The 144179-nt window shown below is 32.7% G+C and overlaps 6 protein-coding genes across 7 annotated transcripts in view; 1 reads left to right on the top strand and 5 right to left on the bottom strand.

The window, feature by feature from the left end:
* Positions 1-18547: 18547 nt before the first annotated feature.
* On the bottom strand, positions 18548-68180 carry LOC130638398 (A-kinase anchor protein 13-like). 2 transcript variants are annotated; one of them, XM_057447000.1, is made up of 47 exons: positions 68000-68180; positions 67544-67578; positions 64485-64607; positions 63469-63512; positions 62940-63090; positions 59576-59887; positions 59287-59470; positions 53874-54004; positions 53519-53572; positions 52785-52838; positions 52542-52624; positions 46306-46369; positions 44588-45751; positions 44204-44276; positions 43609-43656; positions 42592-42684; positions 42231-42275; positions 41248-41335; positions 40622-40693; positions 40488-40538; positions 40379-40412; positions 36125-36201; positions 35799-35920; positions 35614-35676; positions 33092-33162; positions 31716-31741; positions 31015-31129; positions 30874-30926; positions 30549-30642; positions 30166-30251; positions 29497-29622; positions 29247-29364; positions 29112-29161; positions 28459-28509; positions 28066-28228; positions 27795-27880; positions 26949-27085; positions 26352-26401; positions 26150-26227; positions 25717-25790; positions 25586-25624; positions 25426-25472; positions 25311-25339; positions 24311-24681; positions 24139-24183; positions 23752-23786; positions 18548-20569 (listed from the first exon to the last, which is right to left on the bottom strand). In XM_057447000.1, the coding sequence occupies exons 3-47, from the start codon at positions 64585-64587 to the stop codon at positions 20266-20268; spliced, it is 5358 nt and encodes a 1785-aa protein (XP_057302983.1). In that variant the 5' UTR covers positions 64588-64607; positions 67544-67578; positions 68000-68180; the 3' UTR covers positions 18548-20265. The 2 variants fall into 2 exon arrangements, with proteins under 2 accessions (XP_057302983.1, XP_057302984.1); XM_057447001.1 differs by lacking the exons at positions 59287-59470; positions 59576-59887; positions 62940-63090; ... (2 more) ...; positions 67544-67578; positions 68000-68180 and adding an exon at positions 55619-55748.
* On the top strand, positions 21249-23577 carry LOC130638425 (ankyrin repeat domain-containing protein 2-like). Its single transcript, XM_057447002.1, has 2 exons — positions 21249-21494; positions 22282-23577. Exons 1-2 carry the CDS (start codon positions 21335-21337, stop codon positions 22746-22748), a joined length of 627 nt encoding a protein of 208 aa, XP_057302985.1. The 5' UTR covers positions 21249-21334; the 3' UTR covers positions 22749-23577.
* Positions 68181-70438: 2258 nt separating the features above from the next.
* On the bottom strand, positions 70439-84360 carry LOC130638457 (CREB-regulated transcription coactivator 3-like). Its single transcript, XM_057447005.1, has 8 exons — positions 84115-84360; positions 83855-83935; positions 76746-76896; positions 76556-76634; positions 75089-75150; positions 74632-74660; positions 74458-74504; positions 70439-72201 (listed from the first exon to the last, which is right to left on the bottom strand). The coding sequence occupies exons 1-8, from the start codon at positions 84235-84237 to the stop codon at positions 71334-71336; spliced, it is 1440 nt and encodes a 479-aa protein (XP_057302988.1). The 5' UTR covers positions 84238-84360; the 3' UTR covers positions 70439-71333.
* Positions 84361-85548: 1188 nt separating this feature from the next.
* LOC130638441 (sterol regulatory element-binding protein 1-like) lies at positions 85549-98080 on the bottom strand. Its single transcript, XM_057447003.1, has 15 exons — positions 97960-98080; positions 96615-97693; positions 95938-96240; positions 95286-95397; positions 94942-95199; positions 94430-94647; positions 91906-92179; positions 90655-90806; positions 90259-90409; positions 89528-89551; positions 88707-89028; positions 88020-88227; positions 87403-87564; positions 85782-85875; positions 85549-85704 (listed from the first exon to the last, which is right to left on the bottom strand). The coding sequence occupies exons 1-15, from the start codon at positions 98018-98020 to the stop codon at positions 85640-85642; spliced, it is 3483 nt and encodes a 1160-aa protein (XP_057302986.1). The 5' UTR covers positions 98021-98080; the 3' UTR covers positions 85549-85639.
* A 10206-nt stretch (positions 98081-108286) lies between these two features.
* On the bottom strand, positions 108287-121205 carry LOC130638473 (uncharacterized). Its single transcript, XM_057447006.1, has 17 exons — positions 120868-121205; positions 119886-120343; positions 119136-119193; positions 117215-117696; positions 116758-116952; positions 116565-116646; positions 116082-116312; positions 115481-115692; positions 114525-114798; positions 114156-114310; positions 113319-113472; positions 113165-113188; positions 112527-112845; positions 111955-112150; positions 111103-111264; positions 110413-110500; positions 108287-109388 (listed from the first exon to the last, which is right to left on the bottom strand). Exons 1-17 carry the CDS (start codon positions 120959-120961, stop codon positions 109339-109341), a joined length of 3234 nt encoding a protein of 1077 aa, XP_057302989.1. The 5' UTR covers positions 120962-121205; the 3' UTR covers positions 108287-109338.
* A 4427-nt stretch (positions 121206-125632) lies between these two features.
* The window catches only part of LOC130638489 (integrator complex subunit 3-like), a 24490-nt gene continuing 5943 nt past the window's right edge, over positions 125633-144179 (bottom strand). The window contains exons 10-30 of the mRNA XM_057447007.1: positions 143907-144052; positions 143377-143520; positions 142855-142942; positions 142509-142588; positions 142332-142423; positions 141709-141806; positions 141331-141557; positions 140099-140283; positions 139840-139897; positions 139650-139753; positions 133344-133388; positions 131726-131845; positions 130858-130951; positions 130177-130305; positions 129552-129627; positions 129107-129269; positions 128536-128709; positions 127692-127801; positions 127312-127387; positions 126761-126914; positions 125633-126033 (exon numbers count right to left, since the gene is read on the bottom strand). Of these exons, the coding sequence (XP_057302990.1) occupies positions 125908-126033; positions 126761-126914; positions 127312-127387; positions 127692-127801; positions 128536-128709; positions 129107-129269; positions 129552-129627; positions 130177-130305; positions 130858-130951; positions 131726-131845; positions 133344-133388; positions 139650-139753; positions 139840-139897; positions 140099-140283; positions 141331-141557; positions 141709-141806; positions 142332-142423; positions 142509-142588; positions 142855-142942; positions 143377-143520; positions 143907-144052 (2489 nt within the window). The 3' untranslated portion in view covers positions 125633-125907. The remainder of the gene's footprint in view (positions 126034-126760; positions 126915-127311; positions 127388-127691; positions 127802-128535; positions 128710-129106; positions 129270-129551; positions 129628-130176; positions 130306-130857; positions 130952-131725; positions 131846-133343; positions 133389-139649; positions 139754-139839; positions 139898-140098; positions 140284-141330; positions 141558-141708; positions 141807-142331; positions 142424-142508; positions 142589-142854; positions 142943-143376; positions 143521-143906; positions 144053-144179) is intronic.

The following is a 144179-nucleotide window of genomic DNA, read 5'->3' on the forward strand; positions in this document are numbered from 1 at the left end:
TTTAAATATATATTTGCTTGTTTAAATATATATTCACGTGTTTTAGGTCACAAGTCGTGACACCCTTTAAATGTATAATTATGTGTTTTAGGTCACAAGTCGGGAAAGCCTTCAAATATATATTTACTTGTTTTAGATCCTAAGACGGGACAGCCTTAAAATATATATTTACTTGTTTTAAATAACAAGACGGACAGCTTTCAAATATATATTTACTTGTTATAGGTCTCAAGACGGGACAGCCTTCAAATATATAGTTACTTGTTTTAGGTCCCAAGACGGGACAGCCTTTAAATGTATAATTACTTGTTTTAGGTCCCAAGACGAGACACCCTTCAAATAAATATTTACTTGTTTTAGATCCTAAGACGGGACAGCCTTCAAATGTATATTTATGTGTTTTAGGTCTTAAGACGAGACAGCCTTTAAATGTATAATTACTTGTTTTAGGTCCCAAGACGAGACAGCCTTCAAATATATAGTTACTTGTTTTAGATCCCAATACAGGACTGCCTTCAAATGTATATTTATCTGTTTTAGGTCTCAAGACGAGACAGCCTTCAAATGTATATTTATTTGTTTTAGGTCCCAAGACGAGACACCCTTCAATTATATATTTAATTGTTTTAGATCCTGAAACGGACAGCCTTAAAATATTTATTTACTTGTTTTAGGTTCCAAGTCGGGAGAGCCTAATCTATATTTATGTGTTTTAGGTCCCAAGTCGGGACAGCCTTTAAATGTATATTTACTTGTTTTAGATAACAAGACGGGACAGCTTTCAAATATATATTTACTTATTTTAGGTCCCAAGACGGGACAGCCTTCAAATGTATATTTATGTGTTTTAGGTCCCAAATCGGGACAGCCTTCAAATGTATATTTACTTGTTTTAGGTCTCAAAACGAGACAGCCTTCAAATATATAGTTACTTGTTTTAGGTCCCAAGTCGGGACAGCCTTTAAATATATATTTATGTGTTTTAGGTCTCAAGACGAGACAACCTTCAAATATATAGTTAATTGTTTTAGATCCCAAGACGGGATAGCCTTCAAATGTATATTTATGTGTTTTAGGTTTCAAGACGAGACAGCCTTCAAATATATAGTTACTTGTTTTAGGTCCCAAGTCGGGACAGCCTTTAAATATATATTTATGTGTTTTAGGTCTCAAGACGAGACAGCCTTCAAATATATAGTTACTTGTTTTAGATCCCAAGGCGTGACAGCCTTTAAATATACATTTGCTTGTTTAAATATATATTCACGTGTTTTAGGTCACAAGTCGTGACACCCTTTTTTAGATCACAAGTCGGACCAGCCTTCAAATATATAGTTTCTTGTTTTAGGTCTCAAGACGAAACAGCCTTCAAATTTATATTTACTTGTTTTAGGTCCCAAGACGAGACACCTTTCAAATATATATTTACTTGTTTTAGATCCTAAGACGGGACAGCCTTCAAATGTATATTTATGTGTTTTAGGTCACAAGTCGGAACAGCCTTCAAATATATAGTTTCTTGTTTTAGATCATAAGACGAGAGAGCCTTCAAATATATATTTTACTTGTTAAAGATCCCAAGACGGGGCAGCCTTCAAATGTATAGTTACTTGTTTTAGATCCCAAGACGGGACAGCCTTCAATTGTATAGTCACTTGTTTTGGATCCCAAGACGAGACAGCCTTCAAATGTTTATTTATGTGTTTTAGGTCTCAAGACGAGACAGCCTTCAAATATATAGTTACTTGTTTTAGATCACAAGACGGGACGGCCTTCAAATGTTTATTTATGTGTTTTAGGTCTCAAGACGAGACAGCCTTTAAATGTATATTTACTTGTTTTAGATAACAAGACGGGACAGCTTTCAAATATATATTTACTTGTTTTAGATCTCAAAACGGGACAGCCTTCAAATGTATATTTATGTGTTTTAGGTCTCAAGACGAGACAGCCTTCAAATATATATTTACTTGTTTTAGATCCTAAGACGGGACAGCCTTAAAATATATATTTACTTGTTTTAGATAACAAGACGGACAGCTTTCAAGTATATATTTGCTTGTTATAGGTCTCAAGACGGGACAGCCTTCAAATATATAGTTACTTGTTTTAGGTCCCAAGTCGGGACAGCCTTTAAATATATATTTATGTGTTTTAGGTCTCAAGACAAGACAGCCTTCAAATATATAGTTACCTGTTTTAGATCCCAAGACGGGACAGCCTTCAAATGTATATTTATGTGTTTTAGGTCTCAAGACGAGACCGCCTTCAAAGTTACTTGTTTTAGATCCCAAGACGGGACAGCCTTCAAATGCATATTTATTTGATTTAGGTCTCAAGACGAGACAGCCTTCACATGTATATTTACTTGTTTTAGGTCCCAAGACGAGACACCCTTCAAATATATAGTTACTTGTTTTAGATCCCAAGACGGGACAGCCTTTAAATGTATATTTATGTGTTTTAGGTCTCAAGACGAGACAGCCTTTAAATAAATATTTACTTGTTTTAGATCCTAAGACGGGACAGCCTTCAAATGTATATTTATGTGTTTTAGGTCTTAAGACGAGACAGCCTTTAAATGTATAATTACTTGTTTTAGGTCCCAAGACGAGACAGCCTTCAAATATATAGTTACTTGTTTTAGATCCCAATACAGGACTGCCTTCAAATGTATATTTATCTGTTTTAGGTCTCAAGACGAGACAGCCTTCAAATGTATATTTATTTGTTTTAGGTCCCAAGACGAGACACCCTTCAATTATATATTTAATTGTTTTAGATCCTGAAACGGACAGCCTTAAAATATTTATTTACTTGTTTTAGGTTCCAAGTCGGGAGAGCCTAATCTATATTTATGTGTTTTAGGTCCCAAGTCGGGACAGCCTTTAAATGTATATTTACTTGTTTTAGATAACAAGACGGGACAGCTTTCAAATATATATTTACTTATTTTAGGTCCCAAGACGGGACAGCCTTCAAATGTATATTTATGTGTTTTAGGTCCCAAATCGGGACAGCCTTCAAATGTATATTTACTTGTTTTAGGTCTCAAAACGAGACAGCCTTCAAATATATAGTTACTTGTTTTAGGTCCCAAGTCGGGACAGCCTTTAAATATATATTTATGTGTTTTAGGTCTCAAGACGAGACAACCTTCAAATATATAGTTAATTGTTTTAGATCCCAAGACGGGATAGCCTTCAAATGTATATTTATGTGTTTTAGGTTTCAAGACGAGACAGCCTTCAAATATATAGTTACTTGTTTTAGGTCCCAAGTCGGGACAGCCTTTAAATATATATTTATGTGTTTTAGGTCTCAAGACGAGACAGCCTTCAAATATATAGTTACTTGTTTTAGATCCCAAGGCGTGACAGCCTTTAAATATACATTTGCTTGTTTAAATATATATTCACGTGTTTTAGGTCACAAGTCGTGACACCCTTTTTTAGATCACAAGTCGGACCAGCCTTCAAATATATAGTTTCTTGTTTTAGGTCTCAAGACGAAACAGCCTTCAAATTTATATTTACTTGTTTTAGGTCCCAAGACGAGACACCTTTCAAATATATATTTACTTGTTTTAGATCCTAAGACGGGACAGCCTTCAAATGTATATTTATGTGTTTTAGGTCACAAGTCGGAACAGCCTTCAAATATATAGTTTCTTGTTTTAGATCATAAGACGAGAGAGCCTTCAAATATATATTTTACTTGTTAAAGATCCCAAGACGGGGCAGCCTTCAAATGTATAGTTACTTGTTTTAGATCCCAAGACGGGACAGCCTTCAATTGTATAGTCACTTGTTTTGGATCCCAAGACGAGACAGCCTTCAAATGTTTATTTATGTGTTTTAGGTCTCAAGACGAGACAGCCTTCAAATATATAGTTACTTGTTTTAGATCACAAGACGGGACGGCCTTCAAATGTTTATTTATGTGTTTTAGGTCTCAAGACGAGACAGCCTTTAAATGTATATTTACTTGTTTTAGATAACAAGACGGGACAGCTTTCAAATATATATTTACTTGTTTTAGATCTCAAAACGGGACAGCCTTCAAATGTATATTTATGTGTTTTAGGTCTCAAGACGAGACAGCCTTCAAATATATATTTACTTGTTTTAGATCCTAAGACGGGACAGCCTTAAAATATATATTTACTTGTTTTAGATAACAAGACGGACAGCTTTCAAGTATATATTTGCTTGTTATAGGTCTCAAGACGGGACAGCCTTCAAATATATAGTTACTTGTTTTAGGTCCCAAGTCGGGACAGCCTTTAAATATATATTTATGTGTTTTAGGTCTCAAGACAAGACAGCCTTCAAATATATAGTTACCTGTTTTAGATCCCAAGACGGGACAGCCTTCAAATGTATATTTATGTGTTTTAGGTCTCAAGACGAGACCGCCTTCAAAGTTACTTGTTTTAGATCCCAAGACGGGACAGCCTTCAAATGCATATTTATTTGATTTAGGTCTCAAGACGAGACAGCCTTCACATGTATATTTACTTGTTTTAGGTCCCAAGACGAGACACCCTTCAAATATATAGTTACTTGTTTTAGATCCCAAGACGGGACAGCCTTTAAATGTATATTTATGTGTTTTAGGTCTCAAGACGAGACAGCCTTTAAATGTATATTTACTTGTTTTAGATAACAAGACGGGACAGCTTTCAAATATATATTTACTTGTTTTAGATCCCAAAACGGGACAGCCTTCAAATGTATATTTATGTGTTTTAGGTCTCAAGACGAGACAGCCTTCAAATATATAGTTACTTGTTTTAGATTCCAAGTCGGGACAGCCTTTAAATATATATTTATGTGTTTTAGGTCTCAAGACGAGACAGCCTTCAAATATATAGTTACTTGTTTTAGATCCCAAGGCGTGACAGCCTTTAAATATATATTTGCCTTTTTAAATATATATTCACGTCTTTTAGGTCACAAGTCGTGACACCCTTTAAATGTATAATTATGTGTTTTAGGTCACAAGTCGGGAAAGCCTTCAAATATATATTTACTTGTTTTAGATCCTAAGACGGGACAGCCTTCAAATATATATTTACTTGTTTTAGATCCTAAGACGGGACAGCCTTAAAATATATATTTACTTGTTTTAGATAACAAGACGGACAGCTTTCAAATATATATTTGCTTGTTATAGGTCTCAAGACGGGACAGCCTTCAAATATATAGTTACTTGTTTTAGGTCCCAAGTCGGGACAGCCTTTAAATATATATTTATGTGTTTTAGGTCTCAAGACAAGACAGCCTTCAAATATATAGTTACTTGTTTTAGATCCTAAGACGGACAGCCTTAAAATATTTATTTACTTGTTTTAGGTCCCAAGTCGGGAGAGCCTAATCTATATTTATGTGTTTTATGTCCCAAGTCGGGACAGCCTTTAAATGTATATTTACTTGTTTTAGATAACAAGACGGGACAGCTTTCAAATATATATTTACTTATTTTAGGTCTCAAGACGGGACAGCCTTTAAATGTATATTTATGTGTTTTAGGTCCCAAATCGGGACAGCCTTCAAATGTATATTTACTTGTTTTAGGTCTCAAGACGAGACAGCCTTCAAATATATAGTTACTTGTTTTAGGTCCCAAGTCGGGACAGCCTTTAAATATATATTTATGTGTTTTAGGTCTCAAGACGAGACAACCTTCAAATAAATAGTTACTTGTTTTAGATCCCAAGACGGGATAGCCTTCAAATGTATATTTATGTGTTTTAGGTTTCAAGACGAGACAGCCTTCAAATATATAGTTACTTGTTTTAGGTCCCAAGTCGGGACAGCCTTTAAATATATATTTATGTGTTTTAGGTCTCAAGACGAGACAGCCTTCAAATATATAGTTACTTGTTTTAGATCCCAAGGCGTGACAGCCTTTAAATATACATTTGCTTGTTTAAATATATATTCACGTGTTTTAGGTCACAAGTCGTGACACACTTTAAATGTATACTTATGTGTTTTAGGTCACAAGTCGGAACAGCCTTCAAATATATAGTTTCTTGTTTTAGATCATAAGACGAGAGAGCCTTCAAATATATATTTTACTTGTTAAAGATCCCAAGACGGGGCAGCCTTCAAATGTATAGTTACTTGTTTTAGATCCCAAGACGGGACAGCCTTCAATTGTATAGTTACTTGTTTTGGATCCCAAGACGGGACAGCCTTCAAGTGTTTATTTATGTGTTTTAGGTCTCAAGACGAGACAGCCTTCAAATATATAGTTACTTGTTTTAGATCACAAGACGGGACGGCCTTCAAATGTTTATTTATGTGTTTTAGGTCTCAAGACGAGACAGCCTTTAAATGTATATTTACTTGTTTTAGATAACAAGACGGGACAGCTTTCAAATATATATTTACTTGTTTTAGATCTCAAAACGGGACAGCCTTCAAATGTATATTTATGTGTTTTAGGTCTCAAGACGAGACAGCCTTCAAATATATATTTACTTGTTTTAGATCCTAAGACGGGACAGCCTTAAAATATATATTTACTTGTTTTAGATAACAAGACGGACAGCTTTCAAATATATATTTGCTTGTTATAGGTCTCAAGACGGGACAGCCTTCAAATATATAGTTACTTGTTTTAGGTCCCAAGTCGGGACAGCCTTTAAATATATATTTATGTGTTTTAGGTCTCAAGACAAGACAGCCTTCAAATATATAGTTACCTGTTTTAGATCCCAAGACGGGACAGCCTTCAAATGTATATTTATGTGTTTTAGGTCTCAAGACGAGACCGCCTTCAAAGTTACTTGTTTTAGATCCCAAGACGGGACAGCCTTCAAATGCATATTTATTTGATTTAGGTCTCAAGACGAGACAGCCTTCACATGTATATTTACTTGTTTTAGGTCCCAAGACGAGACACCCTTCAAATATATAGTTACTTGTTTTAGATCCCAAGACGGGACAGCCTTTAAATGTATATTTATGTGTTTTAGGTCTCAAGACGAGACAGCCTTTAAATAAATATTTACTTGTTTTAGATCCTAAGACGGGACAGCCTTCAAATGTATATTTATGTGTTTTAGGTCTTAAGACGAGACAGCCTTTAAATGTATAATTACTTGTTTTAGGTCCCAAGACGAGACAGCCTTCAAATATATAGTTACTTGTTTTAGATCCCAATACAGGACTGCCTTCAAATGTATATTTATCTGTTTTAGGTCTCAAGACGAGACAGCCTTCAAATGTATATTTATTTGTTTTAGGTCCCAAGACGAGACACCCTTCAATTATATATTTAATTGTTTTAGATCCTGAAACGGACAGCCTTAAAATATTTATTTACTTGTTTTAGGTTCCAAGTCGGGAGAGCCTAATCTATATTTATGTGTTTTAGGTCCCAAGTCGGGACAGCCTTTAAATGTATATTTACTTGTTTTAGATAACAAGACGGGACAGCTTTCAAATATATATTTACTTATTTTAGGTCCCAAGACGGGACAGCCTTCAAATGTATATTTATGTGTTTTAGGTCCCAAATCGGGACAGCCTTCAAATGTATATTTACTTGTTTTAGGTCTCAAAACGAGACAGCCTTCAAATATATAGTTACTTGTTTTAGGTCCCAAGTCGGGACAGCCTTTAAATATATATTTATGTGTTTTAGGTCTCAAGACGAGACAACCTTCAAATATATAGTTAATTGTTTTAGATCCCAAGACGGGATAGCCTTCAAATGTATATTTATGTGTTTTAGGTTTCAAGACGAGACAGCCTTCAAATATATAGTTACTTGTTTTAGGTCCCAAGTCGGGACAGCCTTTAAATATATATTTATGTGTTTTAGGTCTCAAGACGAGACAGCCTTCAAATATATAGTTACTTGTTTTAGATCCCAAGGCGTGACAGCCTTTAAATATACATTTGCTTGTTTAAATATATATTCACGTGTTTTAGGTCACAAGTCGTGACACCCTTTTTTAGATCACAAGTCGGACCAGCCTTCAAATATATAGTTTCTTGTTTTAGGTCTCAAGACGAAACAGCCTTCAAATTTATATTTACTTGTTTTAGGTCCCAAGACGAGACACCTTTCAAATATATATTTACTTGTTTTAGATCCTAAGACGGGACAGCCTTCAAATGTATATTTATGTGTTTTAGGTCACAAGTCGGAACAGCCTTCAAATATATAGTTTCTTGTTTTAGATCATAAGACGAGAGAGCCTTCAAATATATATTTTACTTGTTAAAGATCCCAAGACGGGGCAGCCTTCAAATGTATAGTTACTTGTTTTAGATCCCAAGACGGGACAGCCTTCAATTGTATAGTCACTTGTTTTGGATCCCAAGACGAGACAGCCTTCAAATGTTTATTTATGTGTTTTAGGTCTCAAGACGAGACAGCCTTCAAATATATAGTTACTTGTTTTAGATCACAAGACGGGACGGCCTTCAAATGTTTATTTATGTGTTTTAGGTCTCAAGACGAGACAGCCTTTAAATGTATATTTACTTGTTTTAGATAACAAGACGGGACAGCTTTCAAATATATATTTACTTGTTTTAGATCTCAAAACGGGACAGCCTTCAAATGTATATTTATGTGTTTTAGGTCTCAAGACGAGACAGCCTTCAAATATATATTTACTTGTTTTAGATCCTAAGACGGGACAGCCTTAAAATATATATTTACTTGTTTTAGATAACAAGACGGACAGCTTTCAAGTATATATTTGCTTGTTATAGGTCTCAAGACGGGACAGCCTTCAAATATATAGTTACTTGTTTTAGGTCCCAAGTCGGGACAGCCTTTAAATATATATTTATGTGTTTTAGGTCTCAAGACAAGACAGCCTTCAAATATATAGTTACATGTTTTAGATCCCAAGACGGGACAGCCTTCAAATGTATATTTATGTGTTTTAGGTCTCAAGACGAGACCGCCTTCAAAGTTACTTGTTTTAGATCCCAAGACGGGACAGCCTTCAAATGCATATTTATTTGATTTAGGTCTCAAGACGAGACAGCCTTCACATGTATATTTACTTGTTTTAGGTCCCAAGACGAGACACCCTTCAAATATATAGTTACTTGTTTTAGATCCCAAGACGGGACAGCCTTTAAATGTATATTTATGTGTTTTAGGTCTCAAGACGAGACAGCCTTTAAATGTATATTTACTTGTTTTAGATAACAAGACGGGACAGCTTTCAAATATATATTTACTTGTTTTAGATCCCAAAACGGGACAGCCTTCAAATGTATATTTATGTGTTTTAGGTCTCAAGACGAGACAGCCTTCAAATATATAGTTACTTGTTTTAGATTCCAAGTCGGGACAGCCTTTAAATATATATTTATGTGTTTTAGGTCTCAAGACGAGACAGCCTTCAAATATATAGTTACTTGTTTTAGATCCCAAGGCGTGACAGCCTTTAAATATATATTTGCTTTTTTAAATATATATTCACGTGTTTTAGGTCACAAGTCGTGACACCCTTTAAATGTATAATTATGTGTTTTAGGTCACAAGTCGGGAAAGCCTTCAAATATATATTTACTTGTTTTAGATCCTAAGACGGGACAGCCTTCAAATATATATTTACTTGTTTTAGATCCTAAGACGGGACAGCCTTAAAATATATATTTACTTGTTTTAGATAACAAGACGGACAGCTTTCAAATATATATTTGCTTGTTATAGGTCTCAAGACGGGACAGCCTTCAAATATATAGTTACTTGTTTTAGGTCCCAAGTCGGGACAGCCTTTAAATATATATTTATGTGTTTTAGGTCTCAAGACAAGACAGCCTTCAAATATATAGTTACTTGTTTTAGATCCTAAGACGGACAGCCTTAAAATATTTATTTACTTGTTTTAGGTCCCAAGTCGGGAGAGCCTAATCTATATTTATGTGTTTTAGGTCCCAAGTCGGGACAGCCTTTAAATGTATATTTACTTGTTTTAGATAACAAGACGGGACAGCTTTCAAATATATATTTACTTATTTTAGGTCTCAAGACGGGACAGCCTTTAAATGTATATTTATGTGTTTTAGGTCCCAAATCGGGACAGCCTTCAAATGTATATTTACTTGTTTTAGGTCTCAAGACGAGACAGCCTTCAAATATATAGTTACTTGTTTTAGGTCCCAAGTCGGGACAGCCTTTAAATATATATTTATGTGTTTTAGGTCTCAAGACGAGACAACCTTCAAATAAATAGTTACTTGTTTTAGATCCCAAGACGGGATAGCCTTCAAATGTATATTTATGTGTTTTAGGTTTCAAGACGAGACAGCCTTCAAATATATAGTTACTTGTTTTAGGTCCCAAGTCGGGACAGCCTTTAAATATATATTTATGTGTTTTAGGTCTCAAGACGAGACAGCCTTCAAATATATAGTTACTTGTTTTAGATCCCAAGGCGTGACAGCCTTTAAATATACATTTGCTTGTTTAAATATATATTCACGTGTTTTAGGTCACAAGTCGTGACACACTTTAAATGTATACTTATGTGTTTTAGGTCACAAGTCGGAACAGCCTTCAAATATATAGTTTCTTGTTTTAGATCATAAGACGAGAGAGCCTTCAAATATATATTTTACTTGTTAAAGATCCCAAGACGGGGCAGCCTTCAAATGTATAGTTACTTGTTTTAGATCCCAAGACGGGACAGCCTTCAATTGTATAGTTACTTGTTTTGGATCCCAAGACGGGACAGCCTTCAAGTGTTTATTTATGTGTTTTAGGTCTCAAGACGAGACAGCCTTCAAATATATAGTTACTTGTTTTAGATCACAAGACGGGACGGCCTTCAAATGTTTATTTATGTGTTTTAGGTCTCAAGACGAGACAGCCTTTAAATGTATATTTACTTGTTTTAGATAACAAGACGGGACAGCTTTCAAATATATATTTACTTGTTTTAGATCTCAAAACGGGACAGCCTTCAAATGTATATTTATGTGTTTTAGGTCTCAAGACGAGACAGCCTTCAAATATATATTTACTTGTTTTAGATCCTAAGACGGGACAGCCTTAAAATATATATTTACTTGTTTTAGATAACAAGACGGACAGCTTTCAAATATATATTTGCTTGTTATAGGTCTCAAGACGGGACAGCCTTCAAATATATAGTTACTTGTTTTAGGTCCCAAGTCGGGACAGCCTTTAAATATATATTTATGTGTTTTAGGTCTCAAGACAAGACAGCCTTCAAATATATAGTTACCTGTTTTAGATCCCAAGACGGGACAGCCTTCAAATGTATATTTATGTGTTTTAGGTCTCAAGACGAGACCGCCTTCAAAGTTACTTGTTTTAGATCCCAAGACGGGACAGCCTTCAAATGCATATTTATTTGATTTAGGTCTCAAGACGAGACAGCCTTCACATGTATATTTACTTGTTTTAGGTCCCAAGACGAGACACCCTTCAAATATATAGTTACTTGTTTTAGATCCCAAGACGGGACAGCCTTCAAATGTATATTTATGTGTTTTAGGTCTCAAGACGAGACAGCCTTTAAATGTATATTTACTTGTTTTAGATAACAAGACGGGACAGCTTTCAAATATATATTTACTTGTTTTAGATCCCAAAACGGGACAGCCTTCAAATGTATATTTATGTGTTTTAGGTCTCAAGACGAGACAGCCTTCAAATATATAGTTACTTGTTTTAGATTCCAAGTCGGGACAGCCTTTAAATATATATTTATGTGTTTTAGGTCTCAAGACGAGACAGCCTTCAAATATATAGTTACTTGTTTTAGATCCCAAGGCGTGACAGCCTTTAAATATATATTTGCTTTTTTAAATATATATTCACGTGTTTTAGGTCACAAGTCGTGACACCCTTTAAATGTATAATTATGTGTTTTAGGTCACAAGTCGGGAAAGCCTTCAAATATATATTTACTTGTTTTAGATCCTAAGACGGGACAGCCTTCAAATATATATTTACTTGTTTTAGATCCTAAGACGGGACAGCCTTAAAATATATATTTACTTGTTTTAGATAACAAGACGGACAGCTTTCAAATATATATTTGCTTGTTATAGGTCTCAAGACGGGACAGCCTTCAAATATATAGTTACTTGTTTTAGGTCCCAAGTCGGGATAGCCTTTAAATATATATTTATGTGTTTTAGGTCTCAAGACAAGACAGCCTTCAAATATATAGTTACTTGTTTTAGATCCTAAGACGGACAGCCTTAAAATATTTATTTACTTGTTTTAGGTCCCAAGTCGGGAGAGCCTAATCTATATTTATGTGTTTTAGGTCCCAAGTCGGGACAGCCTTTAAATGTATATTTACTTGTTTTAGATAACAAGACGGGACAGCTTTCAAATATATATTTACTTATTTTAGGTCTCAAGACGGGACAGCCTTCAAATGTATATTTATGTGTTTTAGGTCCCAAATCGGGACAGCCTTCAAATGTATATTTACTTGTTTTAGGTCTCAAGACGAGACAGCCTTCAAATATATAGTTACTTGTTTTAGGTCCCAAGTCGGGACAGCTGTTAAATATATATTTATGTGTTTTAGGTCTCAAGACGAGACAACCTTCAAATATATAGTTACTTGTTTTAGATCCCAAGACGGGATAGCCTTCAAATGTATATTTATGTGTTTTAGGTTTCAAGACGAGACAGCCTTCAAATATATAGTTACTTGTTTTAGGTCCCAAGTCGGGACAGCCTTTAAATATATATTTATGTGTTTTAGGTCTCAAGACGAGACAGCCTTCAAATATATAGTTACTTGTTTTAGATCCCAAGGCGTGATAGCCTTTAAATATACATTTGCTTGTTTAAATATATATTCACGTGTTTTAGGTCACAAGTCGTGACACCCTTTAAATGTATACTTATGTGTTTTAGGTCACAAGTCGGAACAGCCTTCAAATATATAGTTTCTTGTTTTAGATCTCAAGACGAGACAGCCTTCAAATTTATATTTACTTGTTTTAGGTCCCAAGACGAGACACCTTTCAAATATATATTTACTTGTTTTAGATCCTAAGACGGGACAGCCTTCAAATGTATATTTATGTGTTTTAGGTCCCAAGTCGGGACAGACTTCAAATATATATTTACTTGTTCTAGGTCTCAAGTCGGGACTGCATTTGTTATTTTGTATTTATTTAAGTGCACATTACAGGGCGATCAATGAATGCCGAGAATTAAATAAATTATTTCTTCTGTTAACCACAAAGTAATTCTTTAAATGTCTGAGAGGCGAAGCTTCTCTGTAATCAATCGTCTTTTTTCCTCTTCCTTTCTTCTCTTTTTTTTCTTCCTTCGCTTTCTTTGTCCTCTTTCTCTCCTTATTATCTTTCTCTTCTTTTTTCCTTTCGTCCGACCGTCTTTTCTTTGTCTTCTTTCTTCTTTCTTGATGCAGAAAAATGTATGACTTACCAGTACACTAAATGTGTTGACAACTGACATTTGGTGTGTGTGAGTAAAACAAAAGATAAGTTTGCTTCAAAAAACATGTTTTTGAAACAAACTTTGGCGTCCGAAGGTTGCTGTCAGTTGTCACAAGTCCGAGTAAGCTTTTTAAATAATACATTGTGATTATCTTTCTTTGACAAAAATATGTTTTTGTTAATATAATTTTTGTCTTTATAATAAATAAAATAACAGCTTATTCGGTCTACCTTCGATTGAGGGGTAAACTTAAGACTAAGTATGATTTAAAAACAACACTTAAAACACGTGCGCGTGACATTTATTAAGAATAGCAAAACGATGTTTATGGCAAGATCATTTTATGACATAGCCATAAATCATAAACAAATAAAATAAACAAATAAACAAAACAGATCTGATTGCTTAACTGCTTGTCCTTTGAGACCACCTAACTTATCGTGAAAAGTAAGCAGTCGAGATAGAAGAAAAAATGAAAGACGCGTCCCTTATCAAACCTGCCTACCTGCCTACTTACTTAGAGACCTCCCTACCTTAAGCGCGCAATCCTGCCTACCTGCCTACTTACTTAAAAACTTACCTTAAGCGCGAAACAGAAACAAAGGAGAAACAAATTGTACTTGATATACAGCTTCTTTCATTTTACTTTATTTTCATCCTCACTGGTTCTTGTCTTGTGTTGTCAGCATCAATCTTCCTTTCACAATGTTTCTTCTTTTTCATCTTCACTGGATAATGTGTTTTGCTATTCATCCTTCTTGTTTCTTGTATCAACAACAATGTTCCTTCCAAAGCGATCTAAACATAATTGGTACTTGGCACATATCCTTACTTCGTAATATTAAAGTAACAAATATACGAAAAACAAAATAGAATTGCGTATTATATGGCAAAAAAATAAGAAACAAAACAAAATAACAAAAAAAACAACAAATCACCAAACTTATAAAATAATCAAACAGGCATAAAACAAACAAACAAAACAAAACAAACAAACAAATAAAAACAACAACAAAAACAAACAAACAAAACAAAGACAAACAAGAAGGTAAGAATCTCATCTTAAACCCACGAATCATCGAATAAACTAAACCATTTAACTAACTGAGAACAAACCAATCAACTAACCAACTAACAAATCAAATCAACTAATTCACAGGTCTCTCATTGATAACAGTAACAAATTAAACCAATCTAACTTACCAACTTATCAACTAACAAGTTTACCAACCAATCAACCAGCTTACCAACCAACCAACCAACCAACCAACAAATTAAATCAACCAATCAACCTAGGAGCTAAAACCAACACACCAACCAACCAACAACCAATTTGCTAACCAACCAAGCAAGTAACCAAATAATCCAAGCAACTAACCAAAAAATCAAACCATCCAACTACAAGAAAAAACCAACAAACCAACCAGCCAACTTGCTAGCCAACCAAGCAACTAACCAAAAAAATCAAACCAATTAACCAATAAACAAATTGGACCAAATGACCAACTGAATAACCAACCAAAAACAACTAACATACCAACCAACCTACTAACCAACGAAGTAATTAACCAAAAAAATCAAACCAACCAACCTACCAACCCACAAGCAAATTAAACCAACTAACAACCAATTGCTGTGCAAGATTATCGGAAAAAGAAAAGACCATGGAGACGAGGTCAAATGTGACTTTCTCTAATTTTTGTAAATTAATTTCTCTATCAATTATGAATAAAAATTACAAAGTTTACAAAACTATGACTGAAGGTTCACAAACAAACAAACAAATAAATAAATAAACAACAAAAATAAGAGTAAATAATACACATGCCTGTTCGTTCTTACTAAAATATGACATCGAAATGTTGTGGTGGGTTGTTCGTCTGTTTCAAGTGTACTTTTCATAAATCTGAAATTAAAATTTTTGAGCTAGAAAAAACAACTAACGTGCTATCATGTTAGCTGGAATTTGCGCGGGAAACAATTTCGTATTTTTTTTTTAATCTTGGGAAATTTATTGGAAATCTTGCTATTCGTAAATTTGCAAAAGTTTAATTACCGCGAAATTCTATTTTTTTTCAATTTCTCTTAATGAAATTTGAAAAATATTGTCATAATAATCCGAAGGCTCGACAATCACACAAAACAAATTTTTTATTTGCAAAAAATTTGAAAAGGTGTTTGATTTTGGATCCTACCTCATTAGTTTTAATGTTTCAAAATGACATCGTGTTTCCCCTTTTTTACTCAGTGTCGATTTTTTTTAAAATTATTTCAGCGATTTTTAGTAGCCTATAGAAAAAACTCGAAAACCTGTAAAAATGTCAAATTGCGTTTTCGCAAAATTCGTGACATTTTATATCCAGATGTTATAAAATTTAGATAGCATCCGTTTACTCATTTCTCTAGTCATTCATTCTTAAATGAAAGTAGTTAAAATTAATACGTTTTTTGAGAATTTCATGTCCCTAAAGGGCATTATTTCACGACATTTTATTCTCGCGTAATATGCTAAGTTGGGAAAATACTTTTTTTTTGACAAAGAAATATCTCGCGAATATTAGTTCTCGCTAAAATTAATTCTTTAAAGTATATTTTTCACAAAAATATTTCTATACGTCCTTTTTTCCAGTAAAACATTTTTCTCGGATTATTAAACACAACTAATAAAGAAATCAACAAAAAAAAATCGTGGTAAGTATTTTTTTACGAAAATATTTCTATGCGTCCTTTTATTTTTACAAAATATTTTTCCCAGAAATTTCCTATACATAATTTTATTTTTTTCCTTACAACAATATTTTTTCCTGCAAAATATTTACACAATTTTTTTGCTACTAACCTCAACTTTTTTCAACCTTCGAGCCTTTTTTTCTGTTTCTACCTCGTGTCACAAACCAACTTCTCGAAGCACCACTTCGTTACAAGCCATTTGTTCAGAAATTGCCGCCAACTTAAACAGTCATGTCAATTTCATGACTCTCCATATTAAATTCTCATTTTTCTTCTTAGTTATTAAAAAAGGTGTTAGTATAGTCTCCGAGAAGAAGAGTATTCTCTACAGTGAAATAAATTTCGTTTAAAAATAGATATACGACAAAAGTTAGGCCTAGTCTCTCAAAAAATGAACAATCTCTTCAGTACAATCAATTTCTCTTGAAAAACAAAAGATAATTGAGACCCCATCACCAAGATGAATGCTGAAATTGGAATACGAAAATAGCCACAAAATTGTCTCCAGCCCCGTCCCTAGGTCTTTTTCAGCCTATGATATTCACATGAGGTTGAATAGTCCTTTTAGTTAAGCACAGAAGTCGTGAAATATTAGTCGAGAAAATTCACTGGATAGAAAAGGCTTTTCCTTAAGATGTTTTTCTCAGGTAGTACAATATTGCGACGAGAAAGGTGTAAGAAGGCCGTCAGCGAGGCCGACCAGAAAACTCGTATCAACACATTGAACGGAGAAGCGCAAACTATTTTCCCTAATCTGATTGGTTGTGCAAATTGTTTTTTCAAAATGGATTTGTTTATAACCACTTTTGTTCAAATCCGAAGTAAAAGTTGAAATCGATTTAATTTTTTTTAATGACAGGAAGACAAAAAAATTTGTCTGCTCATTAAAAGTAGTGCGTTCTCAAACATTTTTTAGTTACTTCATCTCACGTGGCATCCGCGTCCCCAGGGTACCTTGACCCCGGTGAATGAGGTTTTTTACTTGAAAAAACATATACTCGTGTCTCGGGGTACAAGCTGCGTAATAAACAGTGAACTAATCACAAAGTATTTTAATGTGTTTCTGTCCGTAACATGAGTAGTTGTGTGTCTTCATAAACGACAAAACGCTTCTCTTCCTTCCTACACACAAGTTCTCTATATAGGCGCAGGTGAGTCACGTAACATGTGAAAAATACGACTGCAAAACGTCAGTTTTTTTCTATTTTTCATCCCAAATGCGAATTTTTAACCATAGAATTGAAATCTTGTAAATTGGTTCAATCTGGTCAATTTTCGTCTAAAAAAACATCCCATAGAATATTTAACATTTTAAAGGGGCGAAATAAATAGCCGAAAAAAACAGTTAACGTCTCCTTGTTCAAATTTGTGTCTCGCCCTCAAAGATTAAGAAAGAGAAACAAGCCCTGGGAACGAGGTTGCATTAAAATTTTATACATATGCTTTTACAAGAAATTTGTATATATAAAAAAGAACATTATTAGGCTGTCTAAAATCTACTACAGCTTTTTAGGGCGCTTGAGATGAAGCACTGTATATATTGTATTTTCTACTGCACGTGCTTGACGTTGAATTACTGTAAAATGTAGTTCGTCTTCATCGTTACTTTTTTGTAGAGATTGGACACTTACAAACTCAATGTTGTTAATTTCATAAAATTTCGCCTTCTTTTTTGAAAAACCACATAAGAAACTTTTCTTAATAAAATTACGAAAAAAAATAACGACACCAGGCATTTCAACCTCAACATCAGAGTGTACGAACAAACGAAAAACAGCGAAAAGACACCGTGGAGACTCGTCTACGCACAAAAACAAATAAATGGAGGGCATGAAAGGCATTACTCTTTGACAAAGACACTGGAGTGTGATGACTGCAGTCAGCTTTTTACAAGATCATGCCATCTGACAAGGCACAAGAAAGACGAATGCAACTGGCACAAAACAATCGTTTGTGAAGGAGAAAAAGTGAAGTGTATGCCAAATAGGTGTGTGCGGACACGGAAGAGAACTTTTTATCCCTAAAGAAAGAATGGCAGGTCTTCATTTTTTTTGTTAATACTAAAGTACACTAAAAAAAACATTGAAGCGATCATTTTTATGCTACGTTCATCGATTTTATTGGTCTCAATAGTCTACCCGTCTACCCCTATTCACATTTAGGAAATTTTGCGGTCGTGTATTCTAACCGCCCTATAATTAATACTTTGAAATTGCTAAGTCCTTCCCACTATTGCAAAAAATTGCGGTATAACAGTTTAAACTAATTCCTGCTCGAGTTACCTGTGGTTTAAATTATTTACTGGTGTACCGGTTACTTGTATATTAGCATGCACTTCGAATAAAACCCACCTGAAACTAATAAAAGAGTTGGGTACGAGGTTTATGATATCATTTCTTCTGGTATTGAAATCATTATATACAAGTAGTAATAATCAGAAAACTGTCTCCTTGTCTTAAAAACTGTCCGCTTAGAATACTAAGCCTAAAAAGTAATTGTACGTCTGAGATGTCAAATGAAGTTCATATAGTGCAACTCCTGACGCTTTTTAAAAAACCACCACAAGATTCAAGATTTATTAATATTTTGTATTAGTCAGCAGTCTCATGTAAAAGATAAACGAAATATAAAATTCAAAGTCGATATATGTAGTAGTCTACAAAATAACTTACTAAAATACTCTATCGTCATTTCCATTCTCTATCGCAGAGTATTTTTTCTTTCGCTTTTTCTTGTAAAAACTCTGCGAAGGAGAGTAAATATGGGAAGATACAAACATACACTTGAAAAAAAAACATATAAAAATCACCTTTGCATAAGCTATGTACCCACATAATACAGCATAATCATATCATAAAAAATGGTGTAATACAGACATCCACAACGGTGGAGATATTCGCAGCGTTGGAGATAGAAAGTCTATTAATAAATTCTAGAGAAAGTTTTTTTCACGAACTAGAGAGATCTAAAACGATTACTGTAATTATTCCAGTTACCGCACCCCATTGAAATAGCGCGCATAAAAGCCAGAAAGTATTTTAGCATATTTCCACACTACAAAGGACAATTTTGTTTATTAAATAGAAGGGCGTCTTGGTATATAATATATACTACATACAATTTATTGCGACGTAGTACTTTGATTTTTATACTCCTGAACATGCGAACCTTTTTAAAAAACCCATAGTGTTAGCGTATTGCGCGGTAGACCGAATTACAGTAATTTCAATGCATCTTAGTTTCGTAGTGGTTTCACATAAGTTCACTGGTTTTTACAAGAGACTAATTAAAATAAACTTATAAACATTTAATACAACCTCGTTACCACGCCCTTTTTGCTAATTTTTAGATTGATGATAAAAAAGAACGCGGGAAAGAGGTTCGTAATAATAATAATTATTAATATCCATTACTAAATTGTCATCAAAATATTTCGGTTATTTGAAATATCACCTTTACCGAACTAATACAAAAGCAGTCACAAAATAACCCCCCTGATATAAACATAATTTTTGTTAATTTATATCGCAAATATGATGTATAGCAGGGGGCTGATTGTTTCTGTATCAGTATATAAAATCAGTATAAAAGTATATGTGCACGCGTAGAAGCTAGTCTATATTTCAAAAAAATATAGTATGTAGAACTAGTTATTTTGTTTATCCCGAGAAAACATTATTATCAATTTGGATTCTCATTAGTAAAAACAAAAAAATCCTTTCTTTTTCCTTAACGAATTACTAACATTTCAGGAGAGGTTGTCTAAATTTATCTCGGGAAGATTTCGCAAAATAAGATAGTTAAAAGAAGTTAAAGAAAAATAAAAAAAGAAACAACTTCTCCCACATGCACGATCTGAATATAAACTACTTTGTTGGAAAGTATAAAAATAAAAACAGAAGAGTTAAACGCAGATCTGTTTTTAAAATGTCCTGCTGCGCTATGATCACTCTAATGCTCCATTTACCGCTCACAGCTCTTCGTCCTATTATAGCGGAGAATACCCACATTAAATTGTGGAGGTAATAAAGCAAACTCCACCGCAGGAAATTAAGTATGGCTGACTGTGCGTGAGCGTATTTATTTTATGATTTACACAAACATGCCATCTTCAGCGTCTGATCTCGTCGTTGGTTTCCCTCCCAACACGTATATACCAAGAGGTTTCAAGTCTTCGACGAGTTGTAAATATTTCATATTCTTCTCCTCTAATTGTTGCTTTACTTTATCAGAGGAGCGCTTGAAATCACGCGCTATTTTGGCGAGTTGTTCTTTGTCATGGCGAGTTGATCGCTCACTGTCTTTTTGTTGCGTGACTAATTTATCTTGTAGTTCCTTCCGTTCTAATTTCAGTTTCGATATTTCCGCTCGATTCTCTTGAAGCTCGAGACGCATCCTGTAAAATAGAAACATATTTCACATTTCCTGCTAATACAAAAATTAAGTGTGGTAACAGTCTGAATACCAGATCCATTCTTACACATTGCGGATATGAATGATTCCATGGAAAAATCGTTTCAGAAATTTAATTGAAGAATTGCAGTTATATTTGTTTACATTTAATGTCGCCATTGTGCTTTTTTGTTCACAAGAAGCACAATCATTTCGTATCGGAACGAAATCATTCCATTTTAGGATAAATTGGATTTCGTGTAAACGGACACTATCCGCTACGAAATTGTTTCAAAACGACTTCTATTCTCAACGTGAGAACATGGCCTAAAAAGCTCTTCACGTTATAAGTATTTTTCTTCAGCGGAAATCAAACCGGACGTTCGTAAGAGATAAACGCATACAAGACAATGAAAACCGGGTCTTATATTTAAATCGCTGTTCGCTAGTCAAATCAAGCTTATTTTGCCAACTGTGATTACATGATGACGTCATTGTTTAAACAAACGCATATTACGTGGAAACCAGTTGTCGTTTCGTAATAAATATTATTGTAAGTTGGTTTTTATTGACACTTAAAAAACCTGCAAAGTCATCATAATTAACTATAAAAGTTGCATTAAAGGTTTATTTACTTAGTACCAAGGTGGTAGAAACCAGGTCTTAAAAATATATTACGATGATAACAAGAAATAGAGAAAATCACTTTATAACGATTTTAAAAACGAATTTAAGTTACTTAATCTAAAACAAAACACGCCGAGACAACATGCTGAAAAGTTTTTCCAAGCAAAGATCGAAGAGAGAACGGCTTAAGAAATTAGAACCGGTTAATTTTATTGACTTATTGAGTGCTGTGGATAGTAATAATTTTGACGAAGTTGAACGAATGTTGAGTACAGACTTTGATGTGGATCAGAACGTTTTAGGTAAAGACATTATATAACACACTGATATCTTTCAATACGTTTCTCAATACACCATTTTAACTAAGTTTATTATTGCCAAAAAGCCTGATATATAAAGAAAATGTTATTCTAACCTGTTACAATTTTTCATTAGTCCTTGAACAAGTCAATCAATATTTGCGAGATATCTTAAAACTCGATATTTGGTTGCCACTCTTTTCTGAATGAGGAGATTTAAAGACATTTGATGAGGTTTTGTCTATTTTTGACAAGACGACGGTGTTCTCATAAATTTTTTTGAGATTTTTAGCCTTTTGATGACAATTTTTAACGTTTTTTTTTTTTTTTTTGAGAAATTGAGGGCATTTTTATAAAAAGACTTGAAAAATTGAAAACATCTTTCGAAATGTTCCGGAGAACATTAGTGGCCGGAGAACATTAAGGAGATTTTAAAGGTAATGTCATGAGCTCAAATTCACGGTTCTATGCATTCCACCATGCAGTCCCGTAAAACTGCAACTGAGAACATTTGATGAAAAAAGGTGAGAAAAACTCTACTTTTAGAGATTTCAAACATGAGGAAAACTTAATTCTAAGGAGTAGTGGCAAACTTGTATAATCAACTTTGCAAATAGTGCGCTATTTCACATAAATAGTCTGATAAGCTGTAACAACAATGTTTCTGAGAAATAATTGATTGTCTCTCCTTAAATCTTCCCATCAGCCAACTTTTGTTGATTATTAGTCTAATTACAAAAATTTGCTTGTGAAGAACATTTAAGAAAACACAAACTATTTCTCACCATAGGGACAACGCTTTTAACACGGGCAGCCACAAATGGGCATTTCGAAATGGTAGAGTTGCTGTTAAGATACGGTGCTGATGTAAACAAAACTGTTTTTGATGACACGGCACTGCATAAAGCTGTTTACAAAAACCATACAGATGTCGTGAAAGTGTTGCTTAGCAACAGAGCTGACACGAACGTTCAAAGTAAAAATGGAAATACACCACTACATCTTGCAGTGCAGAAAAATCATACGGACATTGTTGTGAAGTTACTGGAAAATAACTGTAAGGTTATTTTGCAGAACAGATATGGGGATACAGCACTGCACATTGCAGCAAGGACTGGACAAGTTAAAACATTCGGTTTAATTGCAGATAATGGCGCAGATATTTCGATAAAAAATAAACAAGGGAAAACAGCTTTAGACGAAGCTATGGAGACTCGAGGTTTTTCTGGAGAGTTATACGTTAAGTGGCTATCGTGACAAAGTTAAATTAAGATGTGTTTTACTAGTTAAAAATGTCCGAAATTTGGAATTCCCTTTGGACACTACGCCTTACATAAAAAACTACTCAGACCTGTGCAAATTTTTAAGACCAGGATATTTTACAACATATAAGAAAAGTAAAATGTGGAGCAGGTGTATTAATTTATAACAACATTTGTTCGGGAAGTTATAAAACGAGCTAAGAACAGACTTTTATTACATATCATTACTTCTGTTTTTATTTTAAAGGGAACTTGTGTAATACAAGTCGTCAGTCTATAAGGAGATCCGCGAGATTTAGGCTGTCGCTACTTGCAGGTACCTTTTTTGGTCACAGCCAAGTCAGTTTTTATGGTTATCCCATCAATAGGAAATTTTAAAAATAATTTTTTAATAAATGTATGCACAGCTTCGTTACATCAAAGCATTTCGCTTACGAGACAACTTGGAAACTTGTGGTAAACTAGCATCAGAGAAAAAATAGTAATGTCAAAACTTTTTAAATTACGACCATTTTTTAGACACCACGCATCATATTTGCGCTACTTAACAATGCATTACTTGAACAAAACTTATTAAGGTCGAGGTGGAAGCATTAGAGTATAAATAGATGTCATACTAGCAATTTCAGTAAGCTAGAAAACTATTTCAGGTTAATTTAGGCCAAGCTTATTATCTTAATTTTATTTTATACAAATTTTATTTGTGCTAGTTGAGAAACTGGCTCATATGAGCTTAGGTTAGAACTCTTATCTCTTATATTATTGTAATTTATTATTGTATTCTACGTAAAAAAAGAAAAGTAAAAGAGTAACATAAAATAAAAGCTCGTGTTTTTAGTGACTTTCTAAAGAAATATGCAACACAGCTAAGTTTTTAGTTACCATTTTGTGTCACAGTTATAACAGCGGTACAGTATTAAAGATCGTGTCGTGATCTGAACAGGAGGTATACTCTCCGTTTATTTAAGACAATAAGTAAAAGTAAAACGACAACTTACTTCCCAATCTCCACGTCTTGTTTACCAGTCACTTCCTGAAAAAAATTTCAACTATTGTTAGTGAACTTCTTATTAAATCAATTCACACCGCCCAGCTGATTATTATCACACATAGTTAGTCTGTTCGGTAAATATATAACTAGTTATACGATATCTGGTATCAACGAGAGACCTGTGTATGAATTACAATATGTAAATTAAAGAGATAAATAAATAGACTACATATAAATTGTATAAATAGAACTTCAAACCAAAAACTAAAGGTAAGAAAAACATTGCTAAGGGCTTAAAAAGAAAATAAGTAAAGTGACACAATAGCGAAGAAAATTTGTAGCTGTTACAATTACAAATACATGGAATACAAAAAACACTGCATGGAATACTTACCACTAGAGCCGATAAATTATCCTTTAAATTTTGGAACAAGCTTATCTAAATACAAGCAAAAAACGTAACTATATAAAAGTATGAAGGTACAGATTTTACTTAAAAGGGGGTCAAACAATCCAAAAAAGATGTTCAAAGGAAAATCACGTTATCCATTCAGGTAAGTGTTTACCTGTGATATTGTAGTCCCTATTGTTGATATACTTGTATTGGAAGTAGAAGAAGAAATAGATTGTAAATCTTCCGTTGAGCCAATTGTTTTCGTCCGCCCAATAACTGTTAAGATAGCATTATTTTTACGCGTTTTGCCTAACAATAAGTCTGTCTCTGAAGATTTACTCGATACTGACATACGATTGGTCGAAACGGAACGGTTTACGCTTCCAGAAGAAACCGAGGGTTTAATCCTTTGGTCATAACCAGTAAATACATCGGATTTTTTTGTGTTATTGATTGATGTGTTGCTTGCACCAGGTGAAGGAGAGGGGCTAGCTATTGGTAAATCGACTTGTGAGTTGCATAGTGTGGATTCTAGCCGGTTGACTATAATAATAATAAGTAAAATATATATGTAAATTATGTATAAATATTGTATAATGCGAATATATATAATTATTCAAGCTAGAATTAGGTAAGCTTTGAAATGAATTTCCTCATATAAGGCTGGAGGTTTTTATAGCTTTAAATTTAAAGAGATCTAAGGACTTCAGAACTTTGTTTTCACTATAACGGATAGCTTTTTAGGCCGACCAGACAAACTATATCAGGTATGGTGAAATGAAAATATTTTGTTTCGTGCTTGTTTACACTATACCACGTGTTGTATCGTGCGGTAGAAAAGAAAAATAAATTAATAAAAAATATTTAAGTTTCTGTCACACAAAGATTTTTTGGCAAGAAGATTTGGCTCTTTTTTCTTTTTTGGGGGAGAGGGGTTACTTTACCACCCGATCATTATATTTCTACTAACTTTTGTTTCACACATAAGCCAGAACTTTTATGACTTTTATTTTTTCCTTATTGAGGATATGTAAAAAGTTTTATTTCAATACTAACACAAAAGTGCGATAAGCTGGTTAGAAAAATTTTATGGAACTTTGTAGAGAGTTGTGAAATTTTGAGGAGTCGTGGAAACCCTGTCATTGCTACACATCAGAGACTGCAACACATACCTTCAGTTAAACATGCTTCCAGCGTGTCCCTTAAAACAGAAAAAAAATAAGAAGAACGTGTTCGAAGTTACTAGTACATTTTCTTGTTTTTAAAAAAAGAGTTTTAAGCGCTAACCTGGCATTGGCTACATCTGTTGGTTTTAATTCACTACATGGTGAGCCCTGGACAAAAACAAAAATAGTATGATCACAATAATAAGAGTTGCTAATAAAACTGATCAACAATAGGTTAAAATGTCCAAAAAATCAACTTAAATAAAAACAAACAAAAATACCTTTATAGGGCCAACATCATCCATTGATTCTATGATGTCCTATAAAAATATTTAACAAGTATTTAAATCAATATTTTTTATCTGCATATCCAGAGACAAAAAGAGTTACCAATGCCATTTATGTCACTTACTCTCATTTCGTTGACAAGCGAGGTTTTTTCAGATAGCTTGCGGGCTATATTATAATCAGCTGCCTGCAAATTATCTAAATAACAAAAGGGAGAGATATTTAATTACAGGAAAAAGAAATGCATTAGTGCTAAATTTTTTGTTGCAATTTCTTGCACATAGCTGCACATGTCCAACCAAAATTGTTTGGATTTTAAATTCTCAAAAGAACTTTTGGATTAAGTAACAAAATTTCTCAACATCCTTGGTGCAGCAGTTTTAATTTTAAGCATTGTAAACAACCAAAAATTATATTGCATACATCCTGAGAATACTGACATATGCAAAACAAACAAGTATGTGACTTATGTGAACATATTCATGTGAGCAGAAAAAGTCTGAAGCTTTCTGGATTTTTCTGATGTGAAGCCCAGAAAACATAGAAAAATATAATACCAATTATTTCTTTTAGTTTTGTCATTCTTTCTTCTTCTTCTCTCCTTGCTTCTTCCTCTAAGTCAGTTAAGTTATCCTCTGAAAAGCAAAACAAAAAACAATCAGCACTTACACTGGTAGAAAAAAAACCACAAAAAAAGGAACTAAACATATGACGGTCAAAATACAATGATTAGAAAGTTAAATTTTTATGTCATCATACCTTCTTCTTCAGGGCAAGCCTTTATAAAACCTTGAAGCTTGGGCATGAATCTAAAATTGACATAATAAGGACATTTTTGTGTAAAGATTTTACGTGTAGGTGACACAAATTTTAACACAACAATATTTGAGAGTAACTAATATAAAACTAATCAGTCATTTACTAGAAAATGAAATTTGCATGTGTATAAATGGATAATGGTCCGAGCACTGTAGGCCACTTCCCCTTTAATAATGGTCATTTTGTTGCAACAACTATTATAGAAATAATAATAATAGTGATAAAAACGATTGATGAAAAAATGGGAATTACAATTTTAATAATTTTTTTATAGAGTGATTTTAAATTGTGACCTGTTAATTTGAACCCATATCTCTTTTCATTATTATTTTATAACTATAAATAAGCATAGTCATATATTTTTAGAAAACCTTTCTGAACATGAAACAAACGAGAAGATTGTACGGTGCTACCCATGCCTGTTGAAGTTTGACGGAATACGAGAAAAAGCACTCTAAACAGTACAAAATCTGAATATGAGAGAGAAGGCATAAAACCAACAAGGAAAATTTACAATACTGCCAAATAATAACTTACTCTTTTTTGTCTTTGTAACTATCACAAACAATTTCATAGATCTGTGCCGCATCTTTACTTGTGCTAACTAAGAACAAAGCTTTGTTATCTGTTGCTACTTCCCGTACCATTAAATTCTTTAGTGGCAAAACAGGAGCCTGGAAGGAATGATAAATCAATATTTGTAATGGTGTCATAGTTAGGATAGCAATAGTTGGCCAAGTTAGAAGTCAATGAAAATAAATACTTAGCCCTTGTAATTCAGCATTTTAAGTCGGCAAATATTTGTTGTCACACTTTCTGCACTTATTTAGGAAACTGTGGCAGTTTTGTAATTTACGTAGGAAAAAGTTTCTCTCTACTTTCATCAGTAATTTATGATTTAATATATATCTCATACTAACATATTTATAGCATTACATTGCACAACACTTTATTCTTATGTTTTCTTTTGTCTATGAAATTCAAATTATGTTTTAGCTACCCCCTTGAATTAAAATAAAAATTTAATGAAGAAATATATTTATAGTTAATAAAAACTATAAAATAACACCTAATAAAAAAAATAAATGTTAGCTTTTTTTGTAGTTGAAGTGCAAAAATTATGCTAATGAATTTTTTAGCTTTTAATGTTAATGCATTTTTGTAGGAGGAAACTGAGCTATACTCAATTCAACTATATGTTTTAAAAATATGTCGGCAATTACGTCCGCAAATGCAGAGTGCCATCACGAATTACAAAGGCTGTTAAATTTTCAGACATTGTCTGGGAAAATGAGTTAGATGAAACATTTAGAAGATTATCCATTTTCAAAATTAAGGGTAGTTTCTGTAAGTATAATATCTGCTTAAAAAATAATCTCCTACCTTATTATCTGCAGATAACAACTGTAATTTACCACCGTTATCTTGGAAGAATATAATTTTTTCTGCTAAAACAATCATTCTAGTATCTACGGAAAGGAAAATAATATATTTTTAAAAGGATAAAGCAAAGAGATAGAAATACAAAGAAAAAAAAAGAAAAAATAGAAATAAAATTTACTGATGCCAAAACAATAAACAACACAAAAATGGAGAACCTACATACAAATGAAATACTTTTATAAACAAAAAAATATAATAAAAATATGCTCACCATGACTTTTGCTTTTGCCACGCAGTACCGTCTTTTTATCGTATAATAATCGACTACGTTTATGAAATAAATAAGTAGTTTTATAAGTCTTTTTTGTGTTATTTGCACCTTTAATTTCTACCACGTGTTTCCGATCTAGATTCTTTTTGAGTAGTGCAAGTTCCTAAGAAATAACAACCAAATTATTCACAATATGCAAACAGTAGTACAGTGTTGGTCCTAATTACCATAATAAATCCATGTATTATGTTACATGTATAGTTTGAGGGTACATAGCTTTCTTTGTTTTATTTAAATGCAACCCTGGTCATAAAGAAAGATGAAAACATGCTTTACATAATGGCACCTAGGGCTATTAAGTACTCTGTTGGAAAGTATTGGTTGTTAACGTACCTTTTGTTGTTCATATATATTCACAGCTTCATCAACAGCTTTTAGTACTTCCTAAAGAGATACAGTAATAATGTGTCGAATCAAGGCAACAAGAGAAGAATAAAGGCCAAGAAACAGAGGTACTTTTTGTTCAGAGCCAGAGAGCAGCATCAGTATTTATTTATATAAACAATTATATGTATATTATCAAGTTGTATAATAGAATGACTCTGAGTCATCATAATGGAAATTACTGGTAGCCTGCTAGCTTTGCTTGTCCTAATTTAAGTTGTTTTAAGTTTCTCTATGAGCTATGAATATAACCCAGAAAGCAACAAAATGTTCCTCTGCAATCTCCAAGATATCTACTGAAAACGCTTTAAATGTTCACTGTTCTTAACAAAACTCAAATTTGAACGCTTTAACACTAAATGTTGTGAGTTGCAGCTAAAAAATGCTAAAATAAAAATCAATTTTTGCAGGTATAGCTGATAAACAGTTTATAACATTTTCAAAAAAACAAACAAAGTTCTGTAAAAACAATAACACTATCCTTAAAATGATTTCCCGCAATTAAATAAATGCTTTAAAAAAACTTGGTAATTGTGAAAAGATAAGATGGGTAACAATGAAAACTGTAAATATTTTATATTTATCAGTTATTTTTGCTTTACCTTCACTAGTTTGAGAGAGTTTTTTAATTTAGGCCAGTCCTCCTTGGATTCTAAAAAGAAGATGACAAAACATCAAAAACATCTTTCTGTGAAGTGTTGAACATACTTTAGAAATTAAACAAATAAACAGCTTACCTTTGGTTGCTTTTATGATAGCTTCAATTAGTAATGGGTATTTTGTCATTCGAATAGTAACGTATGTGATGCATTCTGGTATAGATAAACGCCTGGTGCGGTCATTGAGTAAACAATTCTGTAACAAAATAAATTTTGGGTCACGGAAAAAAATCCATAACACAAACAACTTCTTTCAGGCTACACAACTGTTATTTACAGCAAGTGGTCTTTTTAAAAATTATTTACAAACACTTTTTTACTAACTCACCTTCATAAAATTGGCATATTTTTTATCACTTTTTAAATATTCTTTATATATCGATACTGCTTCAAGATGATGACTGCAGAAATGACCGTAAACTTGCTTTAACATTTCACCACTCTCACCACCAAACTAAAAAATAGGAGAGTGACATTCAACGAAAATATATTTTAAAGCAAAGAATGATTAGCATAAAAACGCAAAGCAAAACAAGAAAACATTCATAAGATGTTGTGTTATCTGTCATCACTATAATCTAGCTATTTCTATAAGGTGCTTTTAGTACAGGGATGGAAGGTCTTACTAGGACATCCAGAAACATATAAATTTGGTAACTGCTATTCTGGATACCATATTGCTCGTTTAAGCACTTTTCGAACAAGTGCCCCTATTGGCTGGAGTAATATTTCAATTCGGAGAGCTTTTAACAAAATTCCAAAGAGAATGGTCACTTATTAAAGAGTGGGCGTTTAATTAAGCATTTATGGTAAGTTTTTCTAGAATAAGAAACCGAGATTACTGGTCAGTCTTATCATTCCAGCATTTGTGATTTCACTCACACGTCTCCAAAAAAGCCATGCAAAAGCTTATTTTTCCATCTTTTTTCTGGTTAGATTTAGGAAATAGTAAATAATAAAAAAGGACACATTTAAGAAATAAAAAGATGATTCTTACAAATTTTTCTAATGTATCTCCTATGTTTTCAATGATATAATTGACACTTTCCACTTGTCTCATTTTCATAGCAGCATAGAAGCCCCCTGAAATAAAAATGAAAATCAACTTCAAAATCAATAAAGTACAACAAACTGGCCATTCCCTATGTCTTGCTTTATATGAGAGAATAGCTAGTTTGGTATGATAAAGCAGAGCAAAGCATAAAAAAATGTTTAGTAAAGCAAAGCAAAGTGCACGGTATGGCACATAGTTGATAATTTTAAATTAGGTGAATAATCTCAAAGGGAGTTTATGAAGTATAATGTTTTAATAGTATGCGAATAAATGTAAGAAATCTAAATTAAAATATACAATGTTACAACTAGAAAAAAATTACTTACCATTTAGCTCAATTAAATCATCTATTAGTGGAAATATCTGACTAACAACGTCAGGGTCCATATTAAGTGAACGGACCATTCCATAAGCATAGATCTAGAACAAAAAATTATAAAACTTTGTACGATACGTAGACACATAAGTGTCTGATAAAAAGATTATTATGCTAAAATACAAGTAGACATAAACAGGAAAATAATACGCGAGAACATAGCAGCTATGCAGTTTACATTACAAGTTAAGGTCAGACCACATTGTATTTATGTGTTGTCCGTGTTCTTTCTCACCCAATAATTTTATTCTAGATGAACATTTATGCTGGCTTACCTTCCTCATTATTTGCAGTACACGGACATATTGTGCTTCCGTTTGAATTAATTCTAAACACAAAGACATTTACTCAGATTTAAAATTTAAACACAAAGGTATCTGTATATGTTTTTTTTTTAAGTAAAACTATAGTATTACCATATATCACATCCTGACGTTTTATGTCTTTAGCATGCATTTTCCGCTGCACCTTTTTGTCCACGAGTTCACTCCACGTTTCAGGTTCATCCCTAGCATCCAAGTCGGAATCATACTAGAAAAATTGGTTGTGACAAAAACATAAAAAATTTGAACATATGTGGATAGTATGCAAAATATATTTTTTTAGTTTTCAACTAAGTCAGCTTTAATTTCTTCATAGTTTAGTCAGTTTAGGTGACACAAAAAAAAGCGTATGCTAAAAATTAATCAAAGTTCAAATGTTTGGCATGCACTTTTCAATATGTGAGCCTTTCCTAAACAGGCTTCCTACTCTTTTTTCAACACAAAATTTGAGAAGATTTAAGGGCTTTTGAGAAAAATTTTTGTGATTTTTGAGGAGCTTTTGTTAACAAAAGGAGAGTTGAGGAGAAAAATTTGCCCTTCTAAAAATGAAGGAACACACAGACTGGCATCTCAAAATTTTTTTACAATATTTTTTTGCTTCAAATACAAACACAACAAAAAAAATTAATGTTTGCAAAGACGAAAACCTAAATTTCAAAACAACTGAGGACACTCAAGAAGAATTGAGGAAACCTTTGGAATTTGAGGAGATATGAGGAGTCATGAGGCGTGGGAACCCTGCTAAAACAAGCCTTCATACAATTCCACTTTAAGCTTCTTAAATTTTTACCTACCTCTGAATTTTCTTCAGCAATATAGGCTAAAAAAAATACCACAAAATTTACAACTTAAAGAAACAATATTTCAGCGTGAATCACAGCCTTAGTTTTAAACAAACCTAAGTCCATTTTTCTTATTTTGAGAAAAAGTGGAAAAAAACTTTTCCTGATTACCTAGTCCTGGCTCTTGAGAAGCACTGTTCAACTTTGGTTTTATAATTACACTATATTGTTACATTCTTTTTATCTTAAAACAAAAGCAAAACTTTCAGTTGTTCCACAGTTATGCCAAAACTTATCGTTAAAATGCATATTTTAAAAATAATGAATTTTTACACTAGAGGACTTAGGCCCTATGGCTTAATATGGACTTTCTAAAAATTAATTATCCATTTTGTGATCAAATTTAAGGGTGATTTTAATATTCTCTGGTCATGCCATCTCTTGAGCTCACGCAGTAGAATTCAAAATACTAATTGACTGTGTAGGAATTCATTTTGGTTTAATAGGTTTTGTTTTTTAAAATTTTAATTTTATTATGGACATACACATATCTACATACTGTTATAACAACCTCCTCGGTTATGCTTTTTTTAATGTTACAGAAAGACTACGCTGATTGCAAAGTCTTGTACATGAATTTATTTTTGCTTTTCACCTTGACAAGTAGTACTGTTTAGGGTATTTTCTTTTGAATTAATAACAAGGAAAAACAATTTATCCAAACATTTCAAATGAAAGAAAAAATTTTTTTTTAATTTTTTTATATTTAAAAAATAAACATATATTTAAATATAACTTGAATTTAATTTTTAAAATGACAAGAGGATAAAAGCTAAGTTTAATGGTATAAGCAACAACAACTAAAAAAGAACAGGTTACTATTTCCTGGGGTAACAAGCTAAATGCTTAATAATGATTTTTAATAATTTGATAGTGTCTCAGTGTTTGGGGTTCACTGCTCATGAACCTTCCTCTGTGAACATCTCTTATCCCTTTAAAATAGCTATAGTTTTGCGTATTGTACAAAGTAATGAAGGTTCTTCTAGTGTACATTTTGATTACGATTTATGCAATTGCACAAGCAACAAACATTCCACACAAGCTCACGATTGATGGCAAGGCCTAAATGTATATATAAAATAGCCTATGCTTTAAAGATTCGAAAAACAATAAAATTTCAATACTGATAAAAACAGGATTAGGCCTCTTTTAAATTAGGGGGTAGATTTTTTTAAACCTTTTTTGGTGGGAAGGAGGGACCTAAAATTCACAAAACTTAAATTGTTTGTTTAAAACTAATGGTGCATAATACATACAACATTAGGAAAAAAAAGTAAACAAAATTCTATGAAGTTAATCAAACATCACAAGTTTAAAAATTATTCTACCTGCATCAATGTCATCATCGTAACTAGATTTATGGATAGAATCAAGCGATGTACATGACCCAGCCAAATTTCTAAATAAGTACTAGCATTAATAATATCTGGAAAAAAACCAAACATACAACGAAGCATCAAAAAAGCGAAAAAGTAGATATTTATTAATCAACACCATAATTCTTTAGAAAGTGCGCAAATAGGTGATCAGTTTAAAATCGCATCTTTGTATAGTATGACATTGAAATAATTGGAGCAAAACATTTAAACATGGTAACTTTTCGATCATGATTAAATTATTTATTAAAAGTTTTTATTTTTCGACCTGCAAAAAAAATTATAGTTTAAAACAAGCCATAAAAAATTATAAATAACCGTGGCAAGAAATTCTACACAAACAACAAAAAAAAATATGTTAAGTAGGGACTTGGAAAAGAACAATAATTTTATAAACATATTGCGTACTGAACACAGCTAAGTCAATGAACAACAAAAGCAACAAATATTGACTAAATATAAATAAGAGCACACTTGTGCTGTACAACTGCAAAGCACAAGACTTGAAATAATAAAACACCTGAAGAGTTGTTAGAAAAAATTTTTTTTTTCACAACATTTTTGGACAACTTTCGACAGTCCACTTAGGCCAACACTTTATTTACAAATCTATATTTAAAAAGCGAAAGAAAATTGACAATCAAAATAAAGTGACTTTAAACTTGAAACTAAATGTAAACTTGGACTTGTTTATGTAAAAATATTTGATGATGGTGAAAACTTGATGTTCCCTGTTAATAATTAACCCTAACTACAAACATTGCATTGCTTGATTATAAAAACAATGGAACAACATCCATAATTTTTTACAATAATTTAAAAAAAAAAATGTTTTTGTGTTGACATCATTCTTATTTATTTAATTATTACTAACAACTTCTGCTTCTCATTTTAACAACAATTACAAAATCAGTTTAAAAATTAGCATCCAGAAGTTTATACAAAAACTGAAGTTGTAAAATTATAGTGTGTTTAAAAAACTTACAAAAAAACCATCATAACAAAAAGATTGCAGTCCTGACGAAATCACAAATATCACACTTTTTAGCATCCATAGTTTTTTTGAGCTCCTTATTTGTATCTACTGTGTTTCAAATTAATGTGACATTGTCCAAAAACTATTATAGTTTAATGCTGTTGCAATTAATAGAAGTACGAATGTGAAAGATATTTAGCAGTCTTATTTCTAATAACCAAACTAAATTAATTCATAAACTTAGCACTACACTGTCTTTTCCTACAATACAACTAATGGAAAAAAGCATTTCAAACATCTCTGTCCAAGCAATCTTTAGATTCATCATGATATGGGTATATTCTGAGGAAATAAGAAAGGCATATGCATCTCCATGCACAATATGAATAGTGAAGTAGGATTATAACAGTTTAAATTAAAATTTAACAGATTTTTAATTAAACAATTATTCTAAATTAAAAAAAAATTATTGGCACCACCAAATTTACTCTTTATAAATTTATTTCTACGGGTATAAAGTTCTTTTTCATACCAAACATAGCATAATCTTCTCACAGTTAACCATTTTAGAAAAATTATTTACTGAAAAAATACATCCCTACTTACACCGAAGCTTGCCGGTTCAATTTTCTTTGAAATCTAAATCCAAACTCATAGCTAACTGATATAGAACGTTGTCTTTTCATATCCAAAATGTCAAAACAAACATTTTCTTGCACCACTTAAAAGATTCTTAAAGGCAAAGCCTCTGCTAAAATATCCTGTCTTCTTATAAAAACTTATAAAAAAAAACAGCTGTAACATCAAAACCATCAACAAAAAACACAAGCTATTTCGTGATGATCGTTAAACTATTTTTATTCTCAGTTTCAAAGTGCAGATGATATCTTGTGCAAACACAAAAGTTGAAATTTATATCAACAGCATGTGAACAGTAGATATTGGTAGGAGACATGTGTTTTCTTCCTAACTTCAAATGGTTTATTTAGACATCAATTATTGATCCTGGTGGGACGGCAGAATACTCGCAAAACAAGACACAAGCTATTTTTAAAAATGCTATTCCTCAGAAATAGAATTTTATTATTGTAAGGACTTGTTTAAGTGAAATATTTTAACAAAATTAAAAGAAAAGTAACAAAAGGGAGGAGGGTGTTGTAGATTTTATATTTATTACTTTTTCTTCAAAAGCAAATAATTAAAGTGTATTCACTATATGTTCATACAGTACAAAACATTCTAAATTAAAAAAAACTTTTTTTGTGAATACATTTACAAATTACAACTTTACAACTCTTAAAAGCATTTACACAATGCTGTATAGAGCTTTCCAATGTAATAAATGTGGTTTTGAGGTATGTACAAAAACAACATAAACATAATATGAACATAAATTTAGCCAGCATTCTTCAAATTTTTTTGTAAAAAAGGACGAACATTTACAACTGTGTGGTTTGATGTGGAACCCTTCTACAAAAATAACGTATAAAAAGTATACCTTGAAGATAGCATTGGTTGTGTATCAGATTCATGGGGTTCTTCGTGTAATGTATTACTGACCCTGAAAAAAAATATAAGAAAATGAAAAAAGAATAAAAAAAAATTAAAAAACATTTTTGTAATTAACAAATTTCACCATCACCAAAATGAAGGAATAAAAAAAAAAAACAAGTTAAATCTTACTTTCTGTTCATTTTTGGTGATTTTCTGTCAGCCCGTAGTTTATTATTTGCATCGTGTTTGTTGTTGGCACTGATAGAAGAGCCTCTGAATACAGGCTTCTCATTGACCTTTGATTCACCACTCTGAAAATTAAAACTTAGCAAAATGAGTAAAATAGCAAATGTAAATAGAAAGCGTTAGTTTAAGAAAAAATTAAAAAAGGGCAAATAAGCATTTATATGTGCTTCAATAATGTGTTTACAGTATTGTAGAGCATCCCTTAGAGAATATAATATTATAAAAATTTCACATTTCCGTAGTTTTAGATTATATTTCATATCACTTACAGATTTAGTAAAAGTTCGAAATGATGTCCCTCTTTTCGTTAAAAAAGTGGCTTTCTCTAATTTATTTGGTAATCCAACTAAATGAAAATAAGATTATAATAAAAAACAATTTATAACAACATAATGCAAAAATTATAAGAATTAGTAAACAAAATTTATATCTGTACAAAACTTTTAACAAAAAAGTGTCAAAAAATGAAGTAAGAAGCTTGCTTTGTTTTTATTTTGTTTACACTGTCAAATAACAACATGGAATAAATTCTTAGATAAACACGAAAAAAAAGTAAATTAAAATGTCAATTACTCAAAATACAATGATTTTAATCTTTTTTTCTGGTTGTGACTCCTTCAGCCACAGAAAATAAAATGGAGTAGTGAAAACATTAACTGGTATATTAATCAATATATTTATCAAAATCTAATCTAATGAGAAATGTCTGAACAGTAGTATATTTTGACAATTTTTTTTTAGAAATTTTAGTCAAATCTTCAGAGATGTTTAAGAAACATCTCTGAAGATTTCAATTGTATTTACTGATGCTTACAGATTATAGGCTTTTAGCAAAATTTCTGTAAAAAAACAAAAGCTAAAAGCACTATATAAATACTTCCCCCTCTAAATTCCCATTTAAATTGACGTTTTAAAAAAAGAATCACTTTACTTCAATCAGGTGTCATGTTTTTTGTTCTTAATTTTATTTTAAAAACCTCTTTCCTCTTGCTCTTCAATCATGGAGGTTTAAAAGACAAGACAAACACTTATAACAAATGCTCCCTGGACTTTTATTTTAAATTTTTTTATTTTGTTTTAAGAAATTTTTTAGAGGACCTTTAGTACATCATTCTTAAAGAATTAAGTTGCAAAACTTTTGAGACAAAAATATATCATAATACAGTAATTCTGACTGTTATGAAAGTGGACATCTTATTTTTCTTTAAAGTTGCCCAAAAACAATTTTTCAACTTTATTTACACAAGTCATATGGGATGCATACCAGACAGATGTCAATGCCTAAATTAAAATTAGTAAAGCCATTGCATTGTACTTTAGGTTTGAGACCTAATATCTGTAAATGGCTGGTAATACTGATGCAACACTTGTGATTTAGCATATTAAGCGTCAGCAAGTAATTGCTTCCATAATTTCTGCACTTATTTGAATTACAAAATGTCGACAAAATTTTACTTACTACTTTTGTTATCAATTTATATTTTAAACATTTAGCAACATATTTATAGCGTTATCACTTTACATAACACCTTGCTCTTAATGCAGTTTTTTTAATTTAGGTTATATGTTGTGAAAATATGTTGGCCATTGAGTGCGCAAATGCACAGTGCCGTCATAAATTACAAATGCTGCTGGGGCCACCTGGGACAAAAATGAGTCACATGACATCGTTGAAATGCCTCTAAACCCAATGTTTCTTTAACTGCTCCTACAAAGCACATAATCCTATACGTTTTCTTGATCAACATTTAACTCTTCACAATCAAAGGTAAACAAATGTCTTAAATTTGAATGATGGATCTTTACCATTGTTCTTTTGTATAAGTAAATTTTTCTATGTATTTATCGACATATTTAACAATGATTTAATTTTGGCTTGTCTTAACTATTGGTGCTTAAAATTTGACGCAAACCCATAAGACTGACTCATGTTGAACTTGCAGTAATAATCATGATAATGCAAATTTGACAGAATAATTCTAATAAAGTTAACACACATATTCAAATTATTTTTCCCTAAACCACAGATTGTGTGTATACAGCTGTTGCTAGTTCTCAGTCTTACTTTACTGTGTAACAGTTGGGCCCCTTTTACAAGGGCAAACATACCTTTGAAAATATACTGGGACCAGGTGTTTTCCTGTTTGCCACATGGTTTTTATCTTAATTCTAATTTTATCTGGGCAGGGTTGTTCAGGACATAAAAAATAATAAAAAATCTCAAATTATTGCTAGCATATTCCTAAACTTGTGTAAAAAAACTTTGGTTTGCTATTCCCCCTCCCTTCTTTTGACCACAATATCATGAAGGGTTTGAGCGTAGCTTGTGACCAGCCAGCATTTTGTTAACAAATAAAGTTAAATATCTAGCTAACAAGGTTTAGATATTTTTGACGACTCAATACCAATACTTAAAAAAGCCCTAGTGAAAATCGGTCCCAGTGTATTTATCTGGGGGGTCAGTCCCACAATCTGAAAAGCACTTAATCGCCATGTAAAATATGTAGATCTCTCTCTCTCTCTCTGGCTGGTAGCTAACTATATATGCACTTGTAAAGGTTAGCTAGCTAGCTCAAGTAGAACTCTCTCTCTCTCCTCTTTCTAGATTAGTTTTAGCTAGCTCAGCTCTTTTTCAATAAATTCATAGGCTGAAGGACTAAACAGTACGAGGTTAAAAGCAAGTCAGAATATTCAGAGCCTTATGAATAAAAATACACAAAAATAAACACAAAAATTTATTCAAAAACAAAGCAATCTTGGTAAGAGATACACAAAACAAATCAATGTTTTACCATCCCGCTAGGCAGCCATTAAAAATCGCCCCGGGTGCACAAGATCGACTTTGTTGTTATAAAAGAAATAAACTACAGAACAGAATAGCGATAAACAAACACTAAATTTACAGACCCGTAGCCACTTAATGCCACCAACTCGACCGCTTGACCCTGCGTGTTGTTGTTTGAGTAAGCACGAAATATAAGACCTTTAATTCAAATTGCGTAACATTTTCTACTACGTAAGGTAGCCCTTAAGTGCGATGCTGAACCTTTTCAAATTATTACGCAAAACCTGTCCCATTACTCGGTCGACTTGCCAAAAGGATCAGGGTAATATTCGGAGAAACAACTATACGACAGCAATGAATTACATTCAAATTTGAACGACTTAACTACGTGGGGGAAAAAAAATGTTAAACGCCGTTTATATTTTCGGCCTATTTAAAATTCAAGGTTTAAGACAAGGTTTTGTCCAGTTATTTGGCAAAGAAATTTAGATAAATCGCAACCTTTTCCTTAGTCTATCTTAGCAACATCGTTCACAGAAAAATTTGTCTCCCAATAGCGCTAGCGCTGCATTTAAAAACATGGAAAAACCCCGTGTTGCAATAAGACTAGGAATAAAATCGGGCATATTGTGAATATGGCTCATTCTTGTTTGATATCAATAATTGCAACAAATTATTGAGGATATGACTTGGACACGCCGAACTTAGTTACCGGTTTTCTAAAAGAAACTTCGTATTTAACCGTTGATACCTTCGATTGTTATCAAGCCTAACCAACATGAACAAATTAACTCCACTCGACAGTGCAAGTATTTTTTTCTTGAATTATTTTCAACTCGCCGGCCTAAGTTTACGGCGGCCCTAATTACGCTGATTTCAAGGGTTGCACTTTGGAAATCCTACGCATTCTAAAAGGACACCAATACCAAAAGTTCAAAGAGTTACTTCCTTTGTTGACTAGCAGAGTCTTGTCAATTGAGGCAAAAAGTAGGTTGTATGAGGCCTGTGTAAGAAGTGTTATGTTGTACGGAAGTGAGACATGGGCAGTGAAGCAGGCAGATCTTGACCGTTTAGAAAGGAATGATATTAGAATGGTTAGGTGGATAATGCCAGTCTGAGAGACAGAAAGAGTTCAGATAAGCTAAGAAGCAGGCTAAGTATCAGTAGAATTAAAGATATAATCCAGATAAGAAGATTGAATTGGCTGGGGCACTTAGAAAGAATGGAGGAGGATAATTGGGTAAGAAAGTATAGAGACTTGATAGTTCCTGAGGCAAAGCCCAGAGGCAGACCGAGAAAGACTTGGCAGGAGGTTATAAGGAAAGACTTGATACAGAGGAAGTTGAGTTTAGATCTAACACAGTCTAAATCAGATTGAAAGAGGGTCATTATTATGTCCCGTCCAACCCATGCTAGCATGGAAAATGGACGTTAAGCCGAGAATGAAGGAATGAATGCTTTGTTTTACGGAATTCGACGGAACATTTGAAAAAAGAAAAAAGGAAAAGTTATTCTTTGATATCCGATAATCAATTTTTTTTACCTTAAGTGTGAACATTTTGTAAATTAACGCCAGCTTTTTTTTAATTTTATTTTGGCCTTTTTTTAAGACTGGCTCTTATTTCTGCCAGTCGCAAAAATAACACCGACTTAAGGCCGGAGTTGTAAGGGCCGATTAACGTCACGGCTAGCGAAAATAGATATGATTTGGTTTATAGTCGCGCATCAGCATACTTACAATCTGGTTTGGATGGTTGTGCTTTCTTTTTGTTCTAAAAGGAAAACAAAAAGCGTTAAAATTGACTGAATGGGGGAGGCAGGTAACAGTGACAAACATGAGCAGTCACCTTCGCGTCTGAGTCTTTCCGTTCACGATGGTCTTTCTTCTCTTTTTGAGACTGAAAATACACGCATTGCTATGACTCCGAGAAATGACGTCATGTTTATTTATAGAAAAAAACAAAGGCGATTCATATCTTACTTTTTTCTCTTTTGGTTTACCACGAAATAAACCATAGCGTTTCTTTTGTTTTTCGTCCTGACTGGATTTTCGCTACAAGAATAAAAACGTATGAGCAATTTATTAAAACATAAAGTCAAGAAAGGTTATTAAATTAATCCGTCATTACATCATTGCCTAATTAAAGTGGTTACTTCATCAAGTATTTAAAATTTTTGAAAGTAACATCAAAACTGAAACATTGCATGCTTAAGTAAAAAAATACAGAAATTTAAACACCACACAACCGAAGGGCTGTTTTTCACCACAAGAAAATTTTCTGGGGAGTGGAACAGACAAGAAAAGAATTTTCTGATGGTTACCAATGTGAGTGCTAACGTGTTTACAATGGTTGCCGATATAAACAAATTTAAATGAGAAAGGCTGACGAGGCCCCCTTTTATCAACTTGAACGGTAATGTTGTTTACATCATGTAAAAACAGAAAAAAAATTCGTAAAAATATTGAAGACGAATATATAAGGAGAGAGGAGTTTCTAAATAATAGAGCGCGTCAGGTACAAGAAACTACGCACAGTCAAGCTTAAGAACCTATATAGGAGCCAGGGTTCAGAATCTATGCAGGGCGAGGGTTAGGAATCTACGCACATCATGTTCAGCGTGACGTTCGGCGATCTCGAAAGAAGTTCCTTCATCGGTGTCTTCATCTTCTTGATTTGCAAATTTTCGGCCATAACTAAGATATAAGAACATTAATTAACATGTCTAATATTACCTCATATGAAACTTGTTGACCCTAATTATACAGGTCCTAAATTAACGCCCGCTCATTTCAAGGCGGTACTGGCTTTTTTTTACGGTCAAACTCTCATAGACACATCGAACGGCGACGCTTCCAACTCTACCCAATTAAAACTACCGCGTGAAAAAACGAAAAAGAAGAAAAAGGAAGGTTTAATTTTGTACCATTCTGAAACGAAAACTGAAGCCGGTCCTGTAAAGGTGAAAAAATAATTTGAGATTTGCGTCAAAAATAGTAAAAACAAGATCCTGTAATTGTCATTATTATGAATCAATACCGTTTCCATAAAAATGACTGTAATGCTTCACAACACCTAAGGTATTATTTTACGTGAATATTCTTTACCATCTGCACTTTATAATGACAAAAAATTACTAAAATCATGCATGTAGCGCAGCACTGTGTGGGAGACAGATGTATGTTTATTAGTTAATGTCAAGTCGTGGTGCTCTTCTGTGAATGTCCTATAGCTTCTCGCAATAGAAGCTTTAAGGGACACAAAAAAGACGCCACAGAGGAGAATGTTCATTATGTCGGAAGGTGAAGATCTCATTTGTTATAATCTGTTTTTTCCAATCAGACAAAAAATAAATTTAACGAGCAAATTTAATGCTTGCTTCGCAAATATTTATATATGAAGAGTATTATACTACAAAGCCATAAAAACAAATGCACCAATAAAATTCCTATGAAATCTCTTGACCTGACAAAATTTTGACTTCGTTGGCACTAGGTAGGTTGATTTAACAGATTTTTACCAATTTTGCCGACCTTCACCGACCGAATGAGCACCCCAAAAGGAGGAGTGTGATAAGAGGAATTATGATACCTTGGTGGAAGTGCACTAGTCGATACTCTTCTACGTGCTTGTTCCCTGTAAAATGTAGTTGATGAAAAGATGAATTATTCGAATGCTATGTGCAGGTTAATACGTGCATGGTACTATTCTACGTTACACTTGTGTGAATGTTATGATAGTGTTTTGTTTAACGCAGTCATTAGTAGAATGGTTTTCAAATTCAGTTTTCAAAATTACTTGTTGCGCAGGTTAGTATTTAGTAACTCTTCTTGACTCTCCTCCACAAAATCCTGATTCACTTCAAAATTCAAAATACTACTAGAGTGCGAAAACTTTCGAAAAGTTCGTCACAAATCGTGCGTCATCTCAGGTGGTTAGGAAATCAACTTACTTTTCTGTTTCAAGATTTTTTCCCAGCTTTTCAATTGAAACACTTGATTGCGATTTCTTCACTTCGGTATCGTAAGACACGCAACGAACGAGACTAAATAAAAAAAATAAACATTATTATCAATCATGGGAGGGACCGGGAGAAAGGGGGGGCAGCAGGGGGAGGGAAAGTGGTTGGAGGGTAGGTGGTAGGGGGGGGCGTTTATAAATTTACATTTAGTTATGTTCCAAAACGCGAGATATTTCACGCAAGAGGGTAAAATAGAACGTTCTGATTAACTTGCCAAAACAGAATACAATCCTGCTTTTGTTCGCGCGAAATTACATTAGCCAACTAAAATGCTTAAAATTACCCCTCGCGTAATAATCCTCTCAGCGGAGAACGACTTTTTTACACAACTGAAATTTAAAGTACATATCTAACGAAATGGTATGGAACATCCCGGAATAAATGCTAGTGACATGAAAACTCCTTCTGGGTGTTTACATTATTGAACTAATATACTACGTATCATCATATGTGGTGGAGAGAGTAAATAAGCAGAAAATTGATGAATAAACGGTGATATAATGGCCGTGATTTTCTCCATGTTCCGTCTACAGTGCAGATAAACAATGCTTAACTAAGGCTTGAGTTACACACGCGCACAATTCTAAATTCATGTTCACACATGTTTAAATATCTAATGTTGCACAAAATAAGCTTAATACGTAATGATGTCACGACATTCTCCAAGTCCTAGACAAATGCCAATTTTCTGTAAAGACATTGATGATGCTACGCAACCAGAAATCGGGAAATAAAATTTGAATAAAGGACAATTTGCGCGAAAATAATCAATTCGAAATGATTCGCGAAAGTTAAATGCTTACATTTAAGTATTTGAATTACAAAAGCAGTCTTGAAAAATCATAAAGCAGAGTTATTGTACTTTCTTTTAAAGTTTGGCACCATTTTCCATAAAAATTTGAGACTCATCTAGAGAGTTAATTAAAGGAATGACAAAGAGCAACTTACATATCGCCGCACATATCTTCATGTGTGATCACATCAAAGTTGCTCTCACTGAAGAAAGTAATTGTTCTGTGTTTTACACATATCTACTTAAAAGTTTATCAAAGAGAAGGAAGAGATGTAGTGTGTTGTATTAATTAAAAAGTGTCGTGCGATAATTTTTCGTGTGTATCGTATTTGCGTCCTTAAATTTCCCCCGCATGCAATTAGAAGTCGTGTTCTGAGTAAGAACTTTCGCGTTGGTTAAGCAGTAAATTTACATGTCATTTTGCTAATAAGTGCTAGTGCGATGTTAATAGCAGTCAACGGTATGTGTGCAGTTCAACCTCGTTTCCAGGTTCCTCACCTAAATTGAACGCCGTTCCAATACCAGAAAAGATATAAGAAACCCTGATGACTACCCTAAGAAAAAATACCATAAGAACGAGGTTGTGTGCAAAATGCCCTAGGGACGAGGTTGTGTGCAGTTGTACTGTATGATGCATATAATGATTTGGATCGTCGAGTGCATGGAGAGAAAACGGGCTTGCAATGCAAATTTTTTACGACAGAGTGTTACTACCGGTCTCCTCCATGGAGTGACAACTACATTACATACCTGTCGTCGTGTACTGCTGATTTTGTCGGCAGATAATCCAGATCAATGCCACCTGTTATAGTTTTTCGGCGATCTAAACGAACAATTAAATACTTTTTTAAGCAGAAACTTCGTTGGGAAAAAGTAATGAAATTTGCGACAGGAGGCAAAAACGTCCGCGGGAAAATTTTGTTTCGGACGCGTACGCTTTTCAAAAATCTAACGAAAAGTTGATTAGTTTTGCTATTCCCGAAAAAATCTTTAGGACAAAAATACAACTTTTTTACATCTCCTTAAAAAGGGTTCAAAAAAGGTAATAAAAGTGGAAAGAAAATACCAAACAAACCATGTAGAATACACCAATCAAACACCAAAAGTGAAAGTAAAAAGTAAAAAACAACTTACCTTCGTCGAGTGTGTTTTTGTCCTTCTTCTCCATCTCCAGCGAAGACATCGACTTTGCTTTTTTAAACGAAATGCGACTCAACAAAGATGGCTTCTTCGTAATGCGCACAAATTCCTCCTGACTTGACGTCGACGAACATCGGGATATTTGGACGTCGTTTAACGATAATAACGAAGACGCACGATAAGAACCGTTCGAGAATTTCTCGCTACCTGAGCGCGAACGCGATTTGGTCGAGTCACATTCAGACGTTAACGATTCTTCACTTCCATTTGTACCGTTCACGCTTAGCTGACTGGTCGAAGACATTTCGGAATTTAACCCGTCTCCGTCAACCTCCGTCATAAGTGCATCCAGACTATGACCTCTAGTTAGACTGCTCTCAGGTGTATTGACTAGCGCATTAGAGCCACCTTGGTACATTTCAACAATACCTTGCCGTTCGACCATTTTTAAATTTTCAAAACTATCTGATAACGGCCTGTCTTTTTTCGCGCCGCTTCTTTTTAATATACCGACACGTTTCGGTGGATGAGGAGGTAAATCCGACAATGAACGTGTTTGAGTCGACGACACTAAACCGTCGTGTTTAGGCCGACGCATTACAGGCGAAACATCAGCTTTTAGTTCTTCTTCAGTTTCCTCTGTTACAGATTCAAGTTTGAAATAATTTGCAGAATCCGCTACGTCAGGATCACCTTCTACCGTGGCCACACTCTCCTCACTGTTTTCGATAACAATTTCAGTAACAGGTATAGCTTCCTCAAATGAAGTGGGTAAAATCTCGATGACCTCAGCTTCCGTCACCTCAATTGTGCTCACTGAAACATTGCTTAACCGACGTGAATAATCTACCTTAGAATCTTCTTCCGAAACCTCTTTCTGCTCTACTGACTGTGTCTGTTGTGGTTCTTCGGAAAAAACAGATTCTTGATTTTGGATTGGCTCGGACTCGGTATTCTCAGAGTCTTCTACACACGTGTCTTCTTCTTTCTTTTCGTCGATTTCGTTTTCAGTTTTTTCGGGAATATATTCGGTATCCTTAGCAAATTCTTCTTCTTCTATTTTATTTTCTTGACTCGAATCGAGTGTTTTATCGAGTAAATCTTCACTCGAAGAATCGTTTATGCTCACCTCAACGTAACTGTCTTCTGGCAGTTGATCTAAAAAATTAAACAGTGAACGAAAATCTTTCATATAGTCATACAGACCCTCTAACTTTTCTACAACATTCGTAGTAATTCAGGAAATATCAGTAATTCAGGCAAGAACCAATGGTCAAACACACCCTCTAACTTTATCTACATTGATTGAAATTCACGCAACAATCATAGGTCACGCGCAACCTCTATCTTTATCTACATACGTCACAATTTAAGCAACAATCATTGTTCACAAAACCTTAAACTTCATTCACATGATATTATTGGCAAACTTCATTCACACGACAGTGTAGGCAATAATCATTTTCCAGACAACCTGAAAACAACCCGCGTGACAATTTGGCAACAATTAATGGTCACACAACCTTAGACTTCATCCCCATGACAATATTGGCAACAATTAATGGTCACACAACCTTAGACTGCATCCACATGACAATATAAGCAACAAATAATGGTCACACAATCTTAAACTTCATCCGCATAACAATGTAAGCAACAATCAATGGCCACACGGCCCTTCTACTTCATCCCCACATAAAAGCAATTCTTACCTTCTTTTTCATCTGTTATCACATTCCCATTCGTATCTGTATAATCAGCAACCTCTTTTTCGAACTATAATAAAATTATGTCTTGCTTATTCAAACTAAATGTTCCTACAAACGTACTAATCATTCTTGGATACGAAGCAAGAAACCTTGTTCCTAAGAACTAGTGTTTAATATTGAAAGTAATATTCATAACTCTAACGTGGCTTCCTTTGTAAAACAACAAATGGCCTCACTTTAAGGTAGCCTCGTATTCGATGTTTCAAAACTATTTTTTTTCAGTCAGAAATAAAACCTATAAAATCATTCCAGTAACTTCAAATTCTACATTTAATTTCTTTGAGCAGCTAAATACGACACGAAGAGCTATGCAATTAAAACAGAATTAAAGTGAATTGAAAAAGGCTATTTCCATGGTTCTTATGCATTGCAAGATAAATTGTAACAAATTATCTTCAGACAAATAGAAATGTTGTAGGTAGTTAGTTTAAAATAATTTACTCTCATATAAAATTATTCGTAGATCATTTTAAAGTTGTGTTAAAAAAATTTTAAATTTAAATTTTCTAGGTGACACAAAATAGATGGAATTTCAATGAGCTTTAAATCTTGTGATCGAATGATTTATTCGAATAACAGTTATGTAAACATATAAAAGTAAAACTGTCAAACGTTTTCTTTCACAACATATACACACTACGAAGAAAAAAGACATTAAACGTGTGGACGCTGAGATTTGCGTTTGCATCAAGTCCACCACGTATAAATGTTTTCTTAGTGCAAGGATTCCTAAAAACGATGCACAAGTCTCTGAGTCCACCAATTTATACAAGAAAAACGCAATACATCACAAAAAGGTTATTTTTACCAATAAAAAACGATTTGTTAAAACACCTTAGATATGGAAAGCGTTATTAGGTTATTACATTATTAAGTCTCCCTCCAAAATTATCTTTAACATTGCGGAAGTGACGCAGGGAATGTGCATAACGTCATGCGGTAGGGAGAACCGCAAAAACAACACTTTAAAAAGAACAGCCACGAGTAAAATATATAAGCAACAAGCTATTACGATGGTTGCGTCCAGTAAAATACGAGATTTGTTTATGGAAGCAATAATGATAACACACAACAACATCAATAACAATAACAATAACAAAAACAAATAATAACAACAAAAACAGCCATAACAACAACACCAACAACAATAACAAATCATCATTAGCAGCAGCGAAGGCAAAAACAACGACGGCGAATTTAATACGATGACGCAGAAAAAACACCGACAACATAGACACACCTCTAATATAAGATATTCATCCATTAATACACCTTTTCGAGATGGCGATATCAATAATAACTTTAGTAAACAAACTGGCGGTAGTGTTGTGATGCTCACTTTCGTTTTAAATGGAATCAAAAAAACATATACACTATTTACATGTTTTGATATAACACAACATCGAACACTGAGCTGGACAGCACACTGTGTTAACACAGTCAAAACATTTAATATTGTTTATTTTAAAAAACCTACACTGTGAAATCATTCTAATCAACGTGAGAGAGACACGTGGAAAGAACGAAGTGATAGAAATTTGATTCTAAGCGCCTGTAGAACATAAATACCGGGATTCCTTCAAAGAAAGCTAACTATAGAATCAGCGTCCATCTTTTATGACATCACAATTTAGTGATATCGGCTTGTCATAACTTCCCTGTCCGTAAAATTAAAGAACAAAAATCTTGCTAAAGGCTACAGGTCCGTCTGTAGTACAACAGTAACGACGAAGAAAAGATAATGCGTAAAGATTTGATGAATATAAATGATTAAGCCAACGAATGACAGTCCCAATAGTAACAATGGAACTGCTTTAAGAAGTACATACATGAACAACCTTGTGAAGGAATCTATAGAACTTAACTGTAGTATACTGTACACAAACTGTGTGAACATAGCACTTAATTGGAACAAGCAACACAACTGGTTCATTTCATGCAATAACTTAACAAGACTATTTTAGTAGATTCGTAGTAGTTTCTCCTACGAGTACTTTTATAATACAGGCAAACTCTCGGCCATTGATAAGGCCAATTCTTTTTTAGATCAAGTAAAAGTGCAATTCTTAAAAAGTATAGACGACGAAATGGGATGCGAACACTACATAATGGACGATTTTATTAGCAGCTACAGCAATTCAAGTTGATGTAATACATATATACGTATGAGCGAGGCGTTGACACATATCGTAGTTAGAGGAGTCAAAAATGTTAAGACTGCATAACTGGAAACTTAATGCAGGAAGTGTTCGAATTGCCATTATAAGAAATGCTCAATGTTTGCAGTTGTATCTGGTAGCGCTGAAATAAAAATAACAAAAAGATCTCATTCAACAGGCTTTGCAATCACACACTATGAAGAGCACGACGGTTACCTTGTAATGGATTGTTTTACCATGTACAAAGCTACATTACTATAAAATTTCCTTCCTTTTGTCTTTTTTTTTTATTGTAAAGTTTATGATAAAAAATTGACAGTAAAACAATCTTTAGACCGTTTATTGTTGGTTAGTGTTCCCAGGCTTGCTTTGCTTTTAGAAAATTCTACCATCTCTTTAATAATAGACGTATTTTGTCTGTGTGTCCGAGAGAGCCGCGTCCCGTAACGGAATCACGAAATTTTTATAATGCGCACCAATACCAAATGCGATATATTTTTGTCCACTTTGTTGCGACAGGTGAATTTGAAGGACGGGTGGATTTTTCCACGGGCTAACGACTATCTCTTTAATAATAGCCGTTTTGCGTCTGTCTGTGACTTTTTGTTAGGGAAACACAAAATTCAATATATAAAGGACGGGCGACCCCGTGGATTTTTCCACGGGTTAACAACTAGTCTATATTGTAATTTTCAAATTTCCTTGGGTAAGCCAAAAATGGCAGCTGCGAGTAGTGATGGCTACATTCTACATGTATTTCCCAACATGCTGATGACTAGTTTTACTAAAATTGATAAGTTTGTTATCACAAACCACACAGAAGTCTACAAAGAAGTTTTCATAGTAGACCAGTTTTGAAATGCAATACTTCATAAGTAACACAGTTAGTATCCATAAGATATCTAACTGTAAGAATTAAATTTAAATGAGAAACAGTAATTCAATAAAACTAAAGGGTAACGTGAAGAAATTTTAGAATAAAAAACAAAAGCAAAAATGACAAAAACGAAACAAAAATGAACATACAAATCAGAAATTTAACAATTAAAATATCTTCTTATATAAAAATTTGAAGAAGAATAGGTACCATTATAAAAAATCCAATTATCCAAATTTATGTAAAGAAGTAATTACCATAAACATACAACTGAAGGATAACTTTAATTCTTAATGTATACCTAGAAACTAATTATGGTGACCAAAATAAATCTCTTCCTACTGAGCGATAGAAAGATGGTGGAGAAAATTTATACCACAGAAGTACGTTTAAAGTAACCTACGTTCCAAGATATCGTTGAAAAAAAACTTTTGAAACTGTTTTTTGTACTTTTTGGATGTTCATATAAAAAGATGACAAAGAAAGTTTATACGACACACAAAAATAAAACTCCAAGATACCTTGTATAGTGGAAGCTCACAAACACTCTTTTTTTCGTACTTTCTGAATGTTTATGCTCATACAGAATTGGTTAGCTACCTGTCGAAAGGTGTAAAACATCACACCTTATCCTCACACATTGTGTGTTACAAAACACAGTTAAACAACACATTACGTTGGTGAAACTACACTAAATATTACACTGCATGAAGAAGTTACAACGTCACAAACAGGATTACTGTTTTAGGAGAAGGGACCAAAATTCGGACAAATTCTATTAATTCATAAAGGGAGTGTAATCGTGGAGCTAACATAATAAAATCTACCTCTGCATAAAGAGGTTACGACATTACAAACAGGATTGCTGTTTTAGTAAAAAAAATCAAAATTCTGACTGTGACATTTTTAGGCCTAAAATCCTGACTATTTCAACATCATAACCAAAGCTTCGCCCAAGTGTTTTAACGTCATATGCAGGACTGAACCATCTAGTCATCTTCATATAAACTGTCTGGACCTTATCATGGCTTGCTGACGTTATGTTAAAGCCACTGACACATTTCAGATTAACATTTTAAAAAAAACTAAAAAAAATCTTGACATAATTATCTCTTCATAATATTGTATAACATAGCAAAACCACTAGTTACTCATGATATAACTGACTTGACATTTTATATTCTTTTGGTTTTTACGACGCACAATGTTGTTGACACTAGAAAGTGTTAATTTCTTACCATCAACAGTTTACTGATACAACACTGCAGCATAACAACACATTTGTGTCACACACTTAACACTTTATTAAAGTCAATCCCAAGATACTGTTTACACTACAAAAGATCTTACATGATAACTTAGCTGAAGTTGATTTTGCAGGACACCACACAGTAAAATAAACACAATTAAGGAGATATAAATAAAAATGGTAGAACCAGAAGTAAATATTAAATAGAGCCATAAAAGGAAAAAAACTTGATGTGGAATTATTATTTAAAACATTCTGGTACAATGTAAACATTGTTTCTACAAATGTGATTTGTGTTTGAAATGTATATATATATGTATTTTACAGGAAATAAGCAGGGCCGTCCTATGCAAAACGTTGGAACGTTTGGGCCAAATCCATTACGAACCAGTGGGTTATAAAATACAAGAATTTTTTGTTATAAGCAACTTAATTTTTCATTTCAGCATTGGTTGCCAACAGTAAAATTTTGATTTCAGCGACATGATTGTGAGATTACTCTAGAGTAACATTTTACAAGATTAAGTTAACACTTATATTATAATTTAAAAACTGTTTATTGGTTTAAAGAACCTTTTTGTAGAATTTTTGTCAGTTTATCCAACTTGCTTGGTTTTGATCCAAATCTCAGCCTTAGCCATTAGTGACTCACTTGGTTATAACAATGGTACTATCAATTTAGAATTTATATTTACCTTACGCGGAACTAGAATACAAACAGTGAAAGATTTTTTAGAAGTTTTACATAATAACAATATATGACTTAACACAAAATGTATGCAATATCAGGTGCAACATATATAACATAATTCTTTTTTTTTATAGAAACTTTTAAACAGTGTTTACTAAATTGTTGACCTCGATTTTCTTGACATTTCGACATTTTCTTGATTTTCTAAAAATCCTGAAATTTTTAAAATCTCTTCCCTAACTTGTCCAATAATAATGATCAAGGGGCTGTTCAAGTTAGAAAAAAAAAATGCAATACACATGAAGAAAAAAAAAATGAAACAAATACAACCTGAAGATAAAAACTCTTAATATTAAAACATATTATATTACAATGAAAAACATAAGATTTATTAGAAAATGTAAAATTCCTGTAATTTTTCCTGAGATTTCATGGAAAGACCATTTTGCCTATATTATTAAACTTCTTAACAATTTCTGACATTCATGACAGAATGTACAATATGTTTTAATCGATACCTCAAGAAAGCTGTATATCGTTTAAAGATTTTCAAGAAACTCAGTGAACAGTTAATTTCATGTTTTCTTAGTTCTTTCATAAAAAATATGTAGGATGAGAATATATGTAACAGTAGATCCTTATTCTTGATTAAAAGCCATACAATGCAGCTCACTAGACATTTCCCTATGCATTTGTTTAAATACGAATTGGGTAAATCTACAATCTACTTGCCATCTCCGTTCGTGAAAATAGCGATTCAAAAATAGAAAACTAGTGAAACTTCATACGCACTTTAAGCTATTTAAAAAAATTCATTATTATTATTTTGTGACAGCAGAAATCACAGTGACCCAACCACAAACAAATGACCCATAGAAATACACAAAAAATAGAGGAGACATTAGTTATTTCCACCTGTTATTAAAGAGATTAGTCAAATAAAAGCTTCACTAACTTTAAAAATGCTATTGATATCAATCCACTTTATTGCATTGTTTTCACGTCAAAATACATTTGACTAACTTGCTAAGAGTATATCTACTTTGCATGTTACAGACATGCAGACTTAGTGTATAGATCACTCTCAAGACCAGTCCTTGGATAATATCTTGAGATAATGTAAACAAATTGCACATATTAATAAAGTTTTATGTTAATACTGTGAAACATGTGAATGATATGAAAATAAAAAAGCAGCCTTACTGGCTCCATATTTTCTTTGCAACTTAAGCTTCGGAGTCGTCGTATTTCTTCATTTATTTCTTGCAGCTTCTTCAGGCTCTCAGCTAAATAATTTTTCGTAAATATAATTTAACAACAAGAAATGATAGTAGAAATGAGGTTTGAAATCCTTCAAAATATATAGTACTGATAAAATGAAAGGTTTAGAATTTTCCTGAATGATTGGACATCTTTTACTTTACTCCACATTGTGACACAACTTACCCAATGGTGATGGATCCTCAGATGAAGAAATGACACCATTTCCATGAACTGAGTCTAAAAAAAAAAACCCTTTCACAATTTCACAAAATGAAACATGTCTTAAAAATCATGATTGCATGAACCTATTCACACAGTGAATAGTGTGTTGGCCTTTAATCACAAATCATCAGAGATGCTAAAGGAATACTTTTTATAATGCTATATAATGGATGTATTCAGTCTGTTATTCGTGTCTATCTAAAATTCTGAAATAAACCTGCTTTTTTGGCATGGATTGAAAAAATAATTGCGCTTCTACAATAATCTTGTATACAGGATTGCTGTACACTTCTATCAATGTTTGTAATGTATCTATGTTCTCCAATGTTTTCGTTGCATTTAGCAGTGTAAGTTGTATTTTACAACAATTTTGAATGCATGTTTGTTAGAAGTTTAATTAAAAGTCACATTTTTATTCTCCACAACAGATTTGTCCTAAACCAGCTTGTGTCTGTTTTTTAAACATCACAATTCTACGACTTTTCAAAACTTGCTGATTGTCTTTACAACCTACTTTCCATTCTTAATATTCCTGCCTGATATTTTTCTCTTTTAAGTTAACTCGCCTTTATTTCTAAGGTAGAAACGCTAATCCAGCAGCAGGGATAAGGTAAAGACTTTAATTATTGTGTAATTCCTAACAACCATAGTCTAGTAAATGCCTTCAAATGCCACTAACATGTGCGTAAACTAACCTCTTGAAGCTGCAGCAAGTTTGTCAAGCTCTTTGAGAAGCATAAGGTCTTTTGCTAACAAAAAAGAAATGACAAAAATTTACAAATACAGAACACTGTAACGTTTTTATAGCAACACAGAAGCCACACAACAATGGGTCTTAAGATGAAGTTTTATCACCTTGAGTTGTAAAGATCCCTAAAAATCTCAGTTTAAGAAGGGTATGAGTTTGAGAGTATGCACATATTGCACAGGAACAAAATCTTTTATCAAAAGCAGCTTCATTAATTATTACTTATGTATCCTGTGTGATAAGAAATACGTAACAATAACTGGTTTATTACAGTTATTGCAGAAAAAAAAAGCAAAGCTTACTTAAATCTTCTTTGTTATCCGTAACAGTGTTGGTGATTGTAGTTGTTCCAAGTTTGTGTCGTTTCACGCTTGGCCGTTTGCTTTCGTCATCTGGTTTTGATTCTTGATTGATTTCTTCTTCACATGGAACCCTAACAAATATACCAAATGCAAAAGTTATGTCATCATTAAAGCATATAACATCTATTGAAATGTGTTGGTGAAACAGTTGCCCATCGAAAAAAATGTCATGGGTCGAAGTCTCCCTCGATCCCTTATATATGCAATATGAATGCTAATATACAATTTTCAATTTCTAGTTCCAAAGCAAAATAATTTAAAATTTATCTTTTTTAAACTTCAACCCTCTTTTTTCTCCAAAGGCTTTAACAATAACGTATTATAATAACCAACACTATAATGTAAACATTGTCCGTATTTATGTTTTAGCTAGATGCTTTCTCTGAAATTGTGTTTAGTAAAAACAAAGAAATTTTCACCTTTCCTCACACAACATAAAGAAAGTTCCCTGCCCAGATGTATACATGACTTAACGAAAAAAAATGAAGTAGTAGTAGCGACGGCAGTAAAATTTAGCTCAAGTTTCTTGATTATCAAAAAAGATTTACGCAAAAAAACTTTTAAAGTTTCTTTTATCTTGAAGTATAACTTATTATATTTTGTAAGAGTACTTGACGTGTATTAAGGATATCGTATTCAAGGACTTCAGCATGCAAGAAAAATAACTTTTTAAAATTAAACAATAAAAAATGTTGTTATTGTCTATAATCCTCAACTGTGCACAAATACTATGTGTACATGTTAAAGGAAATAATTGTTACATCAACGCCACAGTTTTATAACACCTTGTTCAATCACTTCTAGCTTGTTTTTTATGAGATTTTACCCTGAAGGTTTTTTAATACCTGATTTTTTGAGTTTTATAAACACATACATGAATACGTTTTTGATAGAGATATTTAGGCAAAGCAAAAAATCAACGAATAAGTTATGAAAATACTACAGCATGAAATTTAAATATATAATACCTATCCTAGTTTTCTGACAATGTAGAAAAAAGAAAAAATAATTCTACCCACAGAACTACAAATGACAACATCACACAACCTATATATAGATTCTGTGTGAGATTGCTTCCTTAAATTGTTAAACAACATTAAAATCATAACTGATAGAGGAAGTAGCCACATTAAGAATATAAATCCTCAATTAACATTGAATATATACATATCATAATTGGCTCATTAAGATTAATTGTCTAATTTAAATAAAGTAACTGAATTCAATATAAACAAAAAAAATAAGTTTGTATGGAATAAGGCCATGAAGCAGTATAAAGTCATTATAAACATTTGTTTATGAAACATGTAGTTAAGTGGGAAGACAGAAAATTTATATACTTTATTTATTGGAATGAGCGTCTGTGCTGCTCATTTAAATTTGGAGGTGTAAGGAAGGGAACTTATTAGAAGAACACACATCAAATCAGAAATGACGAAACTTTTTAAATTTTCCACATCACAAACACACTTTGTTTTTCATGGAGTCTTTATAATCAAATCGAAGGAGTGACTATGGGCCCCACTAGGACCAATGTTAGTTAACATATCTATGGATATCCACAGAAAACATTAACACAATGAAAAAACCTGATGTAAAATTGGAACAAGTAAAAAACTTAGGGTCAGAAAAAAAACAAGCTATATGGTAAAGGATAATACTAAGAGAGCTAAATTTAAAATTACCCAGAATCAAAATGCCAATCTTCATCTCCAACATGGGGTATGCCATCCAAGATTGCATAAAATAACGTTTCCATGACAAAACAAAACATATGTACTGTTATCTTATCTTATCTGGTACATATGTATATTTTATCTTACTTTAACCACATACAGTATATACAGCCTAAAAACTAACCAACAAAACTTAATCCATGTTTTTACATATGGTTACATATGAAGCCATCATATTTTTGAAGCAAAAACTGTAAAAATAGTACTCAGATGAACTTTTCTTTTTAAATACTCTTCATACCTTATATATGCAGTTAATAACAAATCTTAAAATGTGAAGAAAAAAAGCGAATTATTGACTCGTAAAGCAAAACTGACCAGTACACTCGAATCAACTGTGTCTGAACTTCAGTCTCTTTTTCCTAATACTATTTTGCTGAACATCACCCAAAAAAAACAAAAACAACACTTCACAACAACTTTATTACACACTATTTTAGAACCTAAGGCACTTGTGCTAAATACGATGCTCAGCTTATGTGAAGTGTCTATAAAGGATTTTTTCTGATTTTGCAGTTTAAGTTGAGATTTTTATTCCAACATTAACAGCTGATTAGTAACATTAAAAATACAGCAATTACTCTACTAAGGATCCGAAACTGCTTATTTTTAGACTTTAAGGGCGAGGGGTCATTTGACAATTATTATTTTCATTATTATTGAAATTATTTACCCAGGATAGCCTATTTAATTCCTATTAGTACTGCTATCAACGAGGGTCCTGTGGAGGGGGTCATAGTGAATTTAAAGCTCCCATTTGAGCTATAAAAGTCATGCAAGCAAAACCGTTGTATGCTACCACTAATTACAAAATAAAAATAATTTTACAAACTAATTTGGTTGTATTATTATCGAAAAACTTTCAAAGAAACACTTTTACCCCTCAGACCACTAATTCCAGAATAGACTCATAGAATTGAGATCACTTGTTGAACTATTCTTCTTTCAAAGAAATGCAATATGCTAATTAATTTTCAGGTTTGAATTAAAAGTGCTTCTAAAAGTGATCCCACGAATCATTCCTAAAATTTGAATTCGTAATTTAAAATATTATTAGTTGACTAAATATTTACTTATTATTATATTATTCAAATTATTGAATGCTCTTGCAAGACAAATTTTAACTCTCTTAAAAAGACAAACAACAACCATATGCTAGGTACTTCAGCATCTCAAGAAAAGCTGCTACTAAAAGTAGATTAGTTTAACAACCTAGCCACCAACTAGACATGCAACAGAGTCAAACCTGTGATAGTTTTGGTTGTGATACAAAAACATAAGACAGATAAAAGCATAAAACAACAGAATACAAACCTACTAGCTTTAATATATGTCGAGAAAACAAAAAGGCACATAGAGATAATCTAGTTACCTTTATAATTTTGGTTAAAACATGCTATTAAAAGCTCTTAACTATAAAAACAAAGATGTTTCCATATATGAGGTTTCCAATATATCGTTACATCATGACATGATCAACAAACCTTTTTTGCACATAGTTTTAAAGTTTCGTGCACAAAAAAATGATCATCGTAGAATCATTGACAAATCCAGTAATACATTTCAAAGGATGTGTAATATTTGAAAGATAACAATTGCCCTAAAGACACTTGAAAATTAAACATTTAGGTTGACATAACATTAATATATTTTTCCCTGAATTCACCCACTCTAATATATCTAACTATGACGAAGGCTTTTCTTAAGTAAAATAACCCTGACTAAGTATACAGGTCTTTCTTTAAGATTTTTATTTGTGACATGATTATAAGATACCAGAAGTATGCAAAACAAAATTGTTATATACAAACAAAACTGAAAAACTGTTTGAGAATTCCCTTTTCTGCAAGTTAAAAGGTATCAGAATTAATCAGATATTCTTTGTTGTGGATAAAAAAAAAGTTAGCATGATTTGTTTTCTAAACTATTTACAAGCTTCTTTTCAAATCTTGTGAACCAGTAACCATCTTACGGTTTTTCAGGATTTGTCAGTTTGACACAAAGACTTAATAAAAGTTATGAACTAACAAGAAAATCAGTAAAAAGGGTAAAGTTCTTTTTAAGTGCAACCAAACCTATGCCTTCTTCTGTCATTAATATAGGTTAACTAAGATTACTCCAGGATAGAATAAAATGTCCATGATTTAATTAGCAAAATTCGTTCAACATGGCGCCCAAATAATCCAGTATCTAAACATCTACTCAACCAAAATTCTTATGTACTACAAAAATTATTCTTTTGTTGTCTCTACAAGACTTAAAACTAACTCAAATGCTAAACCACTACCTGAAATTTAAGGTTAAACTTCTAGCTAGACATATTTTCTTAAGTTCTTGCTGCTAAAAACTTTCTAACCTTTTAATTGTTATATCATTTCCCTATTCTTCATTCTTCTTTCCTTTTAAATACTAAATAAATTGCAAAATATAATACAAAAGGAAACTATAACAAAACAAACTTCTTTTTAAATGTTAACTTGAAATTACACTATGCATAAGAAAAAAAAATATTGAAAAAAAGTCTACTTAAAAATTTTCTTAACACATTTTCCATTCAAACTTAAACAACATATTTTCAACAACAAAAGACTCATTGTGGTTATAAACTTGCAAATTCTGTCTTTATATTTCAATATTTTTATTTCAACACATAATATTCTCTTGTGATAGATCATTAAAAATGCTACTTGCTTGTAAATTTTAACACATGACTTCAGAATGATTGATAAGAGTGCAAGCCAACTTTTTAGCAAGACTAACTAACTATAAAAATATAAAAAAAAAGGTTTTGATGTTCAAAAACATCACATTTTTAACTTTTCAACAATTTCATTTTTTCAAATGTAGGTGATAAAAATGTGTAAAATTTATAACAAATAGATCTTCCATAAAGTACCCACTATGTTCATTTTTCACAATAGTATCCTATTTATTTTTGTACTTTTAAAAATCTGTAGATTTTTTTCTTTAAAGATAATGTTTTTCTACCTTAAAGAATTTTTTATTGTCAAATAAAAAAATTCAGGTTCCTGGAAAGTTTCAATAACACCAAAGGAAGATGATCTTCACACACCTAATTGTTCAATAGTCATGCACTATGACTAGCAATTTAAAAATTCCTAATTCTAACCCCTTACAGCAAAGGACTTTAGAGTTTGATGGAATATTATATGTCAACGCCAACATTAGATGGAATGATTGAAAAATTAAGGATGAAAAATTTATGATAACAAATAACATTGAAAAAAATTAATCACATCTATAATGTCTTTCACAGCATGATACACTAACCAGAACATTAACTTTCCTTTGCCTAGTGTAGTTCACAGAATTAAACTTAAAGTAGCTTAGCACAAATGCATATAAATCAAGTAATAATAAAAAGTGTCCCTTGTGCGCTTATGATAAAAATCACAAGCAGTAAAATTTACAAATTTTCATAACATTAGAACTAAATACCCCACAAACTGTTCTATTTACATATATGTCAAAAATTATTACGATACTTTCAAAAAATTCCTTATTTTATCAGAATTAAATAATATGAATTTGGACTTGGAAAGAATCTTCTTTTTTAGGGTATAGCTCCAGGTTCTCCCTTAACTAAAGAAACATACCTTGAGAAGATTTCAACCATTCTTTTATTGTTTTTTAAGATAGATATTTCTAGGGGAGTGTGACCATTGATATCTACAGTTTGTAATGCTTTTTTGACTCCTGGTTTCGTCAGTAAGAATTCAGCCAGCTGTGGTAATGTGTGTTTAGCACAGAAATGCAAAAGAGTCCAGCTCTTTTTATTCTCTAAAATAGAATTAATATCCAGATATTAACAACAACAAAAAATGACAGGATTAAAGCTTTGTCGATAACATTTAGGTTTGCATATAGCTACAATTTTAGCTTTACCTTCCTCAGTGTCAGTATCAACAGCTATTGACCAATTCAATGGTAAACCAATATTTCTAAAAGAGGTTGTTATTTTTTTATCCAGCATTGGCCTTTCATTGGCTGGAGTATCCAGCAAGGATGAATAAACGTTTTCTATATGCTGCAAGCTGGATGAGTTTAAGGAGTTGGAAGCTAGTTGTTGAGCTAGAAACTGTGACGAATCACTTGTAAAGACAAAAGTATCAGTTGCCATTATTCTATCAGAGACATCCTTGCAATTATCGTCATCGTAACAAACTGACAACATAACCAATTCAGCTTCATCGTGGTCTAAGAAAAAGATAGATTATTTTTAATGAAAGAACAATATTTGGCAATATAAATTAGGTAAGTTTTAGGTGAGGGTGACAGGTTGGGTGACTAACAGCAAGATAGAGAAGTTACTTTACTCTCCATAATTTCCACATCCGTTTTTGTCACATGAAATACACATGCAAAAATGCATAACATAAATACAAGATTAATTATGAGCAAACTTCAGGATGCTAGTTGTTCACATGCAAGTTTGAAGAATGTATCAACAAAATGTTGACTTTTACAGCTTTTAACTGGAAGTTACACAAAATCGTAGTTATCACAGTTATAAAGATGGTATTGGTAGTGGTGCAAAAAAGGGGTCAAAATATTGCAAATTTAAAGTGCACAATCTTTTGCTAGCTAAAACCTTCGTAACCTTCCTATGTTTTAAGAATGACACAAATACATTTTTATTTGAATGTTTGATAGTAAACTTAGAACTAAAACTTTATGTAGAGTTTACTAACTTTCAGTGGCACTTTACATCACTCTGATCGTTTTGATAAAAAATTAGCTAGTAAGGCAAAATAGAAGGTATCCAGCTAGGCTACAACTCTGGCAAAAATATATTCCATTCTGAGCTCCTCCTTTCCCAAAAATCAATGTTGAAATTGAATGTGCTTAGCTGATGCTAACAGAACTCCAGTGGTAGGGGTAAAAACATTGACTTTGGGGAAGGACAGGAAACACTAAAGAATGTTCCAACATCAAAAATAATGAAAAGGCCAGATTTTATTTTCTTATCACATTTTTCCAAAAACTCATTTTTTAGGGTTGTAACTATAGTTTAGTTGCATGAATAATTAATATAATATTTAAAATTTATTATTTCCAGATTGGCTGTTGTGATAAGTAATCTGGCATATTTCCTTTGTCATTACTCTCTAATTGGCTAATAACAATCATACATATGTATCAAGCATTGTTATAACTAACCCAGTTAGTTTGTGTAATGTAATATAAATTGATTGTGTGCATATCTTATGTGTGCATATCTTATTATAAATCCCCTGTATAGAAAAAGTACTTTTTAAATGACACTGTTTTTATCCCATAAAGGGAAAATAAGATGAAAAATAACTTGACCTGTACACACCTTTTTCTTGTATGAACGTCTGAATTTCGGCTAAGAACATGCTCAATTTTTAGAAGAATCTTAGGCTCAATGTTCTTGGAAACTAGGTTCATGTGTTATTTCTTTTCCCCCTTAAGTTTTAACAAAAAATAATCTTTGTGGAATTTATGAAAATGTCAAACCAAAATGGACAAAATTTTATGGTCCTTTTTTTCCTGCTAGGCGGTATGTCAAAACTGTTTGAGTAACCACCTCTTTCTTTCTTTCCGCCTCACCCGTGTTTCTTTTTCAAGGAGAAACTTTTAAATTGAATAAGAGAATGCAAACATGCTTTGTGAAGTGAGCTTGCAAAGAAAAAAATTGTTTTGACTGAGAAAAAATCACTGCAAAATTTTCTCAAAAAATACTTAAGATGATAACTCATTTTTAATACAAAATTATAGAATTAGGATATCATTCCTGCTGTCAACCTCATGTTGTGTTATAATTTACAAATTATATACTTTAAATTGTAATTTTTTTTACAAAATACGACGCAAGAACATCCAAAGGAAAGCTGTGAATCACTTAGAAAATAACCACAATAAAAAAACTCAAATTAGTATCCTAATCCTGAAATCACAAATGTGTAAAATGTGAGTTTTTTCACTTGAAAAAAATAAACCGGTAAGATATTTCTTCCATAATAGCTTTGACTTATAGCTATTGTGAAAGAAATATCTGTTATTTTTAAAGCACTGCCAGCAAGCCTAGTAAATGTTATTTTTATAGATGTTATTTTTTAAAAAAAAGATACAGTCAGTAACTGGAGACAAAGGAAATAATGCAAGCAACATCACCAAATTTCATAAACAGCTTGAAATGTTACGTTTACTTAGAATAAGTCATCCAGGAAGCTACTCATATCATCAAATTAAAAGCTAGAGCTATATACCTAACTTATATAACACCAAGAATAAAAAACAAACCATTAGAATGGCCCAGCATCTTAACGATATTATCCTATATTATTACCAAATGTTAATAATTAGATTGTATGACACATTATTTCGGCAAACAATGCACATAAACAAATCATTATAATGCACTACTTTGCTGCAAACTAAAAATTTGCTCATAACTAATCTTATTTTCATGTTATCCGATATTTTGGTATGTAAATTTCATGGAAAGAAAATGAATATGGAAATAGGTCTATTACCATTTAACTTTCTGTAATTCAATTTAAATGTTTGTATATACATTTTCGAAAAAACCATAAAATAATAATAGATACAGATTTTTTTGAAGTTGAAAAGAAAATCACAATATGTACCATTGAAAAATATACACCATTGTTTAATAGTATAGTACATCCAAAAAAAAGGCCTTCTTGTGATAAGATTTTTATATGTTGTTTCGGAAAACAAAATACTAATTAAAATGTAATACACCCTAAAACCATAAAACATGTCAGAAACAAGGCAGAATATACTATTCAATACGTTCTTCCTAACACCCTCTTCCATTATGATAACTAATTTTTTTCAATGTTAGGGAAGACTTCAGCTACAAAAATAGTTCTTAGATTTTGCATGTGCATGTTTTATATTTGCACAATGCAGATAAAATAATATTAAACATTTTATATTTCCACCATTTTTTATTAGGACAAGAATAACTTTCAAAATATTATGAGAATAACTTGTGCTGCATAGTATTTACACATGCAAGTATTTTTTAGCTTTTTTTCCTTTTCTTTAGGCTTCAGGTTAAAAAATTATTAACTATTATTATTTTTGGTTTGTGAACCCAACGACTAGAAAAAATTAATTTGCTGCCCCTACAACAACTAAATAAAGTCGCCTTTATTCCAGCAAAATAAATTATCAGCAGATACAGATTAGGCTTTTAAAGAAATTTAAAATATAACTGAGCAACTATACCATAATAAAATTTTGAAACACGTACCTGGAATAACAACTTGCAAAGTGTATGGATTAAGAACTTTAGCAGATGTTATGTGGCGAAGCTTTGAACCTTCAAATATGACATAATATAGCGTTTCTTCACTCAATGGTGTGTCAATATTAACGAAGGAAAAAAATAAACTTAGACCACCCTAAAAAAAAGGTACATAAATGATGTATAGTCAACCTTTTAAGACAGCACCAGATTACGTGATACCTCCTAACTGCATGTTATGCAGTATCTACTGTCCTTTTTAACTCTTAGTCTTAAGTTGTTCTTGTGTTAATTAGTACCAAAATTCTAACTATGCATTCTCATTTTTGATCACTGTGGATTAAAGAACTGGTGAGGGAAAAAAACATAACAAAAAAGTATCATATACATAATGAATCCCAGTGAAGAACACATTCATCAACGACAACCATAAAACTTTAAAATGTAAACTTAGTCTTAGAATATATATTTGTAATGTTAGGCTACAAGAACCTATAGTTTATGTAAAGAAATTAAGAAAGCATGAAATACTTACAAATATATGGGCTTGTTTTGGTGTAAATGATACTGAAAATTCATCTAAAACCAAATAAAAATTGCTTAACGTTTAAATTATGCCTAGCTTAGAATGCTCAATCAATTCATGTTGTGAGACTAGACATACCTTGTTTTTTCCTAAAAATGTATGCCCTGGTGAATTAAGTTTACACTTTTCCACAAACGGTGAACAAGATATTGAAATTTACCATAATGTAAAAAGTATTGAGAGAAGAAGTTTCATTAATTTTTTTCACCAATCCAAAGAGAGAAGATAAGACCATATAAGATGTGTATGTTGTTTACAATATCAAACAGAAATTTTAATCTGCTCCAGATTTTAGTTTTCGTAACATGAGATAAGAAATAATACTTTACCATCTGTTCCAAGCCAAATAGATTAACAGTACTTTAGACAGATCATTAAAAGTGGTCATTAAGATATAATATTAAAATCTTCAACCCCAAATTTTATCTTTGGTTATAGTTTCACTTATCTCTATAAATTCAATGCAGCAGTAAACAAATTATTAAAAAAGGGAATATAGGATATCTTTCACACAAGAGGAAATATGTAATACTAGCTTCAGGAGATGTAATAATAAAATGAGACACTAGCTATTTATAGAACTCAGACAATGATAGAAAAATAAAATAAAATCAACATTGACCAGAGATCAACAAAAATAAAGACAGAAAAGCTACCCTATAAATGCAACACAGGTTACAGTTAAAAGAAGATTGCTGTTTATATAATTTCAATTCAAAATTAAACAAATAACGTTTTTTATTGTTACATTTACTATAATTTGCAGCTTTCTTTTATATTTTGTTGAATATGATATCATTTAAATTAAAGTAACAAAAAATTCAATTTTCATAAAAAAGCAAAATAGAAGTTTAAAAGAACAAAAAGAAAGAAATATGAGTTATAAGAGAAAATTAACAACATGTAAAACTGCAGTAAAATAAGAATGATATAAGTGTTGTAACTTAGGATAACTAAGAGCACACCTTTACTGCTAAGATCATTTACTTCATTGTTCACTTTACCATTGCCAGCTTCCAATGTTTCGATTTTTTCCTGATCACTATCCATAATTATAGGTATCTTCATCTCCTTTTATAACTTTTCATCTAGTACAAACAAAAAAACAAAAATGCTGTCTTTAAAAATGCTTTGTTACCTATCCTTCCTACAAAGAGGTTAAGCATTTTGCAAGTTTAAGACTGCTTTTATACAAGGCCTAAACATTAGTTTATGCATATAAAAAAAAAACATATCGCCGCTGTACTATGGCACTGATAAAACGTATAGGTTAAAGTTAGCGTAAAGTATTTGGTTATTTTTTATTAACCATTTCTTTTCACGAAAATCTTACAAGGTGGAAGACTGAAATTGTAAAATTCCTAAGAAAGTTTTTGTGTTGTGCGTAGCATATTTCAAAAATTACAATAAAAAACTTTTATTTATCCAATAAAATGCTAATAACAAAATTATCTTCTCCTATCCTTAAGATAGTAATAGTATTCTTAAAATGACTAGAATAATTCTTATACGGATAACATTAATAGTTTAGCTTGATAGAATTCTGTCCCTATTCACCTTGGACATATTTAGAAATCAAGTGTACCTAATAAAGATGATACTAATCAAACTGAAAAAGCAATTATGTGCAAAGAACACAAAAAAATCAAATATATCATCCTAGAACAAGTTCATCATTTCCCTAGAAAATGATTTTAAATATTAACAGTATAATTTGCACTTATTATATACATACAGCAGCGTTTCTGACCCACGTCAGCAATAGGTAACTGACAATGCAAATACTGATGTGTTAACCAAGCAGGGAGGCAAGCTGATGCAAACATCCTACCTGCATGTGAGCATAAAGGCATGCTACTGCATCTCTCTTACAAAAAGCGTTTGATGGCATCATATTATGACAGATTTGCATATTTTACATGACAACTTCACAAATATGGAGGAATATACTCTGTCTATTATTTCCAGGAAGGGCCATGACTTAGATGGGGGAGTCCTAGAGTATATAACGCTTATTTTAAGCTATACGCATACCCAATTAGGGTCCACGCTCTACCAGACAACTTCATGCAACATCCAATGGCCCACACAGTGTGCCATCTCCCTAATTTTCCTCACGTCTTGGGTTAACCTGGGGCTATGGAAACATTCACTCGCCCATATTGAAATTCCACTATTTATTTTTAGGCAAGTTTCAGGTTTTTCTATCCGTTGTTGTTAAGCTTTAGAAATCTTAATAATACCATTGATGTTAATCTAAAGCACAGTATTCACACTCTACTTGCCATATGAAATTACCCAGTGCAAAAAATTTCTATCATGACATATTGCAAAAAATTTTCAGTATAGATGAATAATTAAGTTTTAATGTTTTAATGGGATTTGTGCGCACATGAAAAATATAAAAAACATTGACAAACAACTAAACCTCCAGTATAAACATATACTTTAGGTGAAATAAGCCAAATTTTTGTTAAGAACTTTCTTTGCACTGGCTAGTAGCATCATTTTACTGATATTCCAATTTACTATATATATGGACTATATATATAATTTTAATCAGTAACTATATATATACTTAACATTTTTGTTGCGGAGCGTAGGACTGAGTCCCCTATAAGTGAAAAATTTTAGATGCCCCTTTCCGTTGATAATGAATGTATAATGAATCGTATAAAAACAAAGATCTCACGTGCTTCATGTTAATCGATCAAACGGTTTCATCTTCGATTTGATGAAACATTTCCTGGGGTTTCTGCATTAGCAGTACCGCAGTGTGCTCTGGACGCAATATTGCATGGGCAAGTGACATATATTGTCTTGGAGTGAGGAAAAATATAATTGTTTTGCTTTTATTCAAATATATAGAAATATAAATAAAAACATCTGTTATAAAATGAATTTATAAACTAAGATAAGTTGAGTATATTGAACAAAATGACAAACTGGCAAATGTCAACTGGAACACAGAGACAGGTAAGCAATATAAAGTAATTGATTTCTAATAGAAAGCACACAGAACAAAACTTGCATAATAATTTAATGATAAATAAAAAAATCTGCACTTAATACACCTTTACGATTATTCAGAAAAAATAACACTCCATCGCAGCTTATTTTGCGATCAGAGGAGGTAAACATCACACTTTTATAAGAGTTTAAGGAGAAAACACATTTTTTTTGTGATAACTTTTCTTGCCGCGTTTTGTTTTTAATGAAAAGTACACATAAGTTGTATCTTATTATTATTAACGTTTCCTGAAAATTTGAAGGAAATTGATACGACGGAAGTTAAAAAACTGGAAAAACACGCTTTCGTCTCTAACAAACTCACATAAAAACACGATTTTTACCTCCTTTTTTCCGATATTGTAAAACGATGGAGAGCCGTAGGAGCGCATATAAAATTGAATTATCGTAAAGGTGTATTCTTTAGATTCATCTATTACAAACTGATGTAAACAATAACCTTAAACGTGGATGGATTTGCAGACTTATTAGTCATTTTCTGCAAGTTAATTTATGAAAGGGGTCTGGGAATGTAAACAACATCATATCACAATAAAATTCAACTATTATTTTGGTAGTTTTGGAATCTATCTCAATATCAAATAATTACTGTGAACACAGTATGTTTAGCGTATAATCCGCCAACTCCGTAAAAAAAAACACAGTTAACGTCCTTATATCCATATCGTCAACATATCGGTTATTTTAAACTTTTATTATCGTAGTACTATCTGTCGCGAACCGTTTGGGGGGTATGACAAGAAAAAAAAATTTATTAGTGGACAAATAACCCGGATCCGACATGTACTATCATCCGGTAAAGCTGTGATGGATCCTTCAACTCCGTGAAATTTGAAAAACGCGTTTTCTTGCTTTCTGATGACTAGCAAAAATAATTTAAAAATTAAAATATTCAATAGAAAACTGTCTCGACTCATCTCACAAAATATATCAAAAATGACCACCATTGCGCTTGACTTGAAAATCACAAAAAGGTATAGCTGGCTGAACTTACCGCCATATTTTCGTCATGCGCGAGTTCCAACACCCCTAAAATGATTAAGTTGTAGTATCAAACCCTCCGAATTGAATTTATTCATTAAAAATGGTAGACAGAGCTGTGGTAAGTTGTTGTAGGCTTCGAAAGCAGTTTCAGGGAGTTATCGGATTCACAGAGTTGGCGGATCATACGCTAAATACATTTTATTAATGGGACAAAAAAGCTTTAAAACACCTAAAGCTACATTTTCAATAAAAAGAATGTACCATATTGTAACATAATATTTTAGATCAAGCTAATGGTCAGATGTTAATTATTCCTATTCTTCTGTTTAAATAATTTTAGCAAGCTTGCTAACTAATATAAAGTTTTCAATCATTCCTTTTCACTTATATCAGGCAAAAGATTACGAATTTCATTTCTTCATAGCAAATCTGGCTTAAGAAGTATCTTGCTACATAATATCTTAACCTGTTCCAGCTAGTTAGCAACGATATATCAGCCCATTATGTCAAACAATTTGGCCAACAATTTATAATCATACAAGCATTGATTTCTTAAGTTAAGAAGTAATTAGCAACAACATAACGCTAAATCCTTCTGTTTAATAAGTGAAAAGATTAGTTAGCTAGTTATATATTTATAATCTAATGTCAATTTGTAGATAGCTAGCGAGCAACGAATCTTCTTCATTTCTTGTCCATTTTTAAGTGTCTGATCTTTCTTTACGCAAATACATCAATCAAGATGGCCTCCTCTTGAGAGATTTAATTGGTGTGTCGGAAAAAATCATAACATTGCTTCCATTAGGACAGGGCTTTTATCCTGTGTCTCTCCGCGCCCGCGGCCAAGCCGAGTCGAAAAAAAAGGACAACATCCGGACGGCGATGTATTGTCTTCAAAATAGTACAAGATGATACAAGATGCCCTTGGGATGGGGTTGGAAGAAGGAAAAAATAAAGATGAAAAAAACATCACAGCTTAATATGTCCATCTAAACAAGAGAATCTTACTTACGTTTATCAATTTTGCTCGGACAATAGGCCGAGCACCTCGCGCTCATGTGTTTATTGTTTTGAAAAACAATGGAGAATTCAAAAGATTCGTGGCGCTTTAAATTCGAGTTTTGTCTCCTTCTCTCTTTCTATATTCCTAGGTGACACAAAGCATTACAATTTAATTCCATTACACTACATCAAATTCAGGTTCGGTAGTGTTTTTTATATATACATCTTCGTTCGCGTTCAACATCAATCCCCTTCTCCCTACCTTGTAAAAACCGCTACTTGACGGTGGGTTCGTTACCGTCTTTAACAAGAACGACGAGTATGAAAAGTGCATCTAAAAATAGTTTAGATTTCATTCAGAAATGTGTATCTGTTTTATCTTCGCGGGTTGGACGGGGTATATTAATGACCTACTCAAACCTTATCTAAACCGTGTTAGTTCTGAACTCAGATTCCTCTATATCAAGTTTGTCTTTATTACATCCTGCCAAGCGGTTTAATCCTGGGCTTGTTGACAGGAAATTTGAAGTCTCTACACTTTTTCTACCCAGTTATCTTCCAAATTGTTTCCAAGAGTCCCGGACCATCTCAATCTTCTTGTTAACCCTTCTAACACTACGAATACGTAACGCTTCTTAGCTCATCTGAACTTTCAATCCGCTCTTTCAAACTAGTATTATACATTCACCTAACCATTCTGAAATAATTACTTTTTAAACGATCAAGTCTCACTACCTTATGCCCAACCTCGATCCCCGGGCTCGTTGTCTCTTTTTTATAATGGGAGGTTGCCTTATGCCATAACAGTTCCACACAGATCGCATACCACCTGCATATTTTACCTTAACCGACAAGACTCTTGTAGTTAACAAAGAAAGTAACTCACTAAGCTTTTTTTAAGTAAAACTTATCCTGCAAGTAACAACATTTAACCTAAGTAACATCCAAACATGTAATCTCAATGGCGAGGTAGTAAAACTTAATAATTTTCACTTGCCGTACCAGGTAAAAAGGCCTTGTGCTGATCTCTTTGAGACAAAATCCCGAGGTTTATCTCAAAGAACTTTTGGGTCGAAAAAACGTCAGGTTTTTGAAGAATTTGCGGTCACATTTACTATTTACGGGTGAACAAAAATAAAATTGTACTGAGGCGAAACACAATTACTAAATTTGGAGTTTCACCAAGAGAGCGTACACTACGGTTTCGAAAAAAATTTAGATGCAACTTTGGCTAATTCCCAGGTTTCTCAAAAAGCCTTCGCCTGTTCAACGACAGATAAAACGACCTTACAAGTTTATATGAGCCTAACTGCTCCGTCCTCTCGACCTTGCCCCCAGGGCATCTTTTCTGACATCGCTACCGGTTATAGAGAAGAGACAACAGGTGCTAGGAACGAGGATGACGTCCTCTTAACCGTCCGAAGGGAAAATAACCTGAATTACCGGAATTTATTACAAAAAAAACTAATAATTCAATTCTGAGAACAGTTTGCAAATCCTTATGTTCAACTGCTTTAGGTCATTTTGCGCATTAATTCGTTATTTTTATACCGATAAATCATTTTTTGAAGAAAACTGACTGCGTCACATTAAAGGCTCTATTTTTCTCATGTTTGTACAAGAAAAAGATCAAATTATCAGAAAAAGATCAAATTCTGATAAAAGCTGGCAACGGACGGAATGACACAGGTTATTTTATAGCAGCTCTACTGTATTAAGTGGGTTCAAAAATTGTTACTTATCTGGCTTAATGTATAAGTTTAAAACCCATTTTTCATGGGTTACACAATGCTCGGGTAACAGTTTTACGATACACAACAGTTTTTACAAATATGACAGTTTTGCTCAGTTTCTGTACCGTACTAAGAGAGAAATTGTCAACTCAAGAAAAAATACTCGGATGTTCATATTTTCAGAGCATATTTCGGTATATTCCAGGTTGTAACTATACATGCTAAAATGAGACAGATGTGTTCACACTGACTATACATTTAGAATTACCAAGGTAAAGACTTAAACGGCAAATTAGGTAAAAAAATAAATCTCCAGCTAAAAATGCTCTCATGAATACATGTGAACAAACTAGTGTATTTATTTAGAACGAAATCTCAACAAAACGAAATAAAATATGTACACAACAGTAGGTGAATGTTCACAGGCACCTGTACATAAGCAGAGAACAACACATACAAAGAAATCATTTTGGTGTAAGCACAGCTTATCATAACTTCTTTAAGTAAGTGACAAAATGCATAGTCACACAGACTTTTTTCTAATTAGCAAAAATTAAAACCATAAGAATATGAAATTTTAAAACTATACAAATGAAAAAGCGCGTTGGAGAAGCCGGAGCCTTAGATAGTATTACCGACCTTAAGCCCTCAAAGATACTATTTCCATTATCTTGGCTCTATATCAACTTCTACCTTTTATTATAAACATTTACACAAATAAAATTGTAAAATTTTCAAAAAAATTATTCTTGGTAAACAATAAGCAAGTCATATAAAACCCAACCTAGTACCAACCCATATATCCCACCCTATATACCAGAGAGGTGAAAAGAATTTGGGACTAGGCTGCCTAAAATCAATATATGTAAAGATGCATTATGTTACAAGTATCTATGTACAATCTGACATATAGTTACAGAGTGCAAAAAAGGAAACAGCATCAACGATGGAGAATAACATCAACGTAGAAGTGTGTAAACTTAAAACTGAACTGGCTGACTCAACAAATGGTTCAGCTGTATCCTTTTTTGTACACTAAAGCCATACAAATAACGTACTAATGTTTCAATTATACCGCTCCATTCGGAATTGTTCTTCTGCTGATTGGTCAACTATTTCTGTATTCTCATTGGTCAACATTCGAACAGCGTCAAAATCAAGGGGATCTAAAGCAACTCGCACTGAATCTAAGTCAGCCTCGCTTAACTCGTTATTGTCTTGCGCTTTAACTCGCATTAAAGCTGATTCGAGTTGTCGATCACAAAGCGACCTGCTATTGTTACTCGTTAACTGGGCAGGTCCTGAGTTTATTCTATATACATTTTGCTTGGGTGAAAAAGAAGACGAATTGGAGTAATAGTTATTATAGCTATCATTGTCTGTCGTGTACGACGGATACGGAGGAGGGTGAACCATACCATTGTTGCCTCGATTTTCGCTGTGGATCTGAAATTGCTGCAGCTGTTGTTGCAAATCTGTTGGACCCTGTTGCATTAAATCTCCTGCTGCTAAGGGTGACATTGGTGTGGAACTCCAATAAAAAGGTGGAGGAGTCACTGGAGATAGCGGTGCCGAACTAGAAACACCAGCTGGCAAGCTTAAATCATTCTTCTCCATATTTAACACTGGAAAATCGTTCAAGTGTAACTTTTCTCTCTGTAGTGTCTCTAGCACATCTGGATTGGACGTCATATGTCGTGGATAGACTTGCTTGCCCAAACTTCGACGCGGTCCTCTATAAGGTACAGTGTAGGGGTTGGTGACATCGTGGTTTGTCGAATTTTTAGCCTCGTGCTCCACATCGATAGGGTTTTGTATCGGCGATGGTATAGATAGGTTTGATAAGTCTGGTAGAGAACTTGTGTTTGCTTGCATTTCAATGTGGCTTTTGTTGGGAGAACTGTCGTTAAAGTTGAGACTCACTGGAGAAGAACTGAAAAGAAATAAAATAAAAAGATTAAACTAAAGCCTACAATCATGTTCATAATAGTTTTGGAAAAACCACTTTGCCCCTACCCCACTCTTCAGTGTTGGTTGGAGGTCTTTTCCAGAGTCGCCGGCAGTATTTTGGGGCACAAATCAACACAAAATCAACACTGACTGTAGGGGGAGAGGGGGAAAACTCTGAAAAAAGCCTCAAAGCCGTTTTTCCAATAATTTATGAACATGATTAGAAAGTTTTTGCCTACAATATTTTGATTTTAAACCTGATTACTGACCACCTGCCAACGTTGGTCAACTTGAGCACTGCTGGAGAAGGTCATATATATTTGGCCTATTTTTAGATATCCACGAAGCTGATTGTAAGTGACGAATTCAAAGGCGAATTAGCTGAAAACAGCCTCTTGATTTTAACCAAAAAAAAATCGCCGAATTTAAATTACTGAATGTAAACCTTTGAACATTAAAACTAAAACAGCTATTTCTTTCTAGTAATAAATTTTTAGACAATAACGATTTCCTTCTGATTGGTAAATCTACCAAAACAAACTGCGCATGCTCAGATACATTTTGCCGGCAAAATTATCATCCAATTCCTCTTGTGGAAATCTATGTTTAAGCCAAGGGTAAACTTGCTGCTGCTGCTTCTAGACCACTTTATATCCCATAAAGGCGTTTTTTAATAAAGGGAACCCAAGGTATAAAATGATGTTTGACTTACACTATAGGGCTTAAAAAGTTGGTTAACAAGCCTTTTAATATTTTTTAAAAAGCTCTTTCCGTTCTCAAGATATTCACATTTAAAGAATTTCACATTTAATTATTCTGCATAAATTATGATGTCATATTTAAGTAATAGTAAATTTCGACATTTTTTTTGTCACCAGTAATTTTAGACCTGTTACGGGATGTGCATTTAAACTTTATCAATGCTTATATATTCTAAAGGTCAGTTAAATTACATCAGATTTTTCGCTGAAATGACCCTCGTTAACTCGTGCCAGGCCTCTTAATATTTTTGGTAACGCTTTTCTTTTTTTTTTAAAAAAAAGCAACACAAAATTTTAAAGGTTCAAAGTTGCTTATGTTTTAACTGTTGATTGGTGATTATCGGGTTGGTAAAACTAAGCTCTTTTGTTTGCTTGCTTTGATGATACACCAATCAATATCAAATTCCACTTTTATCACATTTGTCATGATATGCAACTTAAATGACTTTTAAAATAAAAAATGACTTTTAGAACAAGAAAAGACTTGGGAGCACCAGTGTTACCTGAGAAAGCTAGCTTTGAAAGTCAATGGCTAAGACTGATGACGTGATATGTGTCAATTTAGTTATTCGAACGCTGGAGCGAAATAATTGATGGTCATATTCTGGATGATGTATAATTGACGTGTGTTCGTAAAAAAGCTTTAGGGAGCTATAGCTTTGTTTATTATCTTTTGTTTTTATTTGGCTGTTGCTTATAAGGCGATTCGTTTTTTTTTAAGGATTTTAATCTCATTATGCACAAGATGTTGCTTTTCAAGTCAAAAGTTCAGTCAAAACAGTCTATGAAAACATTCTTATCTGGGAAAACTTTTATATTGTACATTTAGAACAGAAGGTTGTAACCTTTGTTATGAATGAAACAAACATTAATATTTAGCCTTTAAGCGTCTATAATTTGTTTACACCTATTTCTTGGTGGGTCTACCATTAAGGCACCAAAAATTTATGAGTAGTAACAACAGTTTAGTATATATACTAAGACCGATGACATTTCCTATAAACTACTGACCAAAACAAACGTCTAGACAACAACACCCCTCCCCCCCCCCCCCAATATATTGAGACAATTTTTTAGCAACTTTACCAAGTTAGCAAAAAGTATCAACAGTTTAAATTGCATTAGTCGCACTTTCTAACATGTCCGCTTAACAGAAAAAATACATGTCAGGGTCCAAAAAAAAACTTGACATTTAAAAAAAAAATTATGCTGACGTCAGCAAAATTCTGCACATTTCAAGTTTTGGGGTAAGACTAAATAGATGCTAAGTCCACTGTAAGCAACGATAAGTGAAATTGTGTGAGTCTAGTATAGAAATAGCGTATATAAGAACTTTCAGGGACGAACTTTAAAATTTGTTACCTTGTCTTGATATATTATGTGGGGATTGTGGCTATGGCTTAACTTACCAAGTAAAACTTATGATGTGAGATATAAATGCTTAAATTAGGAATCACTTTAAGCTATGTGAAACTTACTTTTGGTAATTTTGCATATCTTGTGTTTCTTGCGTTGGTTGCAAAGTCTAAAAGAAAATTTAAATAAATATTCCTTAATACATTTCCTTATAATAAACTTGTTAATTGGTTGTCTAAACAAAATTTATTAAAACATCAGTTAACCTGGCAAGAACGGTATACCACTTAACTTACCCTTTGTACTCCATTCCCCATCTCGTTCACTATAAAAAAGAGAAATATGTTAGAGCCACAATGTTCAATATAACCCTTAGTTGAGGGATCACATAGATCTACGGTTGAAAATCAGGTTGTTATAAAAAATATTTCAATGTAAATATTGAAATACCTAACGGTACTAAACATAAACAATCTAGGTCTTTTCCTTGGTCATTAATTGCAATCAAATTCTGGAAATCTAGTTATTTTTTGGCCAAAAAAGGGTCTTTTTTAAAATAGATGCATATTCTAACGGTTAACATTCAGAATAATGAAGGCTCGTTCAACTGTCACATTGGATAAGATAACAGATTAAGTACAGAACCCTTAAACAAAAATAAAAAGAATGAAATGGTTAGACTGACTTTTTACCGGAGCTTAAATGAATTTCTTGGCCGAATTACCATATGGTGGTTGAACTGCAGAAACTTACCATCTGAGTGTTTTTTGGGAGGTTGTTGTAACGTTTGTTGAATAGCTGAATCTGAATAAGTTCTAAATAAAGAACAGTTAGCTGTTTGACATCAATGATTTGAACTACGACTTCAATGTCATTTAAAATGCTTGTAAGTTGCACGTCAAAATATAACTTCTGTGACTGGCATTTATGTGGGCCTAAAAATGACGAAGAGCTAATTTTTATTTATTGTCAAATTCTACTAATTTTAAACTCGTTCACCATGAATCCGATAATTTTCTTCACATAGTCATGTTCTATATCCTTCCCAACAACTCATAAGCTTCTATTGCTGAAAAATCATATATAACTTGATTTTTGTTGACAGTATTAGTTCTTGGTCCCTGTTGACTGTATTTTATAAAAATCAATTCTGGATGTGCTATTTTGAAAGTTGTTCAAAATATACTTGTATTGTTTTGAAAGTTATACAGAAAGTTATACTTGCACTGTTTTGAAAAATATATAGCAACTTATTCTTCTCTCACTTAAATTAGTAAAACAAAACTAATTGTGTTTTTTTGCGCAGTTTTATAGGAAAATCTAAATTTAAGTGCAAATTGTTTTTACGGACTATGGTTTAGTTGATAATATTTAAAGTCTTTCGCAGCGTTAAAATCATTTATTTTAACTTCGTCACAGAGTTTACAACAGTCGTATTCTACCTTGCTTTTTATTATTTTTTATAAGTGGTATCAATAGAAAGTCTTGCTGTATTACAGTTTAGTTATAGCATAATTTAAACATATATTATAATCATAACGAAGAATGGTGTTACAACAACTTGTTTTTTACTTGTATTATAACTATTTTAGCGAAAGTAGCTAATTTTTGTTATAATTCACATAAAAATTCATGTAACTATTTTTGTGATTACAAAATTATCGCATAGCGCATTTTAGTTCTATTGCAACAAATTACCATGAACAAAGAATCAACTTCAAGTGGCCTTACCAAGGATGGTCCTACAGTAAAGTTATTGATCACCTTGTTTAGTATAATTGTAGACTGACATTCAAATAACAAAAAATAACATCATTGATTATCTTCTATGCTCATTATATTTTCACAAGATGGGATGAGAAAAGATGAGATTTTTTTCCTTTTTTTTTTTTGCGTGATATTATTTTTTTGCTAAAAATAAGGGTCAGCTAGGTTCGAAGATTTAATTTGGAGTCGCCTTATAATATATTATACAAAATACATTTTTCTTTGAGAGGATTAAAAATATCATTTTTAGTAATTACCAAATATTATATATCTCTGCCAATTTTTCTGGCATGCAAGGAACTGTGTAATACATGTTCTGATTTTTTCAACTACAATAGTTGGATGACTGCGCACAATATTGGATATTGTACTAAACAATGAGTTGGACACACTTCTTAAATTTTAAGCCCTAATTAATGACAAATGATAATTCACGAATAAATTTATTCATACCTCCTCCAAGATGGGGTATCATTTTGTTCAGGAATAATCGCCTGCTGTTGGCTTAAGTTGTATGGTGACATCACAGTTGCTATGGATACAAAACAAAGATATTTAGACATCAAAATATATAAATAAAATATAAAATTAAAAATATAATTAAAAACTTTGTTTTTCATAAAAGTTTTATTAAGTTACTTACAAGATCGCACTTTATTCCTTGATGGGAATATGGGACCAGCAGGGGGATCCATGTTTCTTCTTGGATGTGCATTTATATATCTGTAGCTATGTGGTTGCTGTTGTTGTTGTTGATGTCCAAAAAAATCACTTATGCTATTAGCATACATATTCTAGAAAACAAGTGATGAATGAATAAGAAACTTTATTACCAGACAAGTACTCTTTATGTGGCTGGCATACCGTAATGCTTTGAATAAACACCCTCTTCTATTAAAGGCCCCCTCGAATAGATGCCCTTGAATAAACACCCTCTTCTATTAAAGCCCCCCCTTTTTCAGTCATTTTTTAAAAAATGCCTTCCTCGAATAGACGCCCCTCCCTTATAAGGGGAGTTTATTTAAGGCGAAAGTAAAAGTACACTTACTTACCTTTTTCCTAAATTCAAGTTCATTCTTTAAAACATGTGAATATCTTTTATTTTAGACCTGTTCTAAATTGATACAGATGGAAGTTTGGATGGAAGTAACAATTTGTAGTGTGGATAACACAAACCTTGTCCCTATACTTTTTTTTGCTTTGCAATGTAAAAGTTTTAGCCCAAAAGAAGTAATGGAAAATAGGTGATACCTTAAAGAAAGTTAAATTTTATCAATTTTGCTGGAAAAAACTAGGCTGAGTACCTTGTGCTTATGTGTTTATTGGTTTGGAAAACAATAGAGAATTCAATAGATTCGTAGCGTTTTAAATTTGAGTTTTTTCTCCTTTCTTCCTTCTATCATTTTTGGTATGATACATAGCATTACAATTTAATTCCATTAGCATTACACAACATTAAATCAATGTGCTTCAATTAGACCAGTATATTAACATTGATTGATTTATGTGCACAAAGATAACCATAAGATAAACACCAATTCATGCATTGCACACAAATTCCAAAAGCCTGTTTTCACCTTTGCCTCCACACTATTTTTGTTAGGAAAAACACATCTTTTGGTACATGTTTCCTTAGTTAAAATAAAAGTTCATTTCACAAGTCAAAGTTTTAGAATGTCACATAAAACGCAATACTTTAATGCCTTAAGTGACCAGGCACTTATTTAATTTTTGAGCTAGGTGCTTATTTCAGAGGAGGAGAAGGAAAGAGGTTAATAATAATAATAATAATAATAATAAATATTTAAAGTCGCTAGCCCAGAAAATCACAAAAACCTATAGTTAGTGGATTGTTTCCACTGGGGGCCACTAGAACAAAAAAGAAACAAAAAAATGATAAAAATTAGACTGCCTCAGCTCAATCAAACATAGTAACATTTATAATCTGTGAAAATTGAAAAGAAAAAGAATAAAAAACAAAAATTAAAAAGTTAAAAAGTGATCTCCATTGAATTTGCCAAATACATTAGAGATGGAAGTCTTAAACGAAAGCAGACTTCCATCACAGGTCACTTGGTCTGGAAGATTATTCCACACTTTTGCAGCTCTAAATGGGAAGGCTTTTTTGCCAAATTCCGTGTTGACCAAGGGAAGTGTGAACCTGTTTTTTGAAGCTCCTCTTGTTTGATGATTATGACAGTTTTTTGTCAAAAAGAATTTTGAGCGCATGTAATCAGGAGCAATGTGATTCATGGCTTTGAAAACTAATATGGCATCGTTTTTGATGAGTAAATTATTCATTGAATATTCCCTCTCTTTCCCAAGAAAGGTACAGACACATTTTAATCGTTTTTCTAGTTTTCCCAATCTACCTTGGGTGGCACAAGCCCATGCCGAGGAGCAGTAGTTGAAATATGGCATGACAAGTGCATTAATTAAAAGGTTTTTTGTGTGAGGTATTAAACAGGATGCAATGGTTCTAATTTTAGAATATTTAATTAGTATTTTTCTATTTATGTCAATAATGTGCTTTTCCCATTGCATTTTTTGATCAAATGTTACCCCAAGATATTTAACTTTTTCGCTCCTCTTCAAAGGAATACCCATATAGTTGATAGTTTTGTTCTCAACTTTTTTTAACTGGCTGCGGTTGCCGAAAAAGATTGTTTCAGTTTTGTCCGTATTAATAGTCATTTTGTTATTATTCAGCCAGAGGTCGACTTGCGAAAGTTCTAACTCGAACTTGGTATCCAAGTTTTTATGAGACGAAATAATTATTTTATCATCTGCATATAGATGGTGGTAGTTTGAATTGATGACAGATTTTAAGTCATCAATATACAAAAGAAAGAGCAGGGGCCCCAACACAGATCCCTGCGGCACCCCAAAAGCGTCTTCATGAAGCAGATCTGATCCTGTGTCGTTTACAAGAGTCAGCTGCATTCGGCCCGTTAAGTAGAACTCGAACCAGTCAAAGGCAGCATCTCTGATGCCAAAACATCATAGTTTTTTTAACAAAATTTTATGATCAACAGACATTTGCTCATGCACTAACTTTTCAAAAATTTACATAGGAGTTGGCAAAATGGAGATAGGCCGATAATTAGTAGGATCTGTTTTATTGCCACTTTTAAAAATAGGCGAGACCCTTTTAGTCTTCTAACATTTAGGTACATAACCAGTAAATAAAGATTTGTTGAAAAGACTTGATAAATAAATACTTAAAACTGACGAACCTGGTTTTAGCAGTCGTGAACCAATTCCTTCCAAGCCTGTAGCTTTATTAAGTTTTAGTGAACTAATTATTTTTTCGACACTTTTGGTCTCAATACGAGCCCACCGAAAATCGTGTCCGCTAACAGGTGGATTAACATTAGTAGTGTCAAAAGAAAATTTAGAGGCTAGTTTGGCACCAACACTGACAAAAAATGAATTGAATGTGTTGGAAATTTCTTTTGGGTGAGAAGTTTCTGTACCATCGTTTTGGACTACTCGTTTTATTGAGGTAGTATTGCCTGACTTATCAGGAACCAGTTTTTTTAGGGTTTTCCAAAGTTGTTTTGGCCGTTTTTGAAAGTCCTGCAAACGTCATTATAGTACTCGTTTTTAAGTCGATTTGTGAGACCTATTACCTGGTTCCTTTTTTGTTTGAAAGCTTCCCAGTCTATGATGGATTTTGTTTTTGATGCTTTCCGTTTCAAGAAGTCTCTTTCTTTGATGGCTATTATTAATTCATTAGTGACCCATGCCTCAACACGGCCAGAAAATCTATGTGTTTTGAAAGGGGCATGTTTGTCAGCCACTGTTTTAACATTTTTATTCAGTTTCTCACATGCTTCATCAAGGTCATCATAATTATTAAAATATGACCAGTCTAAATTCCTGAGGTCCTTCAGAAAAGCCTCTTCACTGAAGTTCTTGTAGCTACGAACCTTGCATGTTTTAGGTTCAAATTTTGGCCTTTTGAATTTTCTGATCACATAAACTAAATTGTGATCACTGATGCCTAAATCCATGACACCAGTTTTAGAAATACAAGAACTGTTAGAAAGTATCGAGTCTATAAGAGTGCTACTATTTTCAGTAACACGAGTTGGCTCCGTAATATGTTGTTTTAGGAAAAGAGTGGAGCATAATTCCTTTATTTTGGAGGAAAGAGCATATTTTGAAAGCATGTTACAGTTAAAATCTCCCAAGATAAAAACTTCTTTTTCTTTTGGGAGCTTGTTAAAACACTGTTTAAAATGAGTACACAGGTTTTCGGTACTCTGCAAATCACTACCTCCAGGTGGCCTGTAAACCCCACACACGTAAATAGGTTTAGTTTTTTTCAGGCACACTTTCACCCATAGTGATTCAACATTTTCGAAATAAAGGTGTTTCAAAAGGTGGCTATCCAAGTTTTCATTAACAAAAATTAGAACACCCCCACCTCGTCTATTCCGATCATTCCTATAACAAACATAGCCATCAATTTTAACGTTATTGTCAGTGATGGTGTCATCAATCAGGTTCGCACGTATTCTCAATTTCTCATCATACATGTGACGGTTAAGAGGTGCCCTTTTGACTTAGGTGGGAAGGGTCACTTAACTAGGCAACTTTATTGTATGGAGGGGAACAGAGTTTTGTTTAGTACAAGTTAACTTAAGGGTTAGAATTAGAAAAAGAATTAGGCAGTGTTAGAATTAGAAAAGTAAAGTCGGTTCACAAAAATTCCGGCAGTCTGTAACGAAGTAAACCACCATCTAGATGTGGCCTGGGAACAACGTAGATCAATGACTAATGGCTTGTTATTAGTAGCTACTTTTTTTTCGATAAGAATTTGTATTTTTTGTGACCTGCAAGCTTTACTTTTTCCTGCGTTATTATTTTTTATGCCGTGCAAAAGTGGGGGGTGTTTAAAGTTGTAGCCCCGAACACGAGAACTAAGCGTCTGAGCTAGTAATTTTCCCAGTTTTAACTTTCTTGTCTCCAATAGCCAAAATAATGTTGCAAAAAGGAAATAAGTTTATTTTTATACAATGTTGTAAAGGACCGGATACACTTGTATAATATCACTGAAATATACCTTATAATATAGATATATAATATAGCCATAATATGTATATTTTCAACACCTCGTTGTGCTTCATAACCTCATAATTTCCTGCATGGGTATAATATTTAAATAAAATCAAATGAGTTTGATTTTAATAATATTGTTGGTGATCTGGTTTTAAATGCCTTTTGTTTGTGTGACAATAGATCTATTATCTGCTAGCATTGTTATAACAACAATGTCATGAAATCAAATGAAATTATAATGATATTAAATAACAAGTTATAAGTATATTTTAGAAAAATAATTGTATTATAGAATATATTTATTGATATTTGCAAGAATATTCTGGCCTTAAGAAAATATTCAAAATGAAATTATTGTTTCAGAGGTTCTTAACCAGTATTTGTTAACATTACAACGCAAGTTAAATACAGTATATATACTAATTAAAGTTGTTTTCACAAAAAAATGTTTTTTTTAAACATGAGTCTTTTAGTAAAATGCTGTTTCTTATTTTCTAATGCTAACTGCGCTAAAAATACGAACACTGTTTTTCTGTTAAAAAAACTTTCAATCTACCTGTTCTATTTTAATTTTATTTTTTTCTTTGCACACGCAACTTTCTCATAAAAATTTACTAATTGAACTATTTGCCAATATTGAAACTGATCACTTTAAAAAAAACATTTTGACTTTATAATTTTGTCTAAACAACTGCCTTATGATAAATTAAGATGTAAATATTTTACGCAATCATTTATAATGAGCTGCGCTTGATAAATAAGGTTTTAATAACAACTTCTTATAATGAAAACGGCTTTTCAGAAGCAAATGTTACAAAACTTGCTCACATATTTTCAGTCCAAACTTAATTAAATATCTACAAGTGAAATACACTAACGGAAAGGGTCATTTTTTCTTCTCCCGGCATAAAATAATCAAGCAAAACATGAGAATTAAATGGAAGCACAAAAAACAAAAAGAATGAATGATTAATTTAATGACAAGGAAGTGATACAAAAATATTCGATTCGCAATTATATCATTTTCTTTGCAAAGTGATGCACAAAAATGACATTTTGATTAGCAAATTGAAAATGGTGAACTAATTCGAACCCTGAAGGGTAACAGTGAACGATTTTTCGTCACCTCAATTTCTTGGTTAGGGTAATAATGGGGTATCCATTTACAAATAGGGTAACGGTTACTAAAACTACAGATTTGGGAAGAAAATCGTAAAAATAGATTTGTGAAATATTAATTCTCTTAGCTAATGAAAAATCATTCACACTATTTAAAAGTTAGGGCAACGACGAGGTGAAAGACTATCATTACTCAAAATTTTGTGGCCTGTTATTTATATTTTTGTCATAATAAAAAATAAGAAGTTTGCTGATTTTTTCATAAAACATCTTGCAATAAAATAAAGTATAGTCACGCACAAGAGGCTTTTACATGGATTTTGATGCACTAGCCATTAATCTTCACACATATTTTACTACAATTTTCAGAAAAACATGCAAATTATCAGACTCGTGTTCAGCATGTTTTACTCACATGCTTAAGGCCTATTTGCACACAATTTAAAATAAACAATAAAATAGAGTATAACAAGTATAGGAAACAATAGCTTATTTTTTGTTATTATACAGGTTAGAACAAAATATTGGAAGATGCAGTAGAGACAGGCATGGAGCAGTCTATTTCAAACTTTATTTTCAATTAGAGAAATCTTTTGATCTTAAAATTCGAATATAGCTTGCATGTAGTTTAGATTTAGATTATATTTATTCGTGAAAAGATGCCAGTAGCCATAGTACAAAAAATTTAAACCATAATTTGAATTTCTTCACCCATGGTCTGCATTTTTTTGCCTGTCGATTTTACTGATTTTTTCTGTGCATGCTCAAGAATCCCGTAAAAACGTAAACATCGAAAGTCATCTATACATACAGTACGGGATCTTTCCCCGATCGGGTGACTGTCCCAAGATCGGGGTAAATCACCTGATCGAGTGAGTGCACAACCACCCGACCGGGAGAGACTTACCTGAATCAGGGGAGTATTTTTCTTGCTTACAATTGCTTTTTAAAAGGGCAAGCTGCTGGCCAAAAGTGCAATATAATTTTTGCTTACATTAAATCATAAACTTATTTGGCGCCGATTCACCAATTAAAAAAAATTCACTGTGCCGTTTTGATGCTATTGATGAATTCTTGAGTTGGATTGACTACATGGTGCATATTTTCAGTCTAGGTTGCACATGTTGAGACTCTGAAGCTCATTTTAGTTGTCTTACAAACATGTGCTTAAAGTTAGTTTAGTAAGAAGCCAGTATAGAGAAAAATGTGCATATTTTTTTATCATATCTGACACAAAGTATAGTAGAGAATATTGATATCTTTAACATAACTAGCTAGCTCTCTGTAGAGCTTAAGCTGACTAGGTGCTAGGCAAGAACTGAGTCTCTCCCAAGCACCTCTGGTTTGTTTATGTATTTAGCTAGCTAAAAATTTACCACCAGTTATGACTCACTCATCAGGTGGTTGTAAAAAATTGCCGCCGGTGCCGACTCACTTGATCGAGTGGTTTACTCAATCAGGGGACACTCACCCGATCAGGGAAAGATCCCGTATTGACATAGCTAGTCTATAGGCTAGCTACACATACCTAGCTGACCCCAAATCCCTAAACATTTAATACCATACCTGTTGATTTGCCAGTTGAGAAGAGTTCACATAGTTGTTAACGTTGGGTAGTGATCCCCCTTTAAACTTTTGCCGTATGTACTAAATAAAATTGTTTCTTTGTCACACAAAGCAAAAATTACACTACGTTCTAAGGTAGTGTTTTTGCTACTTTAAGGAAATATAGAAACAAATTTATGAACGCTATGTAACATTATAATTCCCTAAATATATAATATAAACGACAAAAGAACTAGCTGGTATATATAGCATATGCATACCGGTGCTGGACCTTTCCTGGCATCGGAAACTTCACGCATGATCTGTACAAAGGCTTCATTTGCTTCAGCCTCCCTACGCTTTATTATTTCCAGTTTATCGGAAAATTTTCTAGGATTCGTCATTTTGAGTAGCTCTTCTTTATCTGAGAAATGTTTACTGTCACAATATTTCACTAAACTTTAGAAAAAAATTAACAGACATCATTTCCATCATGGAACATTGCATTTCAAATACAAAATGGCCGCTAAACCGCTGATAACTTTTTAGGGGACTCGGTCTGAATAACTTATTGTTGTATCTCTCGGGGAAAGGAAAAATTGAACGGACGATTTTGGCGTCTAGCCATACGGCTGCAGTAAGACAATATAGTTCCCAGGACTATTTTCGAAAACAGAGCCACTATCCCTTTTATTCACATGCCAGAGTTGCTACGTTCAGTAATACCTAAAAACTGTTTTGTATTACAAGCTTACGTTATGGTCACGAAACTCTTATTTATTTAAAAAATGTATCTACGCGTAACAAAAGCGATTAAAATTTTAGACAGAATATTTAGGTCAACCATACTTTTAACATAACAGGAAAATACGAATATTATTTCCGGTCTGCTTTAACTACGGGTTTCCATCATCATGTCACTTTCAAGGGAAAAACGCGAAAGACTTGGATGAGATACTTGGTGTATAATCCTGGAGGTTAATGCATTTTAACAAAGACTTTGAAAGTTTGGCGGCTCCACCCTCGCCTGAGTCCCTTTTATTCGCTTGTTTGTTTGTTTCTTTTTGTTTGTTTGTTAGTTTGTTTTGTCCCTTAAAAATGAGAAGGAAAGAAAAGATACTCTGGGAAGAACTAAATACATATTCTAAATACTGTCTTAAAGATACAACTTTAAAAAACCTATAAACACTTTTCACACGAAAAACTAATCTGCTTTTCTTTCGTAGGTGTCAGCGAAACTTGTTAAAGAAGTTGTACAAACAGACTTGTCATAATAAACAAATACAAAAAACAAATATGGTAGCGCTATTATGGCGCATTTCCAAACGAAAATGGTAGCACTGTGTTATGCATACAAGATTTGTTAATCTTAAAGAAATTTTAACAAAATCAACCCATAAAAATATCAGTTTCCATAATAAAAATAACACATTATATGACAGCATCGTCCTAGATTATAAATATGTCAATGAATCCAGCTTGTTTTGAAATTGGCTGTTACAAATAATTAGGTCGAAAAATAACTCTCCGCGTTTTCACAACTTCAAGACAATGCACTATTTTGAGAAAATAGACTGATGGCTATATGTCTAATTCTACTTTTCGAGTTATAAACCGCGAAGGCTTTTACATTTGTTTCGAGAGGTTTTGTGTCTAGGTACCGGTTCAGACTGGGGTTTTTCCATTGATGATTGATACAGTTCAAACGTTGTATGTTTTCATGTTAGAGTAGTAGAATAGTTTTTAAAATATTCTATACAATAATTGCATATACAAACAGGATTGAGTAATTTTTACGTTATGACGTCAACGTGGTGAAGAATGTTTTCCATCGTAATAAATTCCATTCAATTCGTCTTTCTTTGGAAGAACTAAAACGCAAAAAAAACAAGATGTAAAATCTTAATCCATCTGCCTAAAAATAAACATCGAGGTCAAAAATACTAACATGATTTGATATGATTGGTTCGTTTCATCACGTGGCCTAGTTCTGATTGGTTCATCCCAGACATTGATTGTATTAAAAGCTCGTGTTGTCGCACCTAAAAAAACTTCATTTTTTAATATGCTCTTTTTAAATCGATTTTCTAGCTTGTCATTTCAAGTTGGGTCAAAATTTTCTGCTTTTTTTTTTTAAAAAAAAAAAATTTTAACTTGAAATTAAGAACATGTTACGAACATGCTGAGTTTAAACTAAATTTTCATGCTTAAGGAATTTTATGAAAATACTTTAGATTTTGTTTTTATATTTTTAACAATATAAACATAAAAGTTTATGAAGTAAAATTTTTGACCACCGGCCAAGAAATAAAAAGAAAAGATGTAAAAAGCTATCAATATTTTTTTAAGATTGTTCAGTTAAAAAAAAATAACAAGAACAATTTCAGCTTCAATTACTTTAGAAAAAAAAGCACCTCCAGCTTCGGCCAAAATTTAAATGTTTGTTGAAAAATAAACAACAATCAACAACCTAAGTACTCCAGCGAATCAACGGGGGAGAGGGAAGTGTGGGTGGGTAATGCGTTGAAAATTAATAATTTGGGATGGAACAATGGAGGAGGGGAAAGGGAAATTCGAGGAAAATCGTTGATATATTCTGTCAATTGACACCACTATTTTTCAATCTACTTGCATTCAGATCTGGAGACTGTATCAATTCGAAGAAATAGGTTAAATCTCAAAATTATTTAACGGGAAAAATAAGCGCAATAAAAATGTCAAAATTGATAACGACTCATCAGTAACGTTTACTATACTATAAACTTGTTTGTTTTATTGTGTAAAAAGTCGAGTGATATTTTGAACGAAAGTGTACAACATGTTACAAGTACTTGTATAAATACGTGATATTAGTTTAAATATTATTCAAATGAATAAATAATTATTTCATTCACCCTTCTTACACGAGCTCTAAAAGGCGTTAATTATTCAAAACTAGCCGTAAGAGTTCCCGTTTTGCAGTTTAAGCGTAGAACACTTTAAAAATAACGCCAATAAAGGTGTTAAATTTAACGCCAATAAGCGCGTTAAATCAGAGCGGGCGCAAGAATAAATAAAAGTTAATTAATGATGCACATATATCAACAGATTGTTGAGATTTTATTATTTTATATTATTGCTTATTATGCACTTATGACGAAAACTAATTTAATATAAAATTTCAAATGTTTGATTTCTTCGTTCCCCTCCTCGCTTGAGTTGGTAAAACATTAACGACCGATACAGCAGGCCCTTTATAATTCGACTTCCTTTAATTCGAACATCTAATTCAAACTATTTTTCTGGCACGGTGAAAACTGTTAAAAATAAACTGGTTATACTTGCTCTTCACAAAATTAAACGGCGTTAAAATGCAACCATTATCTGTAGATTTTGTGATTTACGACCAAAGTCTCGGTTAGCAAGTTCAAATGCATAGATACTAAAACATCTACACTGACAAAACGTACTTTCCACAAACTTTACAAACTCGAACTACAAAACTTTCTACAATTCGAACGAAATTTGTGTTACCCTGAGCGTTTGAATCGCAGAGAGTCTACTGATAATAACCGAACAAAATTACTCACTTTTTGACCAAGTTGTAGATATTTTGTCGCATGAGTTTGCAGGAGCTCATTTTGTTGTGTTAATAGGTCCAACTCATGTTCGCTCGTACTTCTCTTGTTATCAATTTGCCACAGTGTAAATCTAGCTTCTACCATTAGACTGCAACACATTAGGAGAAGTAGCTAAATATGAAAAGCAGACAGATTACGGTCATGAGGAATTTAAAATATTTTACTCAACGTGAATTTTTTATTAAAAGAGGTAATTGATAGGTCAGAAACGCTTTAAAGGAAAAAACTAAGGGATAGATTTTTAAAAAAATGATTTTTATAAGAGTTTTATAATGTAGCAACAAGCATTTTTAAATTGAATTTATTTTGTTACTTTGACATCCAAACAACAAGAACAAACTTTTTTAAAAATTTTAAAACTATAAAAATAAAAAAAATATTTTGCCAGCCTTTTCCGACTATTTTTCTAAATTAAATATATTCCTCAGAATTCACCATTCCCGTTGGTCACTGTGTGAAACCTGATAAATTTAAACAACCCATTATTATTATTTATATTATTTCTTTTTTTCATTTATTTATTTCAAAAAAAGCTGAAGAATTCTCATAATCCTATCATTCTATACCTCATGCATTTCGGATTTGCAGTCAGCCGCATTAACCGATCTTGTTCGTTCGATGACGTGCGACGCGTACAGCAACTTGGCGTTAATGTCGTAACAACACTCCTCCATTTCAGTCGGCAACAACTTCATGTTGCTTGTCATATGCTTAACGTTTTGCGCAGATATATAGCCGTCAATAACAAACTTCGTCATACTGATATAGCTGTGTCTATATAAAATAAACGATGTTAAACATCTAACAATATACTGAGGCTTCTGAATTGTCAGGAATGCGTTAAAGTTTTTTTTTGTGCATTTAAATTTTGGAAAAAAAGCTCTAAGCCCTTTTACCATATAGAGGAGCTAAGATCTGTCCAATGATTAAGAATAGCAGAAACTTCATGCAGAACTTCTATCAAAAAAACCTTCACAGCTTTTCTGACAATTTTTCAAAAATATTTCCTGACGATTTCAGACCTTCTTATTACTATTATTTTTTAATGCTTTACCAAGGATGGCATATGAGGGTCCGACGAAGGTGTGCATTAGTGCATTAAAAGCTCCCATTTGAGCAAGAGAGATATATATAGATATTAATCCTACTCTGATGCCGAACGCTAAGCAGAAAGAAACTTTTTCTTCTGTGATATCACTCGACTGAGGCTTGAATAAGTAATCATACACCTGTGTAAAAAAAAGATGGCTAACCTGTGTCGTTCGTCGATGTCTTCAAACATGTCATTGAGAAGTCCCAATTCATCGTTCTGCAGTTTACCATGTTTAAACACATACAACAGATTCTTGAAAGCAGTACCCCACCAACCATACACTGAGTGATGATGTATTGATACTGAATCAAGATGTTCACTCACTGGTCCAGTACCAAGACTATCAAGAAAAGAAAGAGCACGTTGACGAAGCTCAATTTTTCCTTCATTGGGATAATACGTCTCTGGTACGACGATTCTTCGGATGGCTTTCATCATCAGAAATTCTTGAAATTGTGCGAAAACCAATTGAAGAAGATCAGCTAAAATTAAAAGTGATGTCCCATAAAAATTGATAAAAAACAACAATTAACAACAAAAACAACAACAAACAACAATAAAAACAACAAACAACAACAACGAACAACAGGATATATAAAACAACTGCAATATTTCAACCCTTTAATGGAAATGGGTTGTTCTCATGTGGGAATCCTTGTCCCCGGTGTTCTCATGTGGGAATAACGATAGGTTGTGTACACTTAATGAAAGTGGTCTTCCGATTGTCTGCAAACGGCCTGGTACTGGGGAGAAAAATTAATTCAAATTCCAAAAATTCCTAATATATTAAAAATTCTTGTGCTAATAACCAACTTTTGTGTTTGCGCGACTTTAAAGTTGTGATACGGATACACAAACAAGCAAACGGGTAAAGCTATGCGGAATAAAAAGGGCGTGCGAACGCGTGGAATTATCCACGGTCTACCAACTAGTTTTTTAATTGTTGGCAAGAAAAGGATAAACAACAGATCATTTACTTACCTTCGTCCAACTCCGAGTCTTCATCTAAAAACAAACAAAAACATGAATTAACCAGTAGTTTCAAAAAAAGTAGACTAACTAGTCTTGTTAGGTCTCTGTTAGACAAAACAGTCACACAGAAACACAGTCACTCAACTGCAGATAAGTGAGAGAAGCGTTGTGTAGACAGCGATTTCTGAATTCACAAACTGATTTTAATATACCAAAAATTCTCAGCCCATAGGATATCAGATTTAAGTCTTTACATATCTGATTATGGCTTTTTGATTAAAAAAATTCTGATGCGATGCCTCCATTTTTCGTCCACAAATCCGTTTTTATGACAGCGTTTTAAAAAACTTTTATATCCTTACAATTGACAAATTTGGAGATCACGAATTGAACGGATTTCACCGTAACATGTGTGCGATCAAAGCTTTGATAGTAACGATATTTACGCTTTGCTATTTTGCAATGACGTTTAGAAGTAAATTTAGTTTATCTCTACGAAGGAATAAAAATGAAGGTATCCTTAAGATCTAACCAATAACCTAAGAGTCTGCTCTGAACATCCACTCTGAACACAAGTTTAACAAGTAAAAAGCGTGAATCTAATACAGAAATAATATTTAATAATTATTTGTCTGTTGTAACATTTTGACAAGGATTGCAGTAAAATCTGAAGACAAATTTAGTTACCGTAACTTTGAAATTGTCTCTGTTGTAAGATTAAAAAATAATAAATCACAAACCTCGGACATGAAACATAGAGGGCTGCTTCACATCCCATGATCCTTTAGCAAAGTATTCATAGCCACGATTCTCGAAAATCCAATCAACAGCAAATGGATAGTTAGCTTTGCTTGCTAGTGAGACGTGATGCGCACAACCAAGGAAGTAGTACTGTATAAAAAGGTTGTATATTATATAGACAATAACTTTGGCCTGTTGCCATTCTTATCTAAGTTTGTTGTTTGTTTTGTTTTGCTTGTTCGTTTTGTTTGTTCGTTTTGTTTTGTTTTGTTGTCTTTTCAGAGGTGGAGAGATGTCGTACTCAAATGAAGATAAAATAGATAAATACCGTTACAAATTTTCCTTTATTAACTCTCTAAATGCGTCACAACACAAAGAAAAAGTATAGTTTTTACCTGTAGAATGCAAGAGGCCCATGCCTTTTCTTTCATATGAATGACAGCGGTTGCATATGCTGTACACAAGAGTTCATGATCTCCAGAAACTTCTGCAGCATATATGGAGTTCATTAAGTAACAAGCAGCTTCAAGATAGCTACTAGAAGGATCTAGAAAAAAAGAAACCTTTTTATTAGAACAAGAGTTCGCAAACTCATACATATTGTTCCCTTATCTTTGTTTATGTAAAAACTTTTCTATTGTGCCATATTATGTTGCAATGCAGTAGTTGGCAACAATTAATTATGGATCTCCATAATAATAGCCGTCGCCTATCTGTTACGAAACACAAAATGTGACCTTTTTGTTGTTTGTTGTTGTTTGTTCCACAGGCTGACCACTAGAATACGAATATTTTTTCATTATTTCAAATCAGAGAGTTTATAGATAATACAGCCTGTGATTTGCATTAGATTATGATGTCATTTAAAGAATTTGTCTATACCATTTTCTGGCAGTATTTTGGGGCATTTTCGTTTCTTTTTTATTTGCATACTTTTAACTATTTTTATAAAATTTTTGCGATTTTATCAATATGACTTTTCCACACTTTTCCAATTATATTAATTCAGAATACACCATACTTTTTTCTTAGGGATTGGTTTGATTCAGCTGTATGACTTTCTTAAAGCAACATAAATTTCCAGAAAATCCTCCTTTAGTCATGTAAAGGATAAAAGAAAGTATGAACTAGGTTTATTGGTTTGTACACATTTACTTTACTGTGAAATATCAAAACCAGTCACACCAGCATCTTATTACCTGTCAACATCTGGTTTACAAGATTTACTATGTAAACAATTATTTTTTTTCATATCTGTAAGAATTTATTTTCATATTTTTACATATTCATTTCCAAGTGACGAGAATAAAAGACAACCAGTATTCCCCCACTTTAGTGATTTAAAACAAACCACTTTTTCTAAAAGAACAAAATTATGGTTTCAGGTTACGTATTTTTCAGTGATTTATTTTTCATGCTGGCTTGAAAATTGTCTGTTTTTCTAGATGTATTACTTCTCATTATCAAAAGTTCCAGATTCAGCTGAGAAACTGTTTGTCAAAGTTTAAAAAGTCCTATCAACCACGCCTTCCTAGTAAAAGTAGTTCATCAGGATACTCTGGCTGGGCAAATAATACATGTGATGGACCTTTTATACAAAATTTGTAGGAAGGCCCATTGTTTACATTGTAAATATTACTACTCACCTTTCAAGGCAATTTCATGTAGTTTTTTGTACGCTTCTGCTGATAACTTGGCTACAAATTCTTCCTCTTCTTTGTCTGTCGCAAGTGATAATTTCGAGGGCAATATAGATCGACCAATCGATTGCATTGCTGTGAAAATTCCAAGCTGGTACAAAATATGACAACAACATTTCCACAAGAAACTCGGAAGTTGACCATAAAATGTTTTCGGACAGCTGTTTCCAATCACAAACAATGCAATGCGGACAAAACCCTTTGCATCTTCATATTCATGCTATAACAATATAATTATTGAGATATTGATGCAAAGTTTCTACAAAATATTTTGATTGAGACAGACATTGGAATGTTGTTATATCTTCGTGTTTTAATCACTTTTATTTCATATAGATATGCAAAGCATTTCTTGTTTTTTTCCCTAAAGAATATTTCCTTAGCTCTAAAATTGAGCACTAAAATCTCAAACTATTGAACATCATAAGGATATGATCAAAAATATGAGGCTTCATTGTGGACATTAAAAATTTATAAAAAAAAATGACTTTGTCTAATAAAAATTTCTCAGATGATGGATACTTTTATACTCTACAAGACTGTGTTAAAAAGAAATTAAAAAATATTTTTCTTACAGAATTTGATAAAAAATTACCATTGTTAAGCTTTAATCGTATTTGTGAAAACCTGGATCTTATTATAGAATCTTTTTAACTAAACTACTTTTCCATATAAATAAAAATAAGAAAAAAAAATATTTACAAAATCTATAAGAGCGTTGACAAAATATTAATATTTTAATAACGTTCCTTCTAGTTGTTAATTTTTAACATTTATTTGATATAATTTCTATATTTTTATTTTTATTTGCTTTTCTTAAATTAGAAAATCCAACTTAATAGTAATTTAAGTGATAAAATTGTCTACTGTGACGGTAAAATGATAAAACAATAACAATAACTTCAAAATTGTTAAAATATTATCATTTTGTGTCTGTTTACAAATTATCAGAGTTTGTCTTCTTTTGTAGTAATAGAATTTTAGCCCTTTGAGCTTTGATTATGCATAAAGAATGAGGATTTGCCAGTACTAGTTCTTCTATTGGTAAAAATTCAACATACATACATAATTTATTTCATAACATTTCAGTATAGCTATTTCGTTAATGTTTTACCGTTATTTGTTTACGTTTGAGATTTCTAGGTGTCTTTAATTGTTATATGAGACTTGTTCTAAATGAAATATCGAAGAATGTGTAGTTTAACTTTTTTTTGTTTTATAGCAATTTCGCTATAAAATTAACAAAATCTGACTTTTAGGCTGTTATATTCTTATCACTTCTTTTTTCAAGTCAAAACATCATAAATTGTGATAATATGATCCTGTTAGCATTATGTAACAAGAGGAAGTGATTAGAAAATTTTATGCCACGTTTTATCATTTTCAAAGAAATCTCCTTGTTAAATTTTTATCATTGTTTTGTTTCCTAGTTTAGTGTTAATAACTTATCCAATTTTGATCCCACCGATATGGTTTCTTCAAAATATGAAAATTTTATCTTTTTCTAAAGACAACAAAAAATCTGTTTTTTAACAAAATCCGAAGTAATCTTATATAATAATACGGAGTGTTTGTGGCGGCCATAGTGGATATCGTCATTTTCCCTTGAAGTCACCAAAAGTTTCTTTGAAGTTCCAAAAAAATATGTCTCGAATGTTAAATTTTATGACGTTACGGTGCAACATCAATAACACTACTTTAACGTCAATATCCAATACTAAATTAATGAAGCCATTACAGTGCACTTAAAATTTTGAGGCCAAGTAATTTGGAAACGAGGTGGTGACGTCAATGATTTTTTACCTTGTGGTTAACTAGGGACCAGCTGGAACCAATTTAGGTAGTCTCCCAAACCTGGGTCCCCAAATTCGTTTCAGAATGGACGGGTTGATGACATCATCAAAAGACCTTCAAACCCTAATATCTTTGCAACTGTTTGTCAAAAGTACATGATCCTATTCATTTTCTTGATCAGCGTTTCAAGATCTATACAAAAAGGCAACAGGATATAAATTTCTAAAAACAATTTTTTGTTTTTTTATGGGCCTTTGCTGATGTCAGCAAAATCTTTAAATCCTCATATCTCATTAACCGTTCATTGAAAGCACATGATCATATACATTTTCTTAATAAGCACTTTAAGCTCTACACAATAGAGGCAACGTGTAAACAAGGTTCTAATTTAGTTCTTTGTGGATAAATTGCTGATGTCATCAAAATACAAATTTATTTTTATCCTGCCTTAGTGGATTTTTCAACGGGCTTTATTGACTAGTTTCATAAATAATAAAAACTTAACAATGACATGCAGTCCATGCCAATGTCCACAATTTTCTTTCGTATTTTTGATCATGTTCATAACAAAAAGCTGATTATGATTTAATCTGGGGTATGTGATTAAAAGATAGATTTAAAGGATAATTGTATTATTTCAAAACTTTCTTTGTATAAAAACACAGAAGAAATTTACCTTGTTGATTTTCTTCTGTGCCTTTTGTAATTGACTGTGAAAGCATTGCATTAGCTTTGAACTTTTCTTACATCGTGGATTTCCTCGCAAAAACATAAACATAAGTATGAAAAAGGACATGACCAGATTTATAATGTTCGAAACAAGATAAAATTGTGGAGATGTGTCTTGTTCCACACCAATGCTCAATAGATGTCTTGAAGAAAATGATCCGCCTCCTGTGAAAAGTAAACACTGTTGTCAGAAATATAGTTATGCACATCAAAACTTTAGGCTAGTCAGACAGTTTGCAAAAGCATTATAAGTTTTGATTGCTGTGCTATTTCTGGCTGTTTAATAACTGATCTTTTTTCTAATTCAATTCTAATACAACATTGGCATAAAATTGCTGACATAAAATGATATTTGCTGTATATACACACTCCAACAATAATATTACGTAGTATATTAAGTAAACACGATGAAATAAGTAAATCAGCATGATAAAAGTCCAGCAAAAAATAATGTCTTACCTGAACTAATTCCAGATTTACTTGCCAAGATGTTTAGTGGATTTACAAACAGGAACATAAAGATAGTAAAGCAAGTAATAAGTTTAGCACCGTCTCTTGCACTTTGGCGTTGAAACGGAGAAGCATAATGATCTTGGTTAACTTCAGGTTCCATATCTAAAGCATCTGCTGATTCAGTACTTGCTTCTTCTGTTGTATTCGATTCACTTCCTGAACTGGAAACAGTCTGGCTGCTGGGTATTATACCAATACTTCGTACTAGACAAAGACATTCGTAATTATACAATAAAATTATAACATAAATAAATAAAAAAATGTTATTTTTAACAACAGAAATAACATACGCTCTTCAAAAAGTTTTCTCATTTTCTTATTTTTCCGTGAAAGAGAATCGTTGAGTCTTTTTAATCGTTTAATCTCCCCAATTGCAGCCTGCAGGATTGAATTTTTTGTAGCCTATAAATGAAAATACAAAAAGAAAGAATACAAAATGAGCACTACAATAAATTAAGCACTATAGCCTACCTAATTTTAGAGGGTAGTATTGTACAATAGGTGCATAAAACAATACCTTTCAAAGATCTTCTTAACAAAAAAAACATACCCTTCTTTGATATCTATTTTTATATATTCTTACATTATATATACATTTGTAATCAGTATTTTTGCTAACTGTTGGCAATTTCGGAGGAATTGTATTAGACGTGAGTGGTCATATACACTAAACAACACAGAGTAGCAAACAAAAATTTAATGAATAGGAACATAATAACTTCTTGAGATAATCGTTTAGTCGACTTATATGGCAATACACAAAGCAGCATTGACTGTATTATTAGAATAACTTGTGGATAAATTAAATTTTTGCGAAGAATGCTAAAAAAATTTTAATAAATACGCCCTTTTTTCATCTACCCATCAGTTTTAAAACGTCTGTGGCCTAATTTTAATCTCGAGTGGTTCCTATAATAACCCTGTCTGGGGAAACTAACTTACCTTCTTGTCATCAGTGTGACGTAACATAATCTTTAATTCGTTTAAAGATTCACTGATCTTCGTTCTATATCTTTTCTCAATCACAACATGTTCCACTCTAGTACGTTTCGCTGCCTGCTTTTTGGGACTTTTTGGCTGAAATAATGTCACGTTTGAGTTTGTCTTTAATCTGGATATAGGAATTTTTGGCAGTGGCTGCATTACAGAGTTTATAGAAGAAGAAGAAGTAGGAATTGTTGTAAGATCTGATGCATTGTCACTATTTCTTTTGTTAAGAGAAGAAACTTTAGCTGGGTAAACATTCTAAAGGTAAAAACAATTTTAAATAAAAAATTATCAGAAATGAATTAAAGAAATCAAAAGAATCATTTTTACAGTATTATTAGGTGTATTCAGGTATTCAGTGTTTCTTTTTGCTGTGGTTGTTGTTGTTGTTTGCTACTGAAAAGCAGTCAAAGATATTCAATTCTTAGTAAAAGCTGACATTAGATGAAAAAGTAAAACGGTAAATTAAATAACAAATAAACACTAGTCGTTAGCCCGTGGAAAAATCCACGGGTTCACCCGTCCTTTTTATACCGCATTGCGTGCGTTTCACTACTTGCGCAGCTAAGCTACCATATTGCGTGACAGACAGACATATACAGGTATTATAATATAGATAGTATTTCACATACCGTTTTTATTCCTTGCAAAGTTGGAGCAACAGGTGTGTTCGGTTGTTGCAGCAACAAAGCTTCCATTTTATCACCAGGAGACAGTTGTATTTCATTGATAGACACAGGATGGTTTTCATCATATATAGGAATTTTTTGCTGTTTCTCCTCTTGCTGATTGGCAGGTAGTTTTCTTTTATTTGACTTAGCATTGGGTTTTGGAAACTTGAAACTTGAAATCTTCTCTTTCTTGTCCTGCAAAGTATTTATTATGTTGTTTTTGGTTTGTGCAAAATTACTTTTCGTCTGCAGCAACATCTTTCTTAACTGGCTATCATTTTTTGTTTGTACTGGTGATACTATATTGTCCTGCACAGGTACCTGATCTTGAACAAATTGGCTGTTTTGACCTTGTAATAATCGCTGTTGCGCTGCCAGTAGCAAACGTTGTTGTTGCAATTGTTGTTGTTGTTGTATAGAGGGAAGACTTTGTTGTTGTTGTTGTTGTTGTTGCATGGAGGGAAGACTTTGTTGTTGTTGTTGTTGTTGTTGTATTGAGGGAAGACTTTGTTGTTGTTGTTGTTGTTGCTTTTGCTGCTGCTGCTGTTGCTGCAACAAAGCTTGCTGAACTTGCTGATTTATGATTCTCATCAAATAATCTTGTTGGCTTGTTACTTCAGGTTCATTATAGTTGTTCAAACTAACAACATTTGAAAAATTGTTGCAATCATCTACAAGATCAATTGGCGAATAGCTTGCATTGATCGAATCTGGTGACAACTGGGGAGATTCTAATGAACCTGAATCGACAGAATTCGGAACACCACTGTCGATACTGACAGTGCTTGGAGAGTATTCAACTTCATATGCTTGAACATATGATGGAGAGTATGACAAACTTTCAGGAGAGTTATGATCTGTCAGACTGGTGTCACTAGCAGAAAAGTTTTGATCAAAACCTTCAACACTACTGAGTGAAAACTCTGATTGAGACCTCAGAGCATCTTGTCGATTAACAATATTTAAATTTGTTTCAGTTGGCATAGGCTCTTGGGGGTCGCAAAACAGGTCTTTGAAGTCTTGATCTTCATTGAGCATATCTAAACATAGGAGAAAGACAGACAGTTCTAACACAGTATTAATATTAAAGTTTTTGTTGTTAATGAACACTTTACTTGCAGTGTACAAACTCTTCTCTTTCTTTTAGGATACACACCAACTATTTTATAATAGTGCACATAAAACTAAAAGAGGTTTCTCTCCACTTAAGATTATACAAAACTTATACTTAAATTCATACCAAAAAGAAAAAGATTTCTGCCACACAATAGAGCCTTATAGGTACATATTAATTTCAAATTCTTACCTATGAAGTCTGAATTATTAATATCAGACAACATGTTGACGTCTATTGATAAGTTTTCCATTTCGATAATATTTCAAATCAGTTTCTTTTTCCTCATTACAATTAAATTATATACCTAAAAAACATAAATACAATCATTCACAGACAACAAAAGAATACATATGCTTATATTTTCTTGACAATTTTTTGTTACAGGAAATTTGTTAGAAAAATACTGGTAAACGTTGGCATAGTATATCCATGAATGCAGCTGATTTATTTGAAATCATTTAAATTAATCTTAATTACACAAAGTGGTAATGACCTCGAAATAGAACATGGAAAACATTACATTAATGTGTAATAATGAATTTTTGAAGACACCTATGAAAAGAAGAAATCAATTTCTCCCTAGGCCACCCTAAAGTCTTCTAAGTTCTTTACCAATCTAATAGCACTTTTACAAATTTCTGAATTAAAACCTGGGTATATATCTAATAAGCCATAATTGTGTTTTTTATGAAGTATATATATATGTGTTGAAAATTCCACAATTTGTATACCTTAAATATGACTATACCTTAATTATGGCTAAGCTCACTTTTTTTTTCACTGTAATTAGGGTAAAACAAATATATAATACCTCAATTTTTGTTAGTCAAAAATTAGGCCTAAATTGCAACTAAATTAATGATTTAGAAAGTCATGAAAGATCCAAGATAAACTTTTTATTTATCCAAAAGATAACATTTTATAGTAAAAATACTAGCTGTTTCCCGTGGAAGAATCCACTGTATTCCATTTAATTTATGTAGCAGATATATGTCCATCAAAAAACAAACAATACAGCAGTGCGCATCTTACATCTGCATTATTATATAAATGACCAAAAAAATTAAAGGTTTTCAACAACTGCAGTATTTATGTGACATTTAAAATCTAAATCTACTAAAATTACTTGCTCTGACCATCTGACAAATGCGAAAATTATTCGGAAAGAAGTTTCCAAAAGCATTTCAACATACATCTCACCCATAAAATTTAAATCACTTAAAACGCCACATATATACAAAAAAGCTGATCAATGTCAAACACAAATCTCTCTCATTGTATATGTTAAAATCAGTTAGTTTATTGCAAACCCTGCCAAAGGTTGACACACAATGTGAAAAATAAACAATAAATTGTGCCTCTGACAGAATTTTTTATCTAAGGTGTAAAAAAAGGGATTTGCAAGGACAAATTATAATGCAATAAAACATTATTTGATATATTGCATACAGTCCCTCCTCACCAAACTTTAGACAAAATGCCAAAAAAATAACGGTGTTTAAACCTAAAATTAATAAAGTCCTTTTAGCAATTTGCATGCTGTTTTACCATCAATAAAGTAAACAAAATTTCAAATCTCACATAGTATTCTGTCACAAATTTTCATAAAATATATATATAAGTCATAATGAGTCATGTTAAACAACAGCAGTCAATCTGTATATAAGTTCATTTTTGTCAATTTTTGCACCAATTTTGCAACACAAAATACAAATTCTAAATAATACTGAAATCTCTTATTTTGGTCCTTCGCATACCGACGGTCTCCCACAAAAGTTTAATCAAAATGTAAAAAATGAGAGGTAACGACAAAATCAAAGTTTGCAAAATTTAACTATTTCAGTACATATATCTACTGCATATGCCCTCTAAAACAATATTTTAATCCAAAATGCCAAAGAAAAACAGTTTGCAACAAAAATCAGTTATTTCGATAATATTGCATACACTCTTTCCTCACAAAAGCTTCACAAACTGTAAAAAAAAGAATGGTTGTAGGGAGTGCTTCTGATTCAACAAAAAAAGTTTTTTTGACATATTGCATCTAGCCCTTACCCATTAAATCTTACACAAAATTTCCAAAACTATATACGATTTAGAACACATTAAATTTAAATCGAGAAGGATCAGTCATTTCGATATATTGCACGGAGACCTCCCCAGTAAGAATTTATACAAAATATAGAAAAACAAAGCTTGCAAGGTGTAAAATTGAATTCTTCTTCTGTGTATATATATATGGTCCTTCCTCGCAAAATTAACATAAAATGTCAAAAAGGTTCAGATATAACATCTAACACAACAAAAATCAGTTCTATCAGTATATGTCATGCCATTGTCTTCCACCAAATGTTCCCCTTAAAGTTTCACAGACACAGCCTGTAAATTAAAAACAACTAAGATCAGGTATTTTGGTCTATTTCATACCATTCTGTTCCAAATAACTTATAAAATGTAAAAATTGAGTGGTAAAACAGAAATGTCAAAAAGAAGAAAAAAATAGCTTACAAAGAGTATAAAATTGAAATCAACAAAGTAGCTCTTTTGGTGTATTAAATATAAGCCATACGCACAAAAGTTTACACTAATTGTAAGAAAATGGTTGTGTTTAGTAATTCTAAATTAAGAAAAGTCAGTTCTTTTAGCATGCTGATTAAGGTTTTTGCCCACAATTTGAAACAAATTAAATTTACATTTTAAAAATAAGTAATTTCTGAACTTTATTTTCAGAATATTTGGAGGAAAAGAACTTCGCAAACCAAAAAAAACCCAGGAAAATGTTTAAAATTTTCAGGGTTAATAACGTTTGATGTGTTTTGTGGGAAAATATATACTGGGAATCTTTAGTTTAAAGCTAGCATTAGCTAGCTACAGCAGCTAATAGCTAGTCACTTAAATATAAACTGGAGACTTAGCTAGGTATAAAGAACATGGCTACATATATATATATATATATTCCTAGCTAGCTCGCTAGTTGTTGGTGGTGGTTGGCTTTTTATGATGCTAGCTATAAAACATGTCTGGCAACAATAATATAATCAAAACTGAAAATAAAACATGAAAAAACCTTACAGAACCTTGCTATGATTAATTTATAAAACCATGCTCTTCTTCAAATGTTTTTTTAAAGATTTATTTTGAATGAAAGAGTAGAGAATACTCAAAAAGAACAGCCATCTTTTTCGTAAACACAATTTCCGTTTTATGCTTGGAACTTCATTTAACAGTCCGTATGCTTTGTGAATATCTAATACCGTTTCATATGTAGCGATACCTATATATATATGCTAACATAGAGTTTTTTGGCATAAGGGTATATATATTTATATCGTTATTAGCAACGGGTTATATATTTACACCTTATGTGCGATTTCTATGCAGTACATCCCTAATTTTTTTAGTTAAATTTTAGCGTACGGCCACGTCATAAGAAAGTGACCCGTGATTTCCGTGTCGTGGACTCACAGTTTTACTCACGCAAGGGAATTAATATATAAGATAAGAGGACTAAATAAATTAAATCAATTTTTTTGTTCTTTTTGCAATGCTTTAAAAAAATATTTATTTACCTCAACCATCATAAATTTTTAAATATATAGTAATTCAAATTAACGCCTTTTTATAAAACAAAATGTGAAAGGCACTGAAAATGAACAGTCCTAAACTACATTTTTAAACTTGATCTAAATGACATTTTGCACAACTTTCAAAACCAACCCTCAAAAAAAAACCTGGTTCCTGATAAGTCAGGCTGATACCTCCACAAAAAGAGTGGGCTAAAGCAATGGTACCAATAGCCCCCCCCCCCCCCCCCAAAAAAAAAAAAAAATTGAATACGTTTAATTCACTTTTTGTCAGTGTTGGTGCAAAAGTAGCTATAAAGTTTTTAACTGATCTTTAAAAAAACAATTTATCCTTAATAGGTGCTGCAGTGTTTAAATAATCTTCCATTTTACTCTTAATTTTGAGATTCGCTCAATTAACACTATGAATCATTCTAATTTTTCCCCAGAGCAATTTTTCTTGTCTTGTGAATGATGACTAGGTGATATGGACTAATTAACCCTCCCCCCCCTAGATGTGTGATTTGTTGAATGTTGCAAGAAGTCGTCTGGTAGAGCCTGAACCCCAATTGGGTCTGCACAGCACAAAAGGAGCATTAAATACTCCAGGCCTCCCAATTTATAGCACTGTAAAGCCATTTAAAATATGCACATCTATGCATTTTTAACTTAAAAGTTAAAAATATGATTTCATTGCAAAATTGCAAAAAAAATACGCACATTTGCATCCATATTACTTGTTGTTTTGATTCTTACCAATGCTGCGTCTAACTAAATAAAATTTCATTGAAAACTAACGACGTGATCGTCGAAATATTTACATTTAACTTAATTTCATTTAAATTCCTGCGAAAATGACCTAATTAGGATGTCAAATAGCCTAATAAGGATGCCGAACAAAAATTATTGTTAAAAAATAGTGATAGCAAGGGCTGATCCAAGTCAATTTGGAAATCCGTATACCGATTTTGGGGACATATTATTTGGGTGACAAACTTAGAAACACATAATTTAAAATGCTTCAGAATTGCACTATTTCTTATATCTGGATATTTTATATCTCACATTATATTTTTTTTATATCTTTAATCAGAAGAGAAGATATTGTTCATGAAGAAACTATGTTCCATACTAAAACAAACGATATGCTAAAGCCATGTATTTCTGTTCCCCTAAAAGTTTTTTATCTGCAGTGCTATCAATGCTCAAAATAGCCTAATTTGCATATTATGAAACAATGTGGTTTTCCAGGCCTATCAATAAGAAATAACACCCAAGCAATAAATCGCTCCCCCAAGGTTACGATAATTTAAACTATGCGAGCAATCTGAATAATAATAGAATGAGTTTATAAACGCATATTTTATCACAAAGCCTTTTTATCTATTTTATTTTATCGTTTTTATATATATTTTGGTTCTTTTTTACTGTAAATAATAAGAAAGAGAACATTGATTTTCATGTGAGATGAAGTGATATTGCTCAGCCAGAAAATTTTTTTTTGGAATTGGGGGAGCAATTAATGGCTTAGCTAATTTCTCATTTCTCAGAATTGGGCAAGCCTTTGCGTGAGCAAGAACAATTGCTCTCCCCTTATTGATAGGCCTGGTTTTCAAAATAGCGATTGCGGAAAGAATCTCTTAGTTAGGCCATCATAAGGTAATTAGACTATGTGCAAAATATTTTGCCAATTTTGATATCTTTTAGTTTCGTGTACGAATTTTTTTAAATATCAATGTTTTAAAATTAGAAATAGCCTAATTAGGATAGCACAGCCAAGTTAGGTTAGGATTTGCTCTCCTAATTTTGCGAATAGCCTAATTAGTTTAGGATATCCTAAGGACACTGCCCAATCTTTGGACATAAAAATGCACAGTCTTGAGACTGTCTGGCCAGTCCTAAGACTGAGTAGGGAGTGACAATATTGGACCAAAGATCATGTTAGGCCCATCTTCGGTTGCTTTTAGATTTTAAAGAAGCCACACAAGCTCTGTTGTTTGCAAGACCCAACAAACATTCTCAGACACTAAAACATCATATTTGGGGTATGTACACATTTATAGTTATACAGCATGTAGTAGCCATATTTTAAAAATAAATTGTTTAAGAATCAGATAAGTCGTATTCAACCATACATGGTAAAATTTTTTGGACTTTTGATTTGCCAAGAAAAGTTTCAATTTAAAGCTTCTTTTAAGGGGTATAATACAGTCTAAAATTTTCATTGTTCTCTTTGTCTTCCACAATTGTTCTAAGATTAAACATGTACGTTCATAGATTGGGCAGTCCAGTTTCAAGACTGGCCACCCATTTGTCACTGTCAGAAGATTGGCCTGACCAGTCTTAAGATTGGGCAGAACCAGAGCTACATTCCAAAATGAATGAATGGTCACAAAGATAATGCAGGCCTTGCCATGAGTCGCGAGCAATTGCTCGCGCCCGCATACTGCTCGCGTAAATGCTCGTTACCCGAGCATTCTATTGCTCCCGTAAATATTAACATTTTGAGATAATTGTAAATGTTTTTTCTAAGAATTGATTGGTCTTTTAAGTGAAATTCCTGCACGAACGCTCAACCTGAAACTGAAAAGATATTTGGTGTGATTATCCGCATGGTTTAAATAAAACTTCCAAATTCATTCGGAAAGTTCAGGTACACGTCAGGTACATAAAATTTATACAGAAAAAAAAAATTATACCGCACGTGGGTTTCGTTTTTAAAATTGTTTGAATAACAGTTGCGGCATAAAGAAAATAATCCATTAAATTTGGACCTGCTATGGTTTCCAATTGTTTCGTCAAATGAAGAAATTATCTACAATTAAATCCATAATAAATTGTCTGTGCAGTTTTGCAGACTATCCGTACTCCGCCGGCGTTCACCTCCGCATTAGTTAAGAACCGCATGGCTGGATTTCTTGTGTAAGACCTGGTTACCAACGACGAAGGGGCCAGGCAAAAGAGATTTATGTCAACGTAATTCTTTAAAATAAGTCAGGAGTCGGTAAATTAGCTAGGATGGTCACGTTGGATATGAATAGGCTTGCTCATGGATTTCAAGGACCAGGACTATTCAATAATTCTGAGATCTAAAGGTGTCCGTCCAAGATGGAAATCTATCGGACGTTTTAACCGACAAAAGTTCTAAACGAGCCACGGATATGTCCGACCAAACTGGAAATGTGGCAGGCATTTTAATCACGCGCCTGAAACTATTTAGGTGTGTGCCAAGGCGCACGTCTCTCCTGAAAAAGATGCCCTGAGAGACTAAATGTAAAGTTTTTTTAGCGACAAAACAATTTTATCACTTTAACACTATACAAAAAGATGTTGGAGAGAAGAACCGTTAAGAAGGGAGGGGTTTACCCCTTAAACAGCGATATGCTGTTAACAGCGCACGAATTTTGCACTTTTAATGCACCTTTCTTTTTTCCTCTAGATAGCCTCTTGCTGACTGTCTGCTCAAAAGCAGAAGAAGTAATGTTGGTTCCTGCTATTCGCCACTGTATTACAAATATATGATGGAAATAAGTTAGCATACAGCAGTTCCAATTGCAACTGAAACAAACTTGCATCACCCTTGTTTTCTTCTTTTTGTTCCTCTCTTTCTTGCCTTTGTTTGTAAAACCCGTGACACAATTAGGCTACCATATTGTATTTTTTAAATCAGTCCACCACCAGAATAAGCGCCTACGAAGATGTTTGACCAGGGGTTTGTTTACACACGTCATATTTTACATAAGCCCATTGTTGTTGTGGGGGCAACCTAGTTCCCAGTGTCTGTTATCTCTTATATCGGGGACGGCGAGAGGTCACGTCTTTTTGAAGTCAGAAAGATAAAATCTGACCTAGGGACGAGGTTGGGCATGAGGGTATTTTTTTCTTGTGGCGTTGTTTTTCCCTAAAAGTTGCACGCAAAATATTCAGCAGCGGTCTTTGCTCCTCAACTAAGAAAAATACCTTTTCTTGTGGCTACAAAGAAATCTTAAACTTCCTTTAATCTATTTTCCAAAGTCAATATTTTATTTTTTCGTCCATCCACCCTCCACTAGCGTAAATTAGTCTGAAAGGTTAGAAGTTCATAAAAATTATCTTGCAAGCATTTTATTTAAATAGCATGGGCCCACTTTTTTGTGCACGTGAGTTTCTATAAATAGATATGTTATGATTGCGTGATTTCGCAAAATAATAATTAATGGTCTGCGATAGAAACTATCCCATAAAATTAAAGAAAGGAGTTAGGTACTAGTTTGGTACTATATAATAAAAGAGTTTTGCAAAGAAGCAAATTTAATGAGATGCATAAAAATATTGAGCTGAAGCTGCAAGATATTCTTCTTCTTCTTTTAACGGTATGTTATATTTGTAAATTTTTATCTCTTGTTTTTTCTATCAAATTGTGTATGTTTTTCTGCTGGTGTAGAACACAACATGATGTCAGTTTTATTCAACAATACGTAGTATACGTATTGGAATTATTTTTTTAAGAAAAAAAGGATATTTCAAAAATGGACAAAATTTTCCCCACAGGTGGACGAATAATTTGTTCGACAAAAATTCTCTTCAGAGTTAACATCACATTACTGTTTAAGTAGCGCAGCTGATGAACGCTCCTTTTTCTCACCCTCGTTACCAGGTTTTTTTACCTTTTTTGATATGATAGAAGACAGCGAAGAATATGTTTTTCTTCGTATTCTCTCAAATCAATATAAGGCAAAGTACCCAGGAGATGAGGGTGCCCTTTTCTCTCAATTAAATTCAGTACTCAAAAAGGCAGATGCCCTGGGAACGAGTTCAGTTTACAAAACTTAAATTAAAACCGCAAAAAGAACTGGGAACAATTTATTTCTGAATAATTTGTTCTGTTTAAAAATTGATAGACTCTTATTTTTGGATTACCTTATAAGGGACAAAACCTGCGAAATTTAGGGCATAAAAATCCTCTCGGAGGTCAAAAACATTTAAGTTTACTTTCCTGGGAAAGTAAACTTAAATCATTCGATTTAAATTAATAAAAAGTCTACATAAGATGTAGCAAAAAAAACGTAGAAAAAAAAATACTTGCGAAATTCTTCTTTCGTAGAATTTTTCGCCACATAAGTTCTTTTCCTGTTATTACACAAACCTTTTTCTCATTATGTTCAAGTTCGTGCTTGTTTTGTGCAACAAGAAACCCCCTTTTGCTGTTACAACTTCGTCCCCAGTATTTCCTTGTTCCAAAAAGTACATATTACAAAGCTTTTCGAAAATGTTGGTTGCTTTTTATTATCGTACGATTTTTAATGAGTGCATGCCTAAGTAGTATAGCATAAACAATCACGTGATTACTATCCTGCCAATGAAAAGGTTAATTGATGTTGATTTATATTATTGTATTTTTATCAAAAGCAGAATCATTAATGAAACTAAATTATCCAACTTCATCTCCAAGGCTTCTTTCTACTTATAATTCCTACTCTATATCACAAAGCAACTTTCTTTACTTACTTTGTCGAAAGATTATATTCAGTGAGGAAAATACAAATGCAGAGATTCTAATAAAAACAACAGTATATGGTTCGTGACATTAGCTAGAACTTCAATATTGAAATGGTTTATGTTTTAACAGAAAAATCGAAAAAGAAAACTGCACCCATTGATAAACTTTCCAACATCAGAATTTTAAGAACATTGCGAAATATCATTTCGCAAAAATCACGAAAGTTCCTCGTAACAAAGTAAACACTGGGGGTGTTTATAAATTAAAATTAGTGGTATTCCCGAAATTTGGTGTTGTCCCACTCCCTACAATCAGGTTACCGGAAAGTAAAGTAGGTTACCGGAAAGTAACAAATTTATTCCATGTTAATGTTTCATGATTAATGCTGAAGAGCCTTGCGTTATATACTCATTTAAAAATCATCGATTGACACATGTAAAAATAACAGCACATACTAAAAGCTAACAGAATACATGACTCTATAAGCGCATCAAATTTCTTAATGTTCTGCAGAATCTCATACAAAATAATCTAGTAAAATAGACCTTAACCACAGGTTGCTAGTCAGGAGATCCAGCATATTTTTTCTTACCACCCGGAAATCAGAATAGCTAAGGTGGGAAAAATTACGCTGGGTTTCAGACGAATTTCCTGTGTTCCGCACTTTTTGATTGGTTACTTATATTGTTCTGTGCTCACGTAGCCAATGCCAGGAAATCCTTAATGGCCTTAGTCACCTAAACAAATATAATTAATTCTTGTATTTTTTTATAAGGGTAAGATTTGAGTACGCTGACTTTGTGGGTATTTGTTGATTGTAATTTAGGTTTTACTAGATGTGAGTTAAAAATTTTAGGGATTTTCTCTGACATTTCTTTGCGTCTAAGCTTTCGTTTGAGAGAAACTGAATTTGACATTCTCGAAGAAAGCTTAGTTAACTAGGCTACAGGTAACCAATTGGCTCTTTCCTGATTCCTTTAATGACAGCTAAATGAATTGCCAACGTTTACAAAAGCTTGTGAATTTTTGTACATTAGCACGTGTATATTGGTAAGCAAAAAAGCAGGAAATCATATGGGATCCAAAGGCACTGGAGTAAGTTTTTTTTAACTATATGCTTCTCTCCTTAGAAAAACGTTTCACCAATTTTAGGCAAAATATTTTTTAAGCAATTCTTTGCTTCTTACTGTGGATGTTCCTTTATTTTTCTACCTACCGAAATGTTGTCAACGCAATATGAAAGCATTATGTCGCACGAAAAATTGCGGAATTAATTGAAGTGTGGAGTAATTGTCGATTTTTTTTTTGTTTTCCATTGGTTTAAAATTCCCGATCTACATCATAAAAAATCATTTATCATAGAGTAAAGAGAAGTGTAGTGTATGTTGTTAAAGACTGAGAAACAGATCTTTTGTGAATCTCCCTAGCTGGGGAATTTACAAGACATCGGAAACAGAAAAAAATCAAGAGAAGCTGAATATATGTTTTCCGTTCTTTAAAAATACTATATACAAAAATTCGTCATATTCGCTAAAAGTCATTTCTTTAGCCTTTCTTAGTCGTTCTCAGTGTTATACATGCTTTTATCAAAGCCCGCTATTTTAATTATATACATTATAAATATTGTTATGCCCACTAAAACACTGGCGCAGAAACAAAATTACCACCAAAATAATGCCAGTTTACTTAAGGAGTTTTTTAAATTTTTTTTGCAACCACCAAGAAACTCAAAAATTGTATTTTGGCTATTTCTTGACTCACTGACTTTAGAAGCAGAATCATAACACTGAGCACGAATTTGCTATGGTATATTGTACATTACCTAACTCCAATTCTACATACAGTTTTAACTATACTTACTTATTTATTCCCTGGTTACACTTTCCACAGTGAAGAACAAAAAATTCGTATATTATAAGGCAGATGCATCTGGCATCGATCAACGACACCAAAATACAATCTGCAAACATTTCGTCGCTAAGACTAAGACTTTATTTTACTATGTGACTGGTTCATATATCCGCACAGCGGAAAGGCCCAGTTACACGACAATGTTTTGAAGTAAATTTCTTGATGCAAACCAGGCAATAAATTTAGGCAACCCTATTTTACCTTTTGGTAAAGTTTATGTACACATGGTGGCTACATGATAAAATTACTTGAAAATTATAATATTAACAAAATAGGAATATTAATAAAATAGCCATAATAGCAATATGAATCCTTCAATTTGAGTTATTAAACACCCAGCTGGTCCAGGCATTGGTCAACAAATTCCGGACCAGATTGTGAGAGAGAATATTAATTATTTTCTTTGGAATAATATATAAGGACTTTTTGTCGAAATTCCCTTACTTTGTGTGCCACTGACATTTTGAACTTATATAATCTACAAAAATGTTTAAATATATAGCTGACATAAAATATTTATATATGTAATTATATTATTTTACATTTTGAAACCAATCCATCGACTATGTTTCTCATCGTGCACAAAAAATCGGAAATCGTGAACATCGTGCACATTTAGCAGTTCACGCAGACTATGCGTGGTTTTTGTTGTCGACAAGTTGAAACTAAAACAATGAGAGAATAATAAAATACAATAAGTGATTTTAAAAACATATATCTATATTATAATGCCCGTATACGTCTTGTCCGTCCGGCTGCCTGTCACGCAAAATGGTAGCTTAGCTGCGACGGGCGAACCCGTGGATTTTTCCACGGGCTAACGACTAGTAATATATATTAAACTAGTTTTATTTTAGACTAATTAATCCGTGCAAACAAATTTAGGTCCTCATATTTCACCTGTCGTACACTTGTTCTTTAATTAATGCGTCTCTAGCATGGTAACGATTTTAGGAATGCTGCTCTTTTTTTTATAAAGCCAAATTTTCTTATAAAAAAATAGAGATTTGAGGATATTTTTATATTTCTTAAATTTAGAATTAGAATATTTAAGGAAATTTTTAGGTGATGCTATGACCAAAGAACATAATAGTTTAGCATTTTGAAATAAAACCATACCAAAAATCATGTGTCAGGTTGTAAAACTATAATTTTGGAGATTTGAGTTGAAAGTTGTTAAAAAACTTTGTGTCGAGGTCATTATTGAGGAGAATTGAGAAGTTTTAAGGAGGCGCAAAAGCCCTTGATTTGGCTACCGACTTGAACAGAATTTGGCTAATATTATAAAGCTACTTAGGGTAAAAATGTTTAAAAAATCCCGAGTTTCAGTTTCTAAAAATTTTATTTTTCAACGGGTTAAAAGGAAGGTTAACAACATCAAGTCTTGTTTTTTTTATCCATTATTTATTGCTCTTTTTCTTCCTCATCGTCGGGGAGTGTTAAAAATTAGTAAAATAAAATTGCGCGTCTGTCTCATAGAATGTAAACGCTCATACCAAGAAAACGCTTTAAACATGGCCCTATGCGCATGCGGAAACAAAAGGTAATGCCACACCACGAAAATATAAAACTAAAAGAGCGCATACAAAAAAGAGACAGGTAACAATGAGTTTAAGGTGAAACGGGTCACGAAGGGTGCCATTTAGGTATTCCCAGATTAATTTTGTTGAAAATTATTCCACAACTTACTCATAAATTCTCTTCTTTTTGTCAGTCGGTGTATTTCGGCATTATTCATTCCTGACATTTCTTCAATGATGGTTGCGTAACGTTTAACCTAAAATAATGACATAAATATTACCCCTACTCAATTTTTCTTAAATATGGTTAAATTGGTCAAATCAAAGTCGACAACCTCAAAACCTAGTATCAATAAGAGGAAATAAAATAAGCTTTAGATATTAGAGTTTTTGTCCAAGTGCGCACGCGCTAACAGCATAGCTTATGAGCTTTTTGTGCTATAGCACAAAATACAGTCAAATGGAAACAAGGCTTAACTGGTGTCACAAGATCTTTAACTAAGCACGATTTTTTATTTCATCGTATTTTCTCGCCTATAGCACTTAACACGTTTTACTGCTAATGGCCATATTTCTAAAGATCAGTCCAAAGTCTTCCTTACTATGTAAGTATCATTGTAATTAATACTGAACAAACCCTCTCTGGTCATAATGTAGTATTCCTAGTTTTTGTTCTGAGGTCAATCAAAAGTTTCAGGCTCGTGTGTTCCAGGTATTCTTTTTAGATCCCAGTCTATTCGAGGTGTTTATAAGTATATGTAGTAAATCTTTTATTTTACCGAACAAGGGCGTTTACAGTTATATCAAGTATAAAGGGCGTACTTTCTCACATTCGTACTGAATGGGCGTATTTTCTCACCTTTGTACTAACATGGGGATTCGCAGAACAAAAAGTTTTTAAACTTTCTTGCTCGTGCAGCAAAATCACCAATTCTTTTTCTGTTATGTTGCCATGATAATTCATAAGCCAATGGATATATCTTGTCTCGATAATTACTGTGTAACATGCTATTGATATTAACTAAATAAATAATATCATAGTCCATTATTTGAGGCAAACAGTCCTTGTACATACGTGTATTTTAAGGACTCCACGGGAAAATGCCGATAGGGTTACGGTGCAAAAAAAACAAGGTTGATGTTTTCTCAAATAAAATAATCTATAGCCAAAGTGGCTAAAGACACTAAGTCGGAAGAGACATTGGGAAAAATGGGATACCTTGGATTTTCTAAGGACAATTCCAAATTCCACGAAATTTTTGTTTCGTTAACATTTTAGATGATTGCTGCAGAAAAATAGGAACCAGTCAGGTGATCAAAATAGGTCAATAAAAACGTGATATATTAAGAGGACATTATACAGCCACGTATTAGGACTTTAGTACTTAAATTAAGTGGGTCAGGCTTCTGCTGGTGAAATTCCATGGTGATTTTTGGGCGTGGTACATAATTTTTTGATGGCTGTTTCACGGCAGCCATTTTGATCGAAATATAATTTTTATGAGAAAGATTAGTGGGTATCCCGTGAAAAAATCAAAAGTAATTGTACTAGAATGGACATTTGATGGTAAAGGATACGAGGGTTTATCCGTCGTACATATCTCGATCATCAGCACAAAGTAGCGATTTGTCAGCCAATGTGCACAAAATATGGATGTTATTACTACAGAGACAGTATTTCCAGAGCAAAAGCTAACTCGGTTTTACCTACCTCTTGCAGTTCAATATCTTTTGCATTTACAGTACCAACCGTTTGACTCGCGCGGGGTAAGTTTTTAACCAACATAGCAGCATGTTGGATTTTCGCTTCCATAGCCTCGTATTCGTGTGTCCCGTTATTTTTGCGTGCATTCAAGATAGAGATATACGCAGATAACACAGATTTTATTGCAACCACGAATTCATGCCTAAAACATAAAAAAAAGTTAAAAAAATAAAAAGTTAAAAAAATAGACCTAGAGCTACGCTATTTCAAGGAGAGTGATAAAAATTGTGGTACAAAAGTTTAGCTATAGTGTTGGTTACCTTAAAAGTCAAAATGTTTTGTTTATGATGACATGTTGTGCATATTTATTTTTTATTTCAGCATTATTAATCGTAAAGCCTTATTAAAAAAAGCCTTATTGAATTTGTTCTTAAGCTTTACCATTTGTGTATGGTTTTTTATACCTTCCTTAAAAATCTGAAGTCATAAAGTGATACTCTTTCATTCCTAAACAGGCTTTTGAGTTTCCCTAGTTACTTTGACCTATGTATTGAATAATACACAATCAATCAACATACGTGCTGTAGGTAATAATTTGTTCCAACATATGTATCTTCTGTTCGAAGGTTTCTTCAAGTTCATCCAAACTCTCATGTTTCTCGATTCGCTGCAGAAGTTTCAACACGAACACCCACCACGAATACAACGACTGAATACGCATGTAACTCCAATCAATTTTTTGAATCGCTGAAGAAGATTTTAAGCTCGCAAGAAATGACTGACCAATCTCCACATCTTGGTCGCTTCTTAATGATGGTTCAGGAATAACAATTCGCTTGAGAGATTCAGCTAGTAGGAATTCTTGGTATTGACAAAAAATTGTCTGCAGCAAGTCAGCTGATATAAATAAAACAAAACAAATACTCAATAATTTTTTTGATATCGCTATTAGAACAACTGCTTTAAATTTGACAGTATAAATTAAACAAACTTCTTTGCCGTATCAAACCTTAGTAGAATAATCCTAACTTAATAATAAACTTAACTCTTGTGAATTATTTACAAGCTTTATAAAAATTTTTCTTAGTTTGTCGGAAAAGCGAGCAAAATTATCGAGTTTTATTTTTTCACTTGCGTCTTAGTCAAAAATTGTACAGATATTTTTTTATTGTTTGAAAATTTACAGATAGTTACAAAAAAGTAAATAAATAAATACCTTCATCCAACTTCGAGTTGTCATCTAAAAAGAAAAAGTATCAAATTAAATAAGTCTTAAAGGCTGTTCAACTGAGCCTTTCTAGTCTATTATAACATTGTAAACAGTTTAAAAGCCAACAACAACAAAAAATTTGTTTATTTAATTTTTTTACCTTTAGTATGGAAAACAGGTCGCTTTTTTAAATCCCACACTCCGCTTGTAAAGTAATCGTATCCTTTACCATCAAATATCCATTCTAGTACAACTACTTTCGAATTTTGCCGTGCCAAACAAGCTTGATGATCTGCACAGTCAGCAAAATAATGCTGAAAAAAAGAAGATGAAAAATTAAACTCCACCAACTGCTTGTAGCAAGAACTAAACTACACTTGTAGTTGTTACTTTTATTTTATTTATTTATTTATTTAGGCATTAATTAATTAATAAAAAAGCCAAAACAGCAAAAAGAAAAAAAAGGTACAGGAATTTTAAATGATTAATGCTATCTTAATTTTAAAGTCCCTTTTAAGTGCAGCAATTTTACACAGAATTTAAAGTATGTTTTGAACAGGTATCTTAGTTAACTGGGATGTGTCCATAATGTGTGCTAACTGAAACAACACATTAATTTCATGAAATTAGGTATGTACCATCATATAATTTTTTTAATTTTTTTTCTTCTGATTTTCTGATTTAGAAAATGAGATTTTAGGAAGTTTATGGATAAAACACTAAAAATCAGTACAATTGTATAAAAAATAAATATTTTAAAAGAAAACCACCCCATATTTTGGTTTCAAATTTTAGTTCATATTAGAGATTTTAGGACACTTGGCCCCTGTATTTGCTTCTCTTTGTTTTGCATAAAAACGAAAAAACAAAAGTAAAACCGCCCAATAAAAATCATGCTGCATTAAGGTTGATTATGAGATTATCACACACAAAAATTGATAGAAATTCTATTCTTTCATGTAACTGTTCAAATGTAGTTGCTTTTATTTGGTCATACCTGCAAAAACGATGACAAAAGCCAGGCTTTCTCCTTCATATGAACTGCTGCTGTTGCATATGCTGTACACAACAGTTCATGATCACCTGATACTTCTGCAGCATGAATGACATTCATAAGGTAACAATCCGCTTCCAAGTTAGTACACGAAACATCTAAAAATTTATTTTTATATGAATTACGCACCAAAACTATTTTTTTGAACAAAAACATATCACCTTAGAAATAGAATTAGTTATAACACCATTGTAAACATTATGTTCATTAAGTCAACATGAACACTTATGCAAACAATTATGGCGGTGGTGGGAATATTTTGTCAAATGCTGAAGAGCAGGGAGAAAGATCAGCAAATTGTGTATTTTATACCTTTTAGTGCAATTTCATGTAGTTTTTGGTAGGCGTGCATCAACAAGTTTGCAGCATGTTGTCTTTCACTTCTCTCTTGTGGATGCAATAAGCCAGAAGGAAGCGCTAAACGTCCAATCGTTTCTAACACTTTCATTAAACTGGCTTGATATAGCAAATGACAAATATTCTTCCATATGTAACTCACGATTTGTCCATAGGGTGTTCTGGGACATCTATCACCAATAATGAGAAGACTGAGACGAAGAATGTTTTTTGCACCTTCATAATTATGCTAAAAATAGAATGTTATACAAGATTATAGAGCAAGAGAAGAGTATGATACCAAAATCCTTTCCATAATATCATTTCATTGTATTCCTCTTTTAAAAAGTTGTAAAAAATCTTAATTTTGGGATTTTAATTATCAGTCAAATGTGGAAGTTGTTGTGGTGGGGATTTACCATGTAGGTGAGGGCAAATTTTTTGGTGCAGGGGTCAATCCTTTGGCGTGGAAGCCTATACCCCAGTGCGTACCGTGGATATACATCTGATCTGTGTGTATTAGAATCATATCTACCATTATCTATTAAGTCTATATAAACAACTTTGTTTCATATTTCTCTTGACCTACTTTTAAATCTTCCATTTAGTCCTAAAAACTAGACTTTGATCCTTCCAAAATGGTTAACACAGTGAAGAAGGGAATGTACAATAAAAGTGTTGATTTCATAATCTGCACTGTGGTCGTGTATAATTATTTTGCATAAGGGATATTGGAATTTATATGTGTGATTAATGCCTTAAAACAGTATGTCCCATTCTGTTTTAGGTGTATGTGGAGTCGTGCCAGTGCACTCACATGTGCTACAATATTAAGATTGGCATTGCTACCTGAACCTGAGCATATACATCTACTTTTATTACAGTCTAATAATTTTTTTAATAATAAACATAAAATAAGGTAGTGAACAAACCTCATTAACCATTGTCTGCGCCTTTCTTAGCTGACTTTTAAAACATTGCACGATTTTCGTGTTAGGTTTACATCGAATATTTCCTCTCAATAACATAAACATTAATATCAACAGCGATACACCAACACGCAGTAGTTGTGAAAAGGCAGAATGTTGTGGAGTGATAATTTCTTCTCCTTCACTCATTAATTCTCGTGAATGAAACGTATGATCTGAAATGAAGGTGGAAATATTATATTTTAGTTTTTATTTTAAGAACAAATTGCCAGTGTACCTACAGAAAAATTCCTCACTTTTTGGGAGTAAAACTTCCTGACTATCTCTGATTTTTAAGGTATTTTTTTGGATTCTGATTTGAATGTCAAAGTACCAAATCAAATCAAATTACTTAGAGGCACATAAACACGACGGTGTAGCATACTGTATCCAACATTAGGAAACGTAAATATACAACATGTATATTGTACCATTCATAAGCAAAATAAATAAGAATAAACAGAACTTCTGACTCTGTGGATAACTTAATCGTCACTTGCGAATGCAAACAAAAATAGATTAATAAACAATTTATTATAACAATGCATATATATTATATATATACCTCCTTCGAAAGCTGTTGACTCCCCACTTAAAAGTGCTATTGGATTAACGAATGAAAATAAGAACAACACTGTGAAAGTAGCTATTTTAGCCCCATCGCGTGCACTTTGTCTTGCAACGGTTGAAGCTTGCTGTACTTGTTTCCATTCCTCTTCTTCATTGTTATACAAGTGTTGATCAGATGGAAAAGAACTGATTTTGTTTATTTGCTCTTTCTGTTTCATGTATTGCACTAAAAAGAAAAGCTGTATTGTTATAAAAAGAAAGGAAAAAATAGTCTTATATACAATGCAGGTTTTTTAGAACATCTCCTATGAGTAGCAGAAAGGACATACCAAAGATTTAAGGTGTGGTTTTGAGTGTGCTGCATTGGATAACTTGTCATAAAATTTCTTGATATTGATACCCCCAGTTTAAATTATTTTGGATTTGTTGGAATACGTGAGATTCATTCATTCAAGTTAAGTAAAAAAGAGTAACTTACATTCTTTCTCCAACCAATCAATCTTTTTACGCAATCTTTTAATTTCTTCTGTAGCACCTTGGAGAACATCATTAATACTTTGCTGGAAACACAATAAAAAAAATAATATTAAATTTATTCTATACAGGGTTTTCTTTTGAACTTTTACAAAAAAGGTGGTTGTGTGTTTTTATAATTCTGAATCAAGTATCACCTTTTGATGTCCTTTAAATGTAAGGAGCTTCTTCAATTCAGCAGTAGAACGTTTAATTCTGTCCCGATACTTTTTCTCAACATCTCGATGATCACGACCAGACTTCCTTGCACCTGACTTTTCATTTGATATTTTAGGAAGTTCCATTAATGTATCCATATTACCATTATCTGTGCCGTTTGAAGATGATAAACTCTAAATTAAGATTCCAAAGCAATTTGTTTACCACTAATTATGACCTCGAAAACATTTTGTATTGAAGAAAACATCCCAGGTTTGACCTATGCTATCACCCTAGTACCAGCACAAAACAAAAATGCAATTGATAAGATTATAATAACCGTGGATTATCACTTGCAATTGAAGTCATTAAATTTCATTAAAAACAGGGAAATTAGGGGTAATTTGATGAGTCATAGATATCAAGTTAATTTTTTGTGGCTCTTTTTTCACCAACCTGTGTCGAATATGGCGATTTGATATCGTTATTATCACTCAGGTTGTTTAAATCAATGTCATTAGCATTGTTCACATCTTCTGCCTTTTGTTTTCGGAATTTTTCTTGTAGTTTTTCCTTTAGTCTTTTCTTTTTATCAGCAACATTAGCAACAACTCTTTGTAATGAACTTCTATGTGTGGTTATAATTTCATCCACAGGTGCTGATACAAGTCCTTCTATTTCAGGTGAATTTCCTCTTTCTTCTTTCGCTATGCTGTCAAGATTTTCATCATTTAAAAAATCAAGAGACAGATTGCTGCAGCTTCCAACAGTGGACTCATAACCACTTGTCATAGATGAAAAACTGCACCACGAGGTGCTAGAAGTGTTTCTGTGATGCGTTTTTTTCTTTATCTCTGAGGAATGATCACTGTTGACAGATTGAACTGGGTCTGTGAAATATTCAGCAAATTCAAAAGTAGAAACTGGATCAGAAAATTCTAAATGAAAAATTCACATTTAAAATAAAACATGATTATATATGCTTTAAGTCAAGAGTTTTTAACTTTGTGAAGATTAAAAAATGTTTTGTAAATTTTAAATCTTAAAAGTAACTAAAAATGATGAAGTAAAATAATATGTCATATTTTGACATTTAAACTTCCTGAGAATATGCAGTCTTTTTTATTAAGTGTGCAATGAAAGAGAAATTAGCAGACTTTCACAAAGAAAATTTTAATAGTTTGTACGAAATAGGAATGTTTTGACATGTGGGTAGGATTATTTATGACAATACGTATCTGATTGTTCTACGTTAGTCCGTGACTTTAAACTGAATCAGATCAAAATTAGCATTTCATGGTGGATGTTTTTTTCAGGAAAGTGCATGCTCAAAAAAAGCAAGCCTTATTCGGTAATTGATCATTTAAACATTATACATCACCACAAATATCGATTATCAATATCAATAGTGTATATAAAATTAGTGAAGCCATTGAATTGTACTTTTTAAAGTTTCAGGCCAAATAACTTGGGCATGGATAGAAATAACTAACATTATCTTCTGCTTGGGTAAGTAGGGCTAAAATGAATATTATTTCCTAACACCTGGGCCAACCCATCTGTTTTAGATTGACACGCTAATAACATCATTAAAAAACTCTTAAGCCTCAATGTAACTGTTTCTGAAAGCCTAGATATTTTATAAGTTGTCAAAAATGGATGTCTTAAATGCATGTTAAATGGCCATATAAATGTTACATGTCAATAACTTGATGTTAAAACTTCAAGACAGGATGGTGACACTTATACTTTTTCTCTGTGTGTGTGAGAATTACCATTGTAATTGTCTCCAACTCTTTGGCTCAAGTAAATTTTTGAGTGCAATTTTGTCTACAGTTTTTTCACAAAAACAGATATAACATCCTCCATAATTTACATATATTTTAAAAAAATACATTTATTGTTTCTTTTGTGTATATATATTTATTTATTTGGTGGGTCACGCCTGATTAACTGTGTAACCTTTACTACAGGGAATTTAAATGTTGCATGATTCATTTGAAAAAGTTTTAATTATTCCTGCGTTTATTAAATAAATTTTATACAAATTATTTGATGGAAAGAACACCAATTTTATGATTGCCAATTTAATTTGATATTTCAGTATCCAGTATAGAGCATTTGTTTTTTTAAACCTTGCTTAAAGTGGGTTTTCCACAGTTCATATACAACTAATAATTACATATACTTACAATGTAAAATAAAACATTTTAAAAGAACAAGTGAAACAAAATATATAAACACATTTCAGACCCATAAAGTCCTGAAAACAGTGCATGTTTGTAGTATGCACCTAACTTCATGCCTTAGGAATAAATGGAAAAAAAATAACAAAAACATTAATCTAACCCAAATATATATATAATAAACACCATACCTAGCTCAGTGGAAGCTTTGTTTTGACTTTGATTTAAGAGGTACTCGTCTAAGAGGTTCTAGAAAATAACATGTTATATTCATAATGCTCCATACACACTTTTTAAAAAACCCAGTATTATATATATATATATATATATATTGTTAAAAGCTTAAAAAATCAACGTTTTGATCATTAAGGCTGTTCCCCACTTCAAGAAAAACTTTTTTCACAGACAGAATATTCCTTTTTAGAAAAAGTAAATTAAATTCAAATTTTTATTTGCGTTCTGTGCGGAAACACCAGGTAGTTAGTTAACCAATCAAATTATTTTGTTTTATGAGCACTGTGTATTTTTTCTGTATTAGAATCTGTGCAGTAATATAAAGTTGAAATTACTAAAAGAACTTTTTCAGTTCTCTTCTGTTCTTGTCTGTTCCCTTCCGCAGAAAATTTTCTTGAAGTTGAAAACAACCTTTAAAGAAGTTTTATACGAATCTTGAATAATTATTGAAAAATCAACCACTATTAAAACTGTTTAATAATGTGATGAAGTAGTTGAACAGATAGAAAAAGCTAATATCCAATAAAAAAACATTATAAGAATGAGAATATTACATATTGTTTGAATTTTGAGCCTTAGCATTTTTAATAAAATATATAGCCTAAACGATATTTAAAAAAAGCGTGTATTAAGTTCTACATGAAGTACGCTGCTGGTTAGACAAAAGGTCATTGGTATTACATACTCATAACAAAAGTAATTCATACTTTTTCTGGACTTATGTGAAGTGTGACTTGCTCTGTCATAGGTTGAGCTACATACGTTGCATGACTATTTGCTGTTTCACCATTTGATAATCTTGATTTGATGGCAGTTACCAACTTTTGAAGTGTGCATTTTCTAGCATTTTGTTCCTCTACTTGTGCTCTTGTTGTGTCTGCACAATGACTGCTACTTTCCATCTGCACATCATTATCTTCAAATTCATGTAGCATTGAATTAAAGTTTGGATTTCTAGAGTTAAACTGAAGAGGGCCTTGAGATTTTGGTTGGTCGATGATTAAACTATCATTTATATTGAGTCTCATGCACATGTCTAATTCTTCAGGTGTTAAGTTGAAATCGTGGACTTGCGTTGGATGCGGATTGGAATAAGTATCCTTTAAGGTTGTATCGAATGTGTCCACCATGTCAATATTATACAAATCTTCCTGCTCACTAGGATCTAAAAATGTATCCACAGAATATACATGAAAATTGATTACATATATAGGGACATGACATCGAGATAACGTCCCAATAAAAGAAAGGAACTGTATATTTGTACGCACTTTAATATGACATAAAGTGCGTATTAATAGTGTGTAGCGCTATTTATACGTAGAAAAAAGGAAAAAGAATCCTAACCCTAACCCTAAAGCACTTTACGTACGAATAGCGGATGAACATATACGTACTCAAAAATGGGCAAAAGTGCGTACGAATATACACTACGTAAAAGAAAATTGAGGGTAAAATTCAACTTGGGAATAGCTAAATATTATTAGAATGCACAAGAAACTGCGATTGGACACCACCACACAAGGCCATATGTGAAAGAAAAAATTTTTGTAAATAATTGTAAGACTAGGAGATTTGCCTCGTGCTCTTGATCCAACAATCATTTCAAATAAGGTGTTGGCATGATGATACACAGCATTTGAACGGCTAAAACTTATCAAGAGAAACACTTAAGATATTATTTTATACCTAGAGCAGCTGAAGTTGAAGATGCTATCCAGTCATACATTGACACATAATTGATAATTTCACTAAAATCTTCATCACTATTTTTTTTCTCCATTTTTTGCACTACCTGACCTTCCTTTGGCAGCTCAATTTCTCGTCTGCTAAACAGGTTTGTTTACAAAACTTTTCCGCATGCAGGCATTAAAGGAAAACCACTTTCGGAACGGAGATGCAGCATCAGCAACTATTCTATCAACAATTTGTTCTATATTTCACAAAAATTAATGTATAGTTCTGTACTTTTGTCTGGTTTTAATACTTATAACCTTGAAAAACATTAAATAGTTTCCTTAATATTATTTTAGAAAAATTTACAAACATACTGCTGAATCAGCATTAAAAGAGTAGCACAAACAAGTTTAACTTTAATAGTAACGCCACTGAATATTTCGTCGTCACGTACGCAATCTACGTTTTCGCTCTCCACCGTCGTTTTCAATTTACTTGGGGTCAACAACAAGCCAAATATTTTTATTTTCATAATCAAATTTAATGGTTTCCTGCGGCAAAGCATCGTACTTATCAATATTATAGTCGCTAATTTCGATCTCATTCCAAGACTTTTGTTTTTGATCAGTTAAAAAAAGGGTCGGAATCCAACACGATAACCAAAAAAATTTAGGCGAAAATTCAATTCGATATTTATTAGGGAAAAAGGGTTTTTAAATCCTCTGATGCTTAACAATTCATATTGAAATATCAAATTTGTTTGAAGAATATAAATTTACAAACGTTTTACAGGTAAATATGTGCGGATGATTTTATTTACAAAAAATAGAATATGACTTTTTCTGAAGTTTCTTTCTGAAGTGAAGGACAGGAAGTCCTTCTTACCGTCGAATTGACATTTAGTACACATTATCAGTGAGTCACCATATAGTTATTTCAAAACATTTTTGGACATATGTTTTTGAAAATTGGATTACTTGTAACGACAAATTTGTCCGAAATTTAATTCGCGCGCCACAATTTCTGAATGATGTTTAGCATCTACAAAACATGACAGTGTCCATGACAACTAAGCTATCATTTAGCGTTCACAGTGGCTGTTTTTCCTCATAGCCAATCTTGTTTCCAGGGCATTTTGTCCTTATGATGTACGTGTAAGGATTGTAGAGCCCTGGAACGAAGACGCCTGACAACTAAACTAAAAAAGTAATAATTCATGGAAACGAGGTTGGGGAAGATGCAGATACAGACTGGCTTGAAGACTGATTTTCTAACCTTTTCATAGTTTTTTTTTCTTTTCTGGACCGTTTGATACAAGAAAAAGAAAAACACCGTGGCATACAATATAATATGGGGAAAGAAGAAAATGTAATTAACAATAAGAATATTCACAAATTGAAGCTAAATGTCAATCAACCTTGACTATTCCTTGCCCTCTATTCTCGTGCCGCAGACATGAAATCAGAAAATGTAATACCAATCCCTAAAATTGCAAACAATTCGACGCAATCAGTGTATTTTTTTGTATTTTTCACTTGAAGAATCGTTTTATGGGGTTACACAGTATTTTATCTTTTTTGATTTACGGTAGCACAGTTTATTGCGTGTGCTCATTACTGTCAGCTATTTAAAAAATTTTCTGTAAGGATTTAATCTTGGTTTTATCTATCATTGCAATCGTTTTTTGTCCACGAGATGTCCACTTTTTAAAGTGTTCGTTCGTTAGGGAGTTACCGTATACTTCAAAACTTGAAGTGTTTGGAGGCTGCAAACAAGTCACGAAGATGTGCTCATGTCTAAGCGCTTTAAAATAGGAAGCAGAGTCAGGGATCTCCAGGGTGTATTTTTCATTCATATATTTATGCTGGAGTATTCTTATCGTAAAAAATATAAATTCCAATCTTTGATAAAGTTGTTTACAAAGTTTGTACTTAGAGTTGACGTCACAAACCATGCTGACGGCTGTCTTAATCGAGTTGTTTCTATTGACAGCCTACATAAAAGATTGAAAAAATGTACCTATTGTTTCGTTGAATAAGATTCTTAGAATCATTTTAATGATCGATTGCTATTTATGGCGCGTTAACCTCAACTATGGCACTGCTCTCCTTCGGAGAGATTCGAGTTTTTACGGAAACATTAGAGAGTCATATAATATGTTGCATATCATAAAAATCCATACCAACATTAACATGTCAAGATAATTACAATCTAAAGAATTTGCGTAAAATATTTACACGTGTGTAATGAAGATGGCGACATGCATTTCAACAACCTAGTTCCCGGGCATTCTTGTCTCTGATCAACGTTGCGCTTATTGACGTGCTCATTGGCTGACCTGTTCTGTCATAATAAAGTGCAGTGCCGGTAAAAGAAAAAAAGCCTTGGAAACGAAGTTAGTATATACCGTGTCTTGTTTTTGATTTTCGCCAGCAAAGGCGGAATCTTTAAAATCGCCTGAGGAGATAGATAGATAGATAGTTAGAGACAGCATAGCTAGGCTGAACGCCCGAAACTTATGCAGGCTAAAGCCTAAATCCTCGTTTTGACAGATTTTTTTCTGAGAAAGAGGCTAAAATGAGTTTTAAGCCAATAAGAATCCCAACGGTGCAACGAATTGTTTTATTATCCAATGAACAATACTTATATGCTATCAAAAGTTAAAGCTCGTGCAGTTGAGCATAATGAAGATCGTTTTATAATGCGCCATCTTTGATGTTATTAACGTTAATAATTACGTCATTTCTCTCTGTACAATTTTGCAAGCACGTAATTCAGCAGGACTAGCAGCAGAACGAATTTTAATTTAAAGAGGAATTGTTGAGGCTGACTCTTTTTTGATGAAAGATAATGTATTATAGCTATAAAATCGCGACAAGTGCGTTATAAAAGAAAAAATAAGAATATGTAGTCTGAAAAAAACCTTTCGTAACTGATTATGTAAAAAAAAATTGCTGCCACCTTTAAAGATATTTTCCAAGTTGTTTTTCAGAGAAAAAGAGAAAATAGATAAATTTTCAGTCTTGCCGTTGTTCTTATCTTGTTTTTATTGTTCATCAATTTTCAGGTTTATTATTTTTCTTTTAAAATTGTTCTTATATAGAAATGAAGTTAGCTATGATTTACAGTTACAATTATAATCAAAAATTGAATTTTAAAATTTTAGAATATTCATAATTTTTGTTCCCCATATTACTCAGTCAACTTCCAAGTTCAGATTATTGCTAATGGCGGAAATCTTTAAGCCGCAGGGCTTCTTGTTTAATAAACAGCTCAATTTAAACAGTGGCAAAAACACCATGACATATGAAGATAGATAGAGAGATATGGATACGAAATAATCTATGCGTATTAGTATGTCTTTCTCTTTTCTATTATTCAGAGCTTAGATTGAGTGCTTGTTTCTCTTCCTAAAGCTGACTTTTTTCGCCGAATATTTTACTCTAAAATCACACTCCGATTTTCACTTAATTATATAAAGCATTTAGCCTTAAACAACACATGTATTATTTAGACCTTGGAGGGGAAGAATACGAAATATGTATTTTTTTCCCCTAAGTTTATCCCCTATCTAATTTATTTCAATAATGAGAATCGCTTTTAACATATTCTGAACATGTGTGTGTCAAAATTAATTATTAATCTCTTTAATAATAACCGTCGTCTGTCTGTCTGTGTGTCCGCGAAAGCCGTGTCCCGTAACGGAAACAAGAAATTTTTAAAATGCGCATCAATACCAAATGCGATATATTTCTTTCCACTTTGTTGCAACTGATTAATTTGAAGGACGGGCGACACCGTGGATTTTTTCCACGGGCTAACGACTAGTCTCTTCAATAATAGCCGTATTCCGTCTGTCTGTTTGTGCGCGATAAAACGGTCGTGTTGCGGACACACGAAATATGCGATATATAAAGGACGCGCAACCCCGTGGATTTTTCCACGGGTTAACGGATAGTCTATATTATGATACCCATTTACGTCTGTCTGTCTGTCTGTCACGCAAAATGGTACCGCAAGAGCAAGACGGGCGTAATGCGGTAATAAAAATGCGGGCGAACCACCCGTGGATATTTCTACGGGCCTTCGACTGGTGTTTCAAAAACCGCTTATCAACGCCTTCAAAAATGGTTAAAAACGTTAGAACCCAGGATCTATAATAGTAGTTTCAAATTTTCTTGGTTTTAATTTCATTAAACCTGGTCCTAAACCAAACCAAACCAAGTTTTAAGCCGTTAATTCAATTTTTACTGAAGTTATGGAACTTTTCATGTAAGCGAAAATTACAGACATTTATACCGCGTTGTTTTAATTTTGATATTTTCACTGCGTTGTATTAAAATTAAAAATCCTGCGGCTCAATATTTGCAGATTTAATTTTACTGTGCCCTTTAACACAGGTAAAGACGTTAAAGAAATTGGAAGGAGAAAAACCAAAACATATTTTTTAAAAATATGTTTTGGTTTTTCTAAATGCGAGTCTTAGAGAGAGGTTGTGGATAAATAAATCCATGCAGAAGTGCCACGTTGAAAGCGTATTGTACCATAATCAATTGGTTTGATTAGACCTAAGCATTATCGATGCGCCAAAACATGGAATTGAATCAACTTTTTCGGCGTGGTATGCCAAATTTGACATTTTCATCTTGTTTGGTTTTCTGTGAAAAATATGATAAGGAAAAATTATAACTTATGAACTACTCCAACCTCGTCCCCAGGCTCTTGTGGCCCCCAAGTCGTTATTACGAAGTGGCCGAAAATAAAAAAAAATCCGAAACACAGCATTAAACAATACTTCCTCTAGATACAAGATATACATTTTTATTGTTTTTGTATCTAAACGTGATCACTTCCGACGGCGAAATATTTCGAGTGCACTGTTTCATTACAACGCCTTAACCGATAACTACTCGTCACAACAAGTGTCAACTTTGCATCGATATCCGCGTTTTCAAGCCACTTTTGCAACGGCGTAATTTCACAGATTTAATGAGATACTGGTAGTTATCGAGATACTTGTAGTAATCGAGTCGACTCTAAAAACTTCTTTATTCAATCTTCTTCGTCTGATGAAAGGTTTTTCGAGGCTTTTCTTCGTTTCTTTGAAGGCGGTCGTCCTTTTGTTTTTGTTTCCACTACTTCTTCTTCTTCCTCTTCTTCGCTATCTTCGTCACTCTCCTAAACGAATATTTACAGGTATATTTTCCAAAATTCCCCAAATCGCGTTTGTTTGTAACAGAACCTTCTATTTATATACCGTATTTCATCCAATTAGCGCTGGGCCTTAAAAAAACACCATGGTGCTAGGTTATTGAAGCAACAACTGTTACTTCAACCCTTACGAATAACCTGTTTAAAAACGTTGCAGAAAATACAGAAGAATTCCTTTTGGTGGATTAGAATGACGATGAGGATGATCTTATTCACATTGTGTAGTATGTTATTATGTTGTGTTATGGTTTGAAGTTGAAGACAGAGAGAAAAAAACAAACCTAAATTTTTGATTTTGAAAATTATTTTATTAGCGCCGCCCACTAATTAGCGCCGCACCCTGTAATTCAATTTTTTACATTAGCGCCCAGGGCGCTAAAAAGAGAAAATACGGTAACCATTTCAACTAAAAATTCAAACTGATAAATATCGTTAAAATTTTGGTTATTAATTTTGCTAAAAAAAGCAAAAGCAAAAATTCGCATTGGTAAAAATGGTTGGACGGTAAAATTCGATAGTTGGTAAAAGATATTAATGGCCGACCAGAAATTTGGTCACGTAACGTTCAAGTTAGTGTTTTTTATTCCCTTAATTTTCCCTCTACTTTCACAATCGTTTAAACTTCAAAAATTTAAGCGAATATCACTACTAAGTTTGTCTTCTGTTTGTGTGACCACGTTTAACACAAAATTACCTCATCTTCGTCCTCGTCATCACTTTCAGATTCTTCTGATGACTCCTCTTTCCTAACTCGACCACCTCTTCGACTTCGAGTAACTCGCTGATTTTTGCGCTTACGATTTGACCGTGTAGGTAGCTCGGTGAATTCCGCAAATAAAGGCTTACATCTGTGGAAGAGAAAAAGTTAAATTAGTAATGGCAAAAAAAGTTTGGCTGCCATTTCATTAGTTAAAGAAGTAGGTAAATCTAAGCTTTGTGTTTGGCATAGAAATATATATATTCTTTTAAAATATATATATACAAATAAAAACTCAAAAATACAAGTGACAAAACAGAACAGTGTTTTCTAAACACCCTCGCCAAAGAACAGCTTAACCACGTTAGAAGCTATAATCAAAATCTGTGGTACCTAATCTACCAGAAACTAATTTTACCATCACAAGTTGACGTCAGCCGAAAATTCTAAACATGGTGCCCACTTAGTTACGATGGATACTAAAAATCGTTCTAGCAAATGTAATAAGCGTAAAAAATGCTATGCATTATGCATTAAACGAGCCATACTTGGTCTTGATGTCCTGGTCTGTGACATTCTTTTTAGCTTGTGTAAGTGCGTATCGAAGAGACTCGTATTTGAACACTAAATGCAACAAAACAGTTAAATGTGGAAACATAACAAAGCGTATTGAAGACCTTAAAAGCGTGATTATGAACTGGTGACTACGATTGAAATAAGGGACAAAAATAAGGATATCAAGGAAAATTATGTCACATTTTTAAGCAGCCGAAGTACTTAATATGCGGCAGAAGAAATGGGTTTACTTAAAGCTCAAAAATATTGTGCGCAAATGTAATTTAGGGAATAATTTCGATTTTACCCCTTAAAAAATCAGATAGGAACCAAAATTAAGTGAAATGGGGGAATACAACATATAAGTTCTCACGCGACATATCTTTGCTTTTGCTGTCTTTTTCCGAACTTTGTAGATGTTTGTAAAATTGATTTAAATGGAGAACAATTTGATTCAACGTAGGATTGTGACGAGTTGATGAACTAAATGAAAAAAAAAATGAAAATAATGGTTTTATAAAAAAAAATGACCGTATACGTTCGTTATTCCTAAAAAAATGTCATTTTCGGTTCTTTTTCAGTGTTGTTTTATTTTGTCATAATTTTCGCTTTATTGTCCAATCAAAAAGGCGCACACACAGTGAGTTATTACTATGAGACAATGTAGAAATCTTTTTGTAAATATTCATATTGCAAGGCATTTAAGGTTTATCTATTCAAAGTTAGTATGAGCGGGAATCCACTGCAATTACGCAACTCCACAACAGAACAAAAGAAGCATGTTGAAGTCATATTGAAGGGAATCTACTTTGCGCGTCCGTTTGTTCATTCCCAACAGAGAATGTTTAACCCCGATCAGACATCCGCTCATGACGGGCAAATATCCGCAGAGCTACAATGATAAAAAACTACATATACACTATCCGGTTAAGCTAACTGCGTGCATCACTAACATATTGTCGCACGTAGTGTTGTGGGTTCGGCTGCGGCTCCAAGTTCTGGAGACCGCGGATCGAATCTCACTCACTGTCAGGCAGTATGTTAGTGATGCGCAAAGTAGCTTCTCTTCAATACGATATACACGGATTTTATTCGCCTGTCATGATCGGAGGTCCGATCGGGGCGAAACATTCTCTGTTGGGAATGAACAAACGGATGTGCAATGACAAAAAAATCATCTAAAAAAGTAGTTTCAAAGTAAAGGTATCAAAACATACTTTCCTTGTCTCTTCTTCACAGTAGGGTTTGGTTTTGTGAGTAGTTGCGCCAAGACATGAGCTAATTCACGTGCTTCTGAATGACACCACGTTTTAAACAGACACAAACTGAAGTTTTTCCCACTCCCTTCAACATCCATACATAACACTGGTTTGATGATCTCCATCTGAGGGCTTAAAAAACAAATATCAATTGGAAACATACAGAAAGGAATGCACACGGACAGTTGGCGCAGAGATGTCATTATACAAACACGTATGTACAAGCGTATGAAACAGTGTCTAGTTGACCTAACAAAATTTTCAAGTCTAATGAGCAATTACCACAAAAAAGTGTAGAGAAGTGTAAAGAAGCAACCACCCAGCTACCCTTCTATAAGAAGTACGAACAAAAGAGTGTAGTAGATGCCGAGTTAATTCTACAGAATATTCTTTCAAAACGCAGAGCGCATAAAACAGAACAGCAAGGTTTAGAGGGGATCTTTTCTGAAGTCTTGACTGAACAAACCAGTCACACGGCTATTATATAAAACCCATAACAGGACAACATTTCATTTGAATTAAAAAGAACCTTTCTGCTCTGAGTTGTAGAAGCAATTGATTGAGCGATTCTGCATGCTTTTTGGCTTTCAGTTCTGGTAAGATACCAATCAACATTTCAATAGGAGTCTCTTCAGCATTGATAAGTTGCCATAAACAAGATTGCTCAAATGCAGTCCACTCCAATGACGCCTCTACATAGAAAGTAGAAACAAGTACAAGAAAATACAAAATCTTGTTGGGTACACTTTTTATATATATAGGCTGGCCAAACATTTTTTTTCCATATAAACACACCGTCCCGAGACGAACGAGATAAGTTTTGCATATTTCAATGTAAAGAAGAAAAAAACATCCTTTAACACTTCCTCCAAATAAAGGCGAAACAAAAATCACCCCGGCAAACGTCCTTCCCGCCTCTCATATAAACAGCCCAAGCGCATTTAACAAAGAAAAAAAGTCCAGTTGCAACTCACCTAACAAGCCGCCGACTTGATTCTCACCGATTATTGACAGGTCTTCAAGTAAAATGCCACTCAAAATCGCGTTCATCTATGACATTGAAAAACAAGAAAAATAGACGCAAAACAAAATTAATGTATTCTGACATTAAGGCCTGTACACTCTTCTCTGGTACTTCTGTATGTAACATTACACGCCATACAACCTTTTTTATACAAATAATCAACATTTTTCACTTTGTCTAAACTATTGTTTAGTTACTTAGGAAAAACGCATAAAAACTATGAGAATAAAATAGCTACCAATGCCGTAGGAACCGGGGGGCAAGCCCCCCAATTTTTTTAAAAAAATACAAAAAAAGAATATTGTTTTCTTTCACATTTTGACATACTGTTTGTACAAACCATACATACAATTTTTTTGGATTTCATAGCTTTTTCCAGCAATGTAAATGTGCCAATATTATAAATCGTTCCATTCGCCAAAACCACGACTCTTGCGGAGACACTAAATCTAAGCCTCCAAAAAAATCCTTCCTACGGCATTGAAATGACAGTAATCAAAAGAACAAGACTTTTCCATGACTTGTGATCACCAGATGCATGCTTTGTATACCAATAATGTTTATCAACATCTTACCTCGTTTGGGTGAACTGTAGCAACTAGCATTTTTATAATTTCCTTGTTGCCAACAGCAACTTCATGGAAGTGTTTAAATATCATTTCAATAAGATACATAAACAATGCAGGATCGTATTCATAACATGCCTAAAAATTACAAGGTGATTTCTAAAAAAAATGCGCTGAACTACAAACTAAAAAAAACAGTATTTCTGCAGATTAAAAACTTAGACCTCTCAAATGTCAAGAAATTCTTGGAACCGTTAAAACTATGATAATGCTGTAGTTAGAAACGTTACAGAAAAGAAGAGACAGTAAAAAGAAGTACAAAATTTTGGCGCATTTTTTTAGCCAAGACGTAAAGCCTAAAATGTTATAAGTCGGGAATTTGAAATTTATTTCGTATTAAACAGTAAACAAAAATATTATCAGAACTATTAATATAATATAATTTATAGTTTTCTAGAAACATCAAGCCCAAGATGTCGGAAAAAACATGAGGAATGACAATAAAAAGAAGAATCAAAAGTATCCATTAAGATATCAGTTATATATTTATGTAATGTTATACTTAAATATGTTAAGAAAAAATAAGTTATGTAAAAATAAATCAGTACTTTCACCATCAATATCACTTATACATTTAACATTCAATATTCTACATTTCTACATTGCCCTATCTATTATATAACAACTTACCTTCATATCTTGCGTGAGTACTGTCTTTAATGTTCGATCTTTAAAATAGCTAACGTAATCTTCATACACAGAAAACTTTTCTGGGTCATTGTAACTAAAAAGAATTGAAAAACATAAAAACTTTCAATGTTGCCCAAATCAAAATGACTAAGGAGCACGTGTAGCGAATCATAAAAACATCAATTACTGGCAAAGAATAGCAAAAACATTTACTATCTGGACTGTACACAGTTAGCTGTCGTTACAGAAGTGCATGTTAAACGCATGTATGAGAACTGGTAAGTACAAAATTAGGCTTGAGATAATATAAAGCCTAGTTTCTGAACAAAATAATGTACAGTAATACAACAACAATATGACAACTGCCACAGTAATCAACATTTTCTTATCCTTATTAATGAAATAAAATAACAAAGCAGAGTTTTTTAACAGGTGTTTCGAATAAACGCTAAACTCTATTACAGCAATTATTAAAAAAAACAGAAAACAGAAATCGAGGGGAGGGGCGATTAATAGGAGAGGGGCGTTTAATAGGAGAGGGGCGTTTACTCGAAGCATGATGGTATAGACTGTCTTTTCGTTTTTTTAAAACATTGCAAAAAAATTTAAGGAATTCGAGAACCTTATATAGTAAAATACAGCCTGTTTAATTCAATTTGCAGAAATATGCACTCCTCTATACATACATTTCTATTCTTAGCAACGTAAAAATAACTTATCAGCACTATCAACAATGAAAGTCACAAACACTTTTTTGTCTTATTCGTTTCTTGAATCAAGAATTTTTGCTAACATTCTTATCGGCAATAGCCAGAGTCCAACATCAATTAGAAAGGCTAAAAATATCACATGCATATTCTTCTCTTACCAAGCCTTCAGAAAATACAGAAAATGATATCCAATTTTTTCATCTATTTCATGAATACCATTCAATAGGACATACAGATTTTCTCGATTTACATCATTCTTTGAAAGTGAACATATAGCTCTGCAAAATAATATATAAATACATACTTAGATCAGCAAGAACAACAACAAAAAGAATGATTATTACAATTCAGCGAAGTTTTCTATTACCACATACAGGTATGAACTTCTACCTGATTATGTGGACTGCTTTATATGATTACCACCAAAAGTAAACTGCAGATGATCTATTACGACTAGAACTCTGCAAATGCTGACGGAAATACCAAAGCAACTTCTTTAGTGCAGTTTTTTGTGTTTAGTCATAAAAATAGCCAGAAATTACATTTTTTGCTAATGTAAAAAATTCTCTAAATTTCCACAATCCTCTCCGTAACAACCCAATACTTTAAATCTCTAAACAATTTAGTGAAAACGCAAAACGTCATTTTTAGAATTTACAAGAGACACACAAATCAGGGTACAAAAAAAAGTGCAAAGATTTCACTAGTATTCTTGACCATACATTATCAAAAAAAAATCAAAATTGGATACTTGAATATACATAGAGCACACTTTTATAAAAGTAATGCACAAACACCACTACAATCATTGACAAAATAACACAAAGGCAGTTTTTCGACATTTTTTTAAACACAGACAAAAGAGTCACTTTTGCGCACACGTAGGCTAGGTAGATAGCGTGTAAAATTTGCTAGTGGGATTTCTCACCGCACCTGCACCATGAAATAATTCACATCTCGGAAAAAAGTTGCGAAATACAGGAAAAATGATTGTGCTGACGTTAGTAACAACTAGCATGTTTTAAGAGTATGATTTAACAACCAAAAGATCTGAGGTTTCAAGTCCGCTGTGAACATAGACAAGTGAACTAATATATAATACAAGACTCTAATATAAAAACAACGATCATTTGTGGAGGCTAAATTCGAAAGTAGCCAACCTTTGTCATTATACTTTGCCCATGATTGTAGCGCACTTTGTCTCTGTTATTTTTTTGTAGCACAGAACCAAGAAAAGTCATATCGCAAAAACTCAAATCAAATCAAATCAAATCGCATATTATGAAAAAGTCAAATCACATTATAAATAGCCAAATTTTCAAATTTTTAATAGCAACAATATACGCATGTGTTTTTTAGGATTTCCTGAAATCATTGGAAAATAGGATAATTTTTTAGGTCCTTTCAAGCATGTCTGAATAATACAAATGCAACTGTTACCTTTATGGACACAAACGCTACTAAGAATCCAGTTGTATAATACAAATTGATTCTTAATAGCGTTTGTGTCCATAAAACTAGACTTTGCAGAACAACATAAGAAAGAGGGTTATTGGAGTCATGTTCTCCACAATAGCACCTAAATTTATACAGCCAGAGAGCCATAATTAGGTAACAGTGACTGCATCAAAATCTTTTGAAAATTAACATCAAAACTTTACATGAAGGCTTAATTTCCGTTTTATCAAATCCTCAGACATAAACGTTCAAATCTGAATGATGCACACAACAAGCTCTTTTTGGTGTTCGTTAAAACATATCATAATAAATTCTCACCTGAAAATAGCATATTGAGGTCTTTCTAAACTTCCCTCAATTGTTCTATAAATAAAAGAAGAATCTTCATTTTTGTTGGTATGATGCATAGTATGTTACCATGTTAGAAAAAGGAACTCATGTCTGTCTTTGCTTGATCTACTTCGTTCAGGCTGAGTTCAAAACAAGGATCTCTTATAATAATACGCTAAGTGTGTCCGTCTGTCTGTGACAGGCAAAGTGGATGTGTTCATTTTCCTTTGATGTAGCCGAAATTTCCTTTCAAATCTCCGAAAAAGTTATATCCATTTTGCTAGCAGGTTTACTTTGTTTACATCACGTGATCAAAATGGATCAACTTGATTTGGTGAAATAAATTTAACGGCTTTCTGTACAAAAATGGTGTCCCTCAACACCGAAAACAACAACAAAAAAAGAACGGTCCCTTCGTCTTGAAAAAAGTGCAAAAAGTAATTCAGACAAAGAAAAGTCCAAGAAGTGAATTAAGAAGTGGTAGCTAGAGCTAGAAGTAAAGTAGTAAAGTTAGAAATAGAAAATAAAGGCTAGAGTTTGAAGTGGATTTAAAATCAATAATAGTAAGAACTTTGATGTTTTTAGACGTTTAGTTTTTATGTCACTGGAGCAAGCAGACTCGCATTTTCCAAGAAAAGCCTCAAATTCTTGAAGTTTTATATTTTAGCGCTTTTTTAAAAACAAACCTAGCCGCCATATTTGTTTATGTTTTTGTTGCATAATTAATGTATTCCCTGGTGCGTAACTAATGTGTTTGTCCTAAAATTCAAAATGCTACATAAAGCTGTTAGCTGACTAACAAACGGAAAACTTTGGTTTGTTGAACTTACTGCTCACCGTTATGTTATTATTTTTACATTACTATTGTTTCTCTTTATATGTGTTTTACTAAGCATAAATAGCTAGCTTTAGTTTTAGCTAAGTGTTCCCAGGTTAAGTATATTTAACTGGGGGTCTTAGCTACTGTTAGCTAGCTAATGTTGGCCTCCAATGCCTGCTCCTCTCATCCCATGGCAAGCTCTAACCTATGACTTATATTGTTATTCCTTTTTTTTAATTATCTATAGCTAGCTACCTTAGTTTCCTTAACTTCTTTTCTTTTATGAGCACGATACAAAATCTTTAAAGACTTGAACTTTTGCAGATGTATTTTATATTTCTTTTCGCATTTCCTGTAAACTTTACAAAGGGACCACGTGCAATATGACAAGTGGAATTTTTTTTTTCCAGAATTTAAAGCGTGCGTGTTTATTTGTTTTTATTGTTTTTTTTTTCTGACATCCTGTTTAACTTTCGTCAGCCTACATGTAAAATGCCAGGTTATTTTTACAGGGGGGTGTAGACATTTGATTGGAAATTTACATGGGTTTTTGACTTTATTTTAATTTATGAAAGGATGGTTGTTCGGTTCGGTAAGGTTGTTCGTGTTTTTGTTTGTGTTGCAAACTGCTGTTTTTTAAAATTTTCTTTTTTTTGTGGGAAAAAGACCACATGCAAATATACTGAAAGCACAAATTTTGTAGAATTGGCCTCCACTGAAGGCTGTTGTGTAAGCTAATAGCTTTTTCATAGTTCGTATTATAAACTTTTGTTGGGGAGAATTAAACTGTATGTGATGTCATTTTTGCTGGAAGAAAATTCCATGGTTTCACGTTTTTGTTAAGATTTTTATAATTGTGGTAATATATAACTGTGTTTGGTGATGATGAAAAAACCTTTTTGTATTTTATATTTTATGACATGCCTGATTTTTCTATAATTTGATGTGTTTCATAACCTTTTTGTAGAAGATTTATGGACAATAGCAATATAGAACATGCTAAATGAACTGATTTTTGTTGATTTGGATGTGCTCCTCAAAAACCGATCTGTTTTACATTTTGTGTTAACTTTTGTGAGGACGGACCGTATATGCACTTTGTTTTCCAAAAATAATATCTTTGTTGATTCAAATTTACTCCTTCTTTATTTTTGACATTCACGTTTAAAATGGTTGGTAAAGGTAACTACAGATCATCATACTAAGGAAAAATTTTTTGTGTTCTTAACCTGTTAATTTTTACAATTTGTGTATATATATTTTTGGGAAACAGGATAGTATGTAATCGAATAAATGATTTTCCAGATATAAATTTGATGTTTTTTGACACTTCTGATTGAAATATTAAAGGTTTTCAACGAAGTAAATATTTGAGATGTCTTATTTCTGACTTTATTACTGTATTATTGTAAGTGTTGTACTTGATTCTATACATTATTTTGATTAGTGTTTCAAGCTCTTCACATAATCTTTGTTGATTCAAGTTTATTCTTTGCTCATTGATTTTTTGACATTTATGTTTAAAATTGTTGGTAAAGGGCAGTACGGAACTAAAAGAGAAAATTTTTGTGTTCTTAACTGGTTGATTTTTACATTTTGTGTAAATTTTTGTGGGAGAGGATGGTATGCAACTGAAATGACTGATTTTTCTCGATTTAAATTTGATGTTTTCCAAACTATGGCTTTTTTATATTTTTGTATAAGCGTAAGGGAAAAACAATATTTAAACTGTGTAAAAAACTTATTTTTGTTGATTTGTGCTAACTCTTGGAGGCCTCCTTTTTGACACTTCAGAATAAAACACTGAGGGTTTTCAACATAATCACTTATAAAATGTATATACATAATTGAGATGCGTTATTTCTGACATTGTTATTATCCGTGTTGTGACTGTTGGTGTTGTAACTGTCGGTCTTCTTACTGTCGGTTTTGTGAGTTTAGTGTTGTGAGTGTCGATGTTTGAGTGTCGTTGTTGTAACTTTTTATCAACTAGATTTTACACCTTGCAAGCTGTTCTTTTTTATTTTGTGTAAGATTTGTGTGGAGGATTTAGTGCGATTTGATATTTGACATTTTGTGTAAGATTTTAAGAACATTTTTTTGTATATGCACTGCTAACGTCAGAAAAACATCTAAAAGAACCTATTTTCCCATTGTCCTTCTGCCTAAGTGGATTTCTCCACGGGCCTTATCGACTAGTCTCTATAATAATACGCTAGGTGTGTCTGTCTGTGTGTCTGTGACAGGCAAATGTCTTCATTTTCCTTTGATGTTGCCGAAAAATGCATGTCTAATATGTTAAATTTTCTGACGTTACGACGCGACGAAAATAACACTACTTTAACGTCAATATCCTATATTAAATTAATGAAGCCATTACAGTGCACCTAAAACTTTGAGGCCAAATAACTTGGAAACGAGGTGGTGACGTCAATGATTTTTCACCGCGTGGGTAACTAGGGACCACCTAGGACCAATTTGGGTGATTTTCCCAAACCTGGATCCCTGAATCCGTTTCGCAATCGACGGGTTAATGACGTCATCAAAAACCTTCAAATCCTAATATCTCTGCAACCGTTTGTCAAAAGTACATGATTCTATACATTTTCTTGATCAGCGTTTAAAGATCTATACGATAAAGACATTAGATATATAAAATTTGGGAATTTTTTTGTTTGTTTTTGCGGGTCTTTGCCGACGTCAGCAAGATTTTCAAACCCCTATATTTCCTTATACGTTCGTCGAAAACCATCGATCCTATACATTTTTCTCATCAGCGTTTTAACCTCTACACATTACAGGCAACGAATACACTAAACTTCGCTAAATTTTTTTTGTATCTGCACTGCTGACGTCAGCAAGAAATCTAAAACAACCTATTTTTTATTGTCCTTCTGACTAAGTGGATTTCTCCACGGGCCTTATCGACTAGTCTATATAATAATACGCTAAGTGTGTCTTGTGTCTGTGACAGGCAAAGTGGATAAGTTCATTTTCCTTTGATGTCGCCGAAAAAGTTATATCTCAAATGTTAAATTATCTGCCGCTACGGCGCAACGTCAATATTACTATTTTAACGTCAATATCTTATATTAAATTAATGAAGCTATTACAGTGCACCTAAAACTTTGAGGCCAAATAACTTGGAAACGAGGTGGTGATGTCAATGATTCTTCACTACGTGGGTAACTAGGGACCACCTGGGACCAATTTGGGTAAGTTTCCCAAACCTGGGTCCCCGAATCCGTTTCGGAATGGACGGGTTGATGACGTCATCACAAAACCTACAAACCCCAAGATCTCTGCAACCGTTTGTGAAAAGTTCATGTTCCTATACATTTTCTTGATCAGCATTTCAAGATCTATATGATGAATGCAACGGCTGTACAAATTTGTGCAGAAATTTTTTTAAAATTTTTGTAGGGACTTTGCTGACGTCAGCAAAATTGTTAAACCTTTATATCTTCTTAACCGTTCGTCGATAGCACATGATAATATATATTTTTCTCGTCTATATAATAATACGCTAAGTGTGTCTGTCTGTGTGTCTGTGACAGGCAAAGTGGATGTGTTCATTTTCCTTTGAAGTCTCAAATGTTAAATTTTATTACGTTAAGGCGCGACGTCAATAACAATAATTTAACGTCAATATCCCATATTAAATTAATGAAGCCATTACACTGCACTTAAAACTTTGAGGCTCAATAACTTGGAAACGAGGTGGTGACGTCAATGTTTTTTCACCGCGTGGGTAACTAGGGACCATCTAGAACCAGTTTGGGTAATTTTCCCAAACCTGGGTCCCCGAATCCGTTTCGGAATGAACGGGTTGATGACGTCATCAAAAAACCTTTAAACCCTAATATATCCGTAACCCTTTGTCAAAAGTACACGATCTTATACATTTTCTTGATCAGCGTTTAAAGACCTATAAGTTGAAGGCAACAGGTATACAAATTTCTAAAAAAAAATTTTTTGGGGGGGGGGCTTTGACTGGCCGTTGCTGACGCCAGCAAAGTTTGAAACCCTTATATCTCACTAACCGCTTATCAAAAGCTCATGATCATATATATTTTCTTGACCAGAGTTATAACCTCTCCACAGTACAGGCAACGAATAAACTAAACTTCGCCACAAAATTTTGTAACTGCACTGCTGACATCAGCAAAAGGTCTAAAATAACCAATTTTTACATTGTTCCTCCTGCCTAAGTGGATTTCTCCACGGGCCTTATCGACTAGTCTCTATAATAATACGCTAAGTCTGTGTGTCTGTGACAGGCAAAGTGGATAAGTTCATTTTCCTTTGATGTCGCCGAAAAAGTTATATCTCAAATGTTAAATTATCTGCCGCTACGGCGCAACGTCAATATTACTATTTTAACGTCAATATCTTATATTAAATTAATGAAGCCATTACAGTGCACTTAAAACTTTGAGGCCAAATAACTTGGAAACGAGGTGGTGACGTCAATGATTTTTCCCCGCGTGGGTAACTAGGGACCACCTAGGACTAATTTGGGTAAGTTTCCCAAACCTGGGTGCCACAATCCGTTTCGGAATGGATGGGTTGATGACGTCATCAAAAAACTTTCAAACCCTAATATCTCTGCAACCGTTTATCAAAAGTACATGATCCAATACATTTTCTTGATCAGCATTTTGAGATCTATACGATGAAGGCAACAGGTGTAAAAACTTCCTAAAATAATTTTTTTGCATATTGTTCGTTTTTGCTGACGTCAGCAAAAATTTTTAAACCCTTATATCTCCTTAGGTGTTTGTCCAAAACAAATGTTCCTATACATTATTTTAATCAGCTATTCAAGCTCTACACAATAGGAGCAACAAATAAACAAATTTCCAAGAAAAAATATTTTGTCTCTTGACAGATCCTAGCTGACGTCATCATAATTTAAATAACGGTTCATTTTTACTGTTATCCTGTCTAAGTGGATTTTTCCACGGGCTTTATTGACTAGTTATAAATATTTTGCAAAATCATCATTAACAACGATGAGCATAATCTACATTACTGAAACAGGTGTTTGCTAATATTTACAGTTCCGTATTTTGTGTAAAGACACAATCTTAGTTTCATAAGGTCCTATAAGTTGTGCGACGTAGAGCTAAACTAACAAAAGTTGAGTTTGGCTCAGCACAACTTAGTAAAACAAGTGTCTGGCCATATCAAACTGAGTCATAATTCACAAGGCCTTAATGACCTATCTTGGCAGTATAAAATCAAATGTTGAGCTGGACAAGGCAGGCATTTAACAAAGTTGTAAACTAGCTAAGAAAACTGTTGTTGAAGACAGATTCTATCTTTTTTTCCCGAATCAACTGTAACTTCACCCATGAAAGAAATGAGTATCATTGCTCTGACTTGTTCGTTGCTTAGGTCATACAAATCATGTAAATGTGTTGGTGTTAGATTTTGTTTGCCCTTCCGGGGTACCAACTTTAAAAACTTACTTTTCAGTTATACTATCTGGCAAAACTGGCAAGGCTAAATCATCAGCTAAACAGTTTGCTAAGCAGACACATAGTGGTGATGCTATCTCATCATCAAAATCACCCTAAACAAAAATGCAAATTGCAGATATAAAAAAATGTATATACATAAACCAACAGTGACTTATTCACAATAAATAATTTTTGTTACCATGGATTCAATATTTGATATGATGGCTTCCATTGCTTCAGCTTTCGATGATTCCTCTCTGAAAAGGTTAAACTAAAATCTTTAACTTTATTTACGATGCAACAAATATTGTTGTTTATGGAAGATTTCCTTAACATTCAAACATTTGCACATGTTTCCAAAACAACATTGAAAGAACTTGTGCTTACAAAATATAATAAATTAAATGAAGATATAATTAAAGCTATCCCAGAGAGTGAATTGCAAAACATGGACCTACTTTTCATTTTTTAACTTTAACAGATTATCTTTCAATAAGTTGCTGTCAAGATTCTGAAATTCTTCCAGTTCTGTAACATCATCACCAACAAAACCTTCATCCACTTTTGTCTCAAAATCTTCCTCTTTAATTGCAATTGGACGAAAAGAAGAATTTGACGTTGATGATGATTGTATGGAAGCGACCTAATTATTATAACAAAATGACAATATAAGTAGAAGAAAAATCATAAGGAAAAACAGAGCTTGTAAAACAATTTCCGACCGATATTGCAAGTTTCATATAAATATTATTGTTACTATTTATTTACCCAGAATTTATTGATAAAAAGATTGCATACACAGGATAGCGTCTTTTGATCCTATTGGTACTAGTATCAATAAGAGTGCTGCGATGTATGGTACGCAGGCTATAAAAGCACAGCAATTGCTCAACTAGACAATTTCATGTGATGTCAGTCCTATTTTCATGCTGAATTTTTAACAGACAGAATCGGCAAAATCACCAAATATAAAAAGTACTAGTCACTACTCTCTTTTATAGATGGATCTTTTTTTGCTGTCTGTTGTTAGGTGGAAAAATATGTGCCACTGGCAATCCTTGCTTACCTCTCCTAGTTTATGTTGTATCCAAAATTTATCGAAAAATACAAATGTGTCCAGAAAACTGTGTAAATTTACTGGCCAATAGGTTATTAAAGGTTTAAATAGACTTAAAAAAATTGTATTCTTTATTTGTCCTACTTAGGACTCACTTTTTTAAAAAATAAACAGCTGCAGCCTCTGAAATGGTCTAATATTTTGAACAGAACCATAAGGTGTCGAATGAAGTCATTACCATACACAAGGGTATTTTAGTCTAGGATCCATTTGGAACACTACTTGTGATATTCAAATGTATATTTTTATAGATGACAAATTACTGATATGAACATTCTTGAAAAAGCTTTCTAACAGAACCATTAGGTGTCGAATGAAGTCATTACCATACACAAGGGTATTTTAGTCTAGGATCCATTTGGAACACTACTTGTGATATTCAAATGTATATTTTTATAGATGAAAAATTACTGATATGAACATTCTTGAAAAAGCTTTCTTTTTCTCAATTTTCTTAATTTTATGTAGTTTTCTTTTCTTTTTGTTTCCAAGAAAAGAAAATTTCTAGTAGGTTGAGTAAAATTAAGACCATTATTTTCGGTCACCCCCATGCACGAATACAAAAAATTCAACCTTTTCTTTTTTATCAGGAGGTGGTGGTGGTGGTGGTGGAGCTGCTTTGTCGTCATCATCCTCATCAGAAAACACAGCTTCATCTGTACTACTCTCGTCTGCAATCTCAACAATTGATAATCCACCTGATGCTTGTTCGTTTAAGTTAAGTGAAAAATCTTTGGATGGATCTATAGTTGGTGATTGTGGAGGAGTGGTTGATGAAGATTCGTCAGATGTCGATGTTGCTAAATATCAGACAACATCGCATTAAAAAGTGAATAGATAAGAAAACAACATTGTTTTTCAAAGTATTGAAAGACACAAAAAAATCTTCACAATGTATATTTGTTGCAAAAATCTTTTGGGCAAATTCTGAAGATATCGCTAAAGACTTACCAGATCGATCGACAACAACAAAAGATGGTAAAGTTTCACTGATCAACATCTTTAATTCTTTATCCATGCGACTACTCTTAAGAACTGGACTTAATGAACTAAATAAATCAATTACACAAGGATTGTGCGAGATTGAATAATGTGTACAATGAGAACAGGAAACAAAGTAAGAAGACATAAAAAGTTGTTTTTTTCAAAGGTTAAGTAAGACATATAAACAAAGAACCTTGACTCTCCTGTCCAGTATTCTTAAATAAGTCCTGCTTGACATAGAATCAGAGGTGATAAACAATGTTAAACTATGCAGTGGAGCTTTAGGCTTAATAAAAGTCTCTTTAAAATCTTTTAAAAATTCTCTATTTGTTAAGAAAGTCCCTCTTAATTATTTTGCGTAAATAATTATTAATTGCTGATGTATTTTATTATTGTAAATTTAGAGTGTCACAGAACAAAAATAGAAAAAAAGTAATCAAAATCTTAAAAGTTACCTTTATAGTACTTATGATTTTAAATTTAAAGGGACTGATACGACTTAACTAAAATCAAATTTAAAAAGACTTTTTGCTAACCAATCTAAAGCTCATTTGCTGCCTCAATTTAATTTAAAATTGAAAACAAATCACCTTACGACTCTTTTGTCCAGAATACTCTTGAACGAGTTAAATAAACCTTGCTTCGTTAAATTAGAAAATTGAAGTGAATAATGTTTTGACATCTAAAAAAATATAGTTCCAGAACTACGAGTTAGTAAAAAGAAAGATGTGGGCATTAAAAATCGCAATGCAAAGATTAGCATTTACCCGACAGATGAAATCCAAAAGGCTATATGTTATATTTGGATGTGTGCGAACGGAATTATGCATCAGCAGCATAGCTGGTTCTAAAGATGTAAACGCAAACATATGTAAAATAATCTTTATTTAAATAAATATATGCAATAGTTAATCTGTTTTTTAGCTCAAAAATCATAGGTCACGAAAATGAGTTTTAAAATAAGTGTGTGCATGAAGGTGGGAGATACAACAAGTGGCACTGTGAAATTGAAATACATGATTAACAGAAAAGGTCATGAAACAGTTGCTTCAGCCACAATGAATCAAAGTATCACTGATTAACTTTTTATTTTATATTGCAGGTACTACTTACCGATATTCATTATGTTATCCTTTTCACCTTGAAAAAATAGCCAATCAAAAAAGAGTGCAAGTTTCATATTTGTTTGAGTGACTGGATTCTGCAGAAAAAACATAGTAATTCAATTTAACAGATATAAAGATATATTTTTAGGACAGAAACTTTGCTTTAGAGTCAAGTCAAGTGGATACCGTTATTTAAAAAATTAGCATATACTTAAACATATACTTAAACAAAAAAAGCCATTTTAAACATGATATAATTTATATAATCTTTTTTTAACAATATTAAAACACTAGTTGATGGCCTGTAAATAAATTTATGGCTTTACCAGTCCTATATATACTGTACATTTTGGTGTCTCGCTACTGCTGTACCATTTTGCGAAAAGACAAACAGACAGCTGCTATTATTACAGAAACATTTGAATAACCCCTGTTGTGCAATTTTATTAAAACGCAAAGTGTTCACCACTTTACAAAACAAATTTTAATGGTAACAAAATGAAGATGAAGGAGTTGCAAATATGCTTACTTGACATGCGGTGTATAACCAGCCAAGAATAGCCCATCGAGGGATAACATCGGATGCTAGAATTTCATTAGGTGGGTGTATCACACCACATATGAACCTAACAATATCTGGTAGTAAGGTTTGACTTTCTGCATTTGATAAATACTGAGGATAAAAAAACAGAAAAAGGGATGAAAACAATGAAGACTTTGTTCCATAATGATGGTTAGAGTTTAAATATAATACAAATTTTAGAATTAAATCATGTTGAAATATGGCAAAAAGTCAAAGTTTTGCTCACAAGCACACATTATTTGAAATGAAATATTAATTGTATTCTTTTGCTGAACAATAAGCAGAAATGATCGATTCACACTTTTAAAGTCTCTGGCATGACTCAGCCAGGGTTTGAACTCAAGACAAACGCTCTACCACAAAGCTCCTTATTAACAGCAAATCATAAATTAATGCTATATTTATAAACTCTGATTTGTGTTTTTTTTTTTTAATTCCCTATCCCTTCCCTTTTTACAAAATTAATTTTAATTTACCTGTCGAAAAAACCAGTCCTGATAGCGTTTTTGTAATCCAAATTTCACTTTCAACGCAAGAAATGCTAATTTGTTTTCCATGTCAATTGTCATTCGACTGGCCAAAAATTTCCGAGAGGTCCGTGTATTCAACAGCTGTGGTAATCCTAAAATTATAAAATTGAATAAAGATCCAATTTGGTAAAAAAATTCGCTAAGTTTTAAAACACACAATAGTTTTAATGATTGTTCACTTAAATTAATTCTTTAAAAAAATGCCAAAATTTTAAAAAG

This window comes from Hydractinia symbiolongicarpus, chromosome 1 (assembly GCF_029227915.1).
Source record: "Hydractinia symbiolongicarpus strain clone_291-10 chromosome 1, HSymV2.1, whole genome shotgun sequence".
Classification (NCBI taxonomy): domain Eukaryota; kingdom Metazoa; phylum Cnidaria; class Hydrozoa; order Anthoathecata; family Hydractiniidae; genus Hydractinia; species Hydractinia symbiolongicarpus.

Excerpts from the sequence above, each read along its gene's own strand:
- LOC130638425 (XM_057447002.1), top strand. The coding sequence starts at position 21,335 with ATGCTGAAAAGTTTTTCCAAGCAAAGATCGAAGAGAGAACGGCTTAAG. Across the intron at positions 21,495-22,281 it reads TGTGGATCAGAACGTTTTAG|GGACAACGCTTTTAACACGG; the intron begins GTAAAGACATTA and ends TTCTCACCATAG.
- LOC130638398 (XM_057447000.1), bottom strand. The coding sequence starts at position 64,587 with ATGAAGATACCTATAATTATGGATAGTGATCAGGAAAAAATCGAAACA. Across the intron at positions 63,513-64,484 it reads AAATGATCTTAGCAGTAAAG|ATGAATTTTCAGTATCATTT; the intron begins GTGTGCTCTTAG and ends ATTTGGTTTTAG. Across the intron at positions 42,276-42,591 it reads AAAAATCTTGAAACAGAAAA|GGAACAAGCACGTAGAAGAG; the intron begins GTAAGTTGATTT and ends TACATTTTACAG.
- LOC130638457 (XM_057447005.1), bottom strand. The coding sequence starts at position 84,237 with ATGACGAATCCTAGAAAATTTTCCGATAAACTGGAAATAATAAAGCGT. Across the intron at positions 76,897-83,854 it reads CTCAACTGGCAAATCAACAG|AATATGTATGCTAATAGCAT; the intron begins GTATGGTATTAA and ends CTTGTTTTCTAG. Across the intron at positions 72,202-74,457 it reads GATATGCAAAATTACCAAAA|TTCTTCTCCAGTGAGTCTCA; the intron begins GTAAGTTTCACA and ends ATTTCTTTTCAG.
- LOC130638441 (XM_057447003.1), bottom strand. The coding sequence starts at position 98,020 with ATGGAAAACTTATCAATAGACGTCAACATGTTGTCTGATATTAATAAT. Across the intron at positions 90,410-90,654 it reads GGGCCTCTTGCATTCTACAG|TACTACTTCCTTGGTTGTGC; the intron begins GTAAAAACTATA and ends CTTTTTATACAG. Across the intron at positions 85,705-85,781 it reads AACCAATCATATCAAATCAT|TTCTTCCAAAGAAAGACGAA; the intron begins GTTAGTATTTTT and ends TTTGCGTTTTAG.
- LOC130638473 (XM_057447006.1), bottom strand. The coding sequence starts at position 120,961 with ATGGAGAAAAAAAATAGTGATGAAGATTTTAGTGAAATTATCAATTAT. Across the intron at positions 112,846-113,164 it reads CAACTCGAAGTTGGATGAAG|CTGACTTGCTGCAGACAATT; the intron begins GTATTTATTTAT and ends TATTTATATCAG. Across the intron at positions 112,151-112,526 it reads CAAATTATTACCTACAGCAC|GCATGAATTCGTGGTTGCAA; the intron begins GTATGTTGATTG and ends TTTATGTTTTAG.